We start from the raw sequence: 121,896 nt of genomic DNA, 5'->3' as shown, positions 1-121,896 counted from the left end.
ACAGTTTCCTTCCTACCCCACTAGCTCCACCAAGCGATCAGGTGATTCTTCTTGCTGCCGACTTATTTCTGGGCACAAGAGCCCAAAGGGTCAATGAGACCCCTGCTGTCTCTGTGACAAAAGCAACAATGTGCATTGTTCTCAAGGATGCAATTTTGAACACAAAAAGGAGTCACAACCAAATACATGTAGTATAATTCGATTTTCACGTGAAGTTTAAAAACTTTTTATATAACATAGATACAGGATATATATGAAAAGTTTATTTCTCCAGATATTTATATAAATGACACCTAGGAATGTGAATATATATATAGCAAAACTATGTAGAAAAGTATGAAAATTACCAGCTAAAACATAAAATAATAGTTGTCTCTAAGTGAAGAGAGAAGGCAGTAGGACTGGTGAGGGACACCCGTGGGCCTTCCAAGGTCATGGTAATGTGTCATTTCTTAATCTCAGCTGTGGGCACACAGTTATGAGTTGCATCCATATTTTTTCCATTACACATCTTTGTATCTGTTCAGTATTGTTGAATTATACAGGTAGTAGGTTTTCTGTGATATAGAAAGATGAGTTAAATACAATATGCCTTCTAGGTGCTTGCTGTTTAGTGAATCAGATAGATATGTCCTTACATGATTATAGTGCAAAGCAGAGACTGAAGAGCAAATAGGAATCTTGCATATCAAGTAACATAAGAAGGGAGGACAGAAAGCTAAATGGGGCTCATTACGTGGTAGGGGAAGATTTGCAAAAGGGGTGGCATTGGAATTGGTGCCCGGAGGAAGAGCTTACACCATGGGATCTGATGATTCTGAGTCTTGGTGAGGAGAGTGCTGGATGGATCAGGGGCTGAGACTGGAAGTCATCAGTAGAGAACAGAGGATAGAGTAGTCATTGTAGACAGGGTTCCAGCTGAAAACACAAAAAAGATGAACATTTTTGTCTAGTTCACAATTGAATGCGACAATTTAGGGTAGGAAATTTAAAATAAAAACACTAATTGTGAGTGATAATTTACTCACATTTCTTCTTTTATAGAAAGGCTCTGATTGGAAGGCCAACACTGTTCTATTCTTTTTTTTATTTTAATCCCCACCCAAAAATACATCCATTGATTTCAGAGAAAGAGGAAGGGAGATAGAGAGCATGAGAGAGAGTGACATCAATGCGAGAGAAACATCAATCAGTTGTACCCCGGTAGGGAACTGAACTGCCAACCTAGGCATGTTCCTGATGGGGAAATTGAACATGTGACTTATTGGTTCATTGGACAACACTCCAATCAACTGAACCACATAGGCTGGGGTACTGTGCTGTTTTTAAACATCCACAGATAGGAGGCAATCTATTCTTAGATAAAATTTGAAAGCTGGTGCTCAGGCGAAATTCTTGCCCTAATAACCTGGCTAGTGAGGAATAAAGCTGGATGTATATATTGAAAACTTGCATTGTAGAGCTTTGAACTGCAAGACCAACCCTTGTCCTCTGGAGAGGAAAATATACCTAGTAACAATATCATCTCTATATCAGCAAAAATATTGGTACATGGGATATTTGAAATTTTACTGCCTATGTTTCCTCTATGTACAGATAGCCTGTAGACATATGAAAAGATACTCAACATTACTAGCCATCAGATAAATACAAATTAAAACCACATTGAGATATCCCCTCACACCAGTCAGAAAGGCCATCATTAGTAAATCAACAAACAATGGCTTTCAGTCAAGATAGAGATGTACATAAACACACTTTGCCACCTTGCATGACTACAGTAAAATTTACAACTGGACTACAAAACAAATAGCACCCAGATTCATCAGAAAATTGAGCTGCATGGAAGTCCAACAACAAAGGAATTAAAGAAGCCACATTCATCTAAATAGGTAGGACAGGTGGAGATGCAGAGACATGCGAAGAGGTGCACAGAAAGGTGCAGAGAGGGTAGAGAGGTGTGGATACATGGAATGGGAAGCCCCACATTCACATGTGGTAGATAAAAATTAGGAGGGATACCTCAGGAGTAAGTGATCCCAGCCTCAGACCAGACCACTGAACTCAGGGGTTCAGTGCCAGGAAGATAAAACCTTATAACTTCTGGTGGTAAAACCAGTGGGGGTTGGGGAAGTGGAATAAACTGCAGGAGTCTCAGAAGACTCCTCTTAAAGGACCTGCAAAGCTCTTAGGACCTACATAGACCCACCCTCTCTGTGATTCAGCACCAGGACAACAGCTAGAAAGGCATCAGAGGCATATGGGGAGAAAGTGAAGTGACAGGCAACAGGGAAAGTGTCAGGAGACAGCTTCCCTTTGGGCAAATCTCCAGTGGCCAGGCAGGCAGTGGCATTGTCCCTTCACCAAGTCCTCCAAACACAGAGCCACAAAGCAGTGAAATGGGTTGCCTTGCCATGGCAATTTCTTAAGGCTCCACCCCATACAACTGACAGGTATGCTTTTCTGTAATAGGGTCCACTACTAAGACAGAGAGTCAAAGCAGCTCTACCTAATACAAAAAAACAAACACAGGGAGGCTGCCAAATTGAAGAGACAAAGAAATATGACCCAAACAAAAGAACAGGACAAAACTCCAGGAAAAGAACTAAACTAAATGGAGATAAGCAACCTATCAAATGCAGATTTCAAAACACTGGATATCAGGATGCTCAAAAAACTCATTGAGTACTACAACAGTATAAAAAAGACCCAGGCAGAAATGAAGGTTACATTAAATAAAGAAAAATCTACAGGGAAGCAACAATGAAGGGGATGAAGCCAAGAATCAAGTCAATGATTTGGAACATAAGGAAGAAAAAAGCATTCAATCAGAACAGCAAGAAGAAAAAAGAATTCAAAAAATGAGGGTAGACTAAGGAGCCTTTGGGACATCTCCAAACATAACCAACATCCGAATCATAGAGGTACCAGAAAGAAAAGAGGAAAAGCAAGAAATCAAAAACTTATTTGAAAAAATAATGAAAGAAAACTTACCTAAATGGTGTTGGAAATAGAAATAGAAGTTCAGGAAGGACAGAGAGTCTCAAACAAGGTAGACCCAAAGAGGACCACACCAAGACACATCATAATTAAAATGCTAAAGGTTAAAGATAAAGAGAGAATCTTAAGAGCAGCAAAAGAAAAGCAGGTAGTTTTGTACAAAGGAATTTCCATAAGACTATCAGTTAATTTCTCAAAAGGAACTTTGCAGGCTAGAAGGAACTGGCAATAACTATTCAAAGTGTTGAAAAGCAAGGATCTACAGTCTTAATTACTCTATCCAGCAAAGCTATCACTGAGTACTGAAGGACAGATAAAGTACTTCCAAGACAAGGTAAAACTAAAGGAGTTCACCATCACCAAGTCATTATTATATGAAACATGAAAGGAAACTCTATAAGAAAAAGAAGATCAAAACTATGAACATTACAATGGCAACAAATTCACGGCTATCAAGAATGGAATCTAAAAAACAAACTAAGCAAACAAGTAGAGCAGGAGCAGAATCATAGATTTGGAGAATGTTTAGAGGGTTATCAGCTGGGAGGGGGAAGGGGAAGAATGGAGGGAAGACTTCAGGGATTATGAAGGACAAATTGGTGGGTATGAAATAGACAGGGGTATGTTAAGAACAGTATAGAAAATGGAGAACTTATAGGTATGACCCATGGACAGGAATTAAGGTGGGATTGCTGGAGAGAATGGGGATATTGAGCAAGGGGGCCAAATGGGAAAAAATTGAAACAACTATACTAACATAATCAATAAAATAGAGATTTATTTAAAAGTAAATCAGCAAAAAAGTGCTGGCAAGAGTGTGGAGAAAAGGGAATCCTAGTGAACTTTTGGTGGGAATGCAGACTGGTGCAACCACTGTGCAAAACAGTATGGAATTTTCTCAAGAAATTAAAAATGGAACTGCCTTTTGACCCAGCAATTCTTCTGCTGGGAATATACCCTAAAAGTTTTGAATCATCAGTTCAAGAACTCACACACCCTAATGTTCACAGCAGCATAATTTACAATAGCCAAGTGCTGGAAACAGCTCAAGTGAGCATCAGTAAATGAGTGGATCAAAACTATGGTACATTTACATAATGGAATACTATGCAGTAGAAAGAAAGAAGGAACTCCCACCTTTTGCAATAGCTTGGATGGATATGGAGAACATTATGCTAAGTAAAATAAGCTGGATGGTGATTGACAGATATCATATGATCTTATTAGGTTAGGCTGGAATTAGATAAAATTAGCAAGGAGGAACCTGAGGCAGGCACCAGACGGTCTCAGCAAGGGAGATAGAAAAATTAGAGAAAGTACAAAGAGTGCTGAACGAGATATACTGCCCGTGTATGACCTTGTCTTTGCATGGCCTTGTCTTTGCAGAAAAGTATCCATTGTAGTAAGCAGAGATGTGTGTGTGTTCTCTCAAAATAGCCAATTGCTAACAGCTACGTCTGCTTCTGTATTTGCTTGCTTGCTTGTTTGCTCACCCCAATAAAAACCCCAGGCTGTAAGCGCCAGGTGTGACTCTCATCTGCAGCCATCTTGGCACCGTGTCTCCGGAGACACCCCGGGAGTTCCCCCCTGCGCAGGTAAAAACTTTGAAACTTTGGCCAATAAAGTTCCATCATAAACTCCTGAAGGCTTCCGACATTTGTTGCTTGTATTGGGGTATGTTACAATCTCACTTATAAGAGGAATATAATGAACAAAATAAACTAACAAGCAAAATACAACCAGAGGCATGGAAACATGGAACAGATTGACAGTGACCAGAGGGGATGGGGGAAGGGGATAATGGGGGAAAGAAGGAGAAGGGACTAGTCAAATAACATATGAATAATTCATGGTCATAGACAACAGTGTGGGGATTGACTGTGGGGGTGGGAAGTGGGCTGGGCAGAGGACCACAAAAGCGGAAAAAACTGGGACAACTGTTATAGAATACCAATAAAAAATTAAAAAATAAAATTATTACTACATATGTGAGAGTAATAAGGAAAGGGTGTTATTCACAAAGAAAAAATTTTTATGGACTCCTTCTTTTAGGAGTTACTTGTGCTCCATTATAGTCCTTGAACTTCCAGGGATTGGTTGTGATGGCCTAACATGATCAATAAATTGGCCAATAATTCATCCCAGGTCGCTGGAGTGCATCATACTTTGCATTTTGTGAGTGAAAATCCTCTTAAACTGTCACTTGTAACTTTGGTTTTATTCCAAATCCAATTAACATGTTAAAATACAATGGCTTTGGAGATTTCTGAGTTGAATTAGGGCCATTACAAACAGAATGTCCAACAAGCCAATTGTGATGTTTGCCACAGACTTTTGAAATAAATAGCGGGTATTATGACAGTTCTAGTAGCTGAAAGCCTGAATTATAACTTTGGTTCTGCCATTGCCTGGCCATGGGAATTTACACAAAACACTTCACCTCTTTGAGATTAGAATCTTTATTTAAATAAGGGAAACATCGCAGCTCCACCTCTGGACTCCATAGGGTTCTTGTGAAAATCTGAAATGAAAGTAGTATTTGTTTGACAGCTAAGAGGTTCCACAAAATATGCAGGTATTATTTTTCCTAACTAAACAACTTAGGAAATTAATTTCCTTTTTCAGTTTTATAAAGGTAAATGGATATAAAATAAACAGTACATGTATAAAATATAATCTGATAAAATTTGGCATATAGCTCTGGACAGTTGGTTCAGTTGGTTGGAGTATTGCCCTATACACCAAAAGGTTGCGGGTTTGACCCCTGGTTGGGATGCATATGGAAGACAACTGATTGATGTCTCTCTCTTTCTCAAATCAATAACCATATGTGGAACCTAATGAACAAAGCAAAAAAATGAGCAAAATAGAAACAGAGGCATGGAAACAAGGAACAGACTGACAGGGACCAGAGGGGAGGGGGATAAGGGAGGAAAGAAATAGAAGGGCATAGTTAAAGAACAAGTGTAAATGACCCATAGACATAGACAACAGGGTGGGGACTGACTGTGGGGGAGGGTGAGACCAACGGGGGAAAATTAGGACAACTGTAATAGAATGATAAAAATAACAGAAAATCAATACACATATCTTTAGGTGAGGATTAACAAAGTTTGGCATATATATATATGTATATATATATATATATATATATACACACACACGTGCATGCATGCACTCATATACACAGATACACACACACACATATATCCCTCAAAATTTCTTTATATCCCTTGTTAATCTCCCTGGTTCCTTCCTCTCACCACATAATCAGATAATCAGTGATGTGCCTATAGATGTGCCTTCTGTCACTATAGATTATTTGCACACTCAGGAATATTATAGAAATGGGATCATAATGTATACACTCTTTTATGTGTATGGATTCTTTCACTCAGCATAATTATGTTCATATTTATCTATGTTGTTTTAGATATCAATAATTTACTTCTTTTTATTGCTGAGTATTATTTTTATTGCTGAGTATTATTCCATTATATGGATATGTTCCAATCTGTTTATCTTTTCACTGATTGATAAACACTTGGGTTATTTCCAGTTTTTGGTCATTATGAGTAAATCTTCTATAAATAATCATGTATAATTTTCTATAAACATATGCACTCATTTATCTTAGGAAAATTCCTAGGAGTGAAATGATTGGATTGCATAGAAAGTGTATGTTTAAGTTTTTAAGAAACTGCAAAATTGTTTTCCAAAATGGCTCTTCCATTTTATAGTTTCACAAGCCATGTACAAAAGTTGTGGCCAACTCTTAGCATGGTTGGACTTATGAAATTCAGCTATTACACTGGCTGTATAGTGGTATCTCATTGTGGTTTTAATTGTATTTCCCTGATAGCTAATTTGCTTAACATGTTTTCACATGCTACTATGCTATGCACATATCTTTGAGTGAAATGTCCAAGTATTTTGCTCATCTTTAATTGGGTTGTCTATTTTCTTATTACTGTATTCTGAGCATTTTTGTATTACCTGGTTATAAGTCCTTCATCACATGTGTGGTTTGTAATTATTTTCTCCCAGTTTCTAGTTTGTCTTTCATTCTTTCAACAGTGTCTTTCAAAGAATAGAACTTAATTTTTATGAAGTTCATTTTATCATTTTTTCCTGTATGAATTGTATTGTATCTAAGAAGACTTTGTTTAAATCAGGATTACAAAGATTTTCTCCTAGCTTTTTTCTGTTAGTTTTGTAGTTTAAGATATTACATTTGGTTCTAAGGTGAATTTTTATATATTGTGTGAAGTATAGAGGTATTTTTTTCCTCTTTTGTTTCTCTTCTTTTTCTTCCTCATATCTTCCCTTCTTTCCTTCCTTCTTTCTTTCTTTCTTTCTTTCTTTCTTTCTTTCTTTCTTTCTTTCTTTCTTTCTTTCTTTCTCTTTCTTTCATTTTTGTCTATGATACTCAATTGTTTCAGCATCATTTGTTGAAAACATTACCCTTTCACCATTAAATTGCACCTTTATTAAAAATCAATAAATATACGTTTGTATATATTCAGACTAATTCTGGAATCTGTATTTGTCTATTTGTATATCAAGACTATACTCTTTTGGTTACCTTAGCTCTATAATGTCTTGAAATCAGTTAGTATAAGTTCTTCAACTTTGTTCCTTTTCTTCAAAATTGTTTTTGTCCTTTGCATTTTCACATAAATTTTAGAATTACCTGGTCAATTTCAATAAGAAATCTTGCTGGGTTGTTTGTTGAAATTTATCAAGTTAGAGATCATTTGGGGGAAAAACTGAAATTTTAATAAGGCCAAATCTTTTAATTCGTGGAAGTAATTTTCTCTTAGCAATGTTTTGTGTGTTTAATTTATTCATTTATTTTAGTTTTTTAATCCACCTGATAATATGTTTACTGACTTGAGAGAGAAAGAGAGGAAGAAAGGAAGAAACAGAGAGAGAGAGAGAAACATCAGTTGGTTGCCTCCCATACCTAGGTTGCTGGGTCAAACTCTCAACCTAGGTATGTACCCTAGTGGGGGATTGAACCTACAACCTTTTTGTGTATGGGACAGTGCTCCAATGAACTGAGACATCCAGCCAAGGCTTTGTATTCTTTAATGCACAATTCTTATACATATTGTAAATGATGTCTTTTGTTTAACTTAAATGTATAATTGTTTGTTGCTAGGATATAAAAATAAACCAATTTTTGCACATTGATATTGTATCTTAGAACTTTGGTAAACTCACTAACTAGTTGTTTTAGGTGTTTATATATTTTGTAGAATTTTCTACACGTTGTTTGTGAATAGACTATTCCCTTCTTCCTTTCTTATCTAGAATATTTTTCTTTCTCTTCCCTCTGTTACTGCATTGGCTAGGACCTGTACTTCAATGTCGAATACAAGTGGTGAAAGTGGACATCTTTTCCTTTCTATTGATCTTAGGGAGACATAATTTAGTCTTTAACTATTAAATACAATGTTAGTTATAGGTGTTTTGTAGATGCTTTTTATCAGGTCAAGGAAGTTTCCTTCTATTTCTAGTTTGCACAGAGTTTTTATCAGGAACAGATGTTGAATTTTGTCAAATAATTTTCTTCACCTATTCAGATGATTATGTAGTTTTTTATTTTTAGTTTGTTAATTATGAATTATACTGATTGATTTTCCAATGTTACATTAACCTTGCATTTTTGCAATGAACATGCTGTATAATTTTTTTTATACATTGCTTCATTAAATTTGCTACATTTAAAGAATTTTTCAACTACGTTCTTGAGGGATATTGGTCTGTAGTTTCCTTTTCTGTAACACATTTGTCTGGTTTTGGTATCTGGGTAATGCTGGCCTCTTAGATTGGGTGGTTAAGTATTTCCTCCTCTACAATTTCATTGAAGAGTTTATGTAGAATTGGTATTATTTGTTCCTTAAATGTTTCATACATTTTAACCAGAGAGGTGAGTGCTACATAGAGAGAGAGAGAGAGAGAGAGAGAGAGAGAGAGAGAGAGAGAGAGCGCTCTGGAGATCTGCAAGGAGAAGGCCTCCATTCTGCAGCAGAGTCATAGATTTTCTTGCTTCTCTGCCAACCTAGTGTTTTCCGATTGGATAATAATAACATTTTAAATATTACCTTATTAGAGTCTGGGTATTTTGTGTTACTATAAATATTTTTTAAATTTTGTTCTGGAATGCCATTTATTTCCTTGAAAGGGATTGGATATTTCTATGATTTGCTTTTAACCTTTATTGATGGGGTTCAAGCATATCTCGCTTTAAAGCTGTTCTACTACTGAGGCAATGTCATATGAGTATTTTACCTGACGTAGCATACATCACAATGTATTTCCACTCTAGAATCCAAACTACTGCTGGTCCCATGAGCTGTCATTTCTATAATCTTTTTAGATGGTTCTTTTACTGGCCTTGGATAGTTTCCTTACATGCACACACTGATCTTTGTCAACTTTAGACTGGAGAGGGACCCTTTGCAGATCTCCAGAGTTTTCTCTTTATGAAACTCTTACCCGCTGCCCTAGTTCTCTGTCCTGTAAATTCCAACATCTTTGGCCTCCCCATACTCCCAGTATTGTCCCCTGAACTCAGGGAGACTGCCCAGACATTCTCAGTTGTGCTTCAAGCAGTGAGCAGGCAGTGGTAGGGCTACCTTGTTTGTTTCTCCTGTCTTTGGAATCACTACACTGCACGGATGTTGAATGTCTGAAACTCATCACTTCATGTATTTTGTCATGTTTTTTCAGAGATCCCATCTTGACTACAAGTGAAAATCTAAATATCACTACCTACACCAATTTTGATTTCCTTGATTCCATCTTTTCTGCTTGCCTTTTCACTTCTAATCTGATCTTAGGATTTCATTAAATCCAAGACATATTAAATGGGAATCCAGGGTTTGGAGGAAAGAAGGAACAGGAAATTAATAAAGTTAAAGAAAAACTTCTTTACTGGTTCCACCTACCTGTATGGCATGCTACAAAAATCAAACAAACAGCTTTTCTGAGACTTCAGGATTTCTCTGTGAAAGAGAAGACACCCAATTTCTTTTGCTTTTTGCTTCTTCCTTCATTTATTTTCCATGTTTCTTAAAAACGTATTTCCCCAACAAGACAGCTATGTCTGCTACTTGGAAGATACGTATATCTGTTATCCTTCCCTTATGGCTACAGGCTTTCTGGGGCTGCCTACTTAATAATTCAGCTCTGATTTGAGAAAAATGGTAAAGCTATTATCTGTATCCACATAAGGATGATCTTACAAAACCTGACTGTTATGCTCATCTCAGTTCAATTATGTGTTCTGTTTTCCTCAATTTGCTGATGCTTTATTTATGTCGGGCACATGGGCTGCTGCACCGGCCAGTTAGAGCATAACGTTGTGCTACATTTGTGTCACACATTTGCTGGACAGTGAGAGGCTGAAGCTTAGAGGTTCAAGGAAATATCAACCTGTGATGTGCAGCTCAGCTATGCTCCTCTGTCTTCCAAAAAATCACCACTTTAAATTGATCTGTCATTTTCAAAACCACAGTCCTAATAAATATTTCATTAGAGGGTGCCACCAGATTTTACCTGGACATATTAATCTCTGAAGACTCCAAATCTGATCTAAATCTCAGATTTTGGACTACTTTTTGAACTTCCAACCAAATCAAAAGGTACCTTATCATTAATATAAGCCTAGCCAAGTAAAGGGCTCTGTATTCCCTTTAGAGGTAGGCATGATGCCCAGCCATGCCGTTTCATGTGAAAAGGAAACCTAAGAAGTTGTTTAGAAGGAATACAGACAAACACTTGTCAAGTCTGTACTTAGTGGGAACCTATAAAGCGCATGGGCCAAGGATATAAAGAAGAAAACTTCTCCATCTGTTCACACTGGGCTACAATGATCTTTAATTGTGTTCTTTGTGTTTATGTACCTTGTCTGTCTCCTCTTTGAAGATGAGACTAGAATATGTGGCTTTATGTGACTGGTGTGATGCCAGGGTAGTGCTCAAAGACATAGCTTTGCTCAAGAATAACCCAGGTGCCTGTCTGCACATGTTGTCTCCCTTTCCTGAACCAGCCCAGACAGATAACCATTTCATCTCTTATTTGAGCTCAGGAAAAGCACTACCAAGCGTGGTCAATTAGTGAACACTGGGCAGCAGAAAGGTAAGAGGTGTGTTAGATCATGAGCTCTTCACCAAACACCCAAATTTCCACTTAGACACAGTAGTCTCCAAAGTGATGTCTCAGCTGCAGAGTGGCTCTTCTGTCACCTCTCATCCCCCCATTAACCCACACCAGGTTCCCTGGCTTCTCTCCCCTCACTCTGAGACTCTTTCTCAGACAGATCTTCAAGTGCCTTTTTCTTCTATAATGGAAAGAAATGCAGCATTGAAACAACAACTAATCCCCCCTCTGACTTATTTTATCACTGTTGCTCAGCCAAACTATGAGCTTTCCAGGTAATAGGCTCCAATTTTTTCAGAGGGCGTATTGGTAGCCACCTTCTGTTACTTATTCATTTCCTTTGAATCTCACTTTTAATCCAAGAACATTTTCAAAATATTATATTTAAACATGTATAGTCAGTGATTTCCCCCCAAAGAATTCTGATGGAATAAATCTTCTCCATCACTTTACATCAGAGTTCAAAGTTCAAGGACAAATCCCTATGAGGTGGAATGACCAGAGAAAGCTAAAGGTGAAGGTAGGGGTAGAGTTAGACCTTTACACAGGAATAGGCTAAATGGGTGAGGAAGAAAAGGGAGATGATTTCAAGCTATTTTCTGAACTTCCAAGCTATTCATATGTTGTCTTACTAAGTAGAAGCAGGACAGAAGGAGCTGACAGAAAGAGTTGCATATTCTTAGCACATTTTTCCATGGTGAATTGGCTCTGATGACTTCTAAGTCATTTAGGACCACATCAAATTTGCATCCAGAGGGGACCTAGAGTAGAATATATGGGAGAGAATGCATGGACAAGGGGATGTGTTTCATGTCATGATGACCATTGCAGTAAAAAATCTCCTGAACAGATCTGTTATTTCTCCTGCTATATTGCAGCATCACATTACATACAGGAATCAAACTATAAAGTTAGCATGAAAGACAAAAATGACATAGATAAAATTATATGCACATACTCACACTCATTCACATTCAACACACTAGCACTCATTCACACTCAGTTACTTATGCACATGGAGACACACACATTTTATAAAGGTGCCATAAATATGCCCAGAATGGCTAATTTTTTCCTGCAGCATTGAAGTAGAAAAGCAGGAATGCCAAAAATGATCACATGGTGAATTCAAAGCATGGTGCAAGGTGGGCAGCTAGTTAGCAAATATCTCCCACTTCATTTCAGTGTTAAACATCAACCAGATATATGAGGACAATTGATCTGAAAAATTTAAATCACTTTTTACTGTTCAGCTACAGTTGACATACAATACTAAGCTAGTTTCAGGTGTGCACCCCAGTGGCCAGATATGATGCAACATTCTAAGTGATCATCCTGATAAATCCTGTACCCATCTGACACCATGCATAGTAACCAGAATACCATATTTCCTATGCTGCATTCCGCATCCCCATGACCACTCTGCAACCACCAATCTGTACCTTCTAATCCCTTCATTTCTTTCATCCCAGCCCTCAAAACCTTGCTATCTGGCAACCGTCAAAATGTTCTCGGCACTCATGAGTCTTTTTCTGTTCTGTTTGTTTATTTTTTTAGACTCAGTTGTTGATAGACATGTATTTAAGGTCATATTTTATTGTTCATAGTTTTATCATTTTTCTTTTCTTCTTCTTTTTAAAGAAGATCCTTAACATTTCATGTAATACTAGTTTGGTTGTGATGAAGTCCTTTACCTTTTTCCTGTCTGAGAAGGTCCTCAGACATCCTGCAGTTCTAAATGATAGCTCTGTTGGGTAGAGAATCTAAAGTTGTTGCTTTTCATCATTTTGAAAATTTCTTTCTGATTTCTTGTCTGCATAGTTTCTGTTGAGAAATCAGCTGACAGTTTTATGGGAGCTTCCTTGTAGGAAACTAACTGCTTTTCTTTTGCTGCTTTTATGTTTCTTTCTTTGTCTTTAACCTTTGGCACTTTAATTATGATGTGTCTTGGTGTGGGCATCTTTGGGTTCACCTTGTTTATGACTCTCTGAACTTCCTGGACTTTTATGTCTATTTCTTTCACCATGTTAGGGAAGTCTTCTGTCATTATGTTTTATCAAGTTGTCAATTTCTTTTTCTTTCTCTTCTCCTTCTGGCAACTCCATGGTGCAAATGTTGGTATACTTGATGTTGTCCCAGAGGCCCCTTGCACTATCTTCATATTTTTGGATTATTTTTTCTTTTTGTTGTTCTAATTGGGTACTTACTGCTTTCTTATATTCCAAAATGATGTTTTGATTCTTGGCTTCAACCACTCCACTGTTGTATCCCTGTAATGTATTCTTCATTTCAGTTAATGTATTACTCATTTCAGACTGGTTCTTTGTATGTTTTCTGTCTCTTTGGTAAAGTTATCACTAAGTTTGTCTACTCTTTCCTTAAGTTCATTGAACATCTTTATAACCAGTGTTTCAAATTCTGCATCTGGTAGATTGTCTCTATTGTGTGTAGTACTTTTACTGGAGTTTTGTTTTGTTCTTTCATTTGTTACATGTTGCTTTGTCTTCTCAATTTTTGTGTCTCTTTGTGTTTGTTTCTATGCATTAGATAGAGCTGCTATGTCTCCCAGGCTTGGTATAGTGGCCTAACATAGTAGGTATCCTGTAGGGTCCAGTGGTGCAACCTCCTTGTTCACCATTCAGCTGAGCTAGGCACTCTAGGTGTGACTTTCCCCCATGAGTGCTGTGTACACCTTCCTCCAGTAGTTGAGCCTTGATTGCTGTTAGCACATTGGTGGGAAGTGTTTATTCCTATCCTGGTTGGCTGCAAGGACTGGCTGCAACCACCATGGAGGATCAGCTATGCAGGGGCCCACCCCAAGAACTTACTTCACAAGGCTATGGTGCCTGCTGAGTCTTCCCCTTGAGTGTGTCACTTGCAGAGGTAGTTGGGAGGTACTTTGATGTGGTCAGAAGCTCTCTGCTAGGTGTACTGGCTCAGAGCCTCCCAGAAGGTGCAGACCATGGTCAACCACTACCTTTGTTTTGCCCAGGGCCACCCAGCATGAGCTAAAAAGCAATATGCAGATGGCTGTTACTTGTGCTGGGCTTGGAGGTACCCAGGAGAGGCCAAGCTGAGAACCAAGGCTGGCTATAGCTAGTGCCAGGTTGGGGCCACTTATTGAGAGGTATGGGGCATGCTAAGGCCAGATGCTGCTTGTTTGAGAGATTTTAGGAAAGTCTGAAGCATGAACCAAGATATGTCATTTGTATGGAAAAGCCACTGGAAACAGCTTTAGTGGGCCGACAAGTTGGTGGGGTGGGGTCTCAGGGAATCACCAGGGTGAAGCCAACAGTGATAGGTGCGTTGATGAAGACTCACACATAGTGCCTGCTTGCTGGCTCCATGGGGGAAGCACTTGGAAAAGAAACAATGGCCTCTGTCAGCACCTCTGTCCCAGAGCAAACCACCTCACGCTTCTAGCTTTCACCCTGTTGCCAGACACCTTAGTTCCTCTCCTCATGTTCCTTGCACCCCTTGAGCTACCAACCCAGCACCAGAAACCAGAGGGAACTCATTCCCTCACACGTAAGTATATTCGTGGACCCCTTAAGGCCAAATGCCTGGGACTCCAGAAGCCTCTGTCTCACTCAGCCGCAATCCCTGATGGTCTTTATAGCCAGAAGTTGTGAAGACCTCTGTTTCCAACATTGGATCCCTGGTCTGGGGTCCTATTGTAGGACTGGGACACCTCTTTCCTCAGGGAGAACCTCTGCAGATGAGATATCCTTCCCAATTTTTATAAACCAGACATGGGTGTGGGATCAGCCTGTTCCACCGCCTCTCCTATTAGTCTCCATGTGGCTGCTTCTTTATATCACTACTTGCAGGACTTAGATTTAGTTAGATTTCAGGCAGTTCTGAGCAATGGTTGTTCTGTAGTATTGATAGGGTTGTAGGAGGCTTCCAGTGCTGCCGTCCGTCACCTTGACTGGAAAGATCTTTCAGTTCTCCAAAAATTGCATCCTATCCTTGAACAGAACATTCAGATTATAAGCAAGAAGTGAGCACTCCATATCTGCATCTGCACTTACCCTTTTGTGTTGCACACATTTACAGAAAATCATTAAATAATGCTTTCTAATAAAATACTAAAATAATAATTTAAAGCAGGAGGTCTTTCCATTTAAATTAAAATCACTAGTTAATAAATATCCAAGGTAAAGAATATATTCAATTATGAGGGGGAACCCCCCCAAAACCCAGAACTTATTAATAAAAAAAGTATATTTATTCTTACATGTTTAAACTTCAGTGACCTTCAAAGTACTCTCCATTTGATGCAATACATGTATTGAGACATTTTCCATTGCTCAAAACAGTTTTTAAATTCATTGATCCTGATAGTGCTTCTGCCTCTTCCATGTCTGCAAAATGTTTCCCTTTGAGGACTTTTTTTTATCTGGGGAAATAAAAAAAAAGTTTCTTGAGGTAAGAGCAGGTGAATAGGAATGGTAGAACACAGGGGTCATGCCATTTTTGGTCAAAACTGCTGAATGCTTACTGCAGTGTGGGTGGATGTGCTTGTAAATCATCTATCATGAAATGGGCAAATTACTTGAAAGAGTCTTCAAAAAAATTACTGAAGGCCAAATACAGGCTCTCACAACACCAGCTGGTACACTAACACAAATGTGTTCCTAGAACACTCACCTAGCAGGAGAAGCCTATTCTACAAGGGGCCCACCTTCTAGAAGATAATTCCAGTTTAAGTGATATTCCATATCACTTACAAATTCCAATTTGTAAGTGACATGAATACAACTTAATTTATATTCCTAACTTCATTTTATGAATTCCCCAATTATAGTGCACAGGGAACCACTAAACCCTGAGTGAAAGTGAGTGTGGAGATTCTAGACTTAGGGAATTTGGGTCTCTAATCTTGCAACTTTCACAACATGCGCCATGGCAGCACCCTGTGCTAGATGCCTTGGAAGGAGCCCATTGCATGGCATGCAAGCATCTACAGACTCACATCTGCTTGACCTTAAAACCAGCTCAGAAAGCAACTCTAAGCAGTCCTTTAATTCAGACTTCAGAACCAAATCCTTTCTGGTGGTTCCATGGGGGAGTTTTTAAAAAATTTCTTGTACTAACAAACTTAGTTAACATATTTAGGGCAGTTAAGCATGTGTGAGGTTGTAAGCACTGGGAATGTACTAACTCAGCCTGAGGGACAGACAGGTGGTTTTACCAATTTTGTTTTAGACATGACAAGTCAAGGTTGAGAAAGCATAAATAAGTTGCTGAATGTACTATAAGAAAAAAAATGTAGAACTGGTATTAAAACTCAGATTTGTCAAAATCCTTTCTCTTAACTGTTACTTTATACTTGCCCAAACTAAATAGGTATGTGCTTAATATGAGGCAAGAACCAGAGTGACCAATTTTTGAAAAAGTGCAAAAATAACAATAATAACATATCTATAAAGTGTGGTTTATAATGAGTGATGACATTTGTTATCCTACTGAATTACTTCTAAGACCAGTTGTTGATGGCATCTTGTTTCTATTTTATAACAAAGAAACTGAAATTCAGAGGCCCGGAAAGAAAGCAAGTTGCCCAGGCAATGAGTGGAATAGCTGAGTTTGAGAGCCAAGTCTCCCTCATGCAAACTGAGTCTTCCATTCAGCACCCGACGTCATGATGACACATTTTCTCCAGTGTCTCCTTTATATTCCTGTGAGGAAAGGAAGGTTTGGAGGCTCCATATCCACACCCACTGTTGTGCACACCACCCAAATTCTCCCTTTGCCCCCAAAGCTCATGTTAATTGCAGGGAGGGCAGGCAGGCAACCATTCTCTTCATGGGGCGTCTTGGAGTTGCAGGCAGGCCACACTGGTGAACAGAATGTTTCTTCCTACTGACTAAAACTTGGAAAGTCAACCAATCACAGCTTCATTCCTTTTATTTCAAAGATTTAATTCTGCTTAGAGTACAATATCACTGGAAAGGGTAGTAGGTTAAAGTGTTTCCAGGAAAGCGCCATGAAGTAGTGAAATGGTGCTGATCCAGGTGTTGAGGACACTGGGATCCAGCCCTGGCTCTGCCATCAGCTGCATAGGTCTGTGGGCAGCACCACATCTCAGTTCAATTATCTACAAATAGAGAGGCAACAAACCAGACACCTGGGATTCCTCCCAGCATTAGCATGCTTGGTTTTTGTTAAGCTTTGTTGTACTTTGTTGATGTTTAGACTCTTCAATTGTTTTGAATTATGAAATTAGAATCAACAGTGGAAGAATACAGACTTCTGTTTGATGATGTACTTGAGTCTTTATGTCGATGGGTTAAAAATAATTTGCTTGGCGCAAAAAAGATAGTCGTGAAACATTTTGGCCAGACTTTATATAGAACTTGGCTGTTCTTCTAATTGAAGTTACTGAAAACAAAATCTTTCATGACTACTGTTCTAGGAAAAGATGATGCTATATCAACTTTATATAGAACTTGACTGTTCTACTTGTTGAAGTTGCTGAAAACCAAATCTTTTGTGAATACTGTTCTAGGAAAAGATGATGCTATGTCAACTTAATTAAGACTGCTGTCATGTTCCTATAAGGACTTTCAAAGATGATCATCTTCCCAAATCCCTCCCAGGGTTTACCCTCGGTGGTCATCAAACCCTATTTCTTTACATTTACTACATGCACTACCTTTATTTTCTTTTCACTTATCTCTCTTTTGCTTTCCATATATTTTATATTCCATCCACTTTCACTGTCTATTCTACTTTTTGGAAAAATGCCTCGGGCTTATTGTCTCATAGACTTTCAATACACATAAGAGTTTTATGGCATCACTGGGGCTAATCTAGCTAGTGGGTAGAACTGCTGCATCTGTTAAATCTGTGAAATGCCATTCTTGGGATTATGCTAAGCCTCGCAATTAGTTAATAACAATCATTACACTGCAAAAAGTCTGTTCAGCTCTCCAGTCAAGGCCCTCCCCCATCATCTACTGTTCTTCCTGGCTGCTGCTCAAGGGCAGTGTCTGTATCTTGGTGTCTCTTCATAGAAGATGCCAGAGTATGTTATACAGAGCAGTGGTGCTGGATTAAAGAAGAGACAGAGCAATAGGAACACTAGGTATTTAGTGTAATAAATACACACAAACAGATTGGAAAGCAAGAAATAAGAGAAGACCAAACAGGCTTAATTCCTCTGATGATGACTGCCTAGCTTTCCCAATGTACTTTTTAATTCCCATTTTGCTTGTCCCGATTTCTTTTAGATGAGCCACCTCTGTATTTTTATATGGGAAGGAAGAAGTAAGGCAATAAAAATGATAGCTGCCTTCATTTATTGAGCTCATCCTTTGAGCCAGACTCTGTGTTGAGGTATGTCCAGTCCTTATAACATTTCTTCAATTTTCAGAGAGAGATCTGTGGCTCTGGTCCCATAAAGGCAAAGCTGCTTCTCTCCTACTGTTTTTAAAACGAAGTAATTTTTTGAACTAGAAAGCAATTTATGAGAAAGTAATTCTCAAAGGTGAGAGTAGAAAACATGGACATTTTTACACATTTCAAAAGAATCAGGGTTTTGAAAAAAACATTCAAAGAAACAGAAATGTGACTCCCATACTACTGCACAAATATATATATAATTCCCAGGCTGTAAAGTTATATGTGAAATATACTCTCCCATTTATCATCCTTAGCTCTACCATTTCTACCTTTCCTACACCATTTTTACTAAAAGTCAACACAACTACTGTGAGGATGAACATGGCCAAGGGAGGTGACACATGAGAATATAAGAAATAAGCTCACATAGTGATGGCCATTCACTTTTTAAATAAGATATTTATTTATTTATTTATTTATTTATTTATTTATTTATTTATTTATCTTTAGAGGGGAAGGGAAGGAGAGAGGGAGAGAAATATCAATGTATGGTTGCTTCTTGTGTGTCCCCTGCTGGGAACTGGCCTGCAGCCCAGGCATGTGCCCTGATTGGGAATTGAACCACAATGCTTTGGTTCACAGGCCCGCATTCAATCCACTGAGCCTCATCACCCAGGGTCACTTTTAATAAGAGACATCTGCTTCCAGGTTTCTTTATACAAGGTCATGTGGCAGTGTGTCCTTGCCATGAGTGATGAAATGATGCAAAATTTTGTCCTGGGAAACAAAATCCCTCAAACAAGGTAACGTGCATCCCTTCGCTGCTGTTAGTAGGGTTGTTCCAAAGAGATGGGTGGGGTGTGACTGCTGGGGGGTGGATGGGCTGTAGGTGGGTCTGCTGCTGACACCTCCTCAGCTCTCCTGAGAGTTCACCTGTAAGCTTTTCTACTTAACAATACAGTTTCCCTACTTAGTACATTAATCCTTCATAATTACAAAAGAAAAGTGTGGCCAACATTTTGAAGTTCCTGAAACAGCTATTTTCCCCTCCTCCTCTCTGTCTCTTCCTCCCCCTCCCTTCTCTTCTCTCCTCTTTTCTTCTAATTCCTCTCCTCCCTTCCCCTCTCCCTTCCTCTCCCTTCACCCTTTCCTTTTTTATTTTTCTCCTTTTTTTCTGGGCTTTATTGAGTTACTTTTCAAATATTTTCTCTAGGCTTTTATAGAAAGGCTTTTATATCTTTCTTTTCCCTTTTTTAGTTTTTTAAAAAATATCTTTATTATACATGTTCTTAAACACTTCTCTACATACATTACAGAATGGGTGCCAAATCCACCCACTGACATAACACTGGTATATTCAATGCAGCCTGTAATAAAAGTTCTTAGAAACATCCTTATTACAAGTGTTCTCTTTTTAAATTGAGAACATTTACCTCATTTACTTTATTATTCTGTTTTGTATGTATAATATTCAATAAATATATTTATATCCATATATTTTTAACCATTTGAGAGTAAGTTGTAGACATAATGCCCCTTTGCTCATAAATACTTCAGTGTGCATTTCTATTTAAAAATGACATTCTGTTGTATACCCATAGTATGATTTTCAAAGCATCAAATAAACATGGAAGTAATACAAATATCTAATTCACAAACCTAATTCAAATTTCAGAATTGTTCCATTAATGTCCTTTTTAATTTATTTCTCAATAATATTTCACTGTTCATGCTATTATAGTTGTCTCACTTTTCCCCCTTTGCCCCCCTCCACCCAGCCCACCCCCACTTCTGTAATCAGTCCCCTCACTATTATCCTTGTCCACGGGTCCTTCATACATGTTCCTTGACTGGTCCCCTCACCTTCTTTCAGTCAGTCCCCGCCTCCCCCTCCCCTCTGGCAGCTGTCAGTCTGTTCCATGGTCCTGTGTCTCTGGTTCTGTTTTGCTCATTAGTTTATTTTGTTGGTTAGATTCCTCTTATAAGTGAGACTATATGTTTTTTTCTTTCACTGCCTGGCTTATTGCACTTAGCATGGTAATCTCCAGTTCTATCCATGCCGTCGCAAAAGGTAAGAATTTGCAGTAGGAAGAAAGAAAGAATTCAACTAATGTCCTCATAGTAAAATAGAAAAAATTTAAGTTTTCCTGGTTCAAGATTCAATTAAGAATCACACATTTTATGTAGTTATCATTTCTCTTTAGGCTCTTGCTATATGGAATAATTCCTTAGTCTTTCTTTTTTTACCTTTCATGATCTTGACCTTTCTGAAGAGTACAGGCCATCTTCATTGTAGAATGGTGCTCAACTGGGGTTTGCTCTGTTATTCATTTATTTATTTTTTGTGAGAATTTCCTCCTTTATTTTTTAGTTAGTAAAGTTAAAGGTGACAAAAGAAGATACTCTTCCTATACATTCATATCATGAATCTCTAATTTCTTACTTTTTAAACTGAAACTTTCCAAAACATGTTTTCGAATTGTATTTCCAAAGGCTTATTCATGTTTTATAATTAATTATTCCCATGAGAAAAAAAGGAAAGGCATAAAGGAAACTGTATAGCTTATGTATAATTTTATAAAATATATTATGAGTACATTTCTGACAGAAGAGAACTATTTTCAGTAGTCATGGTTGAGAACCAGATCCACTCTGCATAACTTCCTGTGTGTATTAGTTATTCATGCTGCATAACAAACCACTCCCAAACTTAATGGCTTTAAGCATGACTATTTTATTTCCTCGTGCTTCTTTGGATCATCAAGTTGGACTGGGCTCAGCTGGATGGTTCTGCTGGTCTGACCTGCAGTGTTCATAAAGCGGCAGCTATCTGATGGCTCAGTTGGGGTTGGATGGGCTTAGATGGCCTCGCTCACATCCCTGGTGGCTGGTGCTGGCTATCAGCTAGAGATCTCTTTTCTTATGGATTCTCACCCTCAAGGGAGCTAGACTGGACTTCTTCACATGGTGGAAACAGGGAGAGAGTGGAAGCTGAATGCAGATCTTGACAGCTTACTGAACTGCAGAAAACTGAATTCAGTACTTCTATTACATTCTTTTGGTTAAACTAAGTCCCAGTGTGGCCCAGATTCAAGGTGTCAGGATAGTCTCCACCTCTTAATGCAACATGCAGGAAAGGCATATCTTATAAGTGAACATGCAGAGTGGGAAGACCTATTACAGCCAACTTTGCAAACAATGTACCACAATGTCTGACAGCTGAAAGAACTTTCCACAAATTAGCTTCTGGTGCCAAGAACCACAGGACACTTTGGTACTGCAACATGACCTCTGGTTTTGCAACTTCATGTCACAACATTATTTGAGATGTACAGTGAGTGATAAGAATTATCCTAGAAGCTATTTTGACCTCAGGATGGCTAATAATAATGTAATTACCTATGGAAGTAATAAGAAGCATATAAATATATTCCACCAAGCCCAAACAAGATGTGTTGCTTATACAAATTTCCTTCATCTGAATTTCCAAAATGTTTAGATATTTTGATGCCATCTGAACCAAGAGGCAGTGTAATGAAGGGGAAGACAGTGTACTATAGCTAAAATGCCTCACTTTTACACATTTTATTTTTTAAATGCCACAACATGAACACATCAGTAAGGTCTCATCTGGTGCTTTGGGAACATCTGTGGCACGTGAGGGGCCCGAATTTAAGCTGTACCATCTTCACAGTAAACCTACCTCTGTCTGGGAGTTCCTCAGAACACCTCAGAATTAATACAGAGATGGGGCTCTTCTAAGACTACATGGAACCAGAAGCATCTGAGAGAAAATTTGGTTCTGCACCTGGATATCTCATGTGCTCACAAACGAATAGAGAAGATTTCAAGTGGCATAAGGTACCATTCTAGACTTACTCTTTTGGAGCATATTTGCTTCTCAAAGGGCAAATATATTTACAGGGATGTGAACTGAACCAAAAGCCAACACAAACTGCTCCAATTTACTGAATTGCAGACCAAATTAAATCCAAATATACAAATCTTTACAGAAGCCATGGACCATGGAAAAGGTTGTTTTTCTTTTCCTTTCAAAAAAACATGTTTTGCTTTCTCTCCCATAACGTTTTCATTAATTTGGTTTTTGAATTTTTAAAAGCTCTGTAGATAGAGTATGCATGATTTTCAGCCAAACTGAGCTGTGCAAAAAATAAATTTCTTGTTTTCTTAGAACCAAACTGAAGAGCTTTCTCAAGCTCTTATAGCTTCCTGGAAACTGAAAACTTACACAAAGCCATCCATATAAATGCAATTAAAGTAAGAGATGTGGCAGTAATTTGGGGTTTAAACTCAATCGAGTTTTAAAATTTCTCCTTCCCCACCCCTTGGTTGGTCCTGAGCTATCTGTTGGACTTGGTATCTCATAGGACAACCAGAAACGGGGTTGGGGGACCCACTCTACACTTTGTAGCCTCCAAAGTGGGAGGTTGATATCCCCTTACTTCTCAGTCCTCCAGGCAAGCCCTATCATTAGGCACTGAGCTGGGGCTGCAGGCAGTGCACAGGGATTTGGGATGATGTGAGCTCCAAGCTGGGGAATGCAATCCTGATGTAAGACCAAGTCTGGTACCCTTGAGAAAGAGCCTTTCATGCCTTAATGAAGCTGGCAAGGGGACAGGCACAAGAGATAAGAATATGTGACTCCAAGACAGGTATTAATGTGGAAATAAAGCTTACTTAGCTGAACACACATATGACTGCAAAAATGTAAGCCTTTTCAGTACTCAATCAAGACTTCTTCCAGTTCTTTTAAATTAAGAGATATTTAAAATCTATTACAATATTAAATAATTAAATTATGAGAAGGCCTAAAGGCAGGGTCATTAACCCTTGGGGACCTGTAGCCAAAGCCATGGGTTTTTCTAAATGTATGACACCAGAACAGTGAAATCCTCTTCAAACTTATGCTGAGCTGAATCACTATTACAGGCAGAGAAGTCATTAACTCAAGTCAAATAACTCTCTAAAGATGATCTATCCTGAGAAAAGTGACATTCCAAACATGTAATTTTCATCTCTTTTCTGTGATATTCAATTTCTCTCCTTCCTCTGCTCCATTTGCGGGAGCTTCTCTCACCCATTTGCATCCCTTCCTCCAGTCTTTTAAAAACTCTTGCGGGGCTGCTGGGCACAGGGCACATCCTGCTCCTGCTAGTTCTTCCCTTGCCACACTCAGCCCCAGCTCCCACATGACCAAACCAAGCTCCTGCTTCTGCATCTGACTGTCCCCACGCCTTGCAGAGCTTCCTCCTCCTTCTGTCTCTTCCTATTGCAACTCAGACGTATTTCCGTTACAGCATTTGTAACCTCATACTGAAATCCTTTGATAGATTTCAAGTAGGGATTCAGTAAGGACATGGAGTTGGCAATCATTTTGATGTTTCCTCAGCGACTTTCCCTTCTTTGCATACCTAGGACATTGCACCTGGCCTGGTACGTAGCAAATGCTTCACAAATGCTTGTTGAATGAATGTAAGGAACAAACAATGTGGTGTGAACCCACCTGGGCTTCCTCCCAGTTACTTTGTGGCAGCTGAAGTGAAGTTTTCAGTTGAGCTAGACCTTTTTATTTCCTATTCCATACTCCTCATACTGCTGCTTATTCCAGCTCAATTTTATTGCTTCTTCACTTTGTGAAAATTTTTATAATTGGCAACAGTGCTGACTTGAATTTTTCTTCATGATTAAAAATCCTTATTAATTGTGAAGGTGGCATCCATTATACTTTTGTATAACAAAATTTAAAAAATATTATTACACACAGTTATAACATTGGTAGAAATCAAAGAAGAAGGAAAAAAAGCCTCATCCACACACCTGACATACCCCATAATCAGTTTCTATCATTCTCTGTCTTTTTTCAGCTCTCGCCCATGTGCATATGTAATTTTTATATGGTTGAGATGATTTGCATATGTGTTTAAGTATAGAGGAATCTTAACTTGCTGCCTTTCAACTAAAGTATAATTACTTAGAGTCAAGGGACCACCAAGATGATGAGGTCTACGGTGATGATGATGACTGCCACTTAGTGGAGCTCCAACTCTGGGCCATTGTCATACACATTCATGTCTTCTTTCTTTTCTTTTTTTTTAGTTCTCACAAAAATGACTTTTATTTGTATTTCCTACAGAAACTGTGAGTGGTAATTCAAGGCACTTAGTAATTTTCCAGACACAAAAGAAGGGATATGGAATCAGTAAATGCCATTTTGAAGTCTTCTATCACAAATTCAAGATAGTCCTGCTCAGCAAAATCCAACACTATTCCTTTAGTACTTTATAAATGAAACTTTCTTCTTCTTGTACCCATTTCCTGGAGCCTATGGATCTATTCATATTCTCCATGCTTAGAACCAAAAGTCCCTTTCTGAAAAGATCTTAATTTTAAGGTTAAACATGGTCCAAGTTCCTGAATTCTCATTTTTTCCACTTCTGAATATGTACCTGTGAAATCTGAAGAAGATATAATCCCAAAGATTGTGGAATGTAGCAACCTCTCTTCCCATGCACTGAGGATTATGGAAAAAGAGAGATGCAAACTCTGTCCAACAGAATAATCCAGCTGTATCATAAAATTATTCAGAATTATTTCAGGTATGCATTCTGTGGGGTCCTTGCCTCTTGATTTTTACTTATGCAGACAAATACTGTTTATTTTAAAATGAGCAGTTGGTCCATTTGACAAGTGACTCAGAATTAGTCCATTTGGTATTTTACAATCTTCATTAATAATGTTCAGATCTGTGAAATCTCTTGAGATGTACCATGGAATACTTTTTTTAGCTTCTGTAATAAATACATGAGTTTGGTGTAACAGTGGAGAGCCATTACAGAGTCCTCCCATGAGGTCTCTCTGATGTAATGAGAATCTCAGGAGAAGTTTGTCTGTGAATAAAGAAGCAGATTCATCTGTAGCTTCATCATAAGCAACCTTTTCATCATCACTGTCCTCTGTGGTTTCATCCTACACTCACTGGTTGTTAATGGTCTTGGGTGTAGGCTTTGGTGGGGCCTTGTCACCAGGAGCCTTTCTTGCCTTTTCAGTTCTTTCTTAGCTGCCTGCTTTTTCTTCCACTTCTGCTGTTTCCGCCAAGTGAACATTACATGTCGCCACTATTTGTTCTTAATCTCTGAAATGGTGATGCCTGGAGGAGAGGCAGATGCTTTTGGGGGTTGGATCCCACACTCCGCTGCCCCATCCTCATTGACAGCAGCCTCCTGAGGTTCTTCACTGGCACCTTTCTTTCTGCTCTGCCCCCACCCCCCACTCCAGTTCTATTTCTAATCCCAAGAACAAATTCAGCAAGGCTGAAAACTTGCCTAAAGTCACAAAATTAGTAGAACAGTAACAGTAATAATATTTGTCATTGCTACTACTTAACAATTTACTATGTGCCTAGATTCAAGTTACCTGCTTCATCTCCTTTAATCCTCATAGCAATCACAAATTACTATTTTCTCCATATCTCAGAGAAGGAAACTGGGGTTTAGAGAGGCAAAGTCGTTGGCCCCAGATCACACAGCAAGAAAGTGACAGAACTGGGAATTCATCTTTAGCTCTCTGACTGCAAAGCCTGACTCATAACCAAGGATTTAAGACTAAAAGTGGAATTGATCCCACAGAACCCAGGGCTTCAGCCACTGTCTACTCTACCTTGTCTCCTTCACAGCAAGGTAGTTTCTTTTGCTAACAGTTTATGCCAAATCTGAAATTAGAACTGTGATAGGTCCTTGGAGAAGTTTCCAAATGAAATTCCAAGTTATTTATTGAACACCTAAGGTAAGTACACTATGCATATTTTATACTTTCTATCGAAGGGACACGTATCTCAAATAAGCATTGTACGGTTCACTTGACTGAACTTAGACCCTTCATTCTATTATTTATTAAGGCATTTTAAAGTTTATTATTCTAAAATGTCACAATAATTTGAAACTTCTTAGAAGGACATTTACTTTTCATTGAAACTCTTCTGCGTTAGTCTGAGAATGTTATGTAGAATCTCACTGCTCTTAAATTCACTGCCTTACTTCCCAATACAAACTTAATGTGCAGAAGGCTGATTTGGTTTTTGATTACTCTCTCGACTTTTAATCAAAGAATCTTTTAATTTCCTCTTTGCTCCACTGCCACTGGGGACGAAGTGTGCTGTGATGATCGGGCCCAAAGGAGCAGGCCTGTAAAAGCCTTCACTGGTTACTCAGCAACATGAGGACAAACAGGAAGAGGCAGGAAAGACTGAAGCCTGAGAACTAGGTTAGCCCAGCGGAGGGATTTCCCGGGAGGAAAAGGTGTGGAAGAGCACAATGGCTCTCTTCCTTCCTGGAGCCAGCCTATGGAAAAGTTCAGTTTTAATCTGTGATGATTTAATGAAATTCAATGGCCAGCAAAGGTAGGTTCAGTGTATTCTTGGAGCTGCCCCTGTGTTTGATTCTGTGAAACAGAAATCTGGAGATGTACCATCTGAAGGAGGAGCTGCTCTTGTTCAGATCCCAAATGGCCTTGCTGTGGGTTCTCTTTTCTTGGGTGAATAATGTGAGCAGTGTATTCTGCATAAATAGAAGTTTGGTACTAGTAGATGAACAAGGCACGTTTTATTTATGTTTCTGATGACATGGGTTACAGAGGAATATAGAGGCAAAATAGGATGGATAGATTCATAAACACGGGGCTTCAGTGAGGGAGAAGCCAGGGTTCAGTGACTAGGTACTCTGTCTGCATTGGCCAATATTTTAGGCTCTAGGGCAGGGGTGTCAGACTTATTTTCACCGGGGCCACATCAGCCTTGTGGTTGCCTTCAAAGAGCCAAATTTAATTTTAGGGCTGTATAAATGTAACTACTCCTTAACTATTAAGGAGTTGAAATGACATTCAGCCCTTTGAAGGCAACCACAAGGCTGATGTGGCCCCTGGTTAAAATGAGTTTGATACCCCTGCTCTAGGGGAACACACACTGAGGAATATGATTCAGCTCAATCAGGGTCCTAACAAATGTATAAATCCACCAGAGGAGATGAGCTTAAAATCTGTCCATGTCCTATGGAAGGGGTCTTAACCTTGGCACTATTGATATTTTGGGTGCATCACTCTTTGTTGTGAGGCTATAGAATGAACTGTAGGATGTTAACAGCATCCCTGGCTTCTCTGCCCACTAGATGTCAGCAGCATCACTACCACCCTCACTGCCAAAGACAAAACACCCCCAAACATTGCCAAATGTCCCCTGAGGGGCAAAACCACCTCAGTTGAGAATAGCAGCTATTTGGGTTTGGTGGGTGGAGTGAGTTCTCTGTGAGACAGAGGAAAGTCCAGATGCTCTAGGAAGTGAGGAAGGATGGCCAGGCAGCCCTGAGGTAGGGCAGTGTGATCACCTCCATGAAGAGGTGACACTGTGGCTTGTGTGAAGCATGAGTGATGCCAGCATGAGAAACAAGGGAGCAGCATAAACAAAGGGAAAGTGTCCTAAAAATACGAGAAGTGTGCAGGGCGATCAGTGGCTACCTCAGTGTTGCTAGGAGGTATAGTATGTGTGTGTGTGTGTGTGTGTGTGTGTTAGGGATGAAATGGTGGGACAGGAGACTAAAATGTGGGCAAGTGTGTGACCATTGGCCTGCAAGGACAGCTTAAGCAGCAAGCAAGTAGGAGCAGACTTTGTGAGTATTCTGACTACAATTCTGAGACTGGATTACAATGGGCCCTAGAATGTCACCAAGGGGGCCCTTTGCGTGAGGTGCTATATGACTTGCTCTTCTTCAGTCACTCCATTTGATCCTCACAATAGGCCTATGAGGAGGAAGCATATTTACCCCACTCACAGGTGAGGATGCAGCGGGGCCAAGACTCACCTGCCTAATGCCATGCAGCCAACAGGACATGCACACCAGGACCATCCTGGAGCAGATGTCCAAGGCTGTCTCCGAAAGATAAAATAGACTTGGCTTGTCTGACAAAGCTCTGTTCAAGGACTGGCCACAGTGGAGATTGAATCGAGATTCTATGATCAGCCCATGCAACACATGGGTAAACTCCTCTGAAGTGATGCATTAAGCAGACAAATGTCAAAATACACTAATAGAAAAGCAATTTAAAACAAAAAGAACAGCCAAGTGCCTTCTTTTAAAAAAGTTTTATTTATTGATTTTTAGAGAAAGAGGGAGAGATAGAGAAAATATTGATTTGTTGTTCTACCTATATATGCATTCATTGGTTGCTTCTGTATGTGCCCTGATTGGAGATCAAACCCTCAACCTTGGCTTGTTGGGATGACACACTTTAATCAACTGAGCTACCAGGCCAGGGCCCAAGTGGCTTTTGCATTGTTCTTTTCTCACATCAAATTTCCTTTGGGGCCCGAATGTTTGTTCATTTTGGTAAGAATTTATTAAGTACCTACTGTGTCCCCAGAATAGTTCAAGGGCTCTAGGGAAGACAAAGAGCATGAAATCTAATTGAGCCCACAAGAAATGTGAGCTGAAAGAACAGAGTTATACAGGGAACAAACCTGAGGATAAAGGGTTTTGGAAAAAGAGCTTGACTTATAGAAAAAAGAAGTTCAATTCAGATCTGCCTAACAACTTGCCCTTGAACTTCTTACTCTAGAAAATCAGTCTTCCCCTAGAAAGAGCTGGTCGCCCACTGATTGGCTAAGCAGCAGTTTTTAGGACAGAAAAGAGCCAGGCACACCCTGTGCTGATGAAGATCCTTGCACTTGAGCTCTTGGAGTGGAATTGGCTGTCTTCCCAGTGTGCTATCAGATATCCACTCAGAGGCTATGTACGGAAGCTGTTCTATTCATTATAGAGACATGTGCTATATATTTTATGTGTATTAAGTCATTTAAGCCTCATAGCAACCTTATAAGATACTATGATTATCTTCACTTTATATATGAAGAAACAGAAATACAGACAAGTTAAGTAACGTGCTCAAGGTCACACAATCTTTCAGTAATAAACCCAGGGATTATGACATTGACTGCCAGGGTGTTGCTACCATTCAATGAGTTTGCTATGAGCTGGAACCCTAGGGCATGTTTTAATCAGAGTAACAATAAGGTGCTTTGCTAAGAAAAAAAAATTGTGCAGAGGAAGGCTGGGTATTCACATGGTAGAAGGAAAACAGAATTTAGAACAGAACACTAAGTGTTGATAATAATGCTAATACTAACTAGTTTTGTAATTGGAGGATCAGTTAATCCCACTGAAGGTCAGCTTCACATTAAACATGAAGTTAACAATGTTGATCTCACAAATCTTATGAAAATCAGATAGACCATATAGTAGTGTCTAAAACAGCTCTTGACACTGAGTAAATACTCTGTAAATTTAAGGTGAGTGAAAAATAAATAAGAGATGCTTCACAGACACAGCATTGATTGGCCTTGAAGAGAGTGTAAAGTTTATGAACAAGGACAAAATCAAACACATGGAGAATGTTCAGTGAATGAATCCAGAGGCATATGTATGTGTATGGGGTATTCATGTGTAATATCTACCACTTATATAAAAACTATGATCTAATGAGGCCTTACCACGTACTCTCACTGCACTGTGGGTCATATACCATCAGAAATAATGAATTAGAGGATTTCGTTATATACTGTGGATTTCATCATTACATGCATTTTACAGATGCTTAACCATGGGCTGTCCTGAGACATGGTGTTTTCATATAGCCTCTCTGCAGATGCCTGTGAAACCTGGCAAAAGGCTGTGCTTGATGCAAAGTTGAGGCCAGCTCAGAATGCATGGCTCCTGCTGCTCTCCCTCCCTGCCTGTCTTCCCAGGCCCCCTCACTTTGCTTGTCTGGATGTTCTCCTCAGTAAAATGTTCACCCCATAACTTTTCTCTCAAACTCTGCTTTAGAGGAAACCTGGGTTGTGACAAGTGAAATAAATTGTTTCTTTTGTTTTTGTTTTTTGTTTAGGGAGGTAAAAGAAAATACACTAAAGATGATACGCAGAGAATAAAGATCCAGATTTGCACGTGCAAAATGTAAACTGGATTATCTGGCTTCATACTTTTTTGTAATTTCTATTTAAAATTACAAATCAGTAAAATGGTTATTTTAATAAATTGTTTAAACATGAATGTTTCTTTTATCCAAAATTAACAGACATAACATGTCTGTTAAACTGAAAAGTCATCCTGAGGATAAAAACAATTGTTTTCAATACATATTTGCATTAGTGGGAATTCAGGAGTAGCTTTGGATGTTTTCATAATCTATTATTTTATACTCTCATCATTTCAGTTTTATTTTATTTGAGATTAAAAATAATAAATGTCAATTGTTCATTTATGTGTTCAATAAACATATGTTCAATTGGAATATATAAAAGCGTAGCAAATATGAGTACATTGAGTGTACTAAATACATTCAATTATTATGTAACTTCCTTGGGTTTTAAAGACAGCCACAGAACTTACCTTGCATTAGATTTTTTAACTTTGTCCAACAATGCCTCATTCTGAGACTTACTCCAAACTGAAATCAATTCAGAGAGTCTTGAAAAGTCTCTTTTAGCAAAAGTCGGATGTGTGGTCTCCATAGTGAATCCTAAAGCCAACAGCATTCCCTGTTACTGTTTTTTTCTTAAAAAAATTATTTAAAAAGGGATGGAGGAAGGAAATAAGGAAGGAAGGACAGAAGGGCAGGAAGGAAGGAGGGAGGGAGGGAGGGAGCCCTGTTACTGTTTGTTCCCCAGGGACCAATACATCATTGTAAGCAAAATAAAAGCTGCCTTGAATTTTGAATGCTTTCACCAGAAAAGAGGTTAAACATGACTTAGACGTCCCTACAGTGGTCTCATGTGTAGTGAGAATCCATCTCTCCTACTGAGCAGGGACTTTGAGAAATCATTCCCCCGGCGGGGGGGGCCTGTTTCATAGATGAGGACAGGGACTGAGAGTCCATAACCGACCCATGCTCTGACTGCATCACCATGGTTACCTAAGTGGGCAGTATCTGCACTTCAAAAAATTAAAAGAAATAAAGCCAGCTATTCATACAACTCATGCATTTGATATATGAGAATCTTGCTGGAGAAGCACTGAACTATTTTTGGAGGGGATTAAATCCATTACATCAAAGTCTTCCGGAATGATATAACTTTTGCTCTTCCTAGTTGTGATGGGGAAGAGAAAACAGGGCTAGTGCCTAATTATGTAGTTATTTCTATGCATGTAGTTTTGTAGTCACTTCTTTATCTATGTTCTCTCCAGACCTAGCCCTTAGAAACTTGAAAAGAAAAATACATAGTCTAGCTATAGTTATTCCACTCTCTGGGCTAAGCCCAGAGTCCTCTTACAGTCTTAGTGGGCTGTGCAGCCCGACTAACTGGGTTCGAATTCTGTTTCTGCTATTGACTGGGTACTTAAACTTGGGCAAGTGACTTGGTCTTGTGTAAGTTACTTGAGCTCTTGCTATCTTCCTCATGTGTGAAATAAAGATAATTTTAAAACTTCTGTCCTTCATTTAAAGTGCCTAGTGCAATGCCTTTCCCATGGTAAACATTCAGTAAAGGTTGGCTGTTGATAAATGCTCAAAAAATTGTTATTGGGGAAAATGTGTTAAGAGGAAAAGAGAATTGCCACAAAGAAGAAAGCCGTTGATTCTTGTTCACACCATCCTAGTTCCTGCTTTCCCCCACATTTCAGGAACTCTAGCATAATTTCTCATGCTCATGAAAGAAATAAGGAAAGAAGAAGCATCATTGACTTTTTATAAAACAGCAGAACCCTGCTGCCATATGCAAATATAAGGCATTTTTTGCTCCCTAAATTTCTGGTACAAATTTAGCCACATTACTTTTTTCCCTTCCTGATTAATAGAACACTCAAGTATTCAATTAAAAGACAAACTCCAAAGTCTGCACCTTTGTCCAAGATTCCCAGGGGCTTACTCAGTCAAAAGAAGCCAGGTCTCTTTTGAATGCCAGATGGAGTGAGAAAAGGCCTCTGGGCTGCTTTACACCTCCTCCTGCTGCTCCTGCCCATACACTGCAGCTAGAGCTTCTGAGTCAGTGATTGGAGCTCAGACCGTAGTCATAGGACCAATTTGTTCTCCAGGACACACAACTACTGTGCTGAGGGCTGCGCACACAGGTTGCTGCCAGCAGAAGCCACCCACAGGCTTCCCAGCCTACCTGGCCCTTGCTAAACTGCATGCCCTTTTCTCAGAACCTGGGTCATCGACTCTGACAGTGCTTCTCTCCTTAAGCATTGCCTATTTTTTCAATTACTTTATTGTTGTTCAATTATAGTTGTCTGCATTTTCTCCACCCCCCGTCCCCTCACCCCAGCCAAACCCACCTCCCTCCCTTACTTCCACCCTCCCCTTTGGTTTTGTACATGTGTCCTTTATAGTAGTTCCTGAAAACCCTTCTCCCCTCTCTCCCCACCCCCTCCCCTCTGGCTATTGTTAGATTGTTCTTAATTTCAATGACTCTGGTTATATTTTTATCGCTTTTTTCTTTTGTTGATATGTTCAAGTTAAAAGTGAGATCATATGGTATTTGTCCCTCACCACCTGGCTTATTTCACTCAGCATAATACTTTCCAGTTCCACCCATGCTGTTGCAAGGGTATACGCTCCTTCTTTCTCTCTGCTCTGTAGAATTCCATTGTATAAATGTGCCATAGTTTTCTGATCCACTCATTTGCTGATGGGCACTTAGGTTGCTTCCAGCACTTGGCTATTCTAAATTGTGCTGCTATGAACATTGGGGTGAGTAGGTTCTTTAGATTGGTGTTTCAGGGCTCTTAGGGTATAATCCCAGCAGCAGAATTGCTGGGTCCAAAGGCAGATTTTAGTTTTCTGAGAAAATTCCATACTGTTTTCCACAGTGGCTGCACCAGCCTGCATTTCCACCAACAGGACACCAGGGTTCCCATTTCTCCACATCCTCTCCAACACTTGTTTGTTGCTTTGTTTATGATGGCCATTCTGACCAGTGTGAAGTGGTATCTCATTGTGATTTTAATTTGCATCTCTCTTATGGCTAGCGATGCTGAGCATCTTTTCATATGTCCCTGGATCCTCTGCATGTCCTCCTTGGAGAAGTGTCTGTTCAAGTCTTTTGCCCATTTTTAATTGGGTTGCTTGTCTTCCTGGAGTAGAGTCATGTGAGTTCTTTATATATTGTGGAGATCAAATTCTTGTCTAAGGTATCATTGGCAATATGTTTTTCCAAATAGTTGGTTCTCTTTTCATTTTAATGCTGTTTTTGTTAGCCATGCAGAAGCTTCTCAATTTGATGAGCTCCCATTTGTTTATTCTTTTCTTCGTATTCCTTGCTTTAGGGGACATGTCCGTGAATCACTGCCTGTTTTTATAGGTTTTACCAATGCCATGGGTCTGTCTCCTCCCAGCTGTATCAGGGCTGCTGCACAAAAGTACCACAGACTAGGTGGCTTAAAGAATAGAAATCTGTTTTCTCATAAGTCTGGAAGGTACAAGGCCAAGATAAAGGTGTCAGCAGGATTGGCTTCTGCTGAGACCTGTGTTCACAGGGCCCAATCTCCAAGTAGTCACATTCTGAGGGGCTGGGGATTAGGACTTCAACATTTGATATTTCAGAGGAGACACAGTTCAGCACATAACACCAACCATTATCTTTATTTATGTAACATATGAGTTAACTTTTTTTATTCAGAAAGGTAGGGCAGATAGGGAAGGAGAGGGAGAGGAAAGGAGAGAGAGGTGTATGCTCAGGGAGGTCTCTCTCTCTATTAATTTTTTTAGAACAGTGAGCACCCTGTGTGTACCTTTCTAAGGAAGCCACTGAAGAGGCTGTTCAAACATATAAAGTGCACCTACTAAACTCAAAATCCCCCTGTGAAACAGAGGGCCCCAGAGCTTCTGTGGTTGAAATGGCAGTGGGTGTCCAGACCCCCTTCATTCTTTCCTCACTGAGTCACCTCTGACAAGCACCATGTACAAACCTTTTGCCTAAAGGATTCCAGGTGTGCAGGCTACTTCTGTTAATTTTCCACAACTACATAAAAAGTTTGAAATGAGTGTGTACAAAATCATCTGACAATCATTAGCTTTGGAAACAAAAACTCTGTCAACCAGCAGGACTTAGTCCAGCTTCACTCTGGAGTCCCGATGAGTCCCGACAACCACGTAGATGGACACTCGCATGGCCTGTTTATTCATGCAGTTTGCTTCTTTTTGGAGGTGGGCTTGTTAATCACGCTGCTCAGCTGTGGTACCCAGGAAAAGCTGAGAGGGAACAGTAAGATAAAGCCTCCTGGTGACCTGTTTGCACACACTATCCTGATAAACCCGGGTAGAATGACAGTGACAGCTGCCTTGTAGCAAACAGAGGGATTCAGGCGGTTCAGTTCCGCAGCCGCGGGGACAAGTATATCATTACAGCCCGGCTGCTCAGAGAGAAACCACCTAAATTCACTGCCTGTCCACAGCCACAGCGGCGTGTCTTGGCCATCTGACCCAGACCCTCTCTGCCCTTCTTCCGCGCCCTGGACTGCCTGGCCACCGTCTTGTTCTCACCTCCATCTGCACTCCCTGCCTGGAACAGCCAGGTTTTTAGCAGCTGGGGTGGGACACATCCCAACCTTTGGGCATCAGGGCAGTGAGGGTGGAAAGGATAGTAATGGGGGCCAGGCAGTCAAGTGCCTGTTCCAAGGACAAGGGCCCCAGGGGCATGGCACTCCTGCGGAAAAGGCAGAAATTCTCCCCTTGGGACGATGCCCTGCTCTCAGGAAAGGACCCCCGGTCCCTGCTGAAGCGGGGCATGTGCCACATCAGCTTCAGCCTGGTCACCAAGGGAATGACAGACATCCCCGACTTTCTGTGGGGCTTGTCTGAGGTCCAGAAACTCAATCTATCTCACAACCAGCTCAGGGTTCTGCCCCCCGAGGTGGGAAGGCTGACCAGGCTGGTGGTCCTGAACTTGTGTGGGAACTGCCTGAAGAGCCTGCCCCAAGAAATCAGCCTCCTCACGGGCCTGAAGGTGCTGTTCATCAACATGAACTGCCTGGCCGAGGTGCCGGCCGAGCTGAGCGCCTGCAGGAACCTGGAAGTCCTGAGTTTGTCTCACAATCGTCTCTCCCAGCTGCCTGCCAGTTTTGCAGATCTCTCCAGGCTGAAAAAGCTGAACCTCAGTAACAACTGCTTTGCTCATATCCCCATCTGTGTGTTTGCACTCAAAGAGCTGGATTTCTTGCATGTGGGCTCCAATCGCCTAGAAAACATCGCTGAGAGCATCCAGTGTCTGAGCAGCCTGCAGATTTTCATTGCCGAGAACAACAACATCCACTCCTTCCCACGGTCGCTCTGCCTCCTCACCAGCTTGGAGCTGCTGAACCTGGACAACAATGATATCCAGACCCTCCCAGATGAACTCTACCTGCTGTGTAGACTGGCAAAGATTGCTTGGAACCCCATGGACAAAGGGCTCCATATTTCCTATAACCCTTTATCCAAGCCTCTGCCAGAGCTGGTAGAGGGGGGCCTGGAGATGCTTGTCAGCTACCTGAAGGACAAAAAACACAACTGACAAGGCCACTGGAGGCAGGGACACTAGCCAACTCACTGAGACTCCGTCAACTGGGTACTTCTTTAATCTAAGCTTTCTCCTTTTACTGTTCGTGTCAGTCAAGGCTCATGTTAATATTTGCTAAGTTGTAGTTGTATGCCATTCTAGAGAGGTGTTTGTTTTTAACTCTGTATGTTCCTAATAACCCCTGGAATATCATGTTTAACTCACTTTAAACATAAATTGAAACAGGACTCTGGTTTTCTCTAAAGAGAAATAATTGCTGTCAGCAGGTCTGATTCAATGGAATCCAAAAGTTAAATATTTACTAAGCACGTGCCAAGTGTGGTATGAGGCGTTGGCAACATCTGGTTCCAACCTCTGAATTGGCAACCTGTAGCCAGGTAACGACAGCAAGACATGCTCCTGCGTCAGCCTTGAGCAAGCATTACTTGAGACCAAAGAGCAAGCTGGAGCCCTGCTCTCCTGGTGATGACCAAATCAGCCGGAGCTTTCCCCTCAAGTTCTGGGGCACAATCACAGGAAATTTGTCCCTAAAATGACTGGAGAGTAACAAGCAGGCTGCTCATGTGTACATGTGGTGGTGAGTGAGTGGCATGGCATGATGGCTTTCAGATAATAAGCACAAACCAATTTTAATGTGCAGCTGCGGCCTTCTTCCCAGTCCTCTTGCATCCACAGCCCCGTCCCTGAGCTTTTCTAAAGACACCAGCCCCTGCTTGCCATCCTTCCTCACTTCACTTCTCCCCCCTTGCTGGGTCTGCCCTCCCAGGGATGAGATAACGATTGAGAAAACAATGACTGAAAGTCAGGAAAGAGGAGGTAAGGTGTAGACAAGCCTTAATACTAATTACACAAAACTAATTACTTTCCTAACATTCAGAGAAGACTAATATTTGCCACTTGGCTTTCACATATGGACATTTAAAAAATGATTTTAGTGACATTTAAAAGGTTTTTGGACAAAACATTGTAAAATATTAAATCTATTTTGTCTTTTAATTATAAAAGTACACAACTGTTAGTTAAATGTGCCAATTTCAGAGTTTCTGCCACAAAGGTCATTGGATGTTACTGCTGTCAAGCGTTCCTAAGACACTGTTATTCATTGAGAATTAAAGAATTAGAATGAGAAGGTAGCAGTGAAGAGCATGCAGTACCTACAGATCAATGGAGAGCCAATTGTTCGGGTGTCTTGGCACTTTTGTATACAGAATATAGCTAACAATGCAATATCGAGACAGAATTGGGGTTTGCTGCCAAGACTTGTCTAACTTCTAAATACCCTTGGCTTAATTCAGTTAAACTTATATTTGTTAGTACCTTCTCTGCATTACACTGGGTTGGGAACCCGGGGGGAGTAAAGCCCTTCTTCCACCAAGAAGCTCACAATGTGGTGAAGGGACAGAAGCCCACAAGGGTTCCCACAGTCTGCAGCAAGTCCTGATCCCTCTCGAGAGAAATGTAAGTGATGGGCTGGGTGGTGTCGACTCGATGGAGCCCCAGTGTCTCAACAGACAAGGAACAATAACCAAAGAGAAGGACGGAGAGAAGTCAGCCAAACCCTATTCACTGCAGCCATCACCCCTAGTTCCTCCCCTTCCTCCCTTACCCTGTGCGGGGAAGAGCAGCAAAGTGCTGGGGCAGTGGGTTCTGAGCATGGCCAGTTTTTGTATGAAGCTGCCACCTTCTAAGACCCACTTAAAGGGGATCCATATAATTTATTAATAGGACAGGTGATCTCCCAAACGGACTTCACAGTCAAATTTTCCACTCATAAAAGACGAAAGCTAATTCCTACTGTTAACATCAGATACCACAGGTTCATCAGCACATTTGTGCCTGGGCTCTCTAGTGGTCAGACCATTGCAAGAGATCTTACCAGTGTCACTGGGCAGCAGCTGAAGTCTCTCTTAAATTCCCCCTCCAGCAGCCACTGAGACCTGCTCTCCCTGCCAGGCACACACAGGCACACTCCACTATCCTCACCCATGTTGGCTTGCTGGAGTCAAGACTATTTAAAGACATTGGTGGAATTTTTACTTGACCTCATGACTCAGTGAGAAATTGCAGGGCAAGCCTTTCTCTGTGGAGCAGAACCAGGCAGATCACTTGCTGAGCTCTGGCTGAAGCACATGCAGCTGTCAGACAAACACTGTGAGTGCCAGGATCATGCCTGTCATTGCTGCTGAACAACCACTTGGGCTCATGCTGAATGTCCATGACCTTGCTATGGGTAGAGAGGCAGGCCGGGACAACAGTACTGAGTTATTCCTGCTGAGCAATCATTGTATTTCCTCTCCATGCTTTTTCAGTCACTTGATCCCAGAGTAACTCTATTCCAGGGAAAGAACCTAACCATATTTTGAAGGTGAACCAAGAACTCATTATACTTTTTATATGAAAAAGGTGGTATCAGTTTAGTTGCAGGCTTCCATCTGTGACTTTCAAAAGTATAGTAGCAAGGTGTTCTTTGTTAACACTTAGCATTGAGGAAACCATAAAAGTAATAGTAGTTGCCCAATGTGCTTTAGATATTGATTCTTTGTGAGTGCTTTTTATTGATAAATGGAACTGCTGAGTAAAATACTGGTTAATGTGCTTAGTTATTCAAAACAGTAACGTGGAGGGAGTTTGATAGAGCCTTCAGTGTTTTGCTGTCAAACTCTACAGTTTGCTGACTGAATGAGAAGTGCTTCCTGCTTATCTTTTTGTGGTTCTAATACTGCCACATTCAAATGACTCCCAGGTATTTCTGAGGCTTATGAAATCAAAGCCCTGGGATGACTGCATTGGCTGCTGAGTATATTTAGCCAAAGAATATGAGCTAATTGGGCGCTTGTTGTGGGAGCTGGCTGCTCACATTCTTGATAATATTGTGGTTTTCATGTCACTTGGCTCTCAGTATGGAGCAATCTCAGTGGTGTGTTCAGAAATACCTTTTGAAGCAGTTGCAGCTAACAAGCATACAATTAAGAAGAAATTCTATGTTCATAGGAAAGAAAGATGACTTTGAAAAGACACATCTGTTCCAGGAATAATACTGCTAAATGTGTGAAACTGCTGCATATTAGGAAAAAATCATAGTCATTACTTGGTTTGTTGACTTAATAAATGGATAATGGAAGAAATGTACTCTATTCTCAGGCTTTAGTTAATAAACTGCCTTTCTGTAGTAACCAAAGACAGAGTGACTTCAGGACTCTGCACCTGTACTTCACAATGATGCCATGTTTGAGCTGAAAAGAGAGAAAGAGGGAATGCTGTCTTTATTTGTAGGGATACATTAAACTAAACCTTTTCTTTTGCTAATGGATTATTGCATTTTAAAATTCATATGCCTCAGAGCACATACTGAGTATGCATTTGATAGCTATGCATTCAAAACCAATGGAGATTGAAGAACTGTGGGCTTGGTTGCTGAAAGACACATGAAGGTATTAACATGGCCTGGGGGAGCCCAAGTGAAGTCACTGAGGTTCTGTTACAAATACTGAAAAATAGGAAATGTGTTCAGAAAATGGCCTTAAAAGTCAAAAACAAATAAAAAAAGCAAAAATTTGAGCTAGATTTAGCCAATATGAAGATACTAAATAGTCAATTATTGCATCAATATCTACTTAAGTAGTCACGTGTGCTCTGTTTTCTTACTCCACCAAAAAATGACTTTCAGTACTATGAAAGGTATACTTGAAAAACACAAAATACCCAGCCTCTATTATGTGTGCAGCTAAGTACCAATACCAGATATAACTCATCCAAGAACACCAAAATACAACCCCATCATATAGTTTAAGAAAGCAAAATAAAATACAGAGAAAGAGCAAAGATATGATAAATGATAATGGGAATAATCTTGACCTTGCTGAGAAAAGAACTTTTTATGGTTGTTTTACTTGTCAAGTTATACATTGAATTCAAAGGATTACTAATTACCAACAAAAATGATAGCTGAGTAATAAATAGGAAGCAAAGAGGGCTCATAACAAATCTGTAAGAGCTTGGGCATCATTAGGCAAGCATAACTAAAAGCTATTAGCATGAAGCTTGCTATGCATTTTATGAGTAATGTCATAGGAATCTTCTTGCAAGGAGAAAGCTTATTTTCTACTTCTTCTAGACTTATTCCTTATTTCATTCCTTATTTAGGTCAGAAAATAAAAATAAAATATGACCTGGAGTCCATTTGAAAAGTATCAAAGTATTTCCTGATACCCTAGAGAGACACATACATTATGGAAACTAGAAGACTGTTGGCTTTGATGGTATGAGTTAGAGCTGCCAGTGGAACATTACATAATCACTCATATTATTTGGTCTTGAGTAATTTGAGTTCCCTAGAAATCAGTGTACCAGGAGATGCTACTTTGGGATGTCTATTTTCTTCTATTTCCAGAATGTAATGCCCATCACTGTATGCATGTGAGGGATAAGAGGCCCTGTGGGGTGTTGGGAAAAACTCTGGACTGAGAGCTGGCCATGTCAATTGCACAGCACTTACTGAGCATCTGTGCATCCAAAGACTATGCAGATGTTGGGGACTTAGCTTGGGAACAAGCTCCCTGCCCTCTATGGGGTCCCAAGTCCATGGACAGAAAAGATGAGGCTCAGGTAAACCTAATGCAATCCTGTGAGAACAACCACACTAACAGTTGCATAAATGAATACAAAGGCATGTGGGTGAGATGGCAGGAGGGACAGAAGTGTGATATGACTAAAATGGTGTGGAGAACGCACAATCTAGCATTACGATTATTGATTCAGCAGTTCCTTTGTTCTTTGTCTTGATGGAAAATTTGTGAATCTCACTCTCCCAGAGCAGTTGACTTTATAACAACTTTGTGGAATTTCCCCCTCTACCTGAATCTGAGATGATGGGCAGGCATGTGACTGGAAAGACTGCATATGATTGATAATGGCAACAGCACGTGTTATGGGCCACAGTGGTACCCCCGAGCCTTCCATACCTCACTGTGTGGGAAGGTCTTTGCTGAGATTCCTGAAAGGACCCTGCTGGCAGTGTCCTCAAAGCTGCTGCTCATCAGAATCCTCTGTAGAACTTTAAGCAAAGAAATCCTGGGCCTGAATTTGAGGTATTCTGATTAAGTGGTCTGAGTGAGGCCAGGACTTCTTTAGTTTGTTTTTAAAGCTCAGTAGGTAATTCTGTTGCTGACTCTTAACTGAGAAATGCTGATATGGGTTCCTACCTAAAAAGTCAGGCATGAAATTTTTAAGCCAATTGGATCAGGAGCTTACCAACTGAAAGAGGGCAATAAAAGGTAGACAATCACTGAACTTGGCCAGCAGGTGACATTCTGCTAGTGCCCCCTTATTATATTCATCTGGTACTTGTTAAAAATTTAGAATTCCTGGTCCCTTTGGTATACTTTCAGAGTCAGGGAGTTAGGCCAGAGCTTGGCATTCTTAGATCCAACCAGCAATACAAGTGATCACTATCCAGAAGCAGACTGGAGAAAATCTGGGCTATAGCTGAATGTGTTCCCACTGGAAAATGGTAAAGCACTGTGTTCTAGACTCAGCTGCTACCTTGTGCTGCTGCTTTTCTTGACCAGCCCTGTCCCAGGCTTTGAAGGCTGCTGAAGTTTATCTTTGCATCCAGCATAGGGAAGATATTCAATAATAATATATTCTACAAATGAATAAATGAATGAATAAAGAGTAAACCAGTTTACACAGATGACTTAGCCTCTCTGGGCCTCAGTTCTCTATAAATTGAACTGACTTTAAAGTGAACTCTCTTAGAGCTTCTTTCAGATTTGAAATTCAGACTGTGTGTGTGTATTTTTTGCTTTGTCTTCCCTTTATCTGTCACAACAGTAAATAGATACCGGAGCTTATTATGATTATCTAGATTATTCAGGAAAAGTGAAAAACATTGAGGAAATGGGTCAAGTATAGTATGCGTTTTTAACACCCCTTGTAGTATGATAAAAATACAATTTAATTTTGGTTGACTTTCAAAAACATGAAGAACTAAGCATTTATTAAGGGCAAATCTAGAAGTATGAAGACCTCCCAATTGTCTGGATTCCATCTCTAACTTTTTACTCCATTGAAGGCTCAGAGGGAATATTTCTGTTTGACTTTGTTGATTGATCAATTTAAAACTTCTCCTATGTTTCTGGAAAAGAAGAAATTCTTAGTCTGTTTTCCATTTAAAAAGTCATTGGATTTGATTCAATAATATCATTTGGGCACTTAGAGCTGAAATCTTTCCCATTTAACAAAAAAAGCATGTGCTGTTAAAAATATATAAAAGAATAATCTGTTCCTAAGAGTGAGTTGTAATAAAATTCACACCTCCTCCATAGTACTTCCCCTTCTACATACACGTGAGTCAAACATAAATTTTGCTATAAATTTTCAAAAACAACTTCTGCAAATTAATACACATAAAGCTGAAAAATAGTGCTTCCTTTGGTTTCTTTGATTCTTAATAATATTGCTCCTCTTTGTCTCCACTGTTTTAGCAAAAGCCACAAAGTGATAATATCTACACTGTGGGAAAAATTAGAAATTTATGACTCTAATTTGCTTTTGACTAACCTTGTTTATAAAAGCTGGTAAGTTACAATTGTGTTTGACAAGAATTAAAAAGCATAAATAGTTGGTACAAAATAGACAGAGGGAAGTTAAGAATAGTATAGAAAATAGAGAAGCCAAAGAACTTATATGTACAACCCATGGACATGAACTAAGGGGGAGAATGCAGGTGGGAGGGGGATGCAGGGCAGAGGGGAGTAAAGGCAGTAAAATAGGACAACTGTAATAACATAATCAATAAAATATATTTTAAAAAAAGAATTCTTGAATAATTTTGTTGCCATAAGTACTTTAAGAACTCAAAGTATAGTTCTGATATTACCCCCTTGGACAAGATATACAAGGTCTATCCAGAAAAAGTCAGCTATTGTTAACATAATGAGAATGGCTTCCACAAAATGGATGTAACCTGGCAGCCAAGCAGAAAGAGAGTGGACTGGAATGCACATGTGTGAACGAACAACAATGACTTCACTGTACTAGTCAGTGGGGGCAGTAGATGCCGTTGAGTGAGCATGTGTACTGTGTGGTCATTGCATTAAAAATGACTACATGAATGAATCTGCATCAATGCCCCCGCTCAAGCATCATGTCTTGTGCAGAGTTTGGCAAAACATCAAATCATCCTCATGACTCAACCCCACTACAACTCAGCTTTTGATGCCCTGCAACTTCTGGCTTTTCCCAAAATTAAAATCACATTTGAAAGGGAAGAGATTTCAGGCAGTCGATGAGATTCATAAAAATATGATGGGGAAGCTGATGATGATTCTAACAAAAGATTTTGCAGAGTGTTTTTGAACAGTGGAAGAGACACTGGGAGAACTGTGTAAGGTCCCAAGGTGCCTACTATGAAGGGGACTGAGGTGTCACCTATGTACAATGTGTCTTGTATCTTCTTCAATAAGTATTTCTGTTTTTCATATTACATGGCTGGATACCTTCTGGACAAACCTTGTATAATAGAAATTTAGGAATATTTTCATTATGGGAGTGAGGGGAGTAGTATAAATAAAGAATCTAGCCAAAAAGAAGAAAAAAATCTTTGTGTTCAATCTTTTAAACTTTCTTATTATGATGATTGAACTATCATAAATAAATCTAGAAAGCTGTTTAATCTTTCAGAAATGTATATGATGTTTGTTATAGAAAAATCTAGACTAACAGACTTCTAGCCAAAATGGAGGTGTAGGTAGGTACACTTTGACTCATCACACAACCAAAAGAAGGACAACAAATTTAAAAACAAAACATAACCAGAACTGCCAGAAAATCAAACTGTGTGGAAATTTGACAACCAAGGAGTTAAAGAAGAAACATTCATCCAGACCATGGGAGAGTTGGAGATGGGCAGTCAGGGTGGAGAGGACTCTGGCAAGATGACAGCTAAAGGACTGGGCAGTCCCACATGTGCATAGGATAAATCAGGGGGAACAACTGCAGAGAGAGACAAACTACGCAACCCAGGATTCCAGTGTGGGGAAATAAATCCTCAAAACTTCTGGCTGTAAAAACCTGTGGGGATTGCAGCAGTGGGAGAAACTCCCAGCCTCATGGGAGAGTTCCTTGCAGAGACTCACAGGGTCCTAGAACTCACACAAACCCACCCACCCTGGAGTCAGTGCCAGAAGGGTGCAGTTTGCTTGTGGGTAGTGGAGGAAGTGACTGAAAGCCAGCTGAGAGCTGAGCAAGTGGCACTGTTCCCTCTTGGACCCCCCCACCACATACAGTGCCACAATGCAGCCACATGGGTTGCTCTGCCCTGGTGAATACCTAAGGCTCTGCACCTTACTATATAACAGGTACAATGAGACAAAAAAAATTACCCAAATAAAGAACAGATCAAAGCTAAAAAAACAGAGCTAAGTGATGAGGTGATAGGCAATCTATCTGATGTGGAGTTCAAAACACTGGTAATGAGGACGCTCACAGAAATGGTTGAGTATGGTCTTAAAATAGAGAAAGAAGTGAAGGCTGTGCAAAGTGAAATAAAGGAAAATGTACAGGGAACAAACAGTGAAGGGAAGAAAATAGGGATTCAAATCAATTATTTGGAGAAGGAAGAAATAAACATTCAACCAAAACAGAATGAAGAAACAAGAATTCAAAAAAATGAAGAGAGGCTTAGGAACCTCTGGAAAAACTTTTAAACATTCCAACATCCAAATCATAGGGGTTCCAGGAGGAGAAGAGGAAGAAAAAGACATTGAAAACTTATTTGAACAAATAATGAAGAACTTCCCCAATCTGGCAAGGGAAATAGACTTCCAGGAAATCCAGGAAGCTCAGAGAGTCCCAAAGAAGTTGGACCCAAGGAAGCACACACCAAGGCACAGCATAAGTACATTACCCAAGATTAAAGATAAGGCGAGAATTTTTTTTAAAGATTGTATTTATTTATCTTCAGAAGGGAAGGGAAGGAAAGAGGGAGAGAATATCAGTGTATGCTTGCCTCTTGTGGGTCCCCTGCTGAGAACTGGCCTGCAACCCAGGCATGTGCCCTGACTGGGAATCGAACCCAGTTGATTGAGTGTGTGGTTCACAGGCCTTTGCTCAATCCACTGAGCTACACCAGCCGGGGCATAAAGATAAGGAGAGAATCTTAATAGCAGCAGGAGATAAAGAGACAGTAACTTACAAAGGAGTGCCCATTAGACTATCAGCTGATTTCTCAAGAGAAACCTTGCAGGCAAGAAGGGGCTGAATAGAAGTATTCAAAGTCATGAAAGGCAAAGACCTACACCCAAGATTACTCTATCCAGCAAAGCTATTATTTAGAATGGAAAGGCAGATAAAGGCTTCCCAGATAAGGTCAAGTTAAATGAGTTCCTCATCACCAAGCCCTTATTACATGAAATATTATAGGCACTTATCTAAGAAAAAGAAGATGATCAAAAACATGAACAGAAAAATGATAACAAACTCATAACTATCAACAACTGAACCTAAAATAAAACTAAAGCAAACAACTAGAACATGAACAGAATCACAGAAATGGAGATCACATACAGGGTTATCAGTGGAGAGGGGAGAGAATGGGGGAAAAGGTACAGGGAATAAGTAGCATAAATTGTAGGTACAAAATAAACAGGAGGGGGTTAAGAATAGTATGGGAAATGAAGCCAAAGAACTTATATTTACTACCCATAGACATAAACTAAGGTGGGAGAATGATGGTGAAAGGGGGTGTGCAGAGTGGAGGGGAATAAAGTGGAGAAAAAAATAGGAAAACTAATAATCAATAATAGCATAATCAGTAAAATCTATTAAAAAAGAAAAATCTAATTGTTCATCTGTGCCTACACTATGCTGGTTATATAAAACTGAATTTAGTCATTTAGTTTCCAAATGAAGTCCCCAGAGGCTTATTATGACTCTACTACCCCAAATAACTCTTTACGTGACTCTCTTTCATAGCTAAGAAGAAAAGTACCTCTGTTTCTGATAGAGCAGAATGAGCAGGTTCGTTTTTCATGCTATGTGAGGTCAGTTCCTTCTTAGTCTTCATCTATTGTGCAGTAACCAAGGATGAATTTGAAAAAATTCATCCTTTACATGGCACGTATGCAGTAAAAGGTTGACTCAGCAGGTGACTCTGGGGTGTTCAAACTGCACATTTCACCTTTGACCAGCTCCTGGGAAATGACCTAATCCCTTGAAACATCTTGCCTGATAAGAGTGTTGTTGTGTACCTGGGTCACACCAGACAGTCTGTGTTCACACTGTGATTATGGACAGGGGCCTTGGTAGCACTGTGTCGGTCAGACCTCTGGAGAGTCTGGAGACTGTGGAGCTAAGGTTGGCCACATGGGAGATCAGTGCCCATGTGACCAGTTTCCAATAAAAACCCTGCCCCCAAGGCCCAGGTGAGCTTCCCTGGCTGGCAGTACTTCATAAATATCACTATCATTGCAGGGAGAATTAAGCACCATCAAACGACTCCATTAAGAGAGAACAATGGAAAGCGTGTGCCTGGGCTCTCCTGAATTCTTCCATATGCTCCTTTTATTTTTGCTGATTTTAACTTGTGTACTTTTGTTGTAATAAACATATTCATGGGTATAATAGATTTTCTGAATCCTGTGATTTTTGTCTAGTAAATTGATCTTGGAGATCTCCCAAAAGTGTGGGTTAGAATAGACTTTATTTAAAAAGCAAGAGAAGAGAAGCTCCACATCCTCAGATTCCCCCTTCACGCTGATCACGTGTGGCAAGCATGTCTTTCTGGGAGAGAGCTCGCCTCCCTGATGGTTCTCTCTTTCTATATAGAAATCTTGAGCACAATAATCAGCCCCCTTTGGTGCTTGCCTGTTACACTTTGATGCTAAGAGTTGTCTGGGAAAGCTGGCTTCAGAGCACCCAAAACCCTTAGGGTTCATAGATTTGTCTCAGGGATGAATGTCACCAGTCCCAGAGGAGATGATCTATAATGTCACTTTCTTCTCTGGAAAAAAGGTAAAGCCCCAGTCCTACCAAATGATTGTTCAGGAACCTAGAGAGAGTCCCCATGTCTCCTTTGAACATTCTTGCTCCTCAAACAACTCTTTGACAAGATGTTAGGCATATCACAATTTCTTCTCAAGTGATTCAATGCTACTCTGTTACAAGGTTATTTACATGTTCATCTCAGTTACTCAAAATATAGCTGAGATCGCAGAGTAAATGTCATTAGGTTTTATTCATTTATTCATAGGTGAGACCTTTAAGCCAAAAGATAATAAATGAATAACTGTATACATACATACATATGTCAGATAATGATAAATACAAAGCAGTGAGAGGCAAGTAGGTCTGGAAGGGTATTTGTGATAGGTGGTCAGGAAAGTTGCTCCCAAAATAATTGTGGAACAGAGACCTACAGACAGTGAGGAAGCTGGCCATGTAAGTGTTTTAGGAGAAAATATTCCAAACAGAAGAGAAAGTATATGGAAAGGCAGAACTGTGTCTGGCATGTCTGTGGCATGGAGTGGGTGCAGGGGACAGCACTGAGGTCATCTTGATGTTTGGGGTGACTCTTGCAAGGCTTCAGGTCATCGGAAGGACTCTGGGTTTTGCTCTGAGTGAGGTGAGGAGCCATTGGAAATTCTTCTCTAGGGAAGAAACACATGCTAACTTGCATTTTAGAGGAGTTACTTTTATTACTGGATTGAGAACAGGAGTAAAAATAAGAGCATGAGAGTAGTTAAGAATTTGCTACAATATTTCAAGTGATGAGTGATCGTGGCTTCAAGCAGGGTTGAAATGGTGGATGTGATCCGATTATGGAGATACTCTGATGCTCCACCAGAAGTTGCTTATGGATCGGATGGTGTGGAGAAAATCCAGAACAATTTCAACGTGTTTAACCAGAGAAGTGAAAGGATAAAGTTGTCCTACATCACAAGAGGAAGAGTTTAGGAAAAAATATTAAAGTCCTAATTTTGAGATGATAAATAGATTTTCAAATCGGTCTGCTGAGCAGGCATTTGGGTAAACAATCTAGGGTTCAGAAGAGTGATGCTGATCGGAGATACAAATTTGGAAATCATCAGCAAAATAGGAAGAAGTCATGAAGAGATGTGTCCATTGTGAAAGACCTCAATCAAAACTGGTGATTTTTTTTTCTTTTAAGTTTCGGTATTCAAAGCGTTATGCTTGGCTGGAAAATTCCCATATGTGACAACGCTTGTTTTTTTCCAGATGCTGGATAAATGGGATATTACTCTATCTACATCTCAGACCTGTATTTGTGAAAACCCTTGGAATTAGTGGTTGATAGGAAGAGAGGCATTCTCCAGTCACACAGAAGTTAGAAATCAGAACACGGAAGAGCACGGGCTCCCGATGGACACTTGGCCCCCACCTGCCTCTGTCTGCTCAATTAACCCACTCTGCTGTTCCAACTGGTGATGCTAATCGGTCATCAAGCAGAGATACATGTTGGTTTTGATCGAGATACACTAAAATAGTTAAAAAAATCTCTATTTACTTCCCTTCTCTTTTTTCTTTTCTATACGGTTTAATTTGTTGGGTCTTAAGGAACGTCATTAAGTTCATAAGCTACATTTCAAAGGAGAATGAGGAATAGCAACATCAATATTCCCACTAGTTTTCTTCTTTGAACTTTGGAAAGGAAAATTTTCCTCAAACCTATCATTCTAATAAATATATTTTAAAGTGAACTTTTGACACATAGTTTAAGAGCTGGCCCTGCAGTTTCTGCACACTACACACTACAGATCCCTGCTTCAGAACCCTGTGGCTCTGGGTGAGTCCACAAGGCAAGGAGGCCAGAGACTTCTCTGCTCCTCTCTGTTGTATGTGCATTTATTCCACTGCTTTTCTCAGTATGAATAACTAATAACTCTCTGGTTTAACCAGAAGCAAACAGCTTTCTTTCAAAACTCTTACTATTATCCTTTCTTTTGCCTTCCTCTCATTCTTTCCACAGGCATGGAAACATCATGCACTCATTCACAAGGAGGAATCACGGTGCTTCACATCCTTATTTTTACATGGAGGCCAGAAACTGCCCCCGTACATTATGAATGATTATGTGTTTTCATACAAGTCACAGAGAGAGGGTTTCCCTTCTAGGGATCAGTGCAGGATGTGAGCCATTGTTTCTTACTTTTCTTTTCTTTATTCTTTCTTTTTCCCATAGGATATTTGAAAGAAAGTGGTTACACAATGCTGAATAGTTTTGAAAAACGAAGTGAAAGTTCTACTGGCACATATGTGCATGTATTTCTCCTGCATATTGGCCAAATAATCCAATTGCCATTTATATCTTACTAATACAAGGCTTTTGAATAGATTCTATACTCCTACCTCAAACCACAGAGACAGCTCACAGAATTTTATCTTCTCACTGGGAAATTATTTTCTCCACATGTGTTTTGATGATGACAGCCTTTTTTCCATCTTGCAGTTCTTCTTCCTTGGGGGAATAGAAATGTAAGGAATAATATCTGACTTGATACTTGCTGTTCTACCCACGTATTGGTGCAGTTTAAAAACTGTCTACAAACTTGCTAACAGCTTACATTAAATCTATACTTTGGGAAAATGAAAGACAAAGAGGAAGGGAAGTAAGAGCCTCTAAAAATAATACATTTGAGAATATATATAAAATATTTGGAGAGAAGATCATTTACTGTTTCTACTGGGTATGTAGCATTGTATAAAGCTACCTCTATGGAAACTAGACAGAATAATTTCTAAGTTGAAGTCCTATTATTCAGCTACATAGGAAGCCTTACTCTACGTGAGTGTATTTTCCTCTATACATGTGAAAAATTTTTTATTTTTTAATTGTATTTTTTCTGTTACCATTTGGTACCCTTCTCCAGTGCCCCCCTCCTGCCCCACAATCACCCCACAGTTGTCCATGTCCATGAGTCCTTTTCCTTTTTGCTCAACACTTTTGCCTCCTGCCTCCCCCCACCTAGTTGTCCTCTATGTATTTCTTAATTCAAAAGTATCATAATTCATAATTAATTTGAGAAAAGAGTGATCAGTACTTATGTTTACGTGCTAAAATGAAATACATTTGTAGCAAAGTAGCATAAACACAGTTCAAAATTCACAGGATTTTTCAGTTTTGAAGTTACAATTTTTTATTTCTTTTAACTTAAGGAATTGATATTATTTTTAATTTTAAATATAAAATTCAAATTTATATTTGAATTTTACTAATTAATAATATCAATAATTAATAATCTCAAAGGGTTGTATGCAAGACTAAGGCTTTATGATAATGTTACCACTTACTTCACATCTTTTCAAAGCTCAAATTTTCATATAATGTAACAATATGTAATGCAGAGAAGAGGCAATTAATTTATATTGAAAGTAATAAAAATTATATGCTGTACCCAGTTCTATAGGTCAAATGATGGCTAAACATTTCATTTTTTTCCTTCTTAATGTATCCATGCAATGATTGCAAACTTTAGAATTAGAACAGAGCAACCTTAAAATTCATCTCATCTAAATTTCGGAATTCCCCTGTACATACATTTTTTTAAAAAACATATATGCTCACTTTTCATAACAGGGGCTCACCCATGTGAAAACAGTCTATTCCATCGATTCCTTGATAATTTTCTTTTAAATATTATCTTTTCCCTTTATTTTCCATCTCAAAATGACACCTCCATCTACCCTGAAACCTGGGATTTACTTGGGCCATCCCTCTCTCTTAAATTAATTCTTCCATGTACTGTGTCACCCAATTCTACCTCTTTTTCATTTCTCCTATCAGCCTAAATTACTATTATGTCACCCTAATTCCTCCTCTCAGCCTATTTTCATCCATTCTCCACACAGGCACAAAGTGGGATTTTAAAAAATATAAATAGGATTATGTGGAGACTCATGCTTGAAGTCCCTCAATATTTACTTGCAATAAAATCCAAAATCCTTAACATGCTCTACATGGCCTTTCAAGCTCAAGATTTCCTTCTTCAGACCCACTGCCCACCACCCTGTTCTCTCACGAATATGCGCCCATAGCAGCCTTTTTTAGTTCCTGCAGATTTTCTGAACACTGCCCTACCTGAGGTCTTCACACACACTGCACCCTCTCCCTGGAGTGATCCTGCCTGGTTAAAGCCCACTCACCCTTTCAGGTTCAGTTCAAATACACTTCCTCAGAAAAACTTTCTCTGACCTTTCTCATTTCCTTCATAGTACTTACCACCACTGAAATTATATGCATGAGCATGTGGTTGTGTACACATAGAATTAATACATATGTAATGACACATACAGTCTTATAGATGAGTGACTTGTATGGTATCTGCTCCCCATCTCACGACAGTAAGCAGCACAACTGGCTTGTTTCACTGCTACATTACCCCACATACAACTCTTTTTGATTCACATTAAATACTTAATACATTGTATAGAATGCATTCACTCCTAATTATTAGAAATCACTAAACACCAATTCAAAAGAACCTATGCACTCTTATGTTCATAGAAGCACAATTTATAATAGCCAACTGCTGGAAGTAGCCTATGGGCCCATCAGTAAGTGAGTGGATCAAAAAACTGTGGTACATTTTCACAATGGGATTCTATGCAGCAGAAAGAAAGAAGGAGCTCCTACCTTTCACAACTGCATGGGTGGAACTGGGGCGTATTGTGCTAGGTGAATGGAACAGGTGGTAGAGGACAAATACCATGTGATCTAACCTATAAGAGGAACCTAATAAATAAAAAAATCAAAATAGAACCAGAGGCATGGAAATAAGAAACAGACTGATGGTGACCACAGGGTTTGGGAGGGGGATAAGGGAGGAAAGCATGGAAAGGGACTAGTAAGGAACAGGTAAGACCCATGGAAATGGACAACAGGAAGGGGATTGACTGTGGGAGTGGGGGTGTGGGCAGGGCAGAGGAGAGCAACGTGAGAAAACTGGGACAACTGTAATAGAAAAATAAAAAAATTTAAAAATTCTTAATTTGGAAGTTGTGCCATAGTTGAAATTTGTTTTATCAATCAACTGATAAGTGTGACTGCCTAGTAAGAAGTATCTTTTAGTATAAAACAAAGTTGCATTTATTAAACTATGTTGTACTTGAGAAGTACAAAATATGAAAGCACTTATTTAGGTTGACTTTAATATTAACAGCATGTACATATTTAAACTCACAGTCATGAGTTAAATAAATACATGATTAGCTTGGGAACAGAATGGTCACCATTGGCAGTAAGTATCACCTCATTTACTGTTTAGCAGAGGATATTATCTAATATCCCCAATTTAGCTACTATGTTTTCTAGTTAGTGATATGTGGAATAAATAGAAATAATGATTAAATATGTTAACAACACAAATACAGATACCATTTATTAAATACTTACCATGAGTTAGATGTATTTAATTCTTATAAGATATTATTATCCTATTATACAGGTTGGAAAACTTAGCCTTGGAGAGCTTACATTTCTTGTCAGTCTAGTAATTGGCACTGACCACAGTCTGATTCCACTGTGCCGTGTGGTCTCTTAGGTGTCTTTTGCTGATCTACCCAGGGAGGGCATTACAGAAGACCCCCTCATTTTGCTTAGATATCTCCCCATAATAGCACACAAAAGATTCAACTTAGAACTTTACACAAAAAAGTTGAAGTAAAAAGACCCTTGTGTTTACTGATGATTAAATTCAGTGTGTACACCTGAATGTGTATTTAAGAAAGAGATCATTAATATTCAATCATGACCATGGTAGATTTTGCTATTACCACCAATTCCCCCAGAATGGGTATTGGTGAATCTTCATTGAGGAACTGATCTACACTGAGTAACTATACAGTGATTTATGTCTCCCAATTAACCTCTACAAAAACCTTGATATCTGGTTATTTTCCATAAATGTGGAGAGCAGAACATAAAGGGTGCCCACAGTTACGTGTGTCGGGGAAAGCAGGCTGGGACGGAGTGATGCCTCTCTTCCTCGGCCAGGGGCAGCCATGTGCACATCTCGGGGCATCGCACTGTGGCATTGCCATAGGGAGATGTCACAACCCACTTGAAGAGGAGGTGCCATCTAAGGCAGGAGCCCTTGGAAACAGCCATGATAACCTGCAGTTAAATCCTCTGGGAACAGCAGCCTTTGCACTTAAGATGTACAGAGCACACCCATCTCACCTGCTGGTCATATTTCTCCCAGCACGACCTTTGAGTTCCTGGTGGTAGATGCCCAAACTTGGACCACTCCAGAATCAGGGAGATTCTGACGAGAGCCTCCCACATCAGGCTCCAGAACCTCTACTGCTCTTGTGGGTCTTGAGGACACATTCCCAGACTTCGTAGTTGTTTGAAAAGGAAATTCTCATCTGGGTACATGCTGGCAGAGAGATCTCTGCCAATGACCAGGCAGACTATACTTTCCTCATCTTTTTCCCACAGGCATCTTCCCTCTGACTCGTTGGCTGAGGCTGGAAGCCTAACTCTGCAGGTTGAACAGACTGTGACAGTTTCTGGTCCTCAGTGTGGTTAATTCCATTGAGCCCATCGCATCCCAGGCTCCAGAGTTTCAGACATGCCACCCTGTTCCGATTTAAAGCCTATCATTTCTGACTCAAACAGGTCTTTAAGCATGGTAGTAATATTTTACTGATTATCTTTTCCAATAAACAAATACAAATGTTTTTACACTCTGGTTTCATGTGCAGAAACTGTTAAAATATTTAGCTGTGAAAATCGAAGACAGTTTAAGAAGTGTTGTAGACATCAACTCAGCCCTTCAATAATGCGTTCAATACTTCTAAAAGTGATGGTAAATCAAGGATGAAATGAAACAGTAAGCAGAGCGAAGGCAGATCTCACATATGGAGGCAGTTCTGTCATTTCAAGCCTCAGATGAGGAGCTGGATCAAAATGCCAATTGTGATGGATGATGCTTGCACGTCCTGGGTGAGTTGCTTTGGCTGGTGACATAGAACATGCTTTTGCACTATGTATTTTAAGTAAAAGAAAAAAATTAAATGTATGGCAAAGTTAGCCTCATCCCATGGGAACCTCCATGCCCTGAGATATCCTTGCAGGAGGTGCGAGTCCAGACCCGCCATGCTGCAGTTCGCCCCACACTGGGAGACAGCTCCAGTGAGGAAGGAAGAGCTCCCCAGCTCTACCAGGGCGCCTGTGCAGACTCCTCCTGGGCCAACTCCAACTCTCAGAGACGGACTCCACCCCTTACTGCTGTTTTTTAAGAGCCTCATTTATCAGCAGATTTTTCTCAAGCTTGGGGCCCTTTTCCTCCAGGCCTTGCATTCATGCTTCTTAAAAGTCTCCTTCTGTGAGGTTTCATTTCCCCACTGCTGTGTTTCCCAGTTCTCTTTCTGGCTCTGGTTTCTATTCTTATTCCTCTGAAGTTATTTCATTCTGCTGTGTGAAAGCTTTACTGTGAAAAGGGGTCCTTAGTTCACTGTTGGTGGGACTGCAGACTGGTAAAACCATTATGGAAAACAGTATGGAATTTTCTCAGAAAAATCAAAATCGACCTGCCTTTTGACCCAGCAATTCCACTGCTAGGATTATATCCTAAGAATCCGAAAACATCAATTTCAAAGAACCTATGCACCACAATGTTCATAGCAGCACAATTTACAATAGCCAAGTGTTGGAAGCAACCTAGGTGCCTGTCAGTAAATGAATGGATCAAAAAATTGTGGTACATATACACAATGGAATTCTATGCAGCAGAGAGAAAGAAGGAGCTACTACCCTTTGCAACAACATGGATGGAACTGGAAAGCATTATGCTGAGTGAAATAGGCCAGGTGTTGAAAGACAGATACCATATGATCTCACCTTTAACAGGAAGCTAAACAACAAAACAAACAAGCAAGCAGAAAAAAAAAACTAAAGACACTGAAATAGAGAACAAGGGGACAGTGACCAGAGGGGAGAAGGAAGGGAATTTAAGGGGAAAAAGGGGGAGGGATTTGGAGGAACAAATAGGAAGGACACAGGGACGAGAACTAAGGGGGGTGGAAATGGGAGGGAGGTGGGGAGCAAGGGTCAGGGGGTGCTGGGATGGGAGAAATAAACAAAAAACTGTACTTGAAAAATAACTAAATAAAATTAAATATATATATAAAAAGAAAGCTTTACTGTGGAGAACCAGAGTAGCCGCTCTGATCCCAGGACTCTACACGAGATTCCCTCACCCCCTCCTGGGGATGTAGACCTGGGGTAATATATCTCCACAAGCTGCAAGTTTGAAAGGCTGTTCTGGCATTCTTTAACTGAGTGAAGGGGGTTCATGTCACTTGCATCTTATCCTTTTGCTGTGCCTCTAATTTCAAGAGTCACGGGACACAGCCACCTGTCCTCCACTACATTTATCAATATATTTAGACAAGGCTAATCCCTCTCCTGTACTGGGGTGCCCACGGCCTCTGGGGTGACATCACAGCATTGCCCACATGCAGTTGTAGGTATGTGCCGGTGATGGACACTTGTCAAAAGATGGCACCTAATTGAGTGACCAGATCTTTCCATGCTTTCTGTTGGTGATAGTAGCTCTGTGGATGCCACATGGCAATGTGTGAGTGTCCTGGCACAGCCCCACTATTGCCTGAAATAGTTCCTTACATGTGGTCAGCAGGGTCAGTTGTCACAGAGACCATGTTACAGCAGGGATTTTCCGAAACTGTTTAAAAGCTGGAATTAATACTGTTAGATGAAGTAAAGCATCTCCTCTTATTGTTTCTTTTCAACTAAATCAGAGTCAGCAAATTACTCTGCACACTGAATCTGGCTTGCTGCCTGTGTGTGTAAATAAAGTTTTTTTGGAACCCAGAGCCTTGCTTGGACTAGATCATTGATTCTGAAGTTTGTTCCTTTGTGAACCCAGGGCTTCCTCCATGTTTGTGAATGTATTCAGAGCATGTTATCCTTCCTTCAGTAGAGTTTAGTTGATCGTGTGATCATGCAGAAGAATTTGTCCCAAAGAGATAGATATTTTAACTACCACATAATGGCTCGAGGAAAGAAGCTAATCAGCTTCTGATTTTTCCTTTTGCTTACATATCCGAAGTTAATAATCACAGAGCTCCAGAGCTGGTGCTCTAAATTCTATATAGAACTGAGATTATTTTTTTCTGCTGTTAGGTCCCATTTGTTCTGCCATCTATACGTTTCTTTTTTTTCTTTCTTGCTCTCTATTGGATTTAATTTTTTCTCATTTCCCTTTCCCCTTATGGAAGCTATGCTCACTTCCCTTCTCCTATGGGAAGCTATGCAATATATTTTTCTAGTGAATACCTATCAAAGTGTAAAGTTAATCTATATCTCTACATTTCCATACAAGCTCTCTAAAATAATTATAATTACCTCTTCCCCTATGAGTTATGACACATTTTTTCACATTTTAGTACACATATGCATTTTATATTCTGTGACTGTTTTCTCTTTCTTATTAAAATAAATTATACAAGACATTATTATCATTTACTACAATTTATGTTTCTTCAGTTTTGCCCACATATTTGTAACCAAACACAGCCTCAGCTGCCTGCTGCTTTGAAAGCCAATCTTCGAGAGGCAGGTGCTGATATAAAGGAAAGTAGTTTCATCCAGGGGCAGGCGATCTGGAAGATGGGGAACCCTTGTCTCAAAGCCCATCTCAGCATCTCAGGAGGCGTGGCTAGTTTATATAGGGGAACCACGGGAAGAGGGGAACCAAGGAATTTCTGGCAATGTGCAGATTCTCAGCTCTGCGCTTGGTTGTTCAATGTTATCTCCTACGTGCATCATCGCGTAGTTTCATTGCTCCGTCTGTAGTTTCACTGCTGATATCTAGGAACAGGACATGCAGGCAGTGTTTCTGCTGGTTCTGATATGAGTTGCTCAATCACCCAATTTCTTGTGGACAGGGTCATTCCTTGGTTAATCAGGAGCTGCAACTACTGATGTCTATAAAATACTTATAAGGAAACTTCTATGAATACATGAATCTTCTATGAGTTTGTTAGTATAGCCCATTCTATAATTACCACCTGATTAGTATGTTATCTTTATTTCAATCACTGTTACATATTTAGTCCATTTTTGTCTTATCATTCTATCTTCTAGCTTAAACTCCCATCTGTGAATCACATGCCAGTGCGCATCTTTTTGAATTTCTTTTGGTTGAAGTTTATTATGGAACAATACTGTCAGTTTTTATTTATCTAAAAAACATATCTTTGTTTTGTCCTTATTATTGAATTATAATTTTGCCAGGAATATAACTCTACACTGACATTTTCTTTTAGTACATTGAAGTCTTTCATCCACTATATGTTGTCTTTCATTGCTAGTTTAGAAAAATCAGCTGTTAGTCTAATTGCTATCTTTTTAGGCAACTCATATTGTCTGTGACTGATCTCACAATTTCCCCCCTTTTGCTTCTGTTGTTCTTCAGTTTCATTATGGTGTGTCTTATTTATTGAGCTTGATTGGTATTCACTAGCTTCTTAATTTTGTATGTTGATGGCTTTTCCTCAGTTCTGTCAAATTCTCAGCAATTGTTTGATTGTTTTTCTCAATTCTAGTCACACCTGCTCCAACTTCAACTCAGTTATATCTTTCTCACTCTATCATACATCTTAACCTCTTTTTTATTATTTTTTAAATTGCCTTTTCTTTCTAGGCTGAATTCTAGAAAATTTCTTCAGGTGTATCTCCTGGTTCAATAATTTTTCTTCAGCTAAGTTTTGATCACATTCATTGAATTTTAAATTGCAATAGTTATGCTTTTAATTTCTAGAAATTTTGCTTGGTTTTTAGTTCAATATCCTAGGTCTTTCTTTCTAATGTTTTTCTCTTTACTATTTTTGACTATTTTTTCTTTCTATGTCTTTTAACCCAGTGAACATTCTTATTTTATAATTTCTTGTCTAATACCTCTAACATCTAATTTCTTATCCCTGATCTGCTAATTTTTGTTTTTGTTGCCTTTTGCAACAAAGATAATGGTCATTACAATATTTGATTGTGGGACTTTTTTGATCATGTGAAGAAACTGAAGGAATCCATTGACCCCTAAGATGAAGGTAAAGAGGGGATTTATCCAGAGAGGATCTGCATCTGTTCTCACTAGTTCTTGAGTCCCTCACCTACCTGCAATGGCTTTAAGCTAATGGATAGGATTAAAGCTTTGGACTACCCACTTGGTGAGAATTTGGGCTGCACACCTGCTTGAGGGCAAGCATTTTATATAAACTCTAGGTGGAGACTTTTTTCTTTTGCCCAGCCCAAATCTTTAAGATAGGACATTTCTATAGCTGGCCCCTGAAGAAAAAAATGTAGGTTTACTCCCCTTTCCCATTTATCTTGGTTAGCTCTTTGGTTGCAGCTGAAGTGTTTTCACAGAATGATGGACATACTTCTTACCTGGGCAGACCCCAGGCTTTGGGAAATTCCTTTTTCTTGTGTCCTGAAAAAGTATAGAAAGTTAAGCTCAGGTTTATCTAGGTTTGGCAAATACTTTGGTTTGGAAAATACCTGCCTCATTCGTTCTCTTCCTTCACAGAATTCCTACTTTCTAGGTTACTGCTGCATATATATACAATACTTTTTAAAAATTAGAAACCAAGAATTTTTTTTTTGTGGGATCATGATAGAGATAAAGGCCTGGAATTGAGAGTTTGTGAGAATATCAGTCTCTATGTAGCTTTTAAGTAATTTTGTGTAGGCATAAAATACATTTAAATGAGAATTTTTGGTAACATTTCATAAATTAAGCTTTAACACAATATTTATGATGTTCGTTGTGATTATAATATTATTACATGCTCACTGGAGACACTGAATGGAACAGAAAAGTATCAATAAGAAAATGATATTACCCCTACTCCCACCATCCAAAAGAAATCACTACTCGTGTTTTATTATGTCTACTTTCATCCAGGTTTTGGTATGCTATTCTATATTTAGACAGTTCAGAACACATTGCTTTAAGTAGATTTATTGATTGGAAGATGATCATTCTTTTTTGAGATAGAAATTGCCAGACAGTGTTTTTTCTCTTTCTTTCTATTCTGAGGTCAGAGCAGATCAGTTAACTGCTTGTAAGATAGTCTGCATTACTCAGTGTAATCTGTCCTGCTAGATATAATCAAAATAACTCACTCAGAAAACCATGAGGGAATAGTAATTGGAGAAACAGTACCACTAGGTGAGGGCTGGTATAGCGACATGTGTCTAGCTATAAAAGATTAAGGCTGTGCAGCAACAATGCTGCCATCATTTAAATGCCACTGCAGGCGGTGCTTGGGCTCCATTTAACAAAAAGGGGGTGTGTGATGAAATTAGGATTGGGATTGAAAGGATCGTCTGTATTTTACAAATAAAAGTGCTTCAATAGAAAAATCCAAGCATGATTACAAAGTTGCACATTAGCTCCGATGCCTGTGGGCTCATCCCTGAGGCAGGGATAGAATCGTACCCATCTCCCAACACATACAAATATCTGACCACACCTACCTTGATTCCCTGTGGTAAATGGGGATTTTATGTCCCAAGCTACTAAAATCTTTGAAAAAGGTCAAAAACCTCCAATGGATCTGAAATATTTGGTCCACAAATATGCCTTCCTCTCCACTAAAGGGGGGAAGAGACCCAATCCGTGGAGGTGTAAGGGATGCAGAATGCAGTGAAAGAGGATTCCAGCAAAAGAACCTAAGGACACAGATGTTAACCAGGCAAGAAAACTTTGAACCCCTCCCTTTAGACCTCAATGAGCCAGAAAATAGTGTCATTTTAAAAAACTCATTCAACAAAAAGCCCTATGCAGGTGTGCACTACCCTTTGACTCCTTACTTAGGATGAGTAGGATCCCCTTTTATTACAAAAAGCACAGGCTCCGGTGTCACAAAGGCCTGAGTCTAGGTGGTCGGTCGGTAACTTCCCGGCTGTGTGTACTCACAAGAGGTATTTAACATCCCATCTATAACACAGTGATGATAATACCTATCATTGCAGGGTTGCTGGAGAGATCAAAACTGATGTCTCTCATGCACCTGGCACAAGGTAAAAGTCAGTGATTCCACCTGACTATGTAACTCCATGATTTCTAGCACCATTCCTTGATGATCATTGCTTTTAAATAGCTATCATGAAGTAGTTATCCTACAAATAGTCCCTGAATGAATGGATAAAATAATCTGGCACAGAATAAATCAATCTTGGAAGAGAGGCAGATGCACTGCTGCCCTATCAACAAGCTTTCAGTGGGACCAAGCTTTTTGATGATTTCAGATTGGAAATTCTAACTACTCCAAGGATGAAGGTTATCACTTCTCTGCCTGCTGCTGCCTCAGGCATCTGGACTTGGTGGTGGCCCCTTGTTTCCATGCTTATTGCCTGATTCCTAACTCTGTCCAAGAGGCTGACCAGATGTCCATCTATACCAGCTTTGATGTCTCCCACCTCCCTTTGCCCACTTCTTATTCCCTTCTCAGCCTGTCTATCTGCTTCACTCATGGAGCCAGGATTCACCTCCTCCCACACGCCACCCATGGAAAATAGGGACTGGATGGAAGCAGAAGGGAGGGAGTATGTTTGCAGGTATGACAGAGGGGACATTGGAAGTTGAGCCCACTGGTGAAAAATGATCAAATTGTGTTACTAGCAGGCAGCTTTAATAAGTTATAACAATGAGTTAGTAGGATGATGTCAGATACATAAAATATTTAACATGATGTAATAATCCCACCAGTATTGCTAGAATGTTTGTTTACATTTATTAGTCTGAAGCACTCCCTGATGAGATGGCTGAATGGCTGAACTTGTGGGAGGGCTTCTCTCTAAATCATGGGATCCCCTGGAATCAGGGAAGGAAGATCCTCTTTCTTGGTCTTCTCAGGGTGGCAGGATTTACCCCTCAACCCAGAACATTTTCCTCTGATTAACAAATAATGAGTTTAAGGATGACCAGTAAAGCACTCTCCTGCTGCCTCCCCCGTGGACGGAATTTGCACATGCATCCTGCATGCTCCCCGTTCAGGTGGGAAGGGTTGTAAAGCCCCTCTGCTTGTCTTCCACCTTGAAGACTGGTATCTGAACGGAGGAGACACACAGACGTTCCCCAGCCTGGTGGTTGGTTTACACGTTCACAAAACTGGGATCAGCTGCTTTGCCAACTTTCAGGTTTCTATTTAGAGGTATATAAAAAAGGAAAAAATAAGCCTTTACTCAGAATTCCCAGGCTCACATAAAAGAGTTGTTATTTCAAGACCAAACTGCTTAGATAATCAACTCACCGCACCGTTATTAATTTATGTAGTAAGTGATCGGTAACCATTTCTAGATTGTTTTCAGTTGATAATTAAACAGTACTACCTCTAGGGGAGACAACGATGATTGAATTGTCACTATGTCAGGGGACCCCTTCGATGGCTGATCAGTCCTTCCCTAGTACAACTGCAGACTCACTGAAGGCCTGATTACTGTGTGTGACGTGGAGGGTGTGGCTCCTGCCGCCTGCCAGCCACCCTTGGCTACCTCTCTGAACTCACCCAGTATGCCTCCTATTTGTCAAAGGAAGCTGGAAACCGAATGGGAGGCCAGAGAAATGGCTCTTGGCACAAATAACTCATTGATCAGTTCTTTCAAGCCTGGGATGAAATTGGGGGTTATTGGTCAATGCATTTAGGTTATAAAATGATTTAATTAACCAGGCCCAGCTAGCATATATCTCCCCGTGCGGTAGTTCCAGCGCTTCATCTGCAGTGTTTCTGGTTGGTAGAAATAGGAGATGCCAATTATGTCTGGGGCAGTGGCCAAATATCTACTGAAGGCTGGAAAATAGCTCTGATATTTGCAAGCAACACAGGGTTTTGTCGCAGCCTCCAGAGGTTAAAAGCTAACAATTTTACAGGCTGCATCACTGAAATGTTGCTGTTTTGACAAGGAACTGGCAAGAACTACATTCCCTTACTTTGGGTAAGTGGCTAAAACAGCTGTTTTAAGATGTTCTTCTGGAATGGCAGGTGATTGAAAACTATCAGCTGCCCTGTTGCTCCTGGGCCCTCAGGGCGTTCCAGAACAGGGAAAGTTGTACAACAAGCCCCTGTGTGCACAGGTATCCACTCGGATGCTTGAGCTTTTGTGTGTCTGTTGGTTTGTTTCAGGATCCCCAAACAAAATAAAAACAGTTTATTGGTAACATGTAACTTAGGGACAGTCCGAGCTATTACGCACAGATTTCTGGAGCATTTTTATTTCCGATGCCCAATTCATCCCTGATTCCAGCACCTGACCTCTAGTGTTCCTCTGGGTGTGAAGAGCAGTGCTCCTGGCCCCATGGAGTGGCCCCTGCTTTCCTGCTTATTTTGCTCTGATTTCTCCTAATCTCTCAATTTCTCTCACTATTGGCTTCTTCCTATAGCATGTCACCCCACCCTGTTTCTGAGCCCACCATCTCCCCAGAAACCTTATCACCTATTCACTGCCTCCTTCTAGCATTTCCCCTTGTCAACTGATGCCCATTAGCCTCAATTCAACACCAGCAGGAACCCCCAGTTTGGTGTGTGATGAGAAAAGTGCCAAGAGCTCCACTGTGATGCCGCATGGGTGTTAGGACAGCACAGCTGTATGACAACTCAGTAGCTTTGCTGTTCCATTTTGAAGCACTCAGCTGTGGGACAGCATGGTTGTGAGGTAGCCTTGGGGTGAGCTGGTTTTGGGCTGAGGCACCTTTCTGCCTAGACAGCTGGCTCTGCTCTGGTCTTCTCCACCTGCCCTAGTCCACTCCACTCTGCCCGGCACCCATCTGCTTCTCTCTGCTGGTCTGCTCTGATCTCTCTGGCAAGACATCTTTGGTGTTTCATCTTCAATGTATCAGCTCCAGCTGAGGGAACACAATCTTCAGTCTTTGGTGGAAAGAGAAAGTGTGCTGTCTGAGCCAAAGGGAGCTAACTTACACAGTCAGAAGTGCCCACCCCTGTTCCCTGATTGGTCTCTCCTGATGCAAATAAGGACTTCACATCCTCACAGTTTGGTCCAACAAGCACTGCCCTGAATGGTCACAATGGAGCTGCTGTGATTGGTCAGTAAAAAATTGCTGATGGGGACGTAATTGTACAGCTCCAATTGGATGGGGAAAGCCTCAGTCCCATTGGTTGAAATACAATTCCAGGAACTCCTATATGAGGGCTGCCTCCAGTGCAGACAGGCAGCTCAGTGTCAGATGCAGGCAGTTTAGTGCAGCCTTCTCCCTGAAGTGCGGTTTGGGTAAGAGACCCCTGTGTAGAAATGGCTGCAAGGCCCCCCCCCCCCCTTTTTTTTTAATTTGAAACCAGCTAAGCCACCAGGAGTCTTCTTGGTAGATATTTTCTTTCTTTCTTTATATCTCCTCCAGTTTTTTATCTTTTTAAAAAGATTCTAATTTATTTTTAGAGAGAGAGGAAGGGAGGGAGACAGAGAGGGAGAGAAATATCAATGTGTGGTTGCTTCTCTCATGCCCCAAACTGTGGACCTGGCCTGCAACCTAGGCATGTGCTCTGACTGGGAATCGAACCAGAGACTCCTTGATTCCCAGGCTTGTGCTCAATTCACTGAGCTACACCAGCCAGGGTATCTATTATTTTATCTTATCTCAACCACATCTCAAAAATATATAGAAAATAATCAAGGAAAAATTCTAATAGAAAAATGAAAACTTTGAAATATTCCTGTATAATAACACACTACTTGTATCTAGTTGAAAAAAGAGTTAGTAGATATTCACCTCTCTGGATTCAGAGTGCTGGAGCCCTGGACTTTTGACAGGACCGTGTGTCCCACAGGTAAAGGGCCTGCGCTCTTCCTCTGGGAGGCCGGTCCACAGAGGTGAAGCGAGAGGCAGAGAGGAGAAGCGCATCCTTGCCTTGCTCCAACAGGCCACACAGATGACACTGCCACCATATCTAGAGTCCCGAGACAGCCCCAAAGCCCTTTAGTAACCAGAGTCGTCCACACAGGCCAGCAGTGGCCTGCTCGTCACACTGTTTGGGAAAGGAGACTTCTCGAAGGCACAGTGATATTATCTTTCAAGCACCCCCTACCTCCCCTCATTACCAAAGACAGGGGAGTAAAGTGTCCAGGCGGCTGTGACCAGTGACCATGTTTGATAGCTTTTTTTTGTCTGCCAGAAGATTTTTGGGGTAGAGAAAGAATGTAGTCATACTTTCTATCTACTTTCCTATTTTTGTTGCCTCGGAGATCTAGTTCTTAGATCTACAGATGAGCAGAGAGGGAAAAACAGTAAAGGTGGCATTTCTATCCTGTGCCAGGCTAGTGGATGCTTTATATTTTTCACTAAATTGTCACAACGACCCCAACTTTTAGATGGGGAAATGGAGGCTGACAGTGACTATATCCCTTGCTGGTTATGAGTAAATGCCAGAACAGAGATTTTTACTCAGGATCGCTTGCTCCCAACATCTTTCTTTCCAGTGTCTGAGGCCCCACATGTCAAGAATCCCTGTCCCAAAGGCACAGGGCACAGTGAAAGAGAATTTGGCCATCACTGGGGTTTCAAGTCAGATCATTAGAAGTGTTTTCCAGCATTCATCCTGATGGTTGGCCCAGGAGGGGTTCTGTCACACCCCTCAGAGACAGGAAAGAGCTGAGAAGACATCCCACACGGACAGGCATGAGGGGGTCCATGGGGAAGCTCCAGCCCCGGCGAGGGAAGGAAGAAGTGGTCAGGCAGGGCTAAGGGCGACTGCACGGGCCATGTTATTTGGCTTTAAGTGTCCAGAAGTTCAGCAGACATTGCTAAAACTGGCAATTAAATCCTATTGATTTCTACATAGTAGGTTATTCTCATAACTGGTTGTAGTAAAAATTAATGTACTATTCCTTTAACCAACCAAGAAATTAACCACTCTTAGTGAATGAATAATTATGATATAAAAGGACTAATGCTAAACAATGAAATCTGCTTAAATTATAGTATAAAACCTATACATTTGTTACAAATTTAACTTGAAAGCTTACTGAAAATTTCAAATTTGATGTCAAATTATATCTGATAGAAAAATAATTTAACAAGAGCCAATTGGTCTCAAGTGCTAGGTTTTATTAGTAAAGTTCAAGATATAGGAGGCGATAGTGAAGGAAAGCAGTGCTAAATACCTCCTCTGAGGTGGGCGCACAAAATCTGCCACGTCATGGTTTTCCTCTGGTAGTTAGGGAAATATATGTGAAGTTCTATTTTTATAGCTTAAGACTTTATAGATTTAAAATAGGATATTACTTCCAAATCTTTGCAAAAGATATAAGCAGGCAAAACCTAGTATTTTAACAAAAAACTTAAAGTAAAGCCTTAGTGAAGAGCCATAAAAAACAGTAAAATTTTAATGACAAGGGACAACATGCAGAACAATTTGCATACACAATGATTCAAAATGTAATGTGTGTGTGTGCATGTGAGCAGGGAGGTTAGAAAAGTAGACCCCCAAATAGGCTAATGTGTACTGGCTTCTATAAAACATGTTGCTTTTATATTGAGAGAAAATAAGTAGTATGTCAACCATACAATGGCACCCCCGATGTGCAGACAGCCACCCAGGCCCTGGGCCAAGCCCTTGTTCGGCTTCAGGAAGCCGGGGAGTGTGGGTTTGCCCTGAGAATTCCCTCAGCAGGTGCTCCACTGAGCATGCCCTCCTCCGATCCCAGCATCTCGTCAGAGACCGTGGACTCGAGTGTTTGCTCTTGTTCATTTAAAATGTATGTAAGGTGTAACTTAACATCTCTACTAACAACATTTATACCTCAGTAGGTATATGATTTAAATAAATAACTGTGTAATGGTGGGAATTCAAGAAGCAGAAGAAATACATTTTGCGGGTGGTGGGGCGGGGCATGGGCATGTTGCCTAACCCTCTGAACCAGGACCGACTTGCCCATGTGGCACAGCAGCACAATGCCCAGGCCCACAGCAGCTTCAGGGGCCATTAAAATGATTGAATTATGCCTTGGCTGGTGTAGCTCAGTGGATTGAGTGCAGGCCTGCAAACCAAAGGATTGCGGTTTAATTCCCAGTTGCAGGCCAGTTCCCAGCAGGGGACACACGAGAGGCAACCATACATTGATATTTATCTCCCTCTCTCCTTGCCTTCCCCTCTGAAGATAAATACATAAAATCTTTAAAAAATGACTGAATTGTGAATCATTTTAAAATCAGAAGAAAAACGGAATACAATAACAAACATAAAATAATGAATTCAGCCTGTACTATATTTGTCTTACACCAACAGAGTCATACAATATAAATCTTAATCTTTTTTATGGAAGAAGAAGATCATGGAGGCAAGAATGCCTGGGGTTCATGAAAGTCACAATGCAGTCTGCCCTGGATTTGTAGTGCACTGAGCTCATCGCCCCCTGAACCAATAGCATTTCTCAGCTCATAGACCACTGAACCCAGAGCACCCAGCGCTCCTGGCAGCTCTCAGCCCTCTGCATCCTTGAAGTCATAGCCCCATAAATCAGAGCTCCTGATCTCATAACACTTCTGAACTCATCCCCTCTGAGCTCATGGCCCCCTAAAGTCTTAGCACATCTGAGTTCATAGCATCCCTGAGCTCATTGCACCCCTAAACTCATAGCACCCTTGAAATTATAGCACCCCAGAGCTCATAGCATTTGTGAACTCCAGCACCCCTAGAGCACCCCTGACTGGTGGCGCCCTGCTCTCTCCTGCCATGCCCGAATCACCCTAGCTTATGAGGCAGCCCCTAGTCATAAGTTGTCATTCAAATACCTAATCAATGGCAGAAAATGTCACATTTACTGGCAAATTGGTGTTACTGATCTATACAAACAATGTTGTTTGTGTTCTATTTTTATGTGAGACAAGATTTCAAAACTTTTTTCTGTTTTCTTTTTTTTAAAGAAAGGCAGACTGCTACCTGCAGCACCTCATTGGGATGTGTCTGGAGTCTTGGAAGCTTGACTAGTCTGCGGTTTCCTGCAAACGGGCCTTGAGAGCTTGTCTGGAGGTTCTAGCAGGGGAGCACAACTACACTGTACCCTTGACTGAAGACCAGCGCTCTGCTCTAGATGGGAAGGTCGTTCGTCCTCTTCTACCGCAGCTTGCAGCTTCGGGAGGGCCGCACAGGGATCTGTGAGGGAGGAAGCGGACGCCCGCCCCGCCGGGCAGATCAGCCAAGTCAACCCTGGTGATCCATAGGGCGACAGATATCGCGGCCAGATCGCCCTCACATCTTTAACACTTTTTATTGAACTTTGCACTGTAGTTCACAAAACAGAGTACACACACAAGTGGCAGTGGAAAAGCCTGGATTTCGGAGTCAGGAGAGTTTTACCAGGATCGAACGTCTAATAGATATTAAACCTTGTGTGTTTTATTTAACCGGCCTGAGGCTCAGTTTCCTATCTGGTAAATGGGAATAACATTTACTTTTAGAGCTTTTGTGCAGTTAATATGAAAGAAATGCAAAGTGCTGGCACTTCTCTGGAAAACAGTGTCCCTCAATAAATGACCGCTCAGCAGACCACTCAGCAGCAATGCCCAGGCCTGACCTGCTCCCGGTGGCTGACATTCCCAGGCTTCGTCCAGTTTGATGGGAAAGGCTGTGATTACTAGAATGTATGCCACTTGTCCAGAAGATGTGTTTAATGATGTGGGACTCAAAATGAGTTAGGAAGATATAGTTAGCTTAAAAATGTCCATGTTTATAAATGTATCATGTGTAGCAATGAAATTACCTACTAAAATTCAATAATGATTTGACATGAACCAAAAACATATGAGTTCACATAAAATGTAAAAAATAAATCAGTATAAAAATATACTGACACAGATTTGTTCAACCATCACTTCTGGATCCACAGATAATTAAATTATCAAACACTGTGAGCCTCTAGTCACTGAGGATTCATTAGTGAGTGAGACAAAATCTCTCTCCTCGTGGTCTGAACTTCTCCCGTGAGAGAGAGAAAACCGACAAGGAAACTGCGTATCAGCCTTGTGTTCCTGAGAGTTCATCACATCACTTTGCCTTATAACCACCATACATTATTTCACATAGTGTTCATTGCTGTGGAGAAAAAAGTCAGGGTAACAGCACAGGTGGTAATATGGGTGGAGGCATTGCAGAGGAGGTAAGTTCTGAACGACCGTTCAGAGAAGTCAGGAGAGTGTATCTTCCCCACCCCCGCCCGGCGCTGAGGCCACAGCCTGAGGCCCTGTAGGCTCTCCGAATGTTTTACTAAGTCAGTGTTACCGATACCATGAAAGTATCTTATGACTGACATGATTTGATATTCTTTAACAGTTTTTTGAGATTTTAAGATATTTTTCCCTTGCCCAGGAGGCCCTCAATTATCATTGAAATGAAAATGTTGTATCATCATAGAAACTAATGTGACTTTATGGGCTTCTATTGCAAATGATGTGTGTGCACACTGGGAAGGAGAAGTCTGGTCATGCACATCCCAGCGAACAGTGAGTCACCAGATGTCACATTTAGCAATGTTGATGTTCAATTTTAGGAAACCGGGTCATAGACAAATATGTGTTTGACACTAAAATTTCACAGAACAGAATGCAATCATTGGTGATTTAGAGATGCACCTTAAGGTCTTGTGGTGTCTGCTGTGACTGTCATTGATTCATGAGGAAGTATATAGGGTAGGTAGCAGCCAGAGATGGCACGAATACATTCAGACCATAATGGGAAATTTTACTGGTGGTAGCACAGGGGATAATCACATACCTCTCACAAAGCTGTGAAAAAAGTTCCACAGGAATAAAAATGAAGTAGTAAAAAGTTGAAAGAGAAAATTAGACCCTCTTGCACTGGAAACATAGTCCCAGGCCATCCTGGAGGTGGTGCCTGGTGTTGGCTGTGTGAGCGGGATGGCAGCCATCACGCAGCTGTCCTACACCTGCCCAGGCTGCGGGGGCCCGGGTGGCACTGGCTGTGTGTGTCTAAGATCGCCCGCCCGGCTCAAACCCTCAGGAGCCGTGCGTGGTACGAGGCCACCTGTCTCTGCTGCTCCCTGCTGCTCCTGGGCTTGGTAGCCACTGCCAGTCTGTTTTGGTTTATTGTGTTCCCAACCCACTCCCAAACTTATTTCCAGAAAGAATTTAATTTAAAACCCTTCACTTTTTGAAGCAACATAAGTGAGTTTGTGTTTTCTTTTTCATGGCATTTGCATTTTAATTTTTATTTTTAATTTTATCTAGAAGAGCTGTGTCTCATTACAGTTTCATAAAGTGATTGGGAAAGTTAGACTCCCCCATGCATCTGGGGAGCGGGTTAACAGGTAATATTTATCACCATCATCATCACCACCACTACTCACACCTTCAAAGCCCTTCCATTGTCACTGTCCTCTCCAACACCCTGAAATGCCACCTGCAATCTGCCCACCCCTTCACCTCCTCTGTGGCTTGCTCTGGCTCTAGTAAAAAATATTCAAAGACGTTTTCTAGTTTTAACATCCTATGGTTCACTGATTCCGTGGAACAGTTTCCTGTAAACTTATTATTTTATCTAATCCACAGTTTCAACTATTACATTCCATATATTAACAGTTCAGTTTTGGCTTCATCTGCCAAGAATTTTGCCAGAAACCATGGCATACCTCTTTTCAAAGAGCTAGATTTTTGAGAGCATGCCTGCCCGGAATAGCTCCAAATGTGTGCAGGCGACTCTGGGCGGGGCCAAACATCTTGTGCAAACGGAACGACTTGGGCCAGCATGCCTGTAAGCCTTCACACAACGTTAACATGGAACGTTTTTTCACAATTGTACCACTTGGAGCATCAACTTTGAAGTAACCACGACTTTCAGGTCTGACAGTGGACAGCAGGTGGCACTGTCGTCTTATGATTTCAGCCCTAAGTAAGGCACTAACAAGGGAAAATTTCAGATGCATTTAAAAATGTATTTATGTATATATATTTTGTCTGTCAAGTCAGAAATGTGCTCCATTTTCTCTAATCAGGTTCGTTTGCTTCCTACTGTGTTACTTCAATTGGGAAATAGTCAACCCAGCTTCTTCCCTGGCCATGTTCTTTCCTGGAGCCAGGTACGAGGTTTTAGATTCGCCTGAGTTTGGTCCTCAGTTGTGAGTGCAGAGCGGGCAAACAACAGAAATGCTGTATGTACATGCAGGGTTGGGTGTCCCTCCCACAACTCCAAGTGGTCTCATGCAGACACCCACTTGGCAGCAGGCATGTGGACCCTGGGTGTGGAGACTGTGGGCTGCCTTTCCCTGTCTGAGGCAAGGGAGCCCTGGGGAGGGAATCAGAAAAGGCCTGGTCTAGGGAGCTGGGTGGTGGTCTGAGTGACCGGTGAGGTGGTGCGCTGGGGTTCATCCTTGCTGGCCCCCCAGCAAGCATCTTCGTTCAACTGCTGAGTATGCAATGAGTACGGCCCTTGGGCAGATACCAACAGCACTGTAAGCATCGGTTCACCCATTCCATCACCCATTCAACCAAGGTGGGCCTCCCACATGCCCAAAGTGCTTTTTTCTAGTGATGTCAGTCAGGAGACAGAAACCACACTAGTTATTTTAAGAGAGAGAATTTAATATAAAAATTGTAAACTATGCATAAAGTTGTTTACTAGGTAACTACATAGACCAAAAGACAAAAACAAAGTACCCAGGGGTGGTGACAGGAGAAGCAGTTGCCACCCTGCGGCAGGGGTACCTTTCCTGAAGCTCCAGGGTTTCTGGTGGTGAGTCTCCGTCTCTGAGAAGAAGGCTCTGTTCAGCCAGTGCTGGTCTCTGAGCCTATGGGATGAGGGTGCTTCTGTGGATGTTAGAAAAACTGCAAACTGCATTCGGCTGCTGCTGTGGAGAGGACTTGCCACTTTGGGATGAAGAACTGTGGCTAATGGGACACTCAAAGAAATGGGTAGCCAACTGGAAGATCAAGTTCCTCCTTCCTCCTCCCTCTAGTGCCTCCTACTGGCAAAGCCTGAGGAATGCTAGGGGCACAGCAGTGATGTGGCTTACAGTGCCAGCGCAGATTTTGCAGGGCAGGTCATGGAGACAATAGATGAGTCACCAGCGACACACTCACAGAACTTCCCCCATCCCCATGGACTTCAACCCAGGACCACAGGTTCTGGGACTGGAGGACCGGTCCTCTCTTATGCTATGTGGCTCCTAGCCTAGAAGGGAGAATGTCGTCGGTTGACTCATTCATTTCCTTTTATTGCTGTGATGTGACTTAAAATTTCATTCAAAGTAGTAGAACTTATTTCCTCTCTTTATAGTTTGCAAATAAAATTTTCTCATTTTATCTTTTCATCCTCCCTTCATTATATCCTCATATTTTCTTAGCCTGGGTTTATCTTTCACACAAATCAGATTCAAGAGGAGGAAAAGTATGTCAAAGTGTCATCCTGTGTCTTTTGTTAAATGCAGATGGACAAGGTGAATTGAATTAATGCACTTTCAAACTAGACAGAGCGACAACACTTTCAATAGCTTTCATTATGATGCTAACACCTCTTGTCAGACCTAATAAATCTGACACATATTGGCATTCCCATTCTTTGTTAGGATGTTGGCATGTGCTTGCTAAAAAAATTTTAAGAAAAGTGGAAGTGGAAGAGATCAGGGAGGTTTGCATCAAAGGAGAGAAAACAGAAGTGAATGGAGAATTATTGTGAAGACCAGTTGGTCATTGCTCTTTATTTAGGAAATGCAGTTGCCTGGGACAAGCAAAGTGGGTACACACCAGTCAGGACTGTGCACGGCTGAAAGGGAGGGTGGTGGCTGTTGAACAAAAGACACCAAACTTCTAACACTAAGGGAGGGTGGGCTGGGTGCTATCTGTTGGCAATATATCTCCTTCTGTTTTTTCTCATGTTTCACAGGCCCGAAACTTGGGAACTACATTTCTCCTTCTCCTTTGCCAGGAATGTTCTGCACACATTTTAAATCCCATCAGTGAGTTGAGTTCACATGATATCTGGCAAGTGAAATGGGGACAGGAGCCATCTTGTTTCTTCCTCTGGAGGTCACGGTTGTGGCCTTGCCAGACAGGCCTCATCCAGCAGCCTGAGCCCGATGTCTCGTTTGTCTCCAGCCTACAGAGGATCATCGTTGCGACCTGCAGCGATGGTCACTGGGTTCCTGACTCAGAGCAACATTTCTTCTCATCTTCAAAACAGCAACCCCCAAAGTTAAGGTTTCCCCTTCTTCAGGCTTCTAGTGGTTTTATAAGCACCTCAATCCCTCTATCCAATCCCTTCCTGCTGGACCTGCTAAGAGAGGTCTCTTTCCTGAGCAAATCCCCACCGATTCGGAGGTATGCAGCAGGGCACAGGTGTCAGCTCGAAAAGGCTCATTCCATCATAAAGTCATTTTCTCTGGTAAGTGAGTCTTATTCCACCATGTTTACCAGCTAGACGAGCTTTAAGAAGCTCAAGAGATTTTATTCTCTACATATCTTGACAACCAAACTTAGATTTGGACAGATCTTGGGAGACTCAAAAATCTCTTGGCCTCCATTCTGAATTAAAATATCCTTATAGTATCTTTAATATACGAGGGACAGCTGAGGAAATGACTACTCCTGTTTGCCTGTCTGAGCTAGGCAATCTGAATCGGAAGCAAGGAGGGGGGCGCTCCTTCCTGGAGACAACGTTAACCGAGAGTCACTTTTCATGCAATGCATCGGACTCAAGTCCTTTATGAAATGTGAAATTTAATATTCATCCCTGGAATGAAGATTCATCTCTTTAAAAGCTGCTCACCGTCTCACCGGGTGTTAGCACTCACATGGGAAGCACTGAGAAGCCACATCAATTCTGCTTCCCAGGGGTTCTTGATCTGCAGGAACAGAATTTAGTCCCTGAAATAAAATTCTTTTGAACAGTACTGGCCGCAAATATACTTTTTGGTTTTGCTGTAGCCTTTATCTTTAAAAAAATCTGTCTTAAGTATGCATTATCTTTTGAGTTTATAATTATAAAAATATTATAAATTGCAGGTGGTTAAATAATTACTTTATAATTATTTCTCACTCAGAACTAGTAAATAAACTTATTTCTTGAATAAGTTCTTTCCTTGGAAATATTAAACAGTAAAAGGATTGTTCATTGGCCAGAAGAGCGATTTCAATGGACTACCCAGACCCTCTGGTCACGGCATTTCTGAGAAGAGACCATGCTGAACCGTGCAGACTAACTCTGCAACACTATGGTCTGTTCGTTCAGGTAATATATTTAGTGGCAGAGCTGAGAGGTCTTGGTTAATAATACTTAGCATTTGCTCTCATAAGTGTTACCACACAGATTGTCCTATGGGTTGGTCACAGTGGTGCTGCAAAGAAGGCAAAACAAGCAGTAGCAGGCTCCCATCTGACTACACTGGAAAGAGACACACTTGACAGCCATGAGAGCTTGGTGTCCCAGTGTCGGCAAGACAGAATTAGCGAAGAGTCTGCCCTCCAAGATTGGCATGGTCCTGGGAATCCTTGGGCCAATTAGAGAGTAAGACAGAAAGAAAAATCTAAAAATTTCAAGGAAAGTAGAAATCAAACCATTCAACCTATTCTAAAACCCTAAAGGGTGAAGAGAGTAATTTTATCCTGTCACTCAAAGAGCTGGGACTCTATTTGACTGTGATCTCTGGCTGGCCTTCCAAGCCCTTGATCAAGGAGGACCACAACCACCAAGACCCCTGAGAAACCTGCACAAGCCCCACCTGTACACTCCTCTTCACAGCCCTTCAGCTCCAATAAACACACCATGAGTGTTGGTGGGCCCACACAGTGTGCCCCAGATGGTTCTCTATTTCTCTCAGTGTCTTGTCTGATCTGTTGACCAGATCGAGAGTCTGGACAAAAACCAGGTGCTGGAGAGACACACACAGCACTGTGGCTAGCCGACAGGGCAGCCCAGCTCACATGAGGTTGACCCAGGACACCATGTGGCTACTTCAGACCCCGCGGCAGCCTTCCCTGGCATATCCAAGCACAACTCCTGCACCAGGAAGGCAAAGAGGCAATCCTCCCTGTGGGGCAGAGTCCCGCGTTTTTACAACCACCCTCTCTCTCCTTCAGGAGCTGGCTCTTCAACCTAGTACATGCACGAATAAGAAAGGATTGTGAACTCGTGGAATTGGGAAGACAGTAGAGAAACAGCCTCAGGGAAGGATGGATAGTGATGCAAATGATGCCATCATTCGCTCTCTTCTTTTTCTCTCTTTTCAGCTTGTCTTTGCTTATCTTGGTCAGCTGGGTTCTTCTTTCCCTTCTAATTGAAACAGATTCTACACACCAGGCAAAGGGCACTGCTAAAACCAGGATAGGTCAAGTGAGGGAAGCAACCCCAGAGGAAGGGAACCTCCCCCTTCCACCTCGGTGTATAGGATTCCCAGGGAAGGTCTCTCACTCTCCCAGCAAGGGGGCCACACTCACTGCTGTGACCTGTCAGTGATGGGGCTGCTGCTATCAATCCCCAGGCAGGCCATAAGGAACTGAATAGAGCTGAGGAAAAGCAGCTCTCCCCCCAAAAAGGGCAGCTGTCAAACCCACATTGATGTCCGCGATGGTGACTTTTTTGAAGAGTCAGTATATCATTTGTGCAGTGAATTCCTCCTTCTAATAAAGAAGACAGTGAGGAAAATGAATATCTGACCCTGCATATATACACCCTGGCACAAGTACCCACTGGCCAGTTCTCTTCGGATGAGCAGTGGAATTCAGTTCAGAAGTCATATTCTCTGACAGAAATATGCAGGGAGGCATCCAACATGGCCTTTCTGGGTATTATGCCTGGCTCAAGCCAACATTATCTGTCACTCAGTTTCAGGAACATCTGACACACCTTTTCCTGCTGAGAGCTAATTGCCCTATTTTCAAACCTGGAACTGTCCCTCTTGTGATATTTTTCCAATCGCAGTGATATATTTGTCTAGCCAGCCAGCACTGCCAAAGCCCAAAGCCAGAGCTATTCTGGAGAGGAGTTAGGGTGGGGAGCAGGGGAATTATTCAGTAACACAGTAAACAAAAGGAAATTCTCTCTGAATCAAAAGTTACAAAGCAATTGCATGCTTTCCTTAATAACATATGTATGGTAATAAAAATGGCTTGCTATCCATTTTTAATCTTCATGAAATGAATACACTCAATCATGGAGGTTGTAGGGGAGCTGCTGACTTCAAGTAATGCAATGAATGCATTACAGAAGTAATTAAGTGAGAACTCAAGTGAAGTAGAGCCATATTCTATACCAACACTACTTTATAACCAGATTTTGAAAAGAAAACAACCCACGGGAAAGACACAGGAGAAAGATAAATAAAAAGGAAGGAATGAAGAAACAATACATATTCATTTTAATCTCTATTAACTTATTACTAATAGTTGCCGATCACTTGCTATGTGTAGGGCGTTCTTGGAAGAATATAGAGAATACCAAACAAAGCATAAAATACTGATCGTTGCCTTCCAGGAGATTAGAGCCTAGTTGGGGAGTTAAGCTATATCCAGCTCACACAAAACTACAAAATTAGGTGAGGTGGGTAATGTGATTTATGAGTGCAATGAATGCTATTTTCTTCTGAAATTTAGAAGAAAAGAGAAATTATGGCAAAATCTTTTGGAGGCGCCATTTGTCCTTGGACTTGAAATGTGGGATTCCATATGTGGAGATGCTAAGGGGCAATGGGGGGATGTGCACTGGAAAAGCATGGTGGGTTGTAGCAAATACTTGAGCATGAAAGAATAAAAAATTCAGGTAAGAAGTTAAGGCAGCTGGAAAGGAAGATGATAACAAAATTGTGGGAGCCTTAAGTGCTAGAACAAAGCTTTTCAAACCTACTATATTGGTAGAAGGAGGCTGTTGGAATTTTTGAGAAGGGGAGTGCACTAGTGAACCTGGGGATTTAGGGAACCTTTCTTGTTCTTTGTCATGCAGAAGGACAGTCATTGGAAGCAGAGAAACTGGGAACATGGAAATGGGTAAGCTGATTAGAGCTTAGGGGTCTTCAGTCTGTTTGGACTCCCACAACAAAGTTATCACAAACTGGGTGGCTCAGACAAGACATTTATGTCCACAGTTTTAAAGACTAGAAACCCGAGATTTAAGGTGTCAACAGGGTTGGTTTCTTCTGAGGCCTCTCTCATTGGCTTGTAGATGGCGATCTTTGCTCTCTGTCTTGCATGGTCTTTCCTTATGTGTCTTCCTATAACACTGCCAGTCATATAGGATTAGGGCCCGCACATATGACTTTGTTTTACTCTAACTACCCCTGTAAAGGCTCTGTCTCCAAATACTGTTACATTCTGTAGGACAGTAGTCCCTCCTCATCTGTCGTTTTGCTTTCTATGATTTCAGTTACCTGTGGCCAACCACAGTCTGATAATATTTAATGGAAAATTCCAGAAGCAATTCTTAAGTTTTAAATTACATGCTATTCCGAGTAGCATAATGAAATCTCGTGTCATCTTGCCCCATCCCACCTGGGATGTGAAACATCCCTTTGTTCAGCTTCTCCACACTGTATATACTTTCTGCCCTGCAGCAACTTAGTAGCCAGCTGGGTGAGCAGATCAATTGTGATGTCACAATGCTTGTGTTTAATTAACCCTTCATTTATTTAACTATGGTCCCAAGTTGAAGAGCAGTGACACTGGTGATTTGGATAGGCCAACAAGAAGCTATAAAGTGTTTCCTTTAAGTGAAAAAATATGGATGCAGAGAAAAAAAATAGTTTATACAGGGTTTGATATTATCCATGGTCTCAGGCAAACACTGGGGTTCTTGGAACAACTCATGGTGAAAGACTGGATGTGTGGAGAAGGGAGAAGGATGCCAGGTGAGGCTGTAGGCAAAGGCTGCTATTTATAAAAGGTAAGGGATGAAAGGGAAGGAAGAAAAAGAATAAATATAGTAACTACAATAAAAGCTTAATTTTTTTGTATAGAGTGGAGTCCCACACATTTAGAGACAAAGGGGAAGGAGGCAAAGACAGAAACCAAACATGACTCAGGGAAGCATAGAGGAGGGCTTAACTCTGGCAAAGCAATTTCTTCTAGATATGAGAGGGGTGATCTTTTAGTTAAGACAAGACAAAATGGAGAGAGTGCAGATGATTGCAAAGATACATTAAAATGTAGATGGAAAACAAGGAAACTCACACCTGGTGACCTCAATTTTCTCAGTAAAGCCTGAGGCAAGATGAAGGAGAAACATCTGGATTAGTTACTAAACTTGAGTTTAATGTTTGGGAGTCAGGAAAGCTGTTGGAGCCGCAGCAGCTCTGCTGTGGGGCCCTGCACACTCCGTTCTTTACCTGCTTGCTGTTAAGTCAGAAAAGCTACCTTCCTTGAGCACAGCTGAGATATGGCTGTGAAAACATTTTGCAAACTGGAAAATCTTCTAAAATCATTGTCTGTTATACTATTGTATTTATTTATTATGAGTGCAAAGATTACCTACAAATAAAGCAGATCCTTCAGAACCACCTTGGATCCAAATGGATCTCAACCTTCAGATGTTCTGGAGCCCCCTCCATGGGCCAGATTGGGCTGAAATAGATCTACTCTTCAATATGCTGGGCAGACCCCTTTTCCCAAGAGCTTCCCACCTTGAATCTGGTATTTCCACAGCATGATGCACTGAAACAACTTACCATGGCATCCAGAGTAATTTAGTGCCCACACAGTGAGAGTTCACATGAAGCTAGCTGCTAACACTTCATAAATTACTTTAGCTTCTTGCATTTTTGTACCAGGTTGTTATATTCCCTTCTAATCTAATGTATTACTTCAGGACACAATATCATTCTAAAACTTTTGGCATATTATAGAAAAGATTCTTCAGTTCCTTGGTACATATCAATGACTCCTATCATTCAAAAATTCCCACTATTACTCTTGGATTGATGAACAGGTTGTTTTCCAAAAGTTTGTTTGAAGTCAAATATTTTTGCCAAGATAGGAATTTTCTATCACAAAAATTATATATATATATATATATATATATATATATATATATATATATATATATATAAAAATTATGTTTCCAGGTAAACTTACAAAAATGTTTATAACTTTTTAATAATTGACTCTAAAGAGAATGGGGCCCTGACCAGTGTGTCTCGGTTGGGCATCATTCCAGAGAATGAAAGGTTGCTGGTTTGATTCCTGGTTGGGTCATATGCCTGGGTTGTGGGTTCAGCTCCTGATCAGGGCATGTAGGAGAGGCAACTGATTGATGTTTCTCTTTCACATCGATGTTTCTTTTCTCTTTCTCCCTCCCTTCTCCTCTCTAAAATCAATCAATAAATAAACATTTTAAAAATTAAAAAAAGAGAATGTAACACCACATCCTTATACCACCCTGTCCAAAGCAAGGGAAAGTGTTTATTTTACTAGCCTTCTCAGAAGCAGAGGAAAGATTCTTTCTCAGAAATACCTATTGCCTCAAACTGGGTCGGTCATATGTCCATTTCTAAACACTTTCTCTGGGATAATATGTGTTCACTGACTTTACCCATTTGATGGTAGGAGTGATGTAAGGCCTCCTTGAAACTCCTGGGCTGGAAGGTGAAAGGACCAATAGCTGAACGAAAAAGGAAAATGAAGGGAGGACACTGGACAACCAAACCCAGTAGCCTATTCACTACACGTGTGCTACAGAAAGAAGCAAGCAAGAAATGTCTTCTCTCCTGCTCCTCGTACAAGGTTAGGGTACAAATCTTCAACTTCATCCTCATTAGATCCCTCTTTTCAGCAAACCCAGGCTTTTACTGAGGCTAAAGTAGTCCACATCAAAAGAATAACCCAGCCCTGGCTGGGTAGCTTAGTTGGTTAGAGCTTATCCCCATACACCAAGGTTGTGGGTTTCATCACCAGTCAGGGAACATACAAAAAGCTACCAATGAATGCATAAATAAGTGAAACAACAAATAGATGTTTCACACTCTCTCCCCCACCCCTAAAATCAGTCAATTAAAAAGAAATAACCCACTCAATACCCCTGAATTCTTCATGTCATCCATTTCTCCAACCCCCATTGGTGTTGCTGTCCTCAGTTGACTAGTAAGAAGAAGCTAGACAGAAGCTAGACACACTAAAGTTGGTAAGTCACTAACTCAGATATTTGTATTTTTAAAGTAGATGATTATTTCTACCTCAATATCCTCATAAACCACAGGCCAGTAAAATTTCAAATTGCATAAACATAAAGAAATAATAAAGGAAGAATGAAATGGAAATAGTGATGACAAGCAAACCAGATATACCTGGGTCTGGCTATGTCTAGGTGTCTTTCTCTAGATACACCTTCCTTACTATTTCTATTTATGCAACTCTCTCTTTTCTTAAGTTTGAGTCCACTGACAAAACTGCAAACTCTAAGGGGACACCTGAGAACATTTATGACAATAGCAGCAGGGGGAAAGAACAGGGTAGGGGACTGTCACATTTTGACATAAGTTATGGACTCCTTGCACATGCATCTATCAAGTAAAGGTCACTGCATGGAGTTATAGATGAATTACTAGATAGATATGTGACAAATGATAGATACAAACACACAGTATTCCATTAGCTGTAAGTCATCATCCATTATGAGAAACAGTATTATTTTATATAACATGAAGAAAAGAGAAAATACTGCCAATTATAAGAGCCATCAGTGTTAAAATGGAAAAAAAATGTGCCTTGTAGAATTGATGGAATACAGCACATATATTCTTTCCAAAATTAGATTATTTGATTTAATTGCAGTTTAAAATGAGTAGGTAAGAGTGATCATATGTCAAGAAGGTATCAAAGGAATCTCTCATTTCAGTTCAGGAGTAGCCTTGCAGGTAAAGACTCAAAAAATAGTTTTTCTATTTTACTAAAAATCCAAGCAGATTTTCCCATTCCTGGGCCCTTTAAATTATCCATTTAAAAATTCCGCTAATTGTGTATGAGAACATACTACATACAACTTGGTGTGTGGCTCTGCAGAGAGTACAGATAAAAAGGGATGGTTGCAACAACTCCTAAGATGTTTATAACTTAGTTGAGAGAAGAAATAATGTAAAATAAAAATTTAACAGAGAAAGCCATTATAAATGGTGTGGAAAAAGGTTTATAGTTGTTCATATGGAAAATATAAAAGTTAATTAATCATAATACAAGAATAAGCTCTGTGTTTCACATACTCACAACTGTAAACCATCTTTTGCCCAATCCTGTATTATGTTCCAAATGATTCTGGAAGGATCATTATGGACTGGCACCATAGGGGAAACTTTGGACTTGAACTGTATCTTGAGGAATGGATGAGATCTGGGTAGTGGTGGTAGGTGTTCTGCACTCCACTAGGAGAGGGAAGAGTGAGGTGCTCTGATGGGAAAACACATCTGAGACTTGGTGCCAGCTAGTTGCTTACCTGCTCCCATCCAAGCTCCATTACAGAAAATAGCTGAAGAATCAAAGGGACAGTGAGTAGACTGGTTTAGTTTCTTCTGCCTTTACTGGATTGCTCCTCTCAGGATCTTCTGGCCACTGATTCTAAATGAGGTTTTCTAACCCAGTTATTAGTTATGAGTCCTGGTTAACTGGATTCTCTTTATTCCCCAACTACCAGTATCATGGGATCTATCTGTAGAGTTGTTATATGGTAATATTGGAAAATACTCCATGGTATTTTAAGAGCACTTGCTTAAGGAGACAGGACTATTCAAACTCACCATTGATCACAATTTCCTCCTAAGTCTCTGAGGATCTAGGACAATGATTAGCAAATCAAGAGTTAAGAAACGTTTGTGTCGCTTATTAGTTTGACCCAAATCCCACTGCAGAACTCCAATAGACTAGGCTTGGTCCTGGCCAAACTCACTTGTCCAGGACTGAGGCCCAAGTAGTCACTTTTCTCTCTGCTCAAAACTAAATTTCAGATTATACTGCTCCATAAAGAAAGGTGCAATGTATGCAGTCTTGACTGAAAAGAACTAGAACAAAGAGCTCTCATTTCCTATTAAAAGCTTATGCCTATCATCAAGCTCAACTTACCTGAAAAGGTGACCTTAACAGTTGGGCCAGCTGGTCTCTTCTTTGACAGTGGAGTCAAGAGGACGATACAACTCCCTCCTAGAGACTCACAAAAGTTATCCTTATTTCTGACCCCCAAATTAGATTACATTGGGCTGGCAAAGGAATAAAACTTAAGTTGCATATGATTCTTTTTCTAATGAATATTTTCAATATTCATTAGAAAAATCTAGAAGCTATAAAGACCAGAGAAAGGGGTAAAATATATTCATATATATATATATATATATATATATATATATATATATATATATGCAATCAGAATGTTTCAGATTAAAATAAAAGTAAAAACTTTTTCTTCAAAAGTAAGTTGGGGAGTTAAAGAATCTCAATTGTTCCTGATATTTCAGAATTATTACAACAGCTCTGTACCTGGCACCCTTTTGCCACCATTGAAAACGGGCTCTCGAGGTGTAATGAGAAGGCACGCATGTGTGAGAAGTTTAAGTGCAGTAGCGAAGGAAAATAATACACCACGGTGACGCAGAGGCTCTAACAACTGCCCGACGACTCTTAATAATCTATCATTCATGTATTTCCTTGGTTTGGGGGAATGACGCAGCTTGCTTCCAAACTATTCGAACTACTTACTGGGTTTTCTTGCACTTGTGCTGGGCTCTCCCCACAACCAATCCCTTTCCTGGGCAGTCTGGGGTTCCACGCCCTTATCCAATCTGATTCTTTTCTCAGATTAGACTCCTCCCCTTTATGTCGCCCTTTTTTTTTTTTTGGCTCCTACTGCGCATGCTCCCAGGTTTTGCTACCTCCGTCTAGTTTCTATTGCGCATGTCCTTACCTCCCCCCACCCCGCCCCTTCCATCTTTGTTTCTACTGGGCATGCGCCTAGTGGAGGAATTTTACTTTTAGTGCTTATTCCTCCCCTTCAAAGTCAGGGCAAGTGTACTGGCTGCACACCCGGGAGATTTGAAAGCTGGTCCTCCATCTTCAACACAGGGGACGGAGGGCTGTTAATCCCCTTGGCAGGGACTGGACTCTCTCCTGGGGTGTCTGAAGCTATAATTTCCAGATTTAAGCCTGATTAAGTGTAACTTCCATAATCAATCAGGCCCAGGTCTTTTCTTGACCTCTCTTTTGTTAACTCCTAGTTGCCTACGTTAACACTTTGGGCCATCCCAGTATGGACAGCTGAGTCAGCTCCTGGCTTGAAATGCTAACTCTGTACCCTTCCTACCTTCACTTGCACTTACAACCCTCATCTACCACCATCAGGACTCAGCACCTCCGGCTTTGTCCAAAATGTGCAATTGTAAAAGATCCCAGAGAGTTCTTGATTTATTCTTTGTTTTAAATTGATCAATCAGTTACTGAAAATAAGCTATGAGTCCTGTCATTCTATGGTAGCAACAAATTATGGGTCTACTTGTCTTAGAAGTGGAGGGGGGATTCTAGCCAAAGCTCTGCTTTTCTGCTACATTCAAAACAAAAGAAAGAAAGAAAAAGGAGCCAGTGAGACTTTTATTTGCCTGCACAGCTTCTGTATAGTAGTTCTAAGCTCTTACTTACCCTCTGGAAAAGAAACCAAATCTGAAGCATAAAACGTGATTATCTGATCAACCCTCTTGAGGGTTGATTGAGGGACCTGAAGTAGAGGTTAGAGGTCTAAGTGGCTTTCTGCCTTTTTAAGGCCTAATGTTAATAATCTCAAAATGTGCAGCTCAACAAACAAAGGCAAACTCACATGTACTCTGACTTCCACCCACCCACAGATTTCTCACAACTGCTCATTCACTGCTTCTCCCAGCCCCTCAGTCTAATGTTTTTTGCTTCAGATGGCTGTCCCTTCCCGTAACATGTCCACCAGGTCAGAAGGTCATGAACACACACACGTATATGTGCACATATGTATATGTGTACATATGTGTAATCAATCATACTACACAGTTGTGTGCACACATATACTACACCTGTACACACATATATGAATTTTTAAAAAACTATCTGAGCCAAATAGCTCAGTTGGTTGGAGCATTGTCTCATACCCCAAAAGTTTGCAGATTTCATCTTCTGTCTGGGCATATGCCTAGGTTACAAGTTTGATCCTCCATCGGGGCATATATGGGAGGTAACTGGTCAATGTTTCTCTCTTATGTTGATCTCCCTCTCTCTCCCTCATTTTCCCTCTCCCTCTCTCTCAAATTAATAAAAACATATCCTTAGGTGAGGATTTAAAAAATTAATTACCAGAATGCTTCTTTTTAGAAGCAAACTCCTGTCTCTCCCTCACGGCATTTCCTGTTTGAGTTTACAGTGGATGGTGTTCTATTCAAATGCTGTAAATAATACTCTCCAACTAAATGACAACTTCTGGAAAGTTACTTCTTTATGGTTTTCAAGGCAGAATTGGAGTGGAGGGGATGATGAAAGATTTGAGCTCTTCGAACATCACTCTATTGATTCATGTATGAAAAATATCGTATCTATCAAGGCAAACAGCACTGTGTTAAATGTAAAATGTAACACCGGCTGTGGTGGACACTGTTGCCAATACATATATTTCACGAAGTCAATTTACTTTTAAATGGAATTTTAACATTGGTGAAAGGAGTCACACTGAATCCCTTATTTATATGAATACTATCTTCAGCAGAGAGGAAAAGTGGACATTTTCTCATAATCTGCAGACACAGGAAACTAAGCAAACTTCAGGAGGTATGTTTGTTTCCTAAATTATTTATTTACACCTAGATGAGGTGGGCAAAGATGGGGAAGGAGGTGGGGAGGGCAGGGGGAACTGGAAGGTTCGCATTACAGGCCTGCCATCTTTCTCATTCTGGGCCAACCGGGACTGATGCTTTTAGCTGGAGCTTCTTTCTCCAGCAAGGTGTGAGGAGCCTGCTCTTTCAGAACTTGGGGAGCTGCCTTCCTTGGGAAAGTTGGGAGAAGATGATGACTGCAGAGAGCTACATCACTTTGCTAAAGAGCTGTACAAAGCAGAGGTCCCATTCTCTAATTCAGCTCTGAATGAGGCCTGTGTGATGATGGTCCTGTTGCTTAATTTCTCTGGGCTTAGTTTCTTCATTTGTAAAGTGAAGCTGGCAATGCTCACCTTTCACCATTTTGTGAGAACTAAATGAGAGCACATATGTACAAGAGGTGTGGGGCCTAGCTAGTCAACAACAACCAAAATAACTACTACTTCTTTCTTCTTCTTTCCCTGGCGGAAGCAAAGACTTATGTATTAGCCCAAGTCCAAGAGTCAGGTGGATGAGGCCGACCCATCCTTCTGATTCATACACACAGCCAAGAAAGTCTCTTTCTTCCTCACAAGCAGGTGCCTAAGAGGAACTGAGACTGGTTAGTGCTAATGACTCAGGTAAATTGATTAAATCTGCACACTCAATTAGCTAAGGCTCTGGTTTGTTTTAATACAGGGGTACTTTTTCTAAGAACTTAAATATAATTGTGTGAATATTAAGCCAGAAAATCCCCATGGCTGAAGATTACCTAAGCAAATAGCAATTCGGATGATTGAACATCTTCAATGCCAGGAAGAGATCTTCTCTTTCAGCAGAAACAGCAAGTCTCTTTCTCCCCTCCTTGTGGAGCAGGGAGTTGCCCTGGGAGGAGGTCACAAAGTAAACTCTTCAAGAACAATAGGCTTCTAGGCTCAGGGGCCAACCATAAAGCAATTCAAGCTCATCACTCCAGTTCCTGGCTGAGGACTGATCCCCAGCGTCCCACGGGCATCTCTGGTGACCACTGGCGAGCATTCCTTGTTTGCATCACACACAGGCCTGTCCGCAGGCCTCAGAACCACACTCATGGGAGACAGCCTTTTTCTCTGATTGCCCATTTTGGCTACTTAACTCCTTTAGAAATGACATGAGGAGTTTTATTAATATTATAATGTACAAGGTAATCCATGTGAGTTAACGAGAATCCACACAGCTTATTTTGATTTTAATTAGAATCTGAAAATAAATTCTTCACTGTGAAATTTGTGTTATTTAATCATCAAATGATGTATTCTGTCTACGTTTTTCCCATACTGTGCAATCTTTAATATAAATATCAATGTGGAATGGATTACCTGCTTTTAGTTTGATATCATGAACACTGATAAGTGCTTTGGGAAAGATTATAAAGAAGTCACTCGAGCATCACAGATCTCCCACAGCCCCTGCCACATCGTCCACATAGGCTCTGGGGAGACATACACAGAGCACAAGGAAAATGGACCCCCAATTCCCATCATCCCAAAGAGTTTTTGACATGTTTAGGACTATGGCCTCTCTCTGACTCTCTCTCTTTCTCTTCCCCTCTCCACAAAAAAAGGCAAAACAGATCCCAAATAATTCCTTTTAGACTCATCTATCAGAATCACAGGAATTGTAGGGTCAATTCTATCTGGGCTTTTTTCACAGCAAGGCACACTGCAGGTGTGCCTTGGTAGGTAATACAATATGTAGTGTATTAATTTCCTCCACTTTTGGCTCTAAAACACATTTCATTAATCTCATTTTGGATTTTAAAGCTCAGTCTTTCTACATGGGCAAGCACTTTGAGTTTCAAAACAGACTTCCTACCGGCTATTGTTTTTCTGTCCTCAATCACAGTGAAATGAAATGTGGGTTTGGTGCCACACCACTCCTGCTTTCCCTGTGCCCCTACCAAATTCAGAGCTTGTGGTTGGAAATAAAAGACTGAGACTCAGAAATCTAAACTAATAAAGACCCAGAAAGATGCCTAGTGCTGTGGCTGTTTATGTGCACCCTTCATCCACACCTGTGCCTCTCAAGTCAGGAGAGGGCACCTCTGTCACAGACCTGCCTGCGGACTCCTTCCTCCTTGAGCAGCACTTGGCCTGTGCCTACTAGTTGAGTAAACTAGGGTGAGCGACTTTTTCCCGCCTCAATTTTCCCATTTGTAAAGTGGTAATATAATTGTGCCTATCTTATAGGGTTATGGGAATTAAACAAAGAGTCCAGAAACATGTCTGACATCAGCCAGACCCATGCCAGCATGTTCACATCATCCATCATTATCCTTCTAGGTTCCTCCTCCCATGAAACACAGTGATGCTTAAATTTGCCACTCTTGCCTACCATTGCTTCCCACTCTAGTCTTTCCTGGCCTGCAGCAACCAATATAGATACTCCTTCAGTTTCTTCATTTTATTTCCTACAGGTGCATGGGCCATCACTTGAAGACTACCCTCCCCTTCTCATCCATGAGGGGTCTGCTGGCCTTTAAAACATCCATAATTCAGCCAGATCTCAGCCCTTAATGGTTTCTTCCCCCCTCCCAGCTGATATTTCAGTCCTCCAGATGACATCAAGAAGTCTCTTTGGGTGCCACTTCCTGCCCTTCACTCAACCTCCTTGCCCCTCTTGGTCTGGGACTCAATGCTACACACACCCTGTTGCCAGTCTGCCCAGACTGCCTCTGGGGGCTTCTGTTCTGGTTTCACCTCTGGCCGCTGCTTGTAGCACATTGGAAGGAATCACCCTTGCTTCTTCAGCCAGCCCAGACGCCCAAATCCCAACTCAAACCCACGATCCAGAACCCAACTTCTCCAGTGTGGGTGGGAGGGATAGACAACCAGAGTGGACATTATTATTATTCTTACTTTACAGATAAAATAATTTCTGCTCAAAGAGCCTGAGAGGTGTTCCTTAGTTTCCCCAGATACTGAGCTGATTCTCTCAGCCTGGATACAATCTGAGCACTAAGTAGTGTAAAGGTCACTCACATGTCCCCAAATTTCTATTTGCTGGGCTATTCATAATACTGTGTTGGTGACTTAGAAATAACTCAGGGAAGTGACTTAATTACAACTTGTTGGAATAGAGAAGAGATAGAGCACAGGACCATGCAGGAGGGAAGATCATTGATTAGGTCTGGGTCAACTGTGAAGGAGAGTTAGAAGGAGATGAGGTTCAAATTGACTCTTTAAAAATGTAGATATAACAGTATGTTTAGTATATTCACAAAGTTGAATAACCATCATTACTCTTTAGTCCCAGAACAATTTCATCACCCTAAAAAGAAATGCCTACTCATGAGCTGTCACTCTCTGTTCTGCATGGCCCTCAACCACTTATCTATTTTTGTCTCTGTGCCTGCCTTTTCTGGACAGTTCATATAAATACAATCCTACAGTAAGTGGCCTTTTCTATCTGGCTTTCCCTCAGCATAATGTTTTCAAGATTCATTCATGTTGCAGCATACATCAGTACTTCATTCCTTTTACCCAATTGTATGAATCTACCATGTTTTGTTTATCCATTATCCATTATTCATTTGAATTGTTTATACCTTTTGACTATTATGAGTGATGCTTCTATAAACACTGATGTTTTTGTGTAGATATATTTTTTCAAATCACCTGGGGGTGGAATTGCTGGCTCATATGATATCACTTTGAACTTTCTGAGGAACTACCAAATTGTGTTCTATTGCTGCTGCTCCATTTTACATTTCCAGCAGCAATGTCTGTGTTTTGGTATTTCCACATCCTTGTCAGCACTTGCTATTGTCTAACTTTTTGATTACAGCCATCCCAGTGGATATGAAATAGTATCTCATTATGATTTTAATTTGCACTTCCCTAAAGACTAATGCTGTTTAGCATCTTTCATATGGTTATTTGCTATTTTATATCTTCATGAAAATGTCTATTCAAATCCTTTGCTCATTTTTAAGTTGGGCTGTCTTTTCATGTTTGTGAGGTTTTTTTTTTAAAAATACATGTAATTCCCTTATCAGATATATGACTTGAAGTATTTTTTTAATCATTTTATGGGTCGTCTTTTCACTTTCTCGATGGTACCCTTTGAAGATAAAAATTTAAAATTTTTCTGATATTCAATTTATCTACATTTTCTCTTGTTGCTTATGCTTTCAGTGCCATGTCTAAGAAACCATTGCTTAATGCAAGGTCATGGTGATTTATGCCTATGTTTTCTTCTACAAGTTTTATAGTTTTAGCTATTAAATTTTGGTCAATGATTCATTTTAAGTTAAATTTCACATATGGTGTAAGGTAGTGATCCAACTGCATTCTTTTGTATTCTCCTAAAGCTCATCAAAAATCAATTGACCATAGACATGCGGGTTTATTTCTGGACTCCCAATTCTATCCATTTATCTACAGGTCTGTCATTGTGTCAATACCACATGTCTTTTTTAAAATATATATATTTTGTTAATTATGCCATTACAGTTGTTCTATTCCCCCCTTCATTCCCTTCCACCCTGCACACCCCTCCCCCACCATCCCCCCTTTAGTTTAAGACCACGTGTCTCAAGTTCTTTAGATTCTATATTTCCCATACTATTCTTGCCCTCCCTCCCCCTATCTATTTTCTACCTACTGTCTATGCTACTTATTTTCTGTACCTTCTCCCCCCTTCTCCTTCTCCCACTCCCCTGTTGCTAATCCTCCATGTGATCTTCATTTCTATGGTTCCGCTCCTGATCTAGCTGTCCTCTTAGTTTGCTTTTGTTTTAGGTGTGGTTCTTAATACCTGTGAGTTTGCTGTCCTTTCACAGTTCGTATTTCTTATCTTCTTTTTCTTAGGTAAGTCCCTTTAACATTTCATATAATAAGGGCTTGGTGATGATGAACTCCTTGGATTTGATCTTATCTGAGAAGCATTTTATCTGCCCTTCCATTCTAAATGAAAGCTTTGCTGGATAGATCAATCTTAGATGTAGGTCTTTGGTTTTTATGACTTGGAATACTTCTTTCCAGCCCCTTCTTGCCTGTGAGGTCTCTTTTGAGAAATCTGCTGACAGTCTGATGGGAAGTCCTTTGTCTTGATTACTGTAACTTATACGTTTAAAATTGAGAAGTGTGAGTCCTCCAACTTTGTTCTTTTTGTTCCAGATTGTTTTGGTAATTCTGAGTTCCTTGATTTACACGAGAATTATAAATTAAAAATTTCAATTTCTGTAGAAAGGTAGTTGGAATTTTGATGGGGATTGCTTGAATCTGTAGGTCATTTTGGGGAGTATTGTTATCTTCTCAATATTATTTTCTAATTCAAAAACAAGGGATTTTTCTAAATATTTAGATATTCTTAAATTTCTTTAAATGATATTTTCTAATTTTCAATGTACGTAGAAGTCTTGCACTTCTTTAGTTAAAGGTATTCTTTTAATACTATAGTAAATTAGATTGTTTTCTAAAAAGAAAAAAATTTTATTAAACATTTTTTATTGTTCAGTTATCCCACATTTTTTCCTGTTGCTCTACCCTGCCCTGTCCAACCCCTCCCCCTTCTGCTCCCAAAGTCAGTCGCCACCCCACTGGCTGTGCCCATGGGTCCTCTACACATGTTCCTTGACTTTTCCCTTCCCTTTCTTTACCCCATTAGCCCCTTCCCCTTCCCCTCAGGTCACTTTCAGTTTGTTCTTTATTTCTATGTCTCTGGTTCTATTATGCTCATTTTTTTTGTTGATTAGGTTCTATACATAGATGAGATGATATAATATTTGTCTTTCACCTCCTGATTTATTTCACTTAGCATGATACTCTCTAGTTCCATCCATGCTGTCATGAAGGGCTGCGTAGTATTGCATTGTGTAAATATACCACAGTTTTTTTTATCCATTCATTTACTGATGGGCACTAAAGCTGTTTCCAGCACTTGGCTATTGTAAATAACACTGCTATGAGCATTAGGGTAAATAGGTTCTCTTGAACTGGTGCTTCAGGATTCTTAGGGTCTAATTCCAGCAGCAGAAACAGTGGATCAAAAGGCAGTTTTCTTAATTTCATTTTTGAATTGCTCATTGCTAGTGTCTGGAAATACAGTTGATTTCTGTGTATTCATTTTATATCCTGCAATCTTGCCAAATGTATTTATTAGTTTGAGCAGTTTTTTTTGTGTGGATTCTTTAGGATTTTCTTTATATAAAAAATTATGTCATTAGTGAATAAAGATAGTTTTACTTTTTCCTGTCCAATCTTGATGCTTGTTTCTTGTTCTCACTTACTTTCCCTGACTAGAGCCTGAAGTACAATGTTGACTAGGAAGGACAAGAGTGCACAATCATGACTTTTTCCTAATCTTGGGGGAAGTATTCAGCATAGTCACTATGATTATGATTTCATAATTATGTTAGTTTTGGGTTTTATCAGATTGAGTAAGTCCTTTTATATTCTTAATTGGATGAAGAAGTTTTTAATGTGAAAAATGCTTCTTTAGCATCTATTGAAATAAATCATGTATTTTGTTGCCTTTTATTCTATTAATATGGTGTGTTACACTTATTGATTTTTATATGTTGAACCAGCCTGCATTCCTAAGATAAATGATTTTTGAATAAGGTACATAATTGTTTTATATGCTGCTAGATCAAATCTGCTAATATTTGCTGGGGACTTTTGCATCTATATTCACTTAAAACAGTCTATTTCAAACTAATACCAACTTAAATTTCAATAGTATACAAAATTTGCTCCAATATAACTCCATTCCTTTCCCCGCTACTTTTTATTACTGTCATACAAATTACATGCTTATGACTTATAGCCTATTCAAACATTTTTATAATTATTGCTTTAAGTAGTTGTCTTTTATATCAGATAGGAGAAAAAGTGTAATAAACAATATTTAGCTATATATTTTTCATTTATCTTTACCAGTGATTTTTTTTCTTTGTGTAGATTCAAGTTTCTTTCTAGTGTTCTTTCATTCTAGCTCAAAGAACCCCTTTGTCTAGTAATAAGTTCTCTGCTTTTGCTTTCAGGATTGTCTTAATTTATCATTTGTTTTAAAAGAATAGTTTTGCTGAATATTGAATTCTTTGTTGACAGTTTTCCTTTCCTTTTAGGACTTGAGTATATTACTCTGTTGACTCTTGGTCTCCATGTTTTCTGATGAGAAGTCAGCTCTTAAACTTTAAAATTGCATGTTTGTCATGAACCACCTCTCTCTTGCTGCATTCAAGGTTTTCTCTTTGTCTTTTTTACAATTATTATAAAACATACACAACGTACAATTGATCATTTTAACAATTTTTAAGAGTATAGTTCTGTGGCATTAAGTACATTCTGTTGTGCCGCAATCACCACCATTCATCTCCAGAACTTTTTCATCTTCCTAAACTGAAACACTGTACCATTAACTAATAATTCACCATTTCCTCATTCTCCCGGAAACCATTCTACTTCTGTCTTTCTCTATAAATATGACTATTGCATATACCTCATATATGTATTAATGGAATCATGCAACATTTATTATTTTGTGTATGCTTATTTCCTTTAGCATAATGTCTTTAAGGTTCATCTATGCCACAGTATGTGTCTGAATGTTATTACTTTTAATGCTAAAGTATTGTTCATTTTATGTGCACACCTCATTGTGTTTATCCATGTATCTGTCAATGAACATTTGTTTTGTTTTCATCCTGTGTTTATTATAATAGTGCTGATATGAACACTGATGCCCTGCCTTGGCTTTGAAAGTTTGACTATGATTTGATCAGGTGAGGAACTCTTTAGATTTACCCTCTTTGGAGGTCATTAAATTTCTTTAGTGTGTAGATTAATGTTTTCCATCAAATTTGGGGAGTTTTCAATCATTATTTATTCAAATATTCTTTCTGCCCCTTTTCTATCTTCTTCTGGGAATCTCGCTATGCATATGTTGGTATATGCCAGCAATTTTCATCCTGTCATCTGATGGCGCACAGAAACTAATTACTAAAATTCTGTTGCACACTAAAGATATATGTTTTTGCTGATCTGACAAAAAATAGGTATGATTTAATTGTTCACACCAGATGCTATTGTTTTATTGGTTGTTCTCAATTTTTTTATTTGCCTATCTAAGGGAAAAGAGGTCAGTGCTCCTGGCTAAATAGTCGGGTTTCGCATGTTTTAAAAGTTCTTGTGGCACACTGTTTAAAAATTGCTGGTATGTGCAATGGTATACTACAGGTCTCTGAGACTGTTCACTTTTTTTCATTCTTTTTTCCCCTAAGACTGGTAATCTCAACTGCTCTGTCTTCAAGTTCACTGACTTTTTACCTGCTAGTTCAAACATAGCATTGAATGCAATGGTGGATTTTTCATTTCAATTATTTTACTTTTTAACTCCAGAATTTCTAAATGATCAATATTTTTCTCTTTATTGATATTATATATTTAGTAAGACATCATTCTCACCAGTTCAATTATTTAAACATAGTTTTCTCTGTTTTTTAAACATGTGTATGGCAGTGGATTTAAAGTATTTTTCTAGTAACTGTTGTTTTGGTCTCCCTTGAGGAAAGTTTGTATTAATTGCTTTCTTCTGTTTTTTATGGGTCATAGAGTCCCATTTCTTTTCCTGTCTATTTTTGTTATATTAATTGTTGAAAAATAACCGTTTTAAATACTATCACATGGCAACTCTGGAAATCAGATCCTTCTTCTTTCCCCAGGTTTTGTCATTGTTGCTGTTGCTATTTGTTTGTCTGGTGTTTTTTCTGGACTAATTATGTAAAGTTTATATTCTTTGTTATGTGTGGCTACTGAATTCTGCTTGGTTATCTTACCATTCACCTTATTGGAGAGAGGCTTCCTTAAGTACCTTGAACTAACATGTCCCACAATTTTTGCTGGAGAACTCTGTGTGCATGTTGAGCAATGCCTTCAATGATATGGTATTTATAACAATGTCTTAGCCTTTATTTCCTGCTCATGTAGAGCCACAAAGTCAGCTAGAGGTGAGAGTTTAGAATCTTCTATATTTAAGGGCAGGCACCCAGCCCTGCACATGTGCATTGCCTTTAGATTCCTAGGAATTTGCTGGAACTTTTCAAAGCCTATTACTGTCCCCCCATACCCAGTTTTGTTTTTAAACATCTTGTCAACTACTTATTAACCCCAACTGCTAACACTGTCATGGGAAACTACAATATTAAACAAGTGCTGCTGATTATTTCCAGTACTTGTGTTATGTTGTAGTTCATACAGGTGAAATTTTGAGTCAGGTGAAATACATTCAAGTCCTAAAAATGCCACTTTTCAATGACTGACAAGACAGGTCAAACAGTAATAATTATCTAAAGATAGGGTTTAGGGGGAGCTCTAAATCCATTCCACCTCCTTCAGTGGATGCTGGGATATACCAGTGGATGCTGGTTTTTGGCTACGACAGTGAAGCTGTTGGTTTTCAAGATTACCATGGAGCTGATGAGAGGGGATGGGATTAGAACATGAAAAAATGGTACAAACCTTGTTCTTACCAAAATTCAGTTTTCTTTAATAAACTCTTCTCAGACTATTGCAAGCCTCTACTGAATTTCTAGAATTCTGATAAAGTTGAATTTGACAGCTCTTGCTAGTATTCTCATTGCTTTTATGGAGGAATGGATTTACAGAAGATTTTACTCCACTGTCTTTAAAATAGAATCTTTCAGTGCAAGTAGAAGTCAAGCATGTAGTGAAGGCAGCTGAAGAGTGTTCCAGGAACTGGGATAGTTGCATAGATGCCAGAAGCATAAGAGAGTATGGTCCATGAAGGGTAGCTTGTTGTGATGAAAACAGGTTTCCCTTGGGAAAGAATTGGAAAGATGAGAATGAGGATTTAAGCAGTGACTAAACTGTAAGTGGCCTGATATGCAGATTATTTCCCTCTGACTTATAAAATTCAGCATTTTATATCATAATGGGAAAAATTGTGGTTCTAAAATAATTACTTCCTTTGTTAGTCATATGTCTTCATTGCCTGACTGGTCTCCAGTTTATGGGTTTTGTTCACCACAATCTGCCACCTGCTCTCTCTCTCTTTCCTCCTCCCCAAGGTCAAGGGAGTACCACATAGGCCTGGGCCACACAGCCCTGTGCTAACCACTAAAGGAATACAACACTTAGCCCTAGGTTCAGAATGCCATTTCTGCCTAAAGCCAGAGTGTGCTTTCTCAGGGTAAACATAAAGATATTAAATTAAGTATGTTGATAGAAGCAATGTGATTAAAAACAGAAAGATAAAAAGGTGCTCTCTAGTACAATAGGCAATGCATCAGTCTGATAATCTGAAAAACAGAAAGATAAGACCCTGGCCATGTGGCCATGTGGCCAGCTGGCTCAGTTGGTTAGAGCATTATCCCATAAACCAAAAGGTTGTGGGTTCAATCCTTGGTCAGGGTGCATATGGAAGACAACCAGTCGATGTTTCTCTTTCACATTTCTCTCTCTCTCTCTTCCTCCTCCCTCTCCCTCAAATCAATAAACAAACAAACAAAAAAACAAAACAAAAACAAGGCCCCAGAAAGATAGGGAGTCATCAGACAGTGTTTCAGAACTGAAATGTCCTGACTTCTCTTTTCGTTTGTTCTTGCTAGTTCTAAAAACCATCTTAATTTGACAGCAAGACACTCTCACTTACTATGACACTCTCACTCTTCACCCTCCAACACCAAATGATCCAAACCCACAGATTCATGACAAACTGCATTTTATTGGAGCAGTGTGAGCTACGAAAAGAACACTGTGTGGGGACCAAATCCGGCTGAGATCCAGCTCAAACCTGTCTCATCCACCACCACGAGCACTTGCTGCTAACTTCCCTTTCCAGTGTTTCAGCTCCTGCTCTTGGCATCAGATGGCTGTGATGATCTTGGCCCCTTTCTGACCTAGCACAGACATTAGAAAAGTGATTTGGGATCAGAATGTTTTAAGCTCTTTCTCAAAACATTCCCATTTAAAGTCAAGACTCTCTCATCATTCCTACGAGGATGATTTATGGCTTAACAAATGTTTTTACTTATCATGAGCTATAGCACTAGACTCTATAGCTCTGTGCTGACAATCCAGAGGGGCAGGAATGCTTATTATCATCATGACTTTAGTCCAGATGAGGGAAAGGCCAACTGTGGTAAATGGTAGAAAGGTAGAGAAGAAGTTGAAGATCTGAGTGCCAGTGGATCATAAGTGGGGCAAAGTCAACAAGGAGGTCGAACATAGAAGCACAGACAGGGGGTGGCGAGGACAACTCACCTACTGAGACTTAAGAAAGATGTCAGTATACTTGCACTTATGAAGACTTGCCTGATGGATGTCATGTCTATGTGAAAAGAGTACAATAAGTTCGGTGGGTTTGGGCAGAGGGACTGAGGACACTAGTGAGCTGTGGGACAGTCTCTGAAAACAGAGGGACACATTGGGCAGGGCACCACGTATTTGAGGCATGGGAGTGGAGGACCAAAGAGAAAGCTGGTTGTTGAGTCCCCATCTACTCCCTACTTTCCTTACAGAGAGAGCCCTATTCTGTTTAGAGAGGCAATGTGACAGTGAAAACACGCCTACCAGCCTCCCTTGTATCCAGCGGTGGCTTGTGAATGGCCAATGAGATAAAAGCCAAGGTTCTCAAGGAGTCCTTTCAGTAAGGTGTTTTTGTTTGTTTGTTTTGTTTGTAATTATTTGTTTGTTTATGGGTACATTCAGCTGGCACATGCCCTGGACCCTTTGGCCCTTTTCCTTCCTGGAATGCAGACAGGACACTGGATGTCAAGCAGTCATGTTTGGACCATAAGACAATAAACACAAGGACAAAAACCACATGCCGCCCTGGCTGGTGTAGCTCAGTGGATTGAGTGCGGGTGTGCAAAACAAACAACTGTGGTTCAATTCCCAGTCAGGGCCCGTGCCTGGGTTGCAGGCCAATTCCCAACAGGGGATGCACGAGAGGCAACCATACATTGATATTTTTCTCCCTCTCTCCTTCCCTTCCCCTCTAAAGATAAATAAATAAAATCTTTAAAAAACCCCACATGCTAACATGACTAAATGAGGAGAGAGAAAGAACCTATTGTGAGCATTGTACATGTACACACAGCCCTGTAGCTTTTTAAAATGGGGGCGGGGAGGACTTCTATTTGATTAAGCCATCGATGTTAGGATTTATCACGTACAACCCAATATAATCTCAACTGATGGAGGAGGGAAAACAGATTGTAGGACTGCTCCAGGACTGGAGCTCTGTAGAACAGAGTACTAGGGGTGCAGAGATGCAGGGTGCAGGGTTCTAAGGGTGAGAGAGTAGTTGTATAATCAGCTACGGGGTCTAGACTGGAGAGACAAGGAGGAGAGGCCCAGAGAGAGCCAGAAAGCTGGGGGAATGGTGGGTCAATGACGGAGGAGTCGGCATGTTTAGTGGGCGAAGGCCCAGACGCTGTGGGAGGACCGGAACTTGGACCTGCCCACTGGTTTCTTGATAAATGGAGAACAGACACAGTTATTAAGAAGCTGTGGAAGCCAGAAACCACTCCCAGCAGGGATCATAGTAGGTTACTTTCTCAGGGATGCCTAAGATGGTTCGGTTAAGATCAAAGCCCTCTCTTCTCTCCTTTCAGAGCTTGGTGGATTTGTAATAACTTCATCTCAGCCCCAGAGGTTGTCATTTGGCCCTTTTCTTAGACTTTGGTTACCCTTCTTTTCCCCTCAAAGATAATTCCCTTTGCAAAGGCATTAGTAGATACTTTTCAGAAACTGGTCAGGCTCTACCTGTCAGTAGTATTTCCTGCAGGACTGCAAATTTGAGCCAGTCTCTGCAATACGTGACCTGGTTATAAATCATTATACCCGCTTCTCCAAAGAAAATGTCACTTGCAGGACCGATATCCACTTTTGGTTCTTCACAAAAATGACAAATGGCCTATACTAAGACAGCCATTATATAAACCAAACCAGAGCTACGTGTGTGACTGAGGGAGAGATTAGTGAATGACCTGAACAGAGCGCCCGCCACACTGGCCCCTACTCATGGAGCCCCCCAGGAGGCCTCCATCTGTACCGCCCCTTCCCTGCAAGCCCCTTCTCCTTGTGGCTCCCAGAACATTATAAAGAGATACTGCAGACAACTGTGTCTTGGCAGCAGCTCCTTGTGTGTGCTTCTGGCTGCAAGGTCTCAATGGCAGACAAAGTGTCTTCTGAAATCTCTCTTCAGACCCATTAGCTGGCAAGTAGTAAAGCTCTAAGCCATGAGACTGAATGATTTGTTATCCCAGAAACATTTAATTTTAATTCTTTAAGAAATTGCTCAGGGTGATTCTTGAGGAAAAAGAAAACAAAATTAAAAACTATAGCTGAATCTTTTCATTCAAAACCACTTGCTTTTAAAACCACTTGCTATTTAAAATCAACTACATTTTTTCCAGAATGCTTGACTGATTACATACACCATTCTCCAGAAATATTGAGGGATTCTCAGGCTGTGTTGGTTCCCCAAGCACACATAACACATAATCCTTGGCAAAATTACTAAAGGAATCATTTATATGGGCTGGAAGACTGCAGTTCTTCTGGAGAATTGCACTATTTCTTATCTCAACGACACTGCTGTCACTCTCAAAGTGAGCCTGCAGGCGGCTCCCTGGAGACCTCCCCCTGCGAGGCTGCTCTGCCCGCTGCAGCTGCCTCCTGGGATGGGCCCTGTGTCAGGTGTGAGATGGAGAGCCAAAGCCTCAGTCACTCCCACCCCTCCAGGGAGTGCTTTTGCTCCACCCCAGTGGACATTGAAGCTGCCTGGGCTCCGCTGAGCAACAGAGAAATGGCTCAGAGTGTGGGTTCAGGACTGGGACAGGCCTGGCCTTGGCTAATTTAGTTAGTGTCTGTCTGAGCCTGACATTCATCCACATCTAGAATATTACTACCTATCTCATTTGATTCATAAAAGGGTGAAATCAGATCAAGCAGCTACAGAGCCAAGAACTTCGTAAACAGTCCACAGAGGATCTTTGTCATTCTAGCCCCTGATGACAATGTTTCCTGCAAGGCAAAGGCTTTCTGTCCTGATCCAAACTGGAAAGCTGTATTCTTCCTAAAATGCACCCAAACCTTGGCTTGTTTGAAAAACTCTGATTCTCCAGTTATGTATCTAGAGCAGGGGGAGGAAAGAGAGAGGAGGGGACCTCTATTAGATTCAGAATATAAGCAGCAAAAGCAAACTTCGACTAACTCCTCCTGCCTCCTGGTTGAATGTGCAGAAGATAGAGATTCCCAGGAAGGGCCCAAACACCTGACGACTCCGCCACACCCCTACTCCAGGGGCGTGGGTACCAGAGGTTTCCCAGAGGGAGTAGTGCTGAGAGGTTTGCATTTTAATTAAAGAAAGCATGGTGTTGAAGTTTGAGAAACACTAATTAATGCATACGTTGACAACGCTTTACAGTGCACTGCTCTAGATTTTTATTTCTTTTCCACAAATATGTATTAAGCATTCAATCAATCTTCTGAATACCCTTCAAAATTTAAAAGAAATACCTCCTATACTTCCTGAATTTCTTCTTGCCCTGGCCTACAGTGGAGCACTGAGCAGAATGCTGTTTATTTTCAACAGCAGTCAACAAATATTTATTGAGCACCTACTAGGTGCCAGTCACCATTTTAATGGTACGCAGAAGAAAGTATCAGTCTTCATGGAGTTTGTATCTGGGTGAAACAAACACTCAGTAAACAATAAATAATATAATTTAAGATGGCATTAGGTGCCCTGAAGGGCACAAAGGGAAGTCACAGAGTAATTCCTGTGCCAGATGGGAGCTGCTGTTTTAATAAGGCCAATGGAGATGACCTATTTTGGAAAGAGAGTTTGGGTCATCATAATAAATGAATAATAGGAAGATTCAAGGTAGAGAGAATAGCATCAAACACTTAGAATGCTTTTGGTTATAAGAAAAAAATCCCTACTCATAAAAAAGCCTTAAATAATAAGGAAATTCATCCTCTCACATAAGAAGTCCAGAAATATTCCTCAAATCAGGGTTGGTTGATGCATCAGTTCAACAACATGAAGAAGTCTTTTCCCTCTACTTGGCCAGTTCATCCCAAGCCTGCTATCCTACAAGACCTTATAAGTGCTGCCAGCAGCTTTATCCATGCCCTTCTCTCCCCAGCTCCTAGTAGTGAGGACGCTCCCCTGATGAATTTTCCTTCCCTCTCATTAGCCAAATTTGGTTTAGCTTGTCCATTCCTGAGCTAATGTCTGACAACAGGAGTAGAAATACTGTTAATGTTCTGAAATAACCCCATAGAAATGGATGCTGGGGAACCTAGAACTCTCTGCCCTAGGCAGGAGTACACTTGGCAAGTTCAAGGAGCTGAAGGGGGCCCAGTGAGTGAGGGGACAGGGCAGGGATGGTGAATTTATAAGACAAATTACATAGAAATCTGTAGGGGAAGATATCCCAGAGTTTAGATAGTGGAACCATAGATTCTAATTTTTGTTTTAAAAAGTGGTTACTCAACACACTCCCCAAGCTGCATCAGAGAGCAGCCTGGAGGACAAGGAGAAGGTAGAGACCAGAATCAGAAGCACGTGTGACACTTCCCTGGTAGGTGCAAGGAATAGAGTGGATTAACATATACCACAAATAGGGGGAAACCTCCCAACTTCTCCAAAGAGGGTAGAACTACTGAGATAAAGGATGGTAACATAATTTCCAATGTTAAGTAACCTTTAGTTTCTAAGGTAACTGTGAGGCTACTATAAGGTAACTATAATGCAGAGTAACTTAACCTCCAGTTTAATGTCAGTCATGTCACCACAATTATTCTTCATGGTCAGCTGGCCCAGGACATTGTTCTAGAGAAGGCCAAAAGTCAGACCAGAGAATGCTGAGAGGTGATGGATGCACACAAGAGAGTGAACAAAAATGCCCTCAGTTTGGAGCAAGAAACGATGATAAAATATAAAGCCATCTGAAATGCCAGTGAGTCCCTCTGCTCTGAATCAATGAGAATATGAGTATCTGTTCCATTATCCCATGTTGACGTAGTCCTTCTGTGTCCTAAATGTGCACCATTATGTTATGCTGGTGGCAAGCACTTTAGAAACACACAGGGTGACTGTCCAAAATCCAGCTTCCTGGACTGGATCCCAGACCCAGAGAATCTGGATATTCACAGCAGGGCCTAGGGACCCCAGCTTAACAAGTTTCCCAGGTGATCCAAATAGTCAGTCAGGTATGAAAGTCCTTGCAGTCTGAGGGCCATTTCAGAGGAGCTGCAGCCAAGAAGAGGCTTGACGAGGGTGATGATGAGGGTGCAGGGCTGGAGAGAATGAGGGGCCCCGCTGCACTCCCTGTACTCCCCTTTAGTCCTGTTAGCCTCTCTGTCCTTCACAAATTGGAAGACATACAATGATATCTGGCATTCCTTCCAGCTTTCAATTCTATGACCACGTAATTTTCTATAGAGGTAGAAATACTCACTATATTATATTTGGGATGAACTACCAGTTAGTGCGCCATGTTAGAATACAAAAACACCAGAGTTTCATGCCTATGGTGGACACAGAAGGGACTAAAGTTAGCTGGGTAGTTTCCCTGTTAGCTGCAAGGAAAAGTTAGTGCCCAATCAAGACACTAACTCTATAGTCAACAAGTTAAATGGAAATTCATGTACATTATGCTACAGAGGAAGGTTCCTTGTGTACCTTTGAGGTCATAAAAATGTTCAACTGGGTTTTACCAGCCAAGTAACTCCTCCCTTTACACCTAATTAATAATGGCTACAGTATGGCGCACATCTCCCAGCACTGTCATAGGAGCCTTACCTGTGTTGTCTAAATCTCTACAATAATGCTGTGAGGTAGGGCACCCCATTGCATGAAGAAGAAAATGAAGCTCCTTCAGGTTAGCTGGCTTGCCCAAAGGCACACACAAGAAAAGGATTCTTCCCCAGTTGGTCTCAAAAGTCTCTAAGCTTTAACTGCTTCCTTCTAGATAGACAGAGAGGATGTGCCCTGACCCCTGACTCAGCTTCAGAGGTGATGGTGCTGAGCAGTCTCATGAGTGAGCCTCACATCTGGGGTCTCGAGAATTCTATTGGCATCAGGTCTGGAGGACGCGTAGGGAGAAGCTCAATTCCCTGAAGCACTCTCTGTAGCTCTGGTGCTGGCTAGGGTCCCCTCTTCCTTTGGATCCTTTTCCACTTTCCCCACCTGTTCTGGGCTCTAGGGCTGACCTGTGGGAGGTACCCAAACTGACTGCCAACTGGTCTGGACCAATGGGTGGCAGTGATAGGAGATCAGCGGGTGGAAGGAAAATGAGAACCAGGGGGCCTTATTTCTTGATTCTTTTACTGAAGATGCATTTCCTGTCTGCCAACCCATTCCTGAAGCTAGGGACTCACACCCTCCTGTGTGCTTTGGGTGTAGGATTCAGTAACCACTCTGCCGTTACTATCCCTGGTGCTCCAGCACCTCTCTTTGGTTTCCCTAATTGGGCCCCACCACTGTAAGTCATGTAATCACGATGAGTCCTGGTGGTCCATCAGAGTGTGCTGCCACTCTCCTAGCAAAATGCTGACAGGTTCTCACCTATATTATGAGATGCCTTCAGGAGGATGCTCCTGGCACCCAAGAGACAATTTCCCTGTCTCAGCAACCCAGTGCAGGGCCAGGAAGTGCTGGGTGTGGGTGTGTGCAGGTTATGTGCATGAGTGTGAGCATGTGTGTGACTGTGTGTGCATGTGAATGCCTGTGAGCCGGCATGTGAGTGTGTGTAAGTTTGAGTGTGTGATTGGGGTCAGGTAGGATTTCAGTGCAGGTCTGGAAAGCCTCAGGCAGAGCTTCATCAGCCTGCCTAAGCTCTTGGCCCACTCCCATCAACTGAAATCCTCTCCTCTGCCTCCCCAGCACTCCCCAGCAGCAGCAGACTTAGACCTGCACCTTCCCCTTTAATCACGATGATCAGCCCCAAATGATTACTCTGTTCCAGGATAATATGCCCAGTGCTTTCTGCATGTCTGCCATTCTGTATCATCAGGGTACGGTGAGGTAATATGGTGGCACTTGCCTCCAGTGAACCAGCATACCTCCCTCCCACGGCCGCCCAGCCAGAGCAGGGGGCCCGTGGTGGACACCATATGACATAAAATTATGTCACAGCTCCAACCAGTGCTTGGTCTAGGGGTGCGCTTGGGGCCCAAACTAGCCCAGCAGAGCCTTGCTCTGGGCACTTGTGTCTGGTACTGGCAGAAGACCATTCTGCTGCCCAGGCTCAGAACTAGCAGGATATGGAGCGCTCTTTGGCCTTGGCCCTGCCGTGTGCAAGGCCTCATCAGAGAGAACAAGATCATGAAGAGAGGACAGAAAGGACAAAGATTCAAACCAGAGTCCATGTGTCCTCAGTTACACCTCTGCCCTCTAGTGTGTGAGCCAGTGCCCCATTTCTGCTTAAGCAAATTTGAATGAGTCTCTGTCCCTTGCAACGGCAGACCCAGGGACTGGGTCTCTGCCCACAGCTCCTGCTCTCAACACCATGGTGTTCTGACTTTCCGGCGACAACTCCCAGTGCTTCCTTCTGTCCCACCGAGTCACACCAGTTCTGCAGGAAAATTTCCCTATCCTGCAGAACTGGTGAATAAAAGGATCTGAGGCACATTGGAGGGGAGAGGAGGGATGAGGATAGGGAACAGCTGTGGGAAAGAAGATTCTGCCAGCACCCGGGATCTCAAATGACATGCATTACAAGAGGAGGCTAGACACGCCCGGCTCTTTCAAAGGGCCCACGAAGCCTTTCTCTGAGCAGTGTGCATGGGGGCTTCCGTGGACTTGGGCAAGGTGTGGAAGTGACACGGCGGCCCCACTCTTGATTGTTTCCAGATGTGGTGAACACTGTTACCCAAGGGTGGATGACAAGGCTCAGCTGTCTGAAATGGTCACTTATGCATCATACCCTGCGATCATGAAGCAAAGAAATAAAACAAAAGAAGCTTGGTTTTGGACCTAAGAGCCCATGAAAAGGAGGCAAACAAGTTGCCTCCTTGAGGAAGTTGTTTTCATTTTCTCAAAAATAAAAAAAGTCACCAGTTGTGTTTCAATTGACATTCAAAGGCAGTCACAAATCAATCCATCAGCAGCTATAAAAATCCATGTTGATCCACTCCAGAAAAATTGAAGGAGAATAAAGTCAGAGAAGAAATGATTGGCTTGCTCTCTAAGCAAGCTGATTGCCCTGTCATTTAACGGCCATAGATATTTCTACCATTGAGCATTGCAAAGGTCAGATTGTATAAAACATATTCAGATACATACAGATCATTTTGTATTCAAAATACCTTCAGAAGCAACATTGCTCTCTCCCCTGTGGTGGATGCATTGTATGGAAATGCAATGGGCCTGGATATGCAGGTGTACTTGGCATGCATGCTGAGTGGAGGGGAATTTGCTGTGTGTTTATGCCATCCTCACTTCCTGGCGATGTGTAGAGAATCCAGGAAAATCTGTACAAGGCTGCTTAAGCAGACAGCAAAGATGGTCTCATGCACAAAGGGAAGTTATTTGTCTCTTTTATAGTTTTCTCACCACTTCTCTCCCAGCATTCTTTAATCCTTGCCATCATAATGACTCTGGAGCTCATGGCTCTCTCTTATGTTTGCTCAAAATTTCCTAAAATTTTAACTCTTCCCTGACTTCCGCCATCCCAGATACGATGGTTAATGTCCACAGGCAGGTTTTGAGACCTGGTGCCGAAGGCTGCTCTGCCCCTACATTAGTGTCCAAGTCACTTGTTCTCTTTATGCCTAAGTTTCCCCCTCTATAAAGTAATGAAAGTGAAATAACCACTTAAAGAGGCTGCTGTGAAGATGGATTAAGCCCATCAAGATGAAGCCTTTATTTTCTTTTTTATTTTTATTTTTAGTAAATTTTTTGGGCTAACATTGGTTAATAAAATTATTTAGGTTTCAGGTGTACAGTTCTATAATACATCATCTTATATGTTCTAGTGTGTGCTCCCTATCCCAAATCAAGTCTCCTTTCATCACCATTTATCCCCCCATATCCTCTTCAACCTTCCCCTACCCCTCCTCTTCTCTCTGGTAATAACCATACTGCTGTCTGTGTCTATGACTTTTTTTTAAAATTTTGCTTAAGCCCTTCATCTTTTTCAGCCAGTCTTCCAACTCCCCTCCCTCCTGACAACTGTCAGTCTGTTGTCTATATCTGTTCCTATTTTGTTTATTAGTTTATTTTGTTCATTAGATTCCACATATAAGAAAAATAAGATGGTATTTGTCTATCTCTGGCTTATTTTATTTGCATAATACTCTACAGGTCCATCCATGCTGTTGTAAAAGGTAAAATTTCCTTCTTTTATTCACAACTGAGTAGTATTCCATTGTGTAAATGTACCACAGCTTTTATATCCACTCTTCTACTGATGGGCTCTTGGGCTGCTTCTAAATCTTGGCTATTGTAAATAATGCTGCAATTAACATAGGGGTGCAATATTCTTTGAAATTAGTTTTGCGTTTCTTCAGATATATTCACAGAAGTGGAATCGCTGGGCCATAAGGCAGTTCCATTTGAATTTTTTGAAGTCGTTCCACACTGCTTTCCACCATGGATGCCCCAGGCTGCACTCCCACCAACAGTGCTTGAGGGTCCCCTTTCTCCACATCCTCACTGGCACTTGCTTGTTGATTTGTTGATGATGGCCATTCTGACAGGTGTGCGTATAGTCAATGAAAGTCCTTGTTTCTGCTTGCTCCTAGTTTCCCTGTTTCTCCTGATTTGAGAGAATAGGAGTTTCTTTCCAGGTGTATCCAACAATTCCCACAATTTTACCACCAAGAGACATTTCATATGGCAAATGAAGATTTGCTATTTCAGATGCTGGTGGCCCCTTTGCTTTAATATTTGCACTCAGAATTGGAAATTTGGTCTGTTTGAGGAATGGATCAATTAAACCTTCAGCACCATTATAAAACTCGTAACTTCCCAGTGCCGTGGCATTGTAGCTCAGGGTGTTCTTGAAGTGCGCCACCTCAGCTCCCTGGCGCAGGGTGACCAAGAGGACATGGCGCAGCAGCCCGTGGGGTAGAGCCTGGCCATGCTGCCCACTCACTTAGCAGCTGGTGTTCACACATTTGCTTGAGTCCTTGCTGGTCTGCTCCAGCCAGCTCTGCACATCACTGGTGCGAAGGAAGGTGAGCTTCCAGGTGCGGTCCTCAGCCATAGCAGTGTATCCTGTGCAAGGAGCAGTGGCGCTAGCACCCATGAGGCTATGGGACACTTGGCTGCAGCCCACAGAGAGTGTGCGAGTACAGGTGAGGGGGTGAGAGCCCAAGATGAAGCCTTTAGACAGTCCTTGGGGCATGGAAAACATTCAGTAGGGGTAGGTGGTAACATTACCATTATTATCTTTCTCAAAAGCAATGTTCATATTTCCCATTTTGGCTTCAAAAACTTACCATTATTGCCAGGCCTTCATTCAGAAGTATGGCATGCCAAGCTCTATCATGGTCTCTGGATGTCCCCAGCCAAATTTTTTACTACTGTCCTATAAGGTAATTTACATCCAGGAGATCTGCCAATGTCTATGTGCCTTCATTCAACATTTGTAGAAATACCATTATGTGCCAGGTGAGGCGAAATAAATGAGCTTGTATCCTCAGAGATAACAGCTCTCCCACACTGCCTGCTTTATCACAAGCCACCAGTGGTCTCTGTTCCTTTCTCATTTTGTCTGACTGATATAATGGTATGGAGCTGCCACCATCCATGGTGGAAAGAGGTGAGCTGTTGATTGTAACACTAATAATGGTGAAAATACAATGAATGTATAGAAGAAGTGTAGGGGTTTAGCTCAGTGGGTGTGTCATTCTGTGTTTATGCCTGTTTTCTCTCATGATGGTCGAAGAATGCAACATGGGAGTTCTGGTGTTGACGCCTAATCTGTGACTTAACTGAGGTTTATGAAGAAGTGACAGTTCACACAGGCATGTTGACTGAACACCTAGGGTGGTCTCGGATCTTGTCAGAGATCTTAGGGAAGGACAGTGGTGGCAGGCCTGCAGCCCCTTCCTCTGTGTCCCAGAGCGCACAGCAGTCGTGACCCAGCCCTACGTCTGCCTTGGGATAAGCATCTGAGCCCATGGGTGCAGGACGGTGTCCTGTTGATTGTGATAGCCCCAGTTCCTACTCAACCAAACGTATGGAGAAAAAGAGGTAGACCATGCCCACCCCCTTTAAGAAATCTTTTGACTTATAAGAAAAGACAAAGGAAACATTACTTCCCCAAAAAAGATTCCGTGAGAAAATAGAACTGCCAGTGTTTATTTCCTATATCTGCTCAAGCGCAGATGGAATATGGGATTCTCACTCATGCAAGCAGGCAACACAAAGTAACTTCCACCCCCAGGCATCTAAGGTGGAATATGCACACACAACCACACACTGCGGTCTCTGGGTGAGGGAAGGAAATGTCAGAACCTATGCTTAATTTAATTTAGCTTTCAAAATTTATATTTTATGTATACTTTATGAGGTATGTAATACATTAGCACAATGATACATGCAAATATGTAGAATATATATGAATATGTTGAAAATATTTAAAATTTGTTGTAGAAAGGGGTACAATAAAATGTTTGGAAAGTGTTGATCTGACTATTTCTATATAGCATCTGAGTTGTATATAACTTCGGAATGACTATTAGTAAATATTTAAGTACATATACGATGTCAGCTGTGATTTGCTAATGGTTCTTCCCAGTCTCAGGGTAGTTTTCTCTTAAGATGGGCAAACATAAACTTCAAAGATGAACAAGTAGGTGGTCGGGGTAAGGGATGGAAAGGTGGACAGTGCTCGCTCATACTTCCTCTAATGGGGGGGGGGTCCTCGCATGGTGTCGGGCACTCTGAGAACCTCCTAAAGCTGAAACAACACACCCCTAAAAGATTGAGGTTAAAAACTGGGGGAAATTTTTAGAGAAATTTTATGATATAATGCAATCCAAGATGCTTAAAAACATTTTATCCTCCAGATCATTTTATTGATTATAATGGTTCATGTGACAAGATTACGCCATGGGAGGGCGATTGGAAGAGAAAAGACCCCCTACTGTAGATTTTTATATGGGGAAGATGAGAAAGGAGCGAGGCAGTAGAAACAATGTGAAAATAATTATAGAATTGTTTTTTCTCTTTGCCATAAATGCAATTCAATCCTAAATCAGAGATGGTAATGTTTAATACTAATGAACATTTCTTTAGCCTTTAGATATTTACTGATATTGTTTAACTTTGAAAAACTTGTCAGAAAGTGATGGGCTTCAATGTATTTATTTACCCAGTGTGACAGATAAAGTCTTTAACAGAATTTCTCACTCAGTATACACTGTGGAAAAATATGTGTTCCATTGAATGCTTGCCCTCCTCTGAGCTCAAGGAGCACTTGAACATGGAACACCTACTGTATAGTCGTTAACTTTATTCCCTGACACCAGTGTGGGTCAAGGGGCTAGGAAATCTACTCAGTCCCAAGTGTCTTGTCTTCTGCCCTGTTAAAAATTTTAGCAGAAAAAAAAGAATGAAAGAAAGAAAGGAAAACATACCATGATAAAGCCATCATGATGAATAACAGTGGCCTTAATTGGCATTAAAGATTATTTATGTTGGGATGACTAAGTTAAATCCTCTAACTGATTGGAGATACTTGAGTAATAGAATCCATGGAGTCCCATTAGAATTGCATTGACATATTAGCTTATCTTTGTACTTGATGGCTAAAGGGTATGGATGAGCATCTCACACTGTAGCACATCCAGGGTAAGATTTCTGACCTTAGATTTATTTATCTAAAGCAACAAACCCAGCTGCCTAATGCATGATCTGAATTATGGATTTTCCACTTACCCAGACAATGCGAATCTGCTGCTACAATTACAGCCCCTTTGAGCACCGCAGCCTTCTAACGCACTTGTTTACTCTATGCTCCGGCTTTTCCTTGGAGTGCACACCACAGTGCCTACTCCCTCGCCCCTGGAAGGCGCTGCACCTCGTCTCTTGGCAGAGTTGTCACCAGACAGATGCCAGCGATACTCTCAGAAGCACCTCCCCTGCTATTCTGTTCATTGCTGCCTTTCTCTCTTCAAAGGAGACTTTCCTTCATCAGAACTTTCCAATCTAAAGAATAATGAACTCAATTCTCCCTCTCTGTTCAGGGGAAGCACGTTCCCAGATCAGAGCAGAGAGGAGCTGTGGAAATGTAGTGAGTATTGGCTGAGGCCTGTCTTGCACTGGGCACTTGGGGTGAGAGAGTGTTTGTGTTCTGTGCCACTGCCAGTGTGTCTGGTCCATGATTCGCTCCCAAACGAACCCTCCAGCTGCTTAGCTCTGGTCCTGTAATTTTGAAATAGTCAGTGTTCTACCTCTAGGTTCTGCTTCTCTGTCTTTCTTTTTCCCTTCCTTCCTTTACTTTTAGAGAAAATATGATCATATGATATGTGCTGTTTTATGACCTGCTTTTCAAAAATGTGAAAGACTTTAATTGGCATGGTGGTACCTCTTTACTCTGAAAGTTTATACATTACCTAAGTATGCAGAGTGAAGCCTTCAAAGAGTATTTTTAGATTATTTTCAATACAGATGTAAACATAGCATTAAAATATAAATACATACATGAAATAAAATGAAAGTTTAATATGCATTGTTTTCTGAAAATTATTTTATTTTATTTAGCACATTATGAATGTATTCCACATCAAGAAATTATGTCTACATCATTGTAAATGTGTGTAGATCAGGTGTAACAGCATTTATTTAATGCATTGTTGTTAGATAATAGAATGTTTTCTGTATTTTACCATCAAAAACTATTATAAGATGAGCGTTCTTTTGGCTGAATCTTCCCTTTTAATTTCAGAAAATTTCAAACACACACAAAATAAAGACAATAGTATAATGAAACCCCACATCTCTACCACTTAACTTCAAAATTATCAATATTTTATAAATCTTCTTTCATTTATCTCCCCTCCCCAATGCACACACACATATATTTACATACACAGCTTTTTTTTCTAGAATAATTAAAGACAAATCTGACACCTTCTATATTCTTTCTATAGGAGAAGAAAACCATAAGAAAGGCCACCAAATAAGACCTATGTCCTCTCCTCTGCCTTGCTCCAGCTTCTCTGAGGGTCCCTGGATCGGGGTCAGGGGAGGCCATGCCCTATCTCCCTGCTTTTCCTATGAAATTAGAGTGTCAGGCTTGTGGTACATCTACCTTATAAGGTAACAGTAGCATGAATGGTAATCAGAAAGATATATGTTCTGCTCTTGCTTTTTTCAGTCACTGGCTTTCTGAATTTAATCAAATTACTTAGCCTTTCTGAGCCCTAGACTTGGAATAACAATACTATCTAGCTCATAAGGCTGTGCTGGGAGGTGAATGAAATTGTGAATGTAGGCAAAGCACCAAAACACAGTGCCTGACACAGAGGGGAAAACACATGGTCCATGTTAGTCTCCTGCCCTTAGGAAAACAGGTAAAGCAGAGACTTCAGGCCCCTGAGTTGAGCAGCCAAGCTTTGACCTTAAGGAAGGTGGCTCTGCAGCACTAGTATGTGTCCTGACTTGTCACCAAGGCCTGAAAATAAATACTCTATTGCTTATTTCTATCACAGAACCGTACCAGACAGTCAACTATAACTTTGAAATAACCAATCCAAGACAAGTGGGAAGGTTAGCTATGAATTGTTCATACAATTCATAGGTTAGCTATGTACATTGTTCAACCAAACTATAGGTGGTGACACTGAGTCATCCATGACTTGCATTTCCTTGGTGGAGCACCATACAGGTTTCTAATTCTTGCTCAGGGACCCAGGACTCCAAGCAAGTCATGTCACATTTCTGGACCTGCTATCCTCACCTGTGCAAGGAAGGCATCGGATTCCACTATTCTAGTGAAGAAGGCACGGTTAGATCAGAACACGCTGACCTCCAGGTTGACTTGAACCTGACTGCGATCGCATAATACCCCTTCATCAGCATTTGGGGTTGTGTGATTGAAAGAGCACAGGCTTTATAGTTAGCTGACCTGTATTATTCAAGGCTCAGTATTTATTATCCACTAAGTCCATGACTCAGAGAGAGTCTCACCCTCTCTAAGTTTCTGTTTCCTCAACTAGAACTTAGATGTAATAACGCCTACATCACAGGGTTATTCATTCATTTATTTGCTCAATCATTTCAATCATTCTTCAAGTCCTGTTCACTGCCTACAATAGACTGCCCTAGTAGCTGAGAATACTGCAATGAACAGAACAACCAAAATCCCTGCCTGCATTTAAGGGGGGACACATATATGAGATGTAACATCGCTTATTTATCTTATGCTTCATTGTTAGATATTTAGAGTAGTTCCTATTTCTATGGTCATAAACAATTATAGAGTGTGGATAGTGGTAGAGGAGAGGAGTTAAACAAAAATAAATAGTAAAATAAGTAGTAATTTAAATGGATACGAGTGCTAAAGAAAAAATAAAGTGGGAGATGATGACAGGGAGTATCGGAGGAGCAGTGAGACAGGGGACAGTGCTGCAGCTTTAGAAAGGCAGCTGTCTCTGAAAAGGTGACACCTGAGCGAACTCCTGGTGGAGATGTGGGGATGAGCCATGAGCACATGAGGAGGAAGAGTATTCTGGGTCACGGAGATGGAAAGTGCAAAGGTTCACCGTAGTGGGAAGGAGAGAAATCAAATGTGAGCGGAGGGAGAGCAAAGTGCAGGAAGAATTTTTAATGAAGTTTTTTCCCTTTGATAGAGAAAGGGAAAAGGATTTTTATTCTTCTTTCTTAACTGTTATTAAACTTACTGGGGTGCCATTGGTTAATAACATTATATAAATTTCAGGCACACAACTTATAAGACAACATCTGTATACTCCATTGTCTGCCCACCACCTGAAGTCTAGTCTCCTCCCACCACATATGTTTGACCTCCTTTACCCTCTCTGTCCTCCTCTCAACCCCTTCTCCTATGGTAACTCTCATTCAGTTGTCCGAGTCTGTGAATTTTTATGTTTATATGCTTGTTTTATTTGCTCATGTGTTGATTTTTCTTTTATATCTCACATATGAGTGAAATTACGTGGTTTTTGTCCTTTTCCATCTGGCTTATTTCACTTAGCATGATACTATCCAGAGCCATCCATGTTGTCACAAATGGCTATATTTCATATTTTTTGGCTGAGTAGTATTCCATTGCACATATACAGCACATGTTCTTTATCCAATCATCCTCTGGGGTACAGTTAGGTTGTTTCTATGTCTTGGCTACTGTGACAAATGTTGCAATGAACATAGAGGTACATATATCTTTATGAATAAGTATTTTCAGATTTTGGGGTAGCTACCCAGAAATAAAAGAGTAGAAAAGTATGATTTGACAAGACAGAAAAGGGCCAGGGGTATTCATTGTATAAAGGCATTCTTAGGGTCTAGAGAAGTAGAGGAGTGGGGCTTGCCCAGAGGGGCGGGAGGGAGACAGAGAACATGGACGCAGGTGCAGGAGGATGGAGCACAAGCAAGTTCCCTTCCCTCTGCTTCTATTTCCTCAGTGAAATCAGAAGCAAGTGAATCATTGAGAATAAGGCTAGGGCAAAAGGTGATGGAACTTAAAGAAAAAGAATAGGTGAGATAGTTTTCATCGTAGGTTAGTTGTAAGACCATGTGAGATGTTCTTCAGTTCTGGACAAATGCTTGATGCTGTTTCTTCTTAACTATAAATGTGGGAAGGCAATGCTATTTTTCACTGTGTCTAATGTGTCCCCAGTATAAAGGGTATTATTCTTTTCTATTGATTGAATGCACACACTTACTAATGTATGTATTCTTATTGACATCCTCCCAGACTTCCCATTATGAGATGTTGAGGAGACATTGCTTTATACTGTGTACTTCAATGTAGTTTTGATGACTAAAGATGAGAAATGGGTTCATACCTCCATCCCATAGTTGCCCATCAAAAATCCTGGTGGAATTAAACAAATTAAGTCTTCCTCTGAAATGCCTTGCAGTGTATGGAGGACATGCCTGGAAAATGCTGCCTCATATGTACATCCAAAGCTGTAGTGCCTGTAGACGGAGGATTGCCAAGTGAGGATAGTAGGGAGGATATTAAGCCATGTGTTCTCTTTCCAGTCAATTTCTTCAAAGGCCCCAGGGACCTCCTTCCAGTTCCAGCAGCTAGCAATGATTCATCACTGTCTTAGGGGGAAGTCACCTTTGCAGAATCAAAGAGGCAATAAATTCTTGGCTTTTAGGTTCAAGAACCCTCTCTTTCCCTCCTCCCTCCCCCAAACAAAAGATGTGGATGATGGTGGCTGTCCCCACCTCTAGCTGTATTTTGGGTGGTAAAAAGGAATAGAAGCCCAAATGGCTGAGGATCCAGTGACAAAGGAAATCACACCAGCACTTACTGATAGCAAAGAAAAAGGAATATAGCAAGATGAGTCCAGGGCAGAGAGAGTCTGCCTCAATCTCAGAGAAGTCTGGGAGAGCTTTCTCAAGTTTCCTGGGTCCTAGAGGAGTCTGTGGTCAGGACAAGGAGGACACAAGGTGGAGACAGCCCATTTGAAGTACTGGCAGAACTCCAGTGCCTGCAGCAGGAATGACTCCACCAGAGGATCGGAGAGGACACTTGCACAATGCTGCAAGTGCCTGCACAAGGCAGGCCAAGCCTCAGCATCTAATGTCCATTTTTCCTAACACTGCAGTGCTATGCAAACACCCCAGGACTGAGTGAGAAACCCTGAATGAAACAGCTTGAATTCAATCCCGAAGATGATCAAGTCTATCCATTTTATGAATTGTATTTCTGACACCACAAAGCTTAAATTAGAGATTAATTGGGATACAGAAAAAGATAAATTTAAATTTCTACTCATCTGTGTTGCTTCTCCTTAGTACCACTTACAAAATGAAAATATTCTTTGGAGAAATAACATCTTAAGTCACTAAAATCTTAGTATGAATGACCTTATCACAGAAGGTCTCAAAAGCGGAAGATTTTGCTCCTTGGGGGTATTTAGCAATGTCTGCAGAAAGTTTTGACTGCCACAACTTGGGGAGAGGGGTTGATAGTCACTGGTACCTAGTGGGAAGAATCCGGGGAGGCTGTTGGACAATGAACAATGCATAGGTCGATCTTCCACAGCAAATAATTTTCCAGCTCCTAATGTCAATAGTGCCGAGGTTAAGAAACCTTTAATTTTTCTCCTGAATAAAAAAAATTTGTTCATCATAAAAGGACAAAATTCCTCAAGGAGGAAGGTGGTACAGATGGAGAAAGAATATAAATTGAAACAGAGAGAAAATAAATTCTAGTCTACTACAGATTTTGAAGTACCAGTAGTTTTAGCATGGTAATTTATGATACCTAACGCTCAGAGAAAAAGAATGTCAAGCTAATTGCATCCTACTTCCAATAGTACACAAAGCAAACACTCAGAATACTAACAGCCACACAATACAGCAAAAGCACTAAGATTTTATTTCATTACCACCTGGCATGCATAACTAACACCTCCCACATAAAGTTTGGTGAGATTCAGGCTAAGTTAGGCTTACAGATTAGTGAAATTCTATCCTTGGAGGTTAGTGAGCTTCTTTCAATAGAAAAGGGCAATACAAGCCTTACAGCTTTTTCTCCTCTACTTTTATATACTTCTCCTGTTCCAAGGGAATTGCTTAGTCATTTTTTTCTTTTAAAAAGCCTGTTTTACTGGTGGCTTCAGGGAGAAATGACCTTTGACACACACACCCAGTCTCTCACTCCTTACCTCTGCCATCCCACCTCCCAAAGACTACAGTGGTGTCCAAATGGGCTTCCTGCCCCCAAGAACATGAGGCAATCTGCACACCATACAGAACATGAGGAGGAGTTTGACATCTGTCCTTGGATATTTGCACAACCATCTGGTGCAAGTGAAACATTTTTGACAATGAAGAAATTAGCATGGTTGTTGTTGGGTCAGAAGTCACCACCGCAACATACTTTCCATTCCTCTTCTTCCCCATTTATCTATAGCATTCTGCACTATTGGGCTGGTCAATCTACTCTTGCCATAGTTTTTGTGAGGCTGCCATTTTGGTTTCTTTACCTATCTAACAGATTGCTCCTTTTGGGTTTTCCTGACCTTCTCTTCCTCCTGCCATTTCTATTTTTGTTCTTTCCCCTCATCCTTTGCTTCAATCTCTATTTTGGCAACTCACGTGGACCTCTTGGCCTTCTCCACCAGATGCTTGTCTCTATTCTGAATTCTCTTCTGAGGTCATAGCCTGATGTTTTCAAAATTTACTAGTCATATGACTCTCTGTGTCCAGTTTCATCACCTAAGAAATGAGGATAATAGTAGTATCTATTTCACAAGGTTATCGTGAAGAATAAATGAGGTAATACTCTGTTTGATGTAGAGTCAGTGTTCAAGAAATGTTGGCTATTATTATATTATTGCTATATATTTTTTCACTTAGCAGCCAAAAAATTACCTCAAACTTATGTCTACAATCACACTCACTGTCCTCCAAAATCTGTTTCTTTTTCATTGTGTCACCCTTCTAGTGACTCAACTTAACATCATTTTCAACTAAAGTGATCATATTATTGTCCAAGTGGGTGTACTTGTAAAGAGAACGGTAATAATCATTCATTACACCAGAGCAAGCTGAAGCCACAAGAGTCCCTGGCAAACTGAAGAGATACATGGTCCTTCTGCCTTTAAACCTCTTCTCTTCCTCTCACTAGTGGGGCAGGCTCTCATCTGACCCCCAACGCCTCTAATTTGGATCAGTGCCCCATTCTCCTTGCAGAACTTCCTCTCCTCTACCTCCCCCCTTCTGTTTTACCTGTATATCTTCCCCTGCTTCAAAACTTCCCATTTCCTAATTAGGGTATATGGCAGAAATTATTTATCCAAAGTTCTAGGCTTTCTACAATCTCAGACAACATTTATAACATTCATTGATCAGAACCAGGGCAATTGAATACACCATTAACCGCCCACAGATTCATCCTGGACTTCACCTTCCTCCTCCATGCCTTTGCTCTAGAATGTTCTCTTTTTTTTTTTCCTTTTCCTCAAGAACTCCCATCCCCACCCTGTCCTCATAGATCCACAACCTACCTACCCTCAGAGCTCATCTCCTTGACTCTCTATACAAACCCTTCCTAAAAGCATTTAGAGTGTAAGGGGGCCTGACTTCCTAACATTTCTTCCCTTGAACTTGTATTTAATTTGTGGCTCTTATCCTCTCCAACCTAAAATTAGTTACTTGGATTCATGCACTTATTATCCCATAACATACTATAAATTCCTTCAGAACAGGATTTAAATTCAATAATTTATCCAAGAAACTTAAGTTTTAGCACTTGGTAGATATTCAGTAGATATTTGTTGACTGTGTGACACTTCCATAGGCTCTTTTAAATATCTTTTTCTTTTTATTTATTTTATTTCTAAATTATATTTTATTGTTTATATTATGACTATTGTCCTGATTTTTCCCCTTTACCCCCCTCCACCCAGCCCCACCACTCCCTCAGGCAATCCCCACACCATTGTCCTTGTCCATGGGTGATGCATTTATGTTCTTTGGTTAGTCCCTTCACGTTCTTTCAATAAGTCACCACCTCTCTCCTCCTCTCGTACAGCTGTCAGCCTATTCTGTGATTCTATGCTTCTGATTCTATTTTGTTCATTAGTAAATTTTGTCCATTAGATTTCACATATAAGTGAGATCATATGATATTTGTCTTTCACGAACTGGTTCATTTGACTTCAAATAATAGTCTCTAGTTCTATCCATGGTGTCACAAAAGGTAAGAATTCTTTCTTTTTTTCTGCTGCATAATACTCCATTGTGTAAATGTACCACAGCTTTTTAATGCATTTATCTACTAATGTACACTTAGGTTATTTACATATCTTGACTATTGTAAATAGTGCTGCTATGAACATGGGGGTGCATATATTCTCTTAAATTGAGGTTTTGGGATTCTTAGGATATATTCTAGGTAGTAGAATTGTTGGGTTAAAAGGCAGTTCCATTTTTAATTTTTTGAAAACTCCATACTATTTTCCACGGTGACTGCACAAGTATGCAATCCCATCGACAGTACACTAGGGTTCCCTTTTCTCCAATCCTGCCAGTACTTGTTTATTGATTTATTAATAATAACCATTTTGGCAGGTGTGAGGTGATATTGTATTTTGACCTTGCATTTCTCTGATGATTAGTGACATTGAGCATTTTTTGTATGTCTGTTGCATCTGTCTATTTTCCTTCTTGGAGATGTGTCTATTTAGGTCCCTTTCCCATTTTTTAATTAGATTTTTTGTCTTCCTGATGTAGTCTTTATCTGGTTTTGGAATTAGGATAATACTGGCCTTGTAAAAAAGAGCTTGGAAGTCTTCGTTCCTCTTGATTTTTTTTGAATATTTTGAGAAGTATGGATGTTAATTCTTCTTTCAATGATTGGTAGTTTGCCTGTGAAGCCACCTGGTCCAGGACTTTTGTTTGCTGGGAGTTTTTTTTATTACTGCTTCAATTTTATTAGTTGCTGTTGGTCTATTGAGGTTTTCTGCTTCTTCCTGATTCAGTTTTAGAAGATTGCATATTCTAGAAATTTATCCATTTCACTAGGCTATCCAATTTCTTGGCATGTAGTTGTTCATAGTATTTTTACAATTCTTTGTATTAATATTGCTGTAATATCAGTTGTTTCTTTTCTTTCATTTCTGACATTATTTATTTGGGTCCTCTCTCTTTTTCTTTTTTTTAAATTAATTTTATTTAGTTATTTTTCAAGTACAGTTTTTTTGTCTATTTCTCCCATCCCAGCCTCCCCCGCCCCTTGCTCCCCACCTCCCTCCCATTTCCACCCCCCTTAGTTCTCGTCCCTGTGTCCTTCCTATTTGTTTCTCCAAATCCATCCCCCTTTTTCCCCTTAACTTCCCTTCCCTCTCCCCTCCATTCACTGTCCCCTTGTTCTCTATTTCAGTGTCTTTGGTTGTTTTTTTTTCCTGCTTGCTTGTTTGTTTTGTTGTTTAGCTTCCTGTTAAAGGTGAGATCATATGCTATTTGTCTTTCAGCATCTGGTCTATTTCACTCAGCATAATGCTTTCCAGTTCCATCCATGTTGTTGCAAAAGGTAGTAGCTCCTTCTTTCTCTCTGCTGCATAGAATTCCATTGTGTATATGTACCACAATTTTTTGATCCATTCATTTACTTATGGGCACCTAGGTTGCTTCCAACTCTTGGCTATTGTAAATTGTGCTGCTATGAACATTGTGGTGCATAGGTTCTTTGAAATTGATGTTTTAGGATTCTTAGGATATAATGCTAGCAGTGGAATTGCTGGGTCAAAGGGCAGGTCGACTTTTATTTTTCTGAGAAAATTCCATACTGTTTTCCATAATGGTTGTACCAGTCTGCAGTCCCACCAACAGTGAACTAAGGACCCCTTTTCCCCACACCTTCTCCAACATTTGTTGTTTGTTGCTTTGTTTATGATAGCCATCCTGACTGGTGTAAAGTGGTTTCTCATTGTGGTTTTAATTTGCATCTCTCTGATAGCTAACGATATTGAGCATCTCTTCATGTGACTCTGGATGTTCTGTATGTCCTCCTTGGAGAAGTGTCCAAGTCCTTTTCCCATTTTTTAATTGGGTTGGGTGTCTTCTTAGATTGGAGTCGTGTAAGTTCTTTGTATATTTTGGAGATTAAACCTTTGTCTGAGGTATCATTGGCAAATATGTTTTCCCATACAGTTGGTTGTCTTGCTAATTTAATACTGTTTTCTTTAGCCATGCAGAAGCTTTTTATTTTGATGAGATCCCATTTGTTTATTCTTTCCTTTATATTCCTTGCTTTAGGGGACATATCAGTAAAAAAGTTGCAGCATGAAATATCTGAGATTTTCTTGCCGATGTTCTCCTCTAGGACTTTAATGGTGTCACGGCTTATATTTAAGTCTTTTATCCATCTTGAATTTGTTTTGGTATATGGTGTAAGTTGGTGCTCAAGTTTCATTTTTTTGCATGTAGCTGTCCAATTCTCCCAGCACCACTTGTTGAAGAGGCTATCTTTACTCCATTTTATGTTACTGCCCCCTTTGTCAAATATTAATTGACTGTAGAGAGTTAGGTTGATTTCTGGGCTCTCTGTTCTGTTCCATTGGTCTATGTGCCTGTTTTTATGCCAGTACCAGGCTGTTTTGATTACAGTGGCCTTGTAATACAGTTTGATATCAGGTATTGTGATCCCCCCTACTTTGTTCTTCTTTCTCAAAAGAGCAGCTGCTATTCTGGGTCGTTTATGGTTCCATATAAATTTTTGAAGTGTTTGTTCTATGTCTGTGAAATATGCCATTGGTACTTTAATAGGTATTGCATTGAATCTGTATATTGCTTTGGGTAGTATGGACATTTTGATGATGTTAATTCTTCCAATCCATGAACAAGGTATATGTTTCCATTTGTTTGTGTCTTCCTTGCTTTCTTTCTTCAGGGTTGTGTAGTTTTCTGCATAAAGGTTTTTTACCTCCTTAGTTAGGTTTATTCCCAGATATTTTATTTTTCTTTTTGCTATATCAAATGGGATTTTTTTCTTGATTTCTGCTTCTGCTGATTCATTGTTGGTATACAAAAATGCCTTTGATTTCTGGATATTGACTTTGTATCCTGCTGTTTTGCCAAATTCATTAATTAGTTTGAGTAGTTTTTTGGTAGAGTCTATAGGATTTTCCATGTACATTATCATGTCATCTGCAAACAGTGACAGTTTTGCTTCCTCCTTTCCTATTTGGATGCCTTTTATTTCCTTTTCTTGCCTGATCGCTGTGGCTAAAACTTCCAATACTATATTGAATAGAAGTGGTGAAAGTAGACATCCTTGTCTTGTTCCTGATCTTAGTGGGAAAGCTTTTAGTTTTTTCCCATTGAGTATGATATTGGCTGTAGGTCTCTCATATATGGCCTTTATTATTTTGAGAAATGCTCCCTGTATTCCCACTTTGCTGAGTGTTTTTATCATAAATGGGTGTTGTACCTTATCGAAAGCTTTTTCCGCATCTATTGATATGATCATGTGGTTTTTGTCTTTGCTTTTGTTTATGTGATGTATTACATTTACTGATTTGCGAATATTGAACCATCCTTGTATACCTGGGATAAATCCCACTTGGTCTTGGTGTATGATCTTTTTGATATATTGTTGGATGCGATTTGCCAATATTTTGGTGAGGATTTTAGCATCTATGTTCATCAGCAGTATTGGCCTGAAGTTTTCTTTCTTTGTTGTGTCTCTGTCTGGTTTTAGAATTAAGATGATGCTGGCTTCATTAAAAAGAATTTTGGAGTTTTCCATCCTTCTGGATTTTTTGGAATAGTCTGTGGAGAATAGGGGTTAGCTCTTCCTTAAATGCTTTATAAAATTCTCCTGTGAAACCATCTGGTCCAGGGCTTTTGTGTGATGGGAGTTTTTTGATTACTGCTTCAATTTCTTTAGCTGTAGTTGGTGTATTTAGATTTTCTTTTTCTTTTTCACTGAGTTTTGGAAGATTGTATTTTTCTAGAAATGTGTCCATTTCCCCTAGGTTTTCAAATTTCTTGGCATACAGTTTGTCATAGTAATTTCTTACAATCCCTTCTATTTCTGTGGTATCAGTTGTAATCTCTCCTCTTTCGTTTCTGATTGTGTTTATTTGTGTCCTCTCTCTTCTTTTCTTGATGAGCCTACTTAAAGGCTTGTCTATTTTGTTTATCTTCTCAAAGAACCAACTCCTGGATTCATTGATCCTTAGAATTGTGCTTTTAGTTTCTATGTCATTTAATTCTGCTCTAATCTTGGTTATTTCCTTCCTTCTGCTTGCTCTGGGCTATCTTTGCTGTTGTTCCTCGAGTTCTTGCAGGTATAGGGTTAGGTTGTTTGTTTGAAATGTTTCTATCTTCTTTACGTAGGCCTGTATTGCTATAAACTTCCCTCTCAGGACTGCCTTGGCTGTGTCCCATAAGTTTTGGGTTGTTGTGAGTTCATTTTCATTTGTTTCCAGAAACATTTTGATTTCTTCCCTAATTTCATTCTTGACCCATTTGTTGTTTAATAGCATACCATTCAGTCTCCATGATTTTGGGTGCTTTGGGTTTTTTTCTTTGGGGTTGGTTTCCAATTTCAGTCCCTTGTGGTCAGAGAAGATGCTTGGTATGATTTCAATTTTCTTGAATTTCGTGTCCTATCATGTGGTCTATCTTTGAAAATGTTCCATGTGCATTTGAGAAGAATGTGTACTTAGCTTCTTTGGGATGAAGGGCTCTATACATATCAGTTAAGTCCATTTCATCTAGGGTGTTGTTTAATGCCACAGTATCTTTGTTGATAATTTGTTTGGAAGATCTGTCCATTTTTGATACTGGGGTGTTAAAATCCCCTACTATAACTGTGTTGCTGTCTATATCTTTCTTGAAGTCCTCTAAGATTTTCTTGATATATTTGGGTGCCCCTATTTTTGGTGCATATATGTTTACAATGTTAATGTCTTCTTGGTGGATTCTTCCCTTGAGTATTATGAAGTGACCTTCTGGGTCTCTCTTTATGGCCCTTTTTTTGAAGTCTATATTGTCCGATATGAGAATTGCTACCCCAGCTTTTTTTCTTGTCTGTTTGATTGGAAAACTTGTTTCCAGCCTTTCACTTTTAGTCTGGGATGGTCTTTTGTCCTGAGGTGGGTCTCTTGTAGGCAGCATATGTGTGGGTCATGCTTTCTTATCCATTGAGCTATTCTGTGTCTTTTGATTGGAGCATTTAATCCATTATTATTGATAGGTACTTATTCATTGCCATTTTTGTACCTGTGTTCCTCTCTGTCTCTCTCTTATCCTTCCTTCCCTTAAAGCAGTCCTTTTAGTATTTCTTATAGAGCTGGTTTGGTGGAGGCATATTCTTTTAGGCTTCTTTTGTCTTGGAAGCTCTTTATTTGGCCTTCTATCTTGATTGAGAGCCTTGCTGGGTAAAGTAGCCTTGGTTGTAGGCCTCTGGTTCTCATTGCTTGGAATATTTCTTGCCATTCTCTTCTTGCTTGGAGTGTTTCCATTGAGAAGTCAGTAGCTAACCTTATTGGGGCTCCCTTGTATGTTAGTTCTTTTTTCTCCCTTGCTGCCTTTAAGATTCTCTCTTTGTCTTGGAATTTTGCCATTTTGATGATGATGTGTCTTGAAGTGGGCCTTCTTGGGTTCCTCTTGATTCGGACTCTGTGATTCCTGGATTTGTGTGACTTTTTCTCTCATGAAATTAGGGAAATTTTCTCTCATTACTCTTTCAAATATGTTTTCTATCCCTTGTTCTTCTTCTTCTCCTTCTGGTATTCCTATTATTCGGATATTATTATGTTTCATATTGTCTTGCATTTCTCTTAATCCTTCTTCATTCTTTCTGAGCCTCTTTTCATTTTCTTGCTCTTTCTGTGAGATGCTTTCTACCTTGTCCTCCAACTCACTAATCTTATCCTCTGCTTCATCTATCCTACTTTTGAAACTTTCTACTGTGCTCTTCAATTCGGAAATTGTATTCTTCATTTCCTCTTGTCCCTTGCTGATAGTTTCCATTTCCTTTTTCATGTTGATGTAGTTTGCAGAGAGATCACTGTAGTTCCCCTGTAGTTTCTGGTAGTTCACTGTGAGCTCTTTGAACTTCATAATAACCAGTGCTTTGAATTCACTATCTGATAGTTGATTAGCCTCTATTTCATCTAACATTCTTTCTGAAGTTTCTGCTTTTTCTTTCATTTGGGGATTGTTTCTTTGTCTTCCCATTATTTGAGACTCTTCTTGTTAGTCTCTGCTTCTAAAATTGATCTGTCCTGAAACCCTGGTTTTATGGTGTGAACTTCTGTGGTATGATCCTTGTGAAGTTCAGTGGTGCAGACTCCTTGAAGTTTCTTGATGTTCTCCGTCTCTACCTACTCTCATGCTAGTCCTCACGCTGGTC

General features: G+C 40.5%; 1 protein-coding gene, 1 long non-coding RNA gene and 1 pseudogene across 2 annotated transcripts; 1 reads left to right on the top strand and 2 right to left on the bottom strand.

Moving 5' to 3' along the window:
* Nucleotides 1-249: 249 nt before the first annotated feature.
* On the bottom strand, nucleotides 250-38,199 carry LOC119050945 (uncharacterized). The gene is made up of 3 exons (XR_005082840.2): nucleotides 37,953-38,199; nucleotides 15,410-15,571; nucleotides 250-918 (listed from the first exon to the last, which is right to left on the bottom strand). It is a non-coding gene; the product is annotated as an uncharacterized LOC119050945 (long non-coding RNA).
* LOC119050943 (ribosome production factor 1-like) lies at nucleotides 24,820-25,643 on the bottom strand (annotated as a pseudogene).
* Nucleotides 35,031-67,056, top strand: LRRC30 (leucine rich repeat containing 30). Its single transcript, XM_037147474.2, has 2 exons — nucleotides 35,031-36,124; nucleotides 67,000-67,056. The coding sequence occupies exon 1, from the start codon at nucleotides 35,165-35,167 to the stop codon at nucleotides 36,068-36,070; it is 906 nt and encodes a 301-aa protein (XP_037003369.2). The 5' UTR covers nucleotides 35,031-35,164; the 3' UTR covers nucleotides 36,071-36,124; nucleotides 67,000-67,056.
* The last annotated feature ends 54,840 nt before the right edge of the window (nucleotides 67,057-121,896 follow it).

Source organism: Artibeus jamaicensis, unplaced genomic scaffold (assembly GCF_021234435.1).
Source record: "Artibeus jamaicensis isolate MK-2021 breed Jamaican fruit bat unplaced genomic scaffold, CSHL_Jam_final contig_354, whole genome shotgun sequence".
Lineage (NCBI taxonomy): Eukaryota > Metazoa > Chordata > Mammalia > Chiroptera > Phyllostomidae > Artibeus > Artibeus jamaicensis.
Note: the sequence above shows the minus strand (reverse complement) of the source record. Positions and strands in the feature narration are given on the sequence as shown.

Coding starts and splice junctions, on each gene's coding strand:
- LRRC30 (XM_037147474.2), top strand. CDS start 35,165: ATGGGGGCCAGGCAGTCAAGTGCCTGTTCCAAGGACAAGGGCCCCAGG.